General features: G+C 46.7%; 1 protein-coding gene across 23 annotated transcripts; it reads left to right on the top strand.

Annotated features, from left to right (window-relative positions):
- The first annotated feature begins 10,697 nt into the window (after nucleotides 1–10,697).
- Nucleotides 10,698–85,773, top strand: LOC120542371 (glutamate receptor ionotropic, NMDA 1). 23 transcript variants are annotated; one of them, XM_039774781.1, is made up of 23 exons: nucleotides 10,698–11,560; nucleotides 23,088–23,222; nucleotides 23,313–23,489; nucleotides 34,910–34,972; nucleotides 35,621–35,721; nucleotides 39,385–39,506; nucleotides 39,636–39,810; nucleotides 45,275–45,419; nucleotides 46,636–46,719; nucleotides 51,821–51,956; nucleotides 52,271–52,398; nucleotides 56,315–56,479; nucleotides 56,767–56,885; nucleotides 57,077–57,189; nucleotides 57,569–57,717; nucleotides 63,325–63,482; nucleotides 67,856–68,017; nucleotides 69,722–69,831; nucleotides 70,301–70,446; nucleotides 71,757–71,813; nucleotides 78,295–78,405; nucleotides 81,736–81,771; nucleotides 82,738–85,773. In XM_039774781.1, the coding sequence occupies exons 1-23, from the start codon at nucleotides 11,315–11,317 to the stop codon at nucleotides 82,807–82,809; spliced, it is 2,910 nt and encodes a 969-aa protein (XP_039630715.1). In that variant the 5' UTR covers nucleotides 10,698–11,314; the 3' UTR covers nucleotides 82,810–85,773. The 23 variants fall into 23 exon arrangements, with proteins under 23 accessions (XP_039630715.1, XP_039630713.1, XP_039630737.1 ...); XM_039774779.1 differs by having other exon boundaries at nucleotides 10,699–11,560; nucleotides 51,821–51,968; XM_039774782.1 differs by having other exon boundaries at nucleotides 10,700–11,560; nucleotides 51,821–51,968; nucleotides 71,757–71,783.
- The last annotated feature ends 36,953 nt before the right edge of the window (nucleotides 85,774–122,726 follow it).

Genomic DNA, 122,726 nt, shown 5'->3' with positions numbered 1-122,726 from the left:
GAAATTTCCAGCATAATACGCTTTAAAAAGAGTGGACTGATAAATCTATAAATCACATATAGCACTTTTGTGTTAAATGTCTTACAATCAATCAATCAATTGATATTCCTTCTATGGCACATTTCCACACTGCTTGTTGGCACAATGTGCCTAACAATAGATGAACACATGAATGAGTCACTCAGTCCGTCATTTTCTAACCCTCTTAGTCCTGAACAGAGTTGTGGGGGTCTGCTGGAGACCATCCAGGCTAGCATAGGGCGCAAGTCAGGACCAAACACTGGACAGGGTGCCAGTCCATTGCAGGGTGAACACACACACACACACACACTCAGGACAATTTAAGATCGCCGGTTCACCCAACCTGCATGTCTTTAGACAGTCGGAGGAAAGCCGCACGGACACGGGGAGAACGTGCCAACTGCACATGGGGACGCAAACCCTGCATGGCAGCAGTCCTACCACTGTGCCACCCTGGGTGAATGAATTTGGCTTTAAATCGGTCAACCAGTCAGCCAATCAAGTGATCAATATGATTTTACTTTGCACATCTCTGACGTGATTTCTAGCACAATGAATGAATGAATTCAGCATGTTTCTGCAGTGAGCCCCCCACAATGTGCTCTGCCATCGACGTCATTCAATGTGGGACTTTACTTGTGTGACGATTGTGCTTTTTAACTGTGGAGGAATATTTAGGACACAAATGAATACACAAAGTGTTGTGAATTCTGACAATAAATGAAGAAAAAGGGCATGAAATGTGAGTTTAAATAAATAAACGCATTGCGGAATTTGGTTTCTGTTGCTTATTTATTTATTTATTTATTTATTGTTGCTCCTCCAGACAAATTATGAAATACACCTTGAATTTCAAACTGTCACTGTCACTTGTTGGTGGCACAGTTTGCTTAAGGGGGCCACCTGTACCTGTAAGGAGACCCCAGTCCACATATGGGGGTCCTTCCTATGTGGAGTTTGCATGTTCTCCCCGTATCGGTGTGGCTTTCCTCCGACTGTCCAAAGACATGCAGGTTAGGTGTGTTGGTGACAATAACTCGGTCCTTGTGTGTGTGTGTGTGTGTGTGGGTATGGTGACAGTGTCTGTGCTGCCACACAGACCCCCATTATGAATCTCCAATGAACACGTCTTTGGTATTCCGACAAGAAGAAAACATGAAGACTCCACGCAGACAGACTTTGGCCCCTGAGGCAGCAGCAATAACCACAGCCGTGCAAAGTGAGAGACGCACCACCAGGTGGCGACCCTGAGATGGCACGACTGGACGATCAATTGATAGATTTATCCTGCACCTCCGTGATGATGAGACGGCAGCCATGTTTGTGCACATATTAGCTATTAGGTGGTGAAGTAGTGAGGAAGTTAGCCAATTAGAAACAGGGAATGATTAAGGGGCCAGAATGGAAAGGCCATGCCAGGTGGGCAACTTGTCTAGGTCGCCCTACCCCTCATGAAGACCACAGAGAGTCAGGACCTCAGCGTTACGTCTCTTATGAACCCCTCAGTCCATCTTGGTGTCTGACCAGGTATGGAGTTCACTTTTTGAGGGAATGGTGGAGACCCCCAGAATGTAATCAGAGTTTTCAGCTACTAGGGGGCACAGGCTGAAAGGCCTTGAGGTCATGGGGTGCTGCAGACTTTGGGCTTAAAAAATGATTTTAGGGTCAGGAGTGCAGTGACCGCGGGGTCCACTAGATGCTGTAAAGTTCACAAACGAGATGTACGGAGAAGCCAGTAGGGTGGGAGGCCGGGGTGGGTTAGCTAGGCTTTCCGTTGCACCCCCTCGCTTTCATCAAGCTTTGAGGTTTGTTGCTGTTGTTCTTCAGGACTTAATCAGCACTGCCTGTGGGTGGCGCTCTAATAGGTCTGAAGTTGGCTTCATCAGGTCTTCTAGGGAAGATGAATTTGATCCCCATGGCCAAGCCCTGCCTCCCGGATCGGGGTGACGTTTTTCTGATTCGCCAATAGAATCTTTTAGCACCCTCGGGTTTAAATGAGTTGAGGTTGTGCCCAGCCCAGATCCCTTCCCCCACCTCCCAGTCTGTTGGCAGTTATGCCAAGTGAACCCCCTGCCCGCTCCGGCACATCCGCGATAGGCGATGCCCACAGCAGCTGGCAGAGTGTAGCCGCTCCGCTCCTCCCCCCACCACTCCGCCAACTGGCGCGCACGCCCGCCTGTCCGCTCGCGCCCGCGTCATCGCGCACGCGCGCCCGTGGACAAAAGCACTGAGGCACAGCGAGGCGCATCCGAGCTGCGTGCTGCCAGCGCTCACATCAAAGGGCTGACATGCTCCGGCGGGCCCGCTCTGTGTTCAGCCGCCGCTCCGTCACCGGCCACCTCGCCGAACATCAAGCGACAGCCGTGACCTGGAAGGCGGCCTTTATATGACAGCGGCGGCCCGCTGTGCGCAGAACAGAAGGCGGCCGGCAGGGGGACGGCGTCGGCTGGCAGTGGTTGTCGAGTGCGGACGTGTTCTGCGTACTCGTGTCCGCTCACCCAAACAGCCAAAGAGGGGCTTGTATGCGGCTCAGATTGCATGCAGAGGGGTCTGAGGCTGCAGGGCGCTATAAAACAACACAAAACACCTTTACTGCTGGCATTTACCTTACTGTTGTAATGCAGCAGGTGCACTTCTGCGGGTAAATACGGCATGACTGGTGATAACTGTTATCTTATATAGCGCCTTTCACAATACACACCCCAGAACAATTTCAAACTCTGTGTTTTACAGGAATAAGACCCACGAATAGCGATTGATGTCCCCAAAGCTTCAGGTGAGAAATCTGCTAGGTGACAGCCTCTGTGACTACAAGGTGACAACTCTGAGTAGAGCATTTGGGTGGCGGGCTTCTGAGCTCCAGTCTGGTAGCAGTCTGATATGATGTTACTAGATACGGGCACAGCCACCCTGACAATTAATAAATAACAGACAATGGCAATGGGCACAGAACTCATCATGCTAGTGTGGCTGGCACAAGCCCTATAGGCTTGTAGGGTGGCATGATAAGGAGGCATAAACTAGGGGCCGCTGTCCATCCACTCATCCATTTACCTAACCTGCTTGTATGGGTCAGGGTCCCTGGGAGGCTGGGGCCAATCCCAGCAAGCATTGGGTGCAGGCAGGCGGCTGAAGTGACACTAGCAGGGGCAGATCTCCCATCAGGGTCTTCTGACTGTGCACCCGAAGGGTCCATGATGGCAAGGGGCCGTTTTACAAACCCACTTGATGTAATAGCAGAGTATCTACCAGCCAAATGATCAAAGCAGAACTTGATTCATTGATCGAGCTTCCGCAAAATAACCAAAGGGGCAAAGAGGGACCACCCAGCCTGCTTACAACCAAAATCAACTCTGAGAAATACGGCGCTGAGTTAAATGATCCAGGATACAAATGGCACATTTTAAAAAGTAGGATTCAAGATCTCTATTAAGGAGTTAAGTCACCCAGGGGCCTGTGGGGGTCCGAATGCAGACTGGCACATTTCAGTCAATTTATCACCACCCATCCACCTAAACTGCATGTCTTTGGACTCTGGGAGGGAACAGGAACATCCGGAGGAAGCCCGCTTGAACATGGGGAGAACATGTAGAGTCCACACAGGGCGCACCCAGGACGTCAGGGCTGGCTTAAGGGTATGTTGTGCCCCTGGGCAAGGTCGATTGCAAGCGTCCAAAATAAGACATAGAGTTCATCTTTTAGATCCGCATGGTCTTACCTGTTACTGAAATTGAGGTGGGGGGAGAGACCCCCTTGGAGATTGCCACACTCATATATGAAAATGACAAGTGTGGGGTGCCCCCTGGAGTTCAGTTCGCTGGTAATTACATTTGACATGACGTTTTGGCACCCCCTAGGGCAGGGTGCCACTAAGCTGGTGCCTACTCTTCATATGTGCAAGACATGAATCCTGGTCTTCTTATTGCAAGACAGGAGTGCTACCCCTGTGCCACCCTTTGGGGTGTACATGTGTTTCGGGAAAGAAACACCAGCTAGGGTAGGGCAATTCTGTTGGCCACTAGAGGGCACTCAGTATCAGATGTAGACATTTGGGCTGTGCTGGCTGCCTTGGAGACCCCCAATTTGGTGCCTCTACAGCCTGAAGCCTCCATCCTGGAGCTGTCAGATGAGCCTCTCACAACTCTCATCTTAACCATCATGTAACTGGGCAGAGCTCTGGACTCTACTGGTGCCCACTGGAGTCAACTCCACTGACGTGGAGCTCCAAGGTGGAGGCCCCCGGTGCTGCAGAGATATAGTTTGGGGGGACTTGACCCTGTAAGCTGTATGGAAGTCTCAGCGGTGGAAAGACACCAGTGGCCAGTAGGGGGTGCTCTGGTCTAAAATCACCCCAAGATGGCATTTCAGGACACCTCTGGAGTTCCATCGGTTGTGGTGTGGGAAAGAGGAAGTGGAGCTGGAAATTGGGGATCTTAAGGGGGGGTTAAAGTTGGGGGACACTCACAGTGGGTTGGGGCTGGGGTGGTGGTCTTTATTTTACTTGTTGCTTATTTTATTTGCTGCTAATTGGGAAGCGAAGGGGTGTAGTGGCTTTTGTGATCCCCATATAGCGCCTTACCTGTGGACAGGCTTAGGATGACCGAGAAAAATGACAACACACAAACATACACGTGTATATCTTCGAATGAGACACCCAAGTGGTCACCTGAAGACATCAAACTTCATATCCACACACACTGCGGTGACGGTCATGGGGGCTGTCGGGACCAAAAGACCAGAAACTGGAAATGATGGACACGATGAGAGCCACAAGCAGAAGCTGAGGACAACCGGCCACCCGATTCAACACGACCCCATGGCACAGGACCACAACCGGGATACTGGTGCCAACTTTAGAAGAGGGGCCAATGCTGCCATCTCTAAGTGACGTGGCCCCTTCTCCAACTAAAAGGCCAGGAAGAGCCAGGCAGTCAAAACAGGGTGGGCACCGGGCATCTTGGCAGGATGTGGTGTGAGGTGTTGGGCGATTTGAGATCCGTTGTGTTCTTGGTGGTGTCAGAGGAGAATGAATGTCGATGGACTGTAAAGAGCGATACGATGGATCGAGTACAACTGACTGATCGATCGATCGATTCAGCAATTAATTCACGGTAGAAGACATCATAGCAAGGCGCTATATAAAATGATGTTGATTGAACGACTGATTGATGGCTGTAAGCGCATTGGGCTGGGACCTTATAACACAGAATTCATTGATCGATTGATTATATGGCATATTGTCCAGTATGCTGCATGAAACAATGTTGATTGATCGATTGGTTGATTGACTGATTGACATTTGTATAGAACGTTAAGCTGGAATATGAACGGTGCTATATTGGACAAAATTAATGGACTGGTGAATATAGATTGGGCCTGGACTTCTGCGGGCAACTGCCTTATAAAACAATATTGATTGATTGATTGATTAACACAATATCCAGAATGTCACTGAAGAAAGGTGCTGTATTACAGAATATTGATTGATTGTTTGCTTATAAAACACAATGCACTGCTGAAAGGCGCTATATTAGACTACACGGATTGATTGATTGATTGATTGATTGATTGATTGATCCTAACAGTGCTGACTCAGTACTGGCCTTGTATCGTTTCCTTAATCTCCTGGCCAATGATTCCTCAAAATTGAATGTGACTGGCGTGGCGTGACGTGATGGTCCTGCAGGATGTGTCTGCCCACCACACGAGGACCACGTCAGCGATGGTCATCAGGCGCACACGTCATCTCCAGGCTGTCACCTTCATGGCTTTGTTGCCATTATGCTGCCTGTGACATCGTTCAGCATGACCGGTGTGGTGGGGGGTCAGTGATGGTCAGTCTGGGGACAACAGGCTGGACAACGGTGGGCACCTTGACTGCCATTAGGTATCGGGCTGAAATCCTTGGACCCATCGTCAGACCCTATGCTGGTGCACGACAATACCCGGCCTCATGTGGCGAGAGGATGAAGGAATTGATATCATAGACTGGCGCCCCCCACGCTCACTCACCTGACACCTCTGGGTGGGACATTATGTTTCAGTCCATCTGACGCCTCAGCCTGTCCAAGAGCTCAGTGATGCCCTGGTCCAGATCTGGGAGGAGATCCCCCAGGACACCACCCGTCACCTCATTAGGAGCATGCCCAGACGTTGGGGGGCATACAAACTACGGAGTACGATTTGGAGTTTCTGCAATGACATTTTGGCCAAATGGACTCGCCTGCCTGCCTGCCCCATCATTTTGTTCCCATTGATTTTCGGGGTGTCCCTCTGTCGGGTGACTCTTTTCATTTCCATCCTTTCATTCCTCACACGTCACCATAGCAGTAGTGAGAGCCAGCAGGATTTTTTTTGACGTGTTTTCAAAGTGTTCCTTTAATTTTTCTGAGCAGTTTATAATAATGTAAAATAGAATTGCGCAATTGAACGTAACGTAACACACACTACAGGGCCAGAAGTTTGTGGACACCTCGCCTTCACACCTTGTGGCACATCCCATTTCAAAACCAATGGGAATGAATGTGGAGTCGCCCATCAAGCAGCTGACAAGACGTCTCAGTGCGCCTGTGGGAGTTGGTGCCCATTTTGCGAGGTCAGGTCCTGATGCTGGATGCTCTCAGTCGGCGTCCCCATTCATCCCAATTGGTGCTCAGTAGAGTTGAGGTCAGGGCTCTGCGCAGGCCACCCGAGACCCCCCATGCCTTAATGGATCTGTCTTTGGGGGGCACAGCAGCGGGTCTTTCCCAACCTGGAAGAACATTCATACATTCATTCATTATCCAACCCGCTGCATCCTAACTACAGGGTCACGGGGGTCTGATGGAGCCAATCCCAGCCAACACAGGCAGGAAACAAACCCTGGGCAGGGTGGCAGCCCACCACAGGGCACACACACACACACACATACACACCAAGCACACACTAGGATCACCAATACACCTAACCTGCATGTCTTTGGCCCATGCAGACATGGGGAGAACATGCAAACTCCACACAGGGAGGACCCGGGAAGCGAACCCCTTAAGGGTTTCCTAACTGCGAGGCAGCAGCGCTACCCACTGCGCCACCGTGCCGCCCCTGGAAGAACACAATCGTCTCAGATGTCTTTGTCTGCTGTAGCATTGACAGGACCCTTCACCGGGAGCCTAAATCCTGCCCTTATCCACCCTGCGCCAAACTGGGACGGTGGGCACTGTGCAGATTTGGAGGTCATGTACTCCTGGGATCCACCAAACCCTTACTGGTCCATCAGACTGCTGCACAGTGAAGTGTGACTCATCACTCCAGCTTCCAATCGCAGTGCGCTTCACACCACTCCAGATGACACCGGTGGCGTAGCTCGAGTTCGTGCCGCTCGGGGCGGGGCCTGGCGGGGCGGGGCCGGGAGGGGCGGGGCTTCAGTTTGCCGCCCTCCAACGTATCTGAATATGTTAAACTATTTAAATAGAAAATTAAAATGACGTATAGAGAAAAAATAAGATACATTTTGCATAGATTTATTCATATATAAAGAAACAGCAATATTTTTTTATATACATTTATAAGCATCAACTAGACCAGAGTATAGTATACTGTAGACGCACTGATAAGCCGTGTTCTGATTATTAGTTTAATATAATTACGCTACGAAAACCAGAACCAAAGTAGGGTACAAGTGATAGGTGGCGATGTTTTCTGCGCAGAGCAAGAATACATTTGGATTAATAACGAAACGAAATTATAAATTGTGAATTAGTTGTTTATCTTCCTAGAAGTTATTATCGGTGTCAAGTTTCTTTTTGTCATTGCCTCATACGTTTCAACTGCTGTGTCTGATGCAGAAGGACAGTCTGAACATTAGTTTTCAAGCATTTTTTCATACATGAGTGATATTTTTCCGACCACACACGAATTGTACTGAGCCTTTTGGCCAATAATGCCGCCCCCAAACACGTGCCGCCCGGGGCGGACCGCCCCCTCTGCCCGCCCCTAGCTACGCCACTGACTGACACGTGCCATTACTCGTAGTGATTGTGAGCTCAGCCATGGAAGCCAAGTTAACGAAGCTCTTGACGCTCAGCTGTGGTGCTGATGTTTGGAGCTCTTACAGCATGTGAGTGATGCACCAGAGGAAAGGCCATTTCTACGCACTTCACCCCTTGGTGGTCCTGCTCTGTGAGTTTGGGTGGTCTACCTCCCCGTGGCTGAGCTATTTGTTTCTCCTTCCACTTCTCAATAACAGCCGAGCAGAAATTTCACATACTAAGTTGGAGGCAAAAGTGGCTTCCCATGACAGTGCCACGTTTAAAGTCACAGAGCTCTTCAGTGTGTTTACCAATGCAGGTGGCATGGCTACATACAAGAACACCTGAACTCAATTATGAGCACAAAGTGCCACTCAACACGTAATGATCATATTGTGCCTTTCACATCTACATATCTCTCATATAGTGCCTTTCATATCTATCTACCTATGTGTTATATAGTGTCTTTCACACCCACCTACGTACTGCGACAGATAGAGGGCGCTCTTGCTACCTTGAACCCTTGTCCAAGACGCCAGACACCAGATAAAAGTCCAAAAGTTGAGTATTTATTCTGCACAGTGCACCAAGCACCCTCCTCTCCACCATACTCATTCAATAAATCACAATAAACCAATCCTCCACTCCCAGACGCGTTGCCACCCTTCCGCCCAGCTCAGCTCGCCGTCTGGGAGCCCCCACAGTCCTTTTATCCTCCCTGACCCGGAAGTGTTCCAATCCCCAGTCCATGTGATCTTCTATCACTTCCGGGTCAGATCAAAAGTCCTTTTCTTCACCCCGGAAGCACGTCATTCCCCGTGTCCATGTGACTCGGACGTACTTCAGCGGCATATGGCAAATAAACATCATTCCTCCCCGCAGCGTCTCCTAGTGGCCCCCATGGGATCCAGCAGGGCTGTGCATAAAGACTCCAATGTCCAGAATTCCCTGCTGGTCTTCAGGGCACCTCCATGCTGCAGGGAGGGCTCCACCTGGCGGCCTGGGGGTATTGGCCGGAATGAACGGCCAGCCATACACCACAGTACCTACTATATAGTGCCTTTCACATCTATCTCCATATCTGTTATATAGTGCCTTTCACATTTACCTGTCAGTTTTATAGTGCCTTTGAGATTGATCTACCTGGATATCTATACATATAAAGGAGAGTTGGGATCCGAGAGACTGTGTTTGTGTTTTTGTGGTGGGATGGAGAGTTAAGGCGGGTGTGGGAGTCACGTGATCATCTCCCCTCCCATTCAGCTCATTTCATTCACTTCAATTCGCCCCGAGCTGAGCTCCGCTGCTGACGCGGTCTTGCCGTTCATTTTCCTTAGTGTTTAGTCCTCTCTCCTTTTACTAATTTACTGTTCAGTACACGCGGTCCTTACACAGTCACTCATAAAAGAGGAGATGACGCCGTGCAAGAAATGGATATTTAAACTACCTTGGAAGACATGCAATCAACGAGGCCATTAAACGGATCTCAACAAGAAACGACTTCTACGTTAGAAACAAAAAAAAACCGATTCGCTGCTAAAATCAGGCGGTTAAACGAATTTAAAGAAGACAGGCCGTCTAGATTGGAAAAACCACGATCCGCTGCTGGAAGTAGCCGGTTAAACGTGCAGCGAAGCGCGCCAGGTCTGCTAGTATGTTATACAGCGCCTTTCACGTCCACCTACGTACCTACTATATAGTGCCTTTCACGTCTATCTACCTACGTGTTATATCGTGCCTTTCACATCTGTTATATAGTGCCTTTCAAATTTACCTGTCAGTTTTATAGTGCCTTTAAGATTTATCTATCTGAATATGTTATATAGTGCCTTTCACGTCTATCCATCCACCTGCTATCTATAATCTTTCACATTCACCTACGTACCTACTATATAGTACCTTATCTACCTATGTGTTATATAGTGTCTTTCACATATATCTATCTACCTGTTATATAGTACCTTTGTGATCTATCTATCTGGATATGTTATATAGTGCCTTTCACGTCTATCCATCCACCTGCTATCTAGCATCTTTCACATTCACCTATAGTATCTTTCACGTTTATCTACCTATGTGTTATATAGTGTCTTTCACACCCATCTATGACCTATATTGTGCCTTTCACATCTGTTATATAGTGTCTTTCACATATATCTATCTACCTGTTATATAGTACCTTTGTGATCTATCTATCTGGATATGTTATATAGTGCCTTTCACGTCTATCCATCCACCTGCTATCTAGCGCCTTTCACGTCCACCTACGTACCTACTATATAGTGCCTTTCACGTCTATCTACCTACCTATCACGTCACATCCCATTCTCCCGAGCGATCTCGTCGCCCCCTTGTCTTCTTCTCGGGAAGCCGCTTTGGGTGTCACGCTGTGTCGCCGCTCCGCGATGCTCGGCCTCTTTTTTAATTGAAGGTCGCGGCTCGTTAACGCGAAGCAACATGGCGAGTAGAAGAATGTGCGGCTCTTTAATATGCGGGGACCGAAATAAAACAGCAGCTGTCACTGAATGACCTGCTCCGACTGATCACCCCCTGCAAATCGTTTATTTTTTTTTTATGAGAACACATTTACAGCTCCTTTTTATTCTCATGATGGCCTTTTAATTCCTCAAATTGTCTCTAGTCATGCGATGACAGGGTCGTCATTTTGGGAATTGAATTGATGTTGGGGGGTTTCCAGGCGCACGCAGCCGATGAGGACCTCTGTTTTAACAGAAACGCTTCAGGTTCCTTTCGAACTTCTCGCCCATCCCCTCCATCTGCGACAGGAAGAGCCGATTCACCCACTCCACGGTGGTCCTGCTTCCAGACCCCCCAACGCCTTCCGATAGGCTGCGAGATGCGCGCTCTGGGAATCGCGCGCCCCCGACGTTTCAGCACCGCGGACAGCTCGCGCTCGAGCCCACCATTTCATTGGAACGCTGCGCCTTCATTCGAGGCAGAAGGACCCGCAGGAGAAGACCGCGAAAACGAGGCAAACGCACCGCGTCGAGAAGACATAAGCGGCAAAAATGCGATGAAAAGAAGCGTCGCTCCGAAAACTGACAAATGAACATATTTATTATTTGATTTTAAAAAGGGTTATTTGAAAAGCGGTGAGTGCAGAGGACTGCGTCAGATGAGACCCATTTAAGGAACAGGAAGGCGCATTCCAATGCACTGCTGAGGAGACCACCGGATGGACGAGAGGAGACCAGACAGTCGGAGGCGCACACCGGACACGGCGTTCATTTTTGTCAGGGGCGCCCGGCTGCTTCGGTAATCTCAAAATGCGGGTCATCCTGCTGGCAGTTATTTGTTCTTACTCCTTTGCCAGAGGAAGCTGCGATCCTAAAATTGTCAACATCGGCGCCGTGTTGAGCAAAAACCGTGAGAACAGCTTCAGAGAGGCGGTGAACCTCGCCAACAAGAGGCATGGCACCTGGAAGATCCAGCTGAACGCCACCTACGTGTCCCACAAGCCCAATGCCATCCAAATGGCTCTGTCGGTGTGCGAGGATCTCATCTCGAACCAGGTAACAGGGGGTCGGGGATTCGGGCCGAGGCAGAAGGGGCATCGAGAAATCAATCAATCAACCAATCAGAGCTTTTATTGGCGAATCAGTCCAGTGTCCACATGCAGCCCACCCTCTACCTCAGAAGTTCTTGTCTTCCATGAAAAAGACCATTAAATTCAAAGAGGAGAGGACCCCTCAGTGGACTAAGCCGTTTCACAGCTGATGCCCAAAATACTGACGTGAATCTTTTGCCATCTTTGCTGCCACCGTCACCGAAGCTTTCGATCACCATGTTTGATTTCTCACATTCATTTAAGGGGCTTCTAAACGGGGGTGACGAACTTTGTATTGTCATTGTCGTGTCATTTCATTACTGTCATTGCACGAAGTAACGGTTCTTTTTCGGGTGACGCTTTTTAATTTGTGGATTTGCAAACGGACGCAGCGCTATTTGCATTCGCTTTCCTAGTTTTTGTTTTGCCTCCTGCTGATTTAACGTCCTTCTTTGTGACGTTTCCCCCCGAAATGCGGCGATTTTTTTTTTTTTTGTTTTTTTTTTTTTACCAAAATCAGATCGAGTTCGATGTTATCCTTTAATGCGTTCATGAGAAGGCGTGCAAAGTGCCACCCATGGATACTGTGGCGATGCATCATGCCACACGCACGAGCTTGCATTTGTCCTCGAAGTCTGTGATCGGAACACCTCATGAATGACACAAGCGCACCTCATTCTTAAGATGTAAACGTTTTTATTCTGCTGTCATTATCGTGTCGGCTCTTCGCAGTGTCGTGTAAAAGTCCAGTGACTGAAACGACATTACCGCATGAATAAGCAATGGGGGCAACCTGATGAGAGAATTCCCAGCAGAATATCTGAATGAATTCACACACGTCCGAAATGTCGAATGCAATAAATGCGATCCGTTATCCCAAAATGTGGATCACTGTAAAAAAAAAATCTTGTAGAATAAACGCTTAGATGATCAAAAATCAGTCAGGAGCACAGCGTACATTTGTCTCAGTGCAGTAAATGCAGTCAACAATTCTAATGCGATTATTACGGATGTACTGTTTCATTCTGTTTTTAATTTCCATCTTCCAGTTATGTCAAATCAAACCGATTCTAGCTAACTAGTTCAGTGATATATTTTGAGTTTATACCTTTATAATGCAGTTTATTTCAGTCAGTCAGTCCCTCTCCAAACCGCTATATCCTATGGGTCACGGGGGTCTGCTGGAGCCAACACAGGGCGCAAGGCAGGAACAAACCCCGGGCAGGGTGCCAGCCCACCGCAGTGCAGTTTATTTGCCTGTAGAAAATTTAAAAGCATTACTTCACAACACCAAATTATAAAATAAAGTGCCAACAGATAATAATTCTAATGATCGAATGCGATCCCTTGTGCTGTTCATGCTGCCCAGTGGAGAAGATGCCGGGTGTGCGACAGTTTAGCCGGCTAATGCGAAAATAACTCATAACGCATAAATCCGCTTCCGGAATCACAAAAACAGTCCACACACACCGCAAAACGATCTTGTTAACCAATCATTAAATCTTTATTTCTCAAGGGTTATAAGGAACAATGGCCAGCTTTGCGGCAAAGGAGGCGTCACCTTATGCAAATAAAGCTAAACTGATGCAAATATAGAATTCTGTAGTATTATGGGTTTGGACAATGCAATCGTTACTTATAAAACACATTGAAACGATTCATTAATAGTGGCAGCTAAACGCTGCCTAAATGTCAGCTTTCATGTATTTATCTATTCCATATCTTTATTTTAAGCATTAATTGAATTACAGTTTTTATACTCTGAAAACAGTTAATGTAACGTATTTTACTGGATTTGCTGCAGTGTGTCTAATGCGCTGTCCTGTATTGTCTCAGTACATGAAAGCTCAATAAGGCTGTGATTTATTTCTGCGTTTTGTATTCCCTTTTAGAAATTAAGGTTCTAAAATGGCACTTCCTCATTGAAACTTTAGCTAAGAAAGAAACGTTTCATGCTGCTGGGTGGTACAAATATGTGCAGAAATAAGAAATCTGCATAGTATAGTAGGCAGGATCCTAACAGATCAAGGAAACTGAACGCTCCGAGCATCCTCTGAAAACCAGAGGATATTTTAGAAATCTGCTCATGGAGTCTGTTAAAGATCAAAACACATGGAGGATCTTTCTGGAACCTTCATGCGGATGGTAAAAACAGATCCCCTCTGACAGTACTCATTTTGAGAAGTGCCGTAGCCCTCTAAATGTGGAATCTGGGTTGCCATAGTTTCCAATCTGCATGCGCGTACCGAAGGCGGCGGTAACGAGGACGGCGCTTCATCTTCTGTTCGTGTCAAGCAAACGCCCTCATGGGCTGCCATAATCGTGCAGTAGCAGAACACCTTCAACCTTCATAAATGTATATTGGAGCTTTGACTTTAGAACTTGTTATTCTTTTGTTTTATTATTATTATAGTTGTTGTAGCGTTGCTGCCTCGCCGTTAGGAGACTCGGGTTCGCTTCCGAGTTTTCATGTTCTCCCCGTGTCTGCGCGGGTTTCCTCCCACAGTCCAAAGACATGCAGGTTAGGTGCATTGGCGGTCCTAAATTGTCCCTAGTGTGTGCTTGGTGTGTGGGTGTTTGCCCTGTGGTTGGATGGCGCTCTGCCCAGGGTTTGTTTCCTGCCTTGCGCCCTGTGTTGGCTGGGATTGGCTCCAGCAGACCCCCCCCGTGACCCTGTAGTTAAGGTATAGCGGGTTGATTAATGGATAATGGATGGATAGTTGTTGTTGTTGTCTGCTGCTACAGTCAGTCAGTCAGTGTCCAACCTGCTATATCCTAACACAGGGTCACGAGGTGCAAGCCAGCCCACCGCAGGGCACACACACAAACACAGCACTCACACACAGCACACAATGCACCTAGAGAGAGAGAAACCTGGAGAAACAGGATCAGTGCTGCCACAGCCTACATTAGTGATGTCTGGGAGAAGAGGAGAGGGGTTCCTCGTCAAACATCTCCTGTCTGACACCAAAACACAGGGGCTGAACATTTCAAATTCAACCCTAGACTCTTCGGAACGCTTTTTGAAATAACGACATCTAACTCTTTCTCCATATCTTTTTTTTTTTTTTGAGTTCTGCTAACCCCACGAGAAAGACGCTAGTGCATAAGTTCCATCCTCACCCTTGACTCTTGGCCATGAGACACAGCAGAGAACACCTGTCTCCACTATTTTCATGTGTGACCCCCAAACATTTTCTGCCATATAGTACAATATGTCTTATGTCGTGTGTGCTTATACTGTCATAGGGTGCTGACCACTATTTACCGTGCATTTGACGATATCTCTAACTGTAAAGCATCTTGAGTTGGTACCTCACTGTTTAAATAAGTTTGTTGGTCAGTGGGTGCAGAACTAGTCGTCACTCTAAAGCCTACAAGAGCCAGTCAGTCTCCAACCTAATATCCTAACTACAGGGTCACGGGGGTCTGCTGGAGCCAATCCCAGCCAACACAGGGTACAAGGCAGGAACAAATCCCGTGCAGGGCGCCAGCCCACCGCAGGGCACACACACACACCAAGCACACAAGCATTTAGGATCGGCAATGCACCTAACATCATGTCTTTGGACTGTGGGAGGAAACCCACGCAGGGAAGTGAACCCAGGTCTCCTTACTGCAAGACGGCAGTGCTACCACTGCGCCACCGTGCCGCCCGCTGCTATAAGAGCCATTTTTATTATTACTACTGGGCTGACCCGCCTTTTAAGGCGACCGACTTTTAAGTTGACCACTTCTTAAGGCAATTCAATATGTAGACAAATTTGATATTTTAGACAAACTCATTCATTTGGTTATATTGTATTTGAGCGGTATTACTTTAATAGTTTAGTTTCTGTTATTTTTGTGATGAAATTTAAACTTTTTTTTTCTATATTGAGGTCGCCCTTTTGAACCCCCCTGATATTTACTACGCGGTGAGGCATTTGTACTCCATCAACATGAATTATTTCCAGAGACATCATTTTGTCTATTTTTCCAGCGCATCGCGCACAAAAGCAAGGGAACGATTGGAGCACCAGAACTCTGCTCACATCATGTCGCTTCGTACCGCAAGCTGCAAGTAGTAAGTCTGTGATAAGTGGACGCTTTCCACTCACGGGACGGAAGGACAATCCCGACCGCTTTTATATAGTAAGAAAGAAGAAGAAGATATCGCACAGTCTGGAGTAGAAAATCATCTTTTACCTGGAAACACGAAACTACAAATCCCATCGTGCATTGCAAAATGGACGGGGCGTGCGTGAAACTCCGCGCCTGCGTAGCACTCACGACACCCGAATGCTTTTATATAGGATTGATGACTAGTTGGTCAGAAATGGTCTTCTGCAAGAAAAACAAGCTTGTTGTGATACTGCGATGGTCTCCAGGGTCCCCACAGCCCTGTCCAGGATAAGCGCATCAGGAAGTGGATGAATTGTTGAATATTGACATGGCAGCCCTCTCTTTCAAAAGCTGATTAAAAAAAAAAAAGATTCTGAGCAAAACACAATAAGTTAATGAAATTCTTTAGATTTCAAGATTCTAGATCAACAACTTAATGCTGAGATCGGAAAAGAAATAAAATAATAATAATAATAATAATAATAATAATAATAATAATAATAATAATAATAATAATAATAATAATAATAATAATCAGCAGTTGAAACTGGCCGATATGCAACAGTACTCCTTCCTCGTTTTTACATTACGAGTACCGGCCGGTAGTAACAACATGCATTCAGTCCTCCAAGGGAGAACCCCCGACATGTCACACAGCTACCCCGACCCCCCATCTCCCTCACCTGGCACACCTCTTTGAAACTGCATGAATGCGTACATCAACACACCTATAATATACTATAGCCTACTATAGGGTGGTCCAGATCTAATTATGCAATTTTCATTACGTTATAACTTATTAAGTTTATTACATAGAAAATCACCCGAAAAATCCATCGAGAAGTGTGCGAACTGGCGACATGAAGAATCGTCTTTGCGCCGAACTGGAATCGTCCCGCCATAAATCAAAGTCATCCAGACGATCTAAATCTGCCTAATTAGATCTGGACCACCCTGTAGTATGAAGATACTATACGCCTATACATTCACCTGTACTATAACTGCATATAATATACACCTTCAGACTGTTAAAGGGATACCCCACCCTGTTATTCAGACACTAATCATCATCATCATCATCATCATCACCACCGTTATTTTAGTGTGATTTCCAGATCATTTGAAACTACTCAACTAATTTTGCGTTCTGTTTGAAGCAGGAATTTAGAATTTCCAAGTCCTTAGTCGTAGTTTTCACCTGGAATGCCTCGACAAGTCGGATTTTACTCGGAAACTCGGGGCTGGCCTGTCAAGTTCGAGTTTGTCCGACTTCAGCGCATAACGTCAATCCAAAATGTATAAAATAAAGTGTCATGCGTCGTTATCAACTGCTGTTGATTCTGATGGAGCCGTCACAACAGAGGTGATCCTGGAAGCGTTCGTCCATATTGGTTTTCTGAATGTTTAACTGGAATGTGGTCAACTCTGGTGTGACCCAGCAAACTGGCATTGGACCAGTGCAGGTTCAATGTGGGCAGCAAACATTTTAATTGTATCTGTACCTTGGTGGTCCATACATTCGCTTATACAGGGTGGGGTTGTGTGAGTTTATCCCACCAAGCAGTGGGCACAGGCAGGGACAATCCCTGGACAGTTCGCCAGCCCATCACACGGGGAACACACACAGACACACACACACACACACTAACTGTGGTGTCACCAGCCCACCTGTCCCACAAACACTGGGAGGACATGCCAACTCCATGCAAGGCAGCAGTGCCACCACTACTGCTATGCCAACATGCCACCTCTCTTTCTGGTCCTTTCCTTAAAACTTGTTTTTAGTGTTACATGAAGACTTATAATGTATTAATTAATAAGAGAAGGAATTAGAAAACACAATGCTAATGTGGCTTAATAAACTATTTATTGTTACAAAACGCCATTCTATTTATTACTACAAATCCAGCTTTTTTTTTTTCCTGAACAAGAAAATGCTACCAAAAATATATTAAAAATGGTGCCATTTCAGCCAATGTTAAAACAACACTTTCTGAAGTCGATCAAATTGTTATTTATATTTGTAAAGTCAAAATGTAAAACTCACCGACAATAGAAATCTACAGCGCTATACTCCGCGACAACATTAGAAAGCGGGGAAGCTTATGGGGGTCCTTATAACATTTGCCTAACGTTATCACACCATCACTAAGCCAAGGAGGGATTTACTGGACCCGGTTTGGGCCATTAGGGGTTCTTTGTTATAGCGGTCTCCTTATAGCAGCCCCCATGTTGGGTCAGTGGGTATGTCCAAGCCCACGCTGTCCACAGTGTGTCCGCATGTGTGCTGGGGACGTCATTTCCGGCTAAGACACCCACCCGACTTCTAAGGTAAATGAAGCTGAGTGTAAATATCCGGTAAAGCGGGTGCTGTGGCGCCGGTGCAGCCCACAAAGTTCTTAAAGTCCAAAGCAGAGGACAATAAGACCTAAAGAACTTAGTGGGGTTTGGTAAAAATCAACCAGCTTAAACAGAGAAAACAAACTTAAATAATCATCATCACCATCATCATCATCATCATTACTCCACATACAGTACATGGAACATTTTAATGATCACAAACAAGATGCTTGGCACTATTTTTCACACTACACCCTTAAGCACACTGGCCTTTTACTGGGCTCTGTGGTTCCTTATAGAGCCATTGCTTCGCAAAGAACAATTTTTCATTACTCTCTCGGTTTTGCGGCGTCGTTGCTTGGCGTTTGATTGGGGATGTGGTGGACTCCCCCGGGATGTGGGCGACTTTATTACTTCTCAATGGATCTCACGTTTTCATATTAGGTGAAAATAAAAGAGATCAGTTTGTTTAAAATGCATAGGGACGCGTTTAATGTATGGAAATGTGGGCTAAATACTTCACTTCTACACCTGAAGCGCACACAATGCTCGCAATCGCGCTTTATCAAACCTGAGAACAGACAACTTCTCGAAATCGCGGCTTCCAAATGGTATTGCGCCTGTAGGTGGCGCGTTTCAGACATTGACACACCACTGATGCCAGTCTGGTCACATCCGACTGGCAGAAGGATATTAGGGAGTCAAGTATCCGATAAAATAATCCTGGATTGAATCTGCAGGCATCTGGTGCCAGGCTGTGCCCAGGGCCAGGGGCTTGACAGCGTGAGGCCGCACGTCTTCAAAAAAAAAGACACAATTGCGCATCGTGCTTTAATCATCTTATGTGTCGAACCGCGTCCTGGAATTGCGAACAGGCTGAAGCGAAATGAGGTCCGAGTACACCGCTGAACTTGAACCGTGGGGACCAAAGGGCTGGATATGTGTGTGCGCTGGACTGCGCACGGAGCGCCCCCTTCAGGCTCAGCGTTAAACGGCGGAGTCGCTCGGCTTTTAATTATCACAAACGGCCTCAACTGTCAAATGGAGGGAAGCCGCAGCGATTGTACTCCGGGGAAGGCTGAATGCATTGATTTCCATTTGTCAGGCCGAGAGACGGGAATGTAGAGAGGCGTCCTATAAATGTGCCAAAGGGGGGGGCGGGGGGACTGGTGGGGGAGTCTAGGGTTTAGGCCGACACAAATATAAACAAACAAGAGAAAGACAAAAAAATAAAATATTGTAATAATAAAAAGAATGATGTATAAAGAATTGTGTGCGGAGATGATAATGAGGCAGAAACGGGGGTGGCTGAACGCGGAGGAACAGATAGAGTGGGGGAGGTGAGGGAGAAAACGAAACGGGTGGAGAGAAAGAAAAAAGAGAAGAGCAGAAAGACAACATGGCGGGCGCTAAGCAACTCGAACATTCTGGACATACGTAGATAAAATGTATTATTATTACTAGGAAAATTTTAGCTTGACAGATTCATATAAAAGAAACTATGTGATTGATAGAAGACACTATATCATACATTAACTGACAGATAGATGTGAAAGCCGCAATTTAAGAGATTTATAGATAGATAGATAGATAGATAGAGTGAAAGGCACTATATAATAGATAGATAGATAGATAGATAGATAGATAGATAGATAGATAGATAGATAGATAGATAGATAGATAGATAGATAGATACTGTATAACGAAGAGTGACATAAAGAAGGAAATTCACAGACTAATAAATAGATATTTAACAGACTGATTGATGTATAGTGAAATGTACTATATAATAGAGTGATATTGAATATTGCTTAATGATAATGTAATATGCTATTAGATAGATAGATAGATAGATAGATAGATAGATAGATAGATAGATAGATAGATAGATAGATAGATAGATAGATAGATAGATAGGGAGTTTGCCCAACCAGTCCACATGTGTTTTGTGGATTTGGAGAAGGCATTCGACCGGGTCCCTCGAAGCATCCAAGAGTACGGGGTACAAGGCTCGTTGTTACGAGCCATCCAGTCCCTGTACAGGAGGAGCAGGAGCTTGGTCCGCATTGTCGGTAATAAGTCGGACTCGTTTCCTGTTGAGGTTGGACTCCGCCAGAGCTGCCCTTTGTCACCGATTGTGTTCATAAGTTATATGGACAGAATTTCTAGGCGCAGCCTAGGAGGGGAGGGGCTCTTGTTCGGTGACCTCAGAATCTCGTCTCCTCTATTTGCGTATGACGTACTTCTGTTGGCTTCATTGGACAGTGGCCTCCAGCTTTCACTGGAGCGGTTCGCTGAGCCAAAAGGCGAGGCTGTCGATTTACCAGTCGATCTACGTTCCTACCCTCACCTATGGCCACGAACTTTGGCTAGTGACCGAAAGAGCAAGATCGCGGATACAAGCGGCCGAAATGAGTTTTCTCCGCAGGGTGGCTGGACTTTCCCGTATAGACAGGGTGAGGAGTACAGTTATCCGGGAGAGACTCGGAGTAGAGTTGCTGCTCCTCCGCATTGAGAGGAGTCAGTTGAGGTGGTTCGGGCATCTGGTTAGAATGCCCCCTGGATGCCTCCCTGGTTGGGGATGTTCCAGGCATGCCCCACTGGGAGAAGGCCACGGGGCAGACCCAGGACACGCTGGAGGGATTTAAGCAGTCACACTGTAATACATTGATTGATTACACTGTCAGCGTTAATTCTTTGACAGTCCGAAGTCACGTGTGTCTTTTTTTGTGGTGCACATCAATGGCGTTTATTGGAACGGAGAGAGCGCTGTCAGAAGGGGCGTGGCCTGTGAGGCACGCTCTCAATGGGGCGGGGCTTATCCTTGATTCCATTTTCCTCGGAAGAGTACAGACAGAGCTGGGAATGACGTCACACCCGAGTTGACCGCGTTGTGGTAGAACATTTAGAAATCCAATATGGATGCGTCTAGGAAAACTTTTGTTGTGTTCCTTTGGAATAAATAGTAGTTGATAACTCATTACGTTTTTTTTTTTTTGCATATGCAACCATCGTAGCAACATGGAGTTGGACAGTGTTGAGTATACAACTAATTTAATTAGACACAACTAGACAGAACTGCTAATAAACAGGATCCTACCACAGCTTTCACTAACGTTTGTAGTCTACATCGACATTTTGGATTGATGTCATGATCTGAAGTCAGACAAACATGGACTTGACAGACCAGCCCCGAGTTTCGGAGTTGGATATCTGACTTGTGAGGACATTCACAGCTGAAAATTCCAACTTCTGACTTTTAATTTCAAATGGAAGGCAGCGTAAGAAGCCATGCAGAGGATATGTGTGTATGTGTGTTGAGAGATGGAGACTTGATGAAGCACATAATGAGCAGCCCTTACCAGACTGCCACCCCTGCTAAAATCTGTTGGCCTGGGTTTGCGGCCATCAGCGAGTCTCAGGATAGATTCTGAATTAGGAGGCAGTGACGCAGCAGTTAGACGTCTTATAGGCCAGTGGCCCACCTTCACAAGGCTTTCACACACTACACAGGATAGTGGCCCCCCAGTGGAACAACTGCTGGAGACACGACAAGCAAAGCCTTAACAGAAATGAAGATTTATCAACATATTGTTATACAGTGTATTCACCAAGGGGCAGGAAAAAGAGAGACTTCAACATGAGATACTCAACACCCAAAGCAGAAACCCAAATGAATATGAATAGATTTCCAATCTGTGTTCATTGGGCGATGTGTTAAATTGTGTTGCAGATAAGTGATTGATGTGATGATTCATGATAACGATGGTGACAATTCCATAAAAACAGAAGGTTAGAGTTCAGACCCTTTAAATTTTGTCACGAAACAGAAAAATCAATAAATGACTTAAAAAGGCCCAAGTGTTCCAGGGGGAACCAAAAAATTGAGGCATCACCTGAGCACACCTAGGGAAATGTATGGCGAGAACCGTGTGAGGTTCAAAACCAACTTGGTCAGGTGAGCAGAAATATTTTTCCAGTTAAGAAATAAGCATATTATTCAAAATTGGAGTATATATCGGCACCTAAGCTGAGCCTTCTGTAAACACCTGAACAAATCGTTAATTGAGTGAGGCGCGTTTGCTTATCTAATTTTTGCACAACAGCACCATCTGCTGGTGAATTTTGGCGCAGCTCCCTTCCTGTCCTAAAGGCTGAGACGGCGCTACACCTCGTAATGTTATCCTGACGTCTGTCTGTCTGTTTCACCCTGTCCGTTATGACAAAGGTGAGGTGAGGAGGAGGAATGACACAGAAGACTCGATGTAACTTCCTAATTCCTTATTTATATAGCGCCTTTAATCAAAAGATTCATCATAGGGATTTGAAAAGACCTGCCAGTACACGGTTGTCCAGATCTAATTATGCAATTATAAAAAGGCGAACACATCGCACTGCTGTTCAACTGACAACCATCTCCCCGAATTTTAAATGCAGGGCAGGTGCTGCCATCTATCGGCAACAAAAGTATTTATTTGTGAATTCTCTATGTACTAAACTTTTAAGTTATAGCGTAATGAAAATTGCATAATTAGATCTGGACCACCCTATACATAGCAACAGGCAGAAAGAAGGAAAACACCGCTGGGCATTCAGTTCTAACGGTCTTGTTTGTGTGGGCTGGAGTTCGTGTCAGGAAGTTTTAAAAAGTTTATTGATTTTATTTAAGTAAGGGGTAATTGAAAAAAAAAAAGTGTAGAAGAGAAAAAGAGATGTGCTCTAGCTCAGTGGCGTGCCTTCACCCTTGTGTTAGAAAAGAAATAAAATGCAGTTGGCAAGTAATCTTCAAACTGGGGTGACCATCTTTGTGTGCCTCCCCACTCATCGCGGACTCAGCCTGCCACGCTACCGAGGTCGCCGAAAGCCAAGCAGACCCGACGCCGAATTCTGGTAAGGAGAATAGCGAACTCTCTACACCCGCTCTTACATGTGTGCAAATTCTCCAAATAAAGTGATATATCGTGCAGGTCATTAAATGACCAAAAGGGCATTTGTTTGGGCCAGACGTCCTCATTTCGTGTCCTGACGCTTTGCCTCCTTCTCCCCAGGTTTACGCCATATTAGTGAGCCACCCTGGTGCCCCGAATGAGCTCATGACCCCCACGCCTGTCTCCTACACGGCCGGCTTCTACCGCATCCCAGTGGTCGGGCTGATGACACGGATGTCCATTTATTCTGACAAGGTAAGCGTTGTGTTACAGCGCACCCTAGAGGTGCCTCCAAGGCTAAAGCGAAACCACACAGTAAACGCCCGTATGTCCCTGTGTGTGCAGAGTATCCACCTGTCGTTCCTGCGCACCGTCCCGCCGTACTCCCACCAAGCCCACGTGTGGTTCGACATGATGCGCGTCTTTCACTGGAACCACATCATCCTGATCGTGAGTGACGACCACGAGGGCCGAGCCGCCCAGAAGAGGCTGGAGACGCTCCTGGAGGAGAAGGAGACCAAGGTGAGCGCTGAGCACGCCGGTCAGTGTGGCGTCAGTGCGTGTGTGCGCGTGCGTGACTTACTCGTGTTGAATTTCTCTGAACTGTTCTGTGTGTGTAGAGTTCTGTTATGTTAAACACATTTCTTTCCATTGTAACATTTTATGCTGGATGCATCAACAGCGTCTTAAGTGGTTATCTGACAGTACTTTGTACTTATTCATCTCACATGCTTTTGCCATAGTCAAAAAAATCTCCTACATGTGAATCAACGTCAGGAGCGAAAAGAAGGACTTAACCTGGGGCTCTGCAAAATGCTAAAAATAAATAAATAAATAAATAAACCCAAAGCGCTCGTTTCTTCTCGGGTGGGATTTTGCCCATTGACCGAGAAGCACACGTCACACCTTTGCATGAGGGTTGCATGAAGCGGCCGGTCCCCGATCTATTTGTTCGTTAGTACTCGGCAAGAATTGCGTTTCCCTAACTTAATTAGATTAAAATTATTGAAATAATTACACTTGCATGCAGATTCCGTTTTTTTTTTCGTAATTCCAAATATTGCATGCCACTTCATTTCGGCAATTTGCTCACGCGTTATCATTTAAGCTTCTTTATGTTTATTGCGGCTCTTCACGCCAAATTGACGTCACTTCCCAGCCGATCAATGCCGTTTCTCTCCTTTTACCGTCGGTTTAGAGAAGTTCGTGACCACATTCCGAAGATTGGGGTGCACGCGACATGAAAACGTCACCATTTTAAAAGGAAAGACTTGCGAGTATAAAAAAGCTGACCCATTACGTCAGAGGCTCGGACCTCTGGTGGCACTTGGCTCGCTCCAAAAGTCGAGTTTGGGTGGCCTTTCTGTGACATTAATGATGCAAAGTTGAGGGGGACTCCTATAGGGTTTAGATTTGTGTGTGTGTGTGTGATGGGTTCCAAGTTGTCATCTCAAATTTAAGGTGGGCTCCGCTATTTAATGTTAACACCTGTAAGGCAGAATTCAGGAAAGTCCCATTGTAGCCGCAGCACTCAGGGGGCTCCGTTAGTGTTATTTAAATTATTGGGACGCAGAGCAGCCCCTTGTAGAATACTATGAGGGTGTCTTCATTATAGAGGCAGGAGTCAGCACAGTCCCTTCATGGCGCTGCCCTCTTCTAAGTTGTGGGATTTTTCGGCTGGACAGCCCTTGCTACAATAGTAGAATTTGGCAGGGGGGTGCAGGTGGGCTCTTTTTAATACTGGCAGGATTCTTTTGTGTGTTTGACTATAGAATTTTGTGTTTGTCCACCGTTTGGCTGTCATTGATTTTATTGTCGTAGGCTCAGATTCAGGAGTGAATGAGATTCTCTTTCCCTGTATCAGCTAAGCAATCGATCAGAATTAGTTTTATATAGTGCCTTTCAACTTGAATATTATTTCAAAGCTCTGTAGAAGACACAGAATGTGTAGAGCAGGGGACCCCAAATCCGGTCCTGGAGGGCCTCAGTGGCTGCGGGTTTTCATTCTAACCCTTTTCTTAATTAGTGACCAGTTTTTGTTTCTATAATTAACTCCTTTTCCATTCATTTTCATTGACTTGCTCTTGAAGACTCGGACCCCTTAATTGTTTCTTTTTCCTTAATTAGCAGCCAAACAATAACGAGATACAAAATGAGTCAAAAACAGGACCAGCAAACTGTGACCATCATACAATATCTGAAAATAAAGAAAGATGAAGGTCTCAGTTGTTCTGCTCAGGTCCCCAGTGCTCTTAGAAAAGAGCAAATCAACAATTTCAGAGATGTCTCACAACGAGAGCAGCAACAAGCCATTGAATTAAATAACGTGTTTAATGAACAACAGGAATCGGCACCCGATTAAGCCGCTGGTTGGAGTTGGAGGCCTTGACTTAGCTGGTCTTCTGTTGGCTCCATCACTTCACATCTCATTTCGGAATTGGCTGCCATTTTAGGAAAGAAATGAAGCCATTCAGAAGAACAATGAAGAATTTCAGGGGGACAAATCTTAAAAAAAAAAACAACAACAAGTCAATTAAAACGAATTCAAACGAATGTAATTAGCAGCAAACACAGCTCACTAATTAAGAAAAGGGTCAGAATGAAAACCTGCAGCCACTGGGGCCCTCCGGGACCGGAGTTGGGGACCCTTGGTCTAGAAGCAATATGTAACACCACATGGAAGGAAGACTGAAGTAGAAGAACATGCGGGTGGGGGATTGGGGGCCAAAGATGGACAACGATAAACTGTAGGGCACTTCAGCCAGAGGATCGGAAGACCAAAGAATTGTAAAGGTCAATAATCAATTCAAAAAAGGCAACCATTGTGCTCCCAAGTTTTTTCACAAGCAGTCGTCTTCTCTTCAAGAGCAGCTGAGCCTGCCGAGGGAAGAAACAAAAAATCAAAACCTGGGAGGCTGTGGTAGAAGAATTGTGAACATAAACACCAAAAATCATGCAGATGTGATAGGCAAAAAGGACTTCTGGTGTCTGGATGAAATAGGAGAAGAGGACGTGTGGAAAACAGAAACGGCATGGAATTTTGGGATTCTGCTCAAAGGAATTATTCACCTCAGTCCATCAGCTGCATGGTGGAAAACCACAAAGCAACGGCGACAGCGGCCGAAGAAAGGGTGACGAGCTGGAGCGGGCACGACAGACCCCATCCGGGCATTCAGCCGCAGATTGAGAAGTGAGAAGCGGGATAACCCGCTCGAGTTCCGACTACTTTGTGACTGCGGTGGGTGGATGTGAGTGTAGAAACAGTTCTGAGGGCGGCTAAAAAAAAACCCAAAATTCTAGCTAATTACAAAGGGCGCACCCCATGCAAAACTTCAGTTCTGAAGTTAAATGTTTTTTAACAAGAGAATAGGCTGACGCTCCGACACTGGCACCTGCAAGGCCTGTTTATTAACTCTTTAAGAAAAAGGGTCCCCGATCAACTCCCACGCCACGCTGACCGTCGTCCTCTTTCCTTTGCCTTGTCCGGACCCGTCCAGCTATTCAAGGCACGCCTGGTTTCGCCCTGCAGGGTCTCGCCTGCTTCTTCTCTCACAGGTCTGAGTCGCTCCAGTCTTTAAATTATAACGATGTGAGCGGAGGAATGGACTGAAGTTGCTGGTACAGGTAGCCGTTAAAAGGACCGTCCGTTTTTCTATGGCCGAGACCGCTATTTTCTTCATCACCACGTCCTTGCCCGTGACCTGCGCAGTCACACCATCTCTCACCTGGGGTCAGTGGGAAGTTGGTGACACGATCGGCCACACTACCTCCAGCGCCACCGGCTGTCACCTCCCCAGGCTCGTGGACCACAGGAGCAGAGAAGCTTTCAGAGATCAGTGGCTGCTTTCCAGCGCCGCCCGCCCGCCAGCCACGCCCCTCAGGCCAGCCGTATATGAGCTGGCCCCGCCCCTTCTGGCTGCCCGTGGACACCTGAGCAGCGTTTCTCGCACAGGTCTGGCCTCTGGACATTGTAATATTTAAACGAAATGAGACCACTTTTACCCAGCAATGGCCAAACATTTTTTTATGATAACAAAAAATATTTAATTGTTCCATTGGCACCCTAATAAGAATATACTCTAGTGATTTTTGATTTTTATTTAATTCTTTGTTTTGGGAGATGGGAAGGCTGTCTGGTGGCTTTGGCATTTTTTTTGAAGCCCCAATAAGCCCCCCAACAGTGCCACCCCCGAGGAGTATCAAACCAAAGCCAAACTGAATGAGTAAATTTGCGAGCTAAAGCTAAAGGTGGCCAAGAATTACATGAGAAAGCTTTGTCTTGCCACGTATTGGCTGCGTCTTATGACAATTCAATATAAATATTAAGAGGGGAAAAAACTGATTATGATGTTATGGATACCGAAAAGAAACAAAGAAAAAAAAAATGAACAAGAAGGAAAGAGAACGTCTTATGGAACAGCATTTGGAGACAACGGCCAGGTGGACGGGTGGGTGCTGAGCTTTTCAGACAGGATGGGTAGAAGAAGTTGAGCACCAGGGTCGCGATGGTCATAACAGGGTCCGACATCACATGAAGGAATAAAGAGTCAAGGGTCTTCTTCATCTGAAGCTGCTGGAAAAAGTGTTGATTCAGGCGGACAAGGCGGGCAATTATGACAGAACCCCCACCATAGAAAGTAGGCACCTTATGAAAAGCCTGGAGGCTGGAGATGGACAGGTTAGCTCCAATGTTAGATGAAGCCCGGACATTCACCTGTATACCTGTTTGTTTTTTTTTTTGGTTAGTCTGCTGACAGTGTACATTTTTTACTAGCACCCTATTAAAACCCATCAAGTTCAATATTTTGGGCACCAGCTTCTGGGTAGTGTGGTGGGGTTTGGATGAAGGGAAACCCGTACACAGGCCCCTTGCCCCAGCACTGCACTTTCCTGTTAGCTTTGATAGCCTAGAACAGGGGGTGTCCAACTCCGGTCCTGGTGGGCCACAGTGGCTGCAGGTTTTCATTCTAACCATCTTCTTCATTAGTGAGCCGTTTGGTCTTCATTTTAATTGTTGTGACTTGGACCCCCTTAGTTGTTTCTTTTTCCTTAAAGAGGAGCCAAACAATAATGAGAGCCAAAAAACGAGCCGCCACATGACCAGGTCACCTGAAAATAAAGAAAGCTGAAGGCCTCGGTCGGTCATGTCGGTCTGCTGAGGTCACCCAAACATCTTGACGGTGGTCTTAGAAAAAGCAGAAAATCAACAGAATGAGAGCAGCGGCTTTAATTAACAGAAAGAATGGGCTTCTCATTAAGAGACTGGTTGGAGTTTGACATTCCAGTTTAGCTGCTCATCTGTCGGCTCGCCTCACATCTCATTTCTGTTTGGCTGCCATTTAGAAACGAATCAATTCAGAGGACTGAGTCAGGGCTATTAAAATGAAGGCAAAAGGAAAGAATTAGCAGCGAAAGCTGATTAGGAAAAGGGGGAGAATGAAAAGCGGCAGCCATGGCGGCCCACCAGGAATGGAGTTGGATACCCCTGAACTTAAAAAGGTGAAAATCTTCATGGCCTGATTTAACTCACGTGGTCTCCAGTTAAGTAACACACACCATTATGCAGTGGTAGGAGACCCCCGAATTAGGGTAGAGATGGTAGTTTAGTTTTTATTTTCATTTATTTTCGGATAATGTGCTGTGTAAGAAGTTTTTTTTAACCTTCATTCCATCATTTGCCTAAAGCAGCCTCTCCTCAGCTCAAGCTGGCGCTTGCTGGCAACGTCAATGACGAGGCTGGGATCAACCCTGGGCAGGCTGCTGGTCCACCACAGGGCACACTCGACTGTGAGAGTTGGGAGGAAATCTGGTCACCAAACTCCAAGGGGACAAACTGCACCCAGGGGGTTCACAGCAGCGGCCCCCCATGCCACCCTAATTGGCCTTCTGTTGAACTTTTTGTTTTTCTGAAGGGGGTAACACACTCTGTCAGCGCCCGCTCCCAAACTCCTCCTCCTAAACAGCACTTGTCAGAAGATTGCTGCGCTCTAAACGCGGTTTTTTACAAGTTAATTACGGCGCCGGAGCAAAACAGAGAAAGTTCAGGCAGTGCACTGAAACATACGCTTTAGCGCCCGACTAGAAAGAAAGAAAGCAAAACAAATGAAAGGTTGATTAGCAAAATGAAAAAGAAGCCAAAAGCGAGAACCAGGAATAGAAGTCAAGAGAACAAAAAGGGTCCAAACAAAGAGGACACCCAACAAGGTCACTTTAGGCTTTTTTCCTAAAGGGGTCTTGGTTTCCGCAGATTGGAGATTGAAATGAACTCCGAGCCATCCGTTCATCCGGTTGTGCCAGTAATCAGGGGTCGTGACCTCAGACGCCACGCCCCTAGAAAAGCGGGACGTGGACCTAACAACGGGAATCAAAGTCGCGCCCGCCATTGGAAGACCCAAAATGGAGTTCAAGACGTTGTGAAACAAAACAAAAACATTGCGAATGGGCAACGTACAATTGAATCATGACAGCATGATGTGGGGAAAGGAATTCTGGCTATCAAGAAGCCCCCTACAAAGTTCAAGTTGCAATTTAATGTGCCGTGGTGTGCTACCAATTAAACATTTAACAGAAAACTGAGCCCTGCATACCTGAATTCCATTCTCTGATAAAGCAATCGACAATCGCTGTTACACTCATCGTGCTGACCACTTAGGTGACACCCTACATACGGAGGAATTAACACCTTCATGGGGTTCCATTTTATTTGTTTTCCCAGAGCGTATCTTGAATCCTCCCGATTTAAAGGAATGCATTTGCCTTTCTTGTTGGTGGGTTGCTGCCATTCAAACATACACCCCCGCCCAGCATGCCGCTACTCACATATAGTCCCATCTAGCCTGCTGCCACTCAAACATATAGCCCCACCCAGCCTGCTGCCACTCAAACATATAGCCCCACCCAGCCTGCTGCCACTCAAACATATTGCCCCGCCCAGTCCGCTGCTACTCACACATAGCCCCACCCAGCCTGCTGCCATTCAAACATATAGCCCCGCCCAGCTTGCTGCCACTCAAACATATTGCCCTGCCTGCCTCCACTCATATAGCCCCGCCCCACCCTGCCTGCCGCCACTCATATAGCCCCGCCCAGCCTGCTGCCACTCATCCATATAGCCCCACCCAGCCTGCTGCTATTCAAACATATAGCTATGCCCAAGTATATAAGTAGTTTTATATTTAATATGATAATTAATAAGCCAAGGTTCTGTTTTCTATACACAAAGCATGGGACCACATTTAAGATTAATAATTGAAATGAGATGTTTCAATAAACAATAACACGGCAATGAGAATTGTGCAACTCGTATCAATTAGTTTGCAAATCAAATGAATGAGAATCGTCAGACTGATTCTCAGCTTGGTGACTTGTTCACAAATCAGACGAGTCGAGACTCCTCATAATTCAGAAGGTTCTTGTGCATGCCCTTTAAATGTCTTCCACTGTTTGCGAAACAAAAAGACGCCGACGATATCACGCATGATTCGCATGCACTTCAGCACTCCCATTGACCTTGACTGAAACAATTTCTTCATGTTTATGAATCGATTCACACGATTCACTGTAAAGAGCTGTTCAAAAAGAACAAATCATTCGCAAACCGCTCGTCACTAAGCTGAGCTGCCACCATTCAAGCCTCTAGACACGCCTAATCTGCTGCTATTCAAACACACAGTGAACTCTGTAATGTCTAGGACAAGGGCCCATTGGTCCTCGATTTCCCCCTGTGCTCCTCAGTTTAAAATTACAAATCAAACAATTCAGACATTGTGATTAAAGTGCACATTTAAGTGGATTGACATACATTTTGGTCACTGCAGGTAGAACTGACAGCATTTTCTCTACTGGGCCCTGAAAAAAACCCCATTGGTGCTCAGACATGTAGCCCAACCCAGCCTGCTGTCACTCAAATGTAAAGCCCCGCCCAGGTAGGCGTTGGCAGGAAGTCACCGTCGGCTCCTGCTCTGTTCTCTTTGCAAAGGCATTTGTTTAGGGGTCCCTTTGCTTTTTTAGGTTCTCAAGTGGTTCACAGGGCATATTAGGAGGTCCCAGATGCCCAGAGTCACACCTTGGTGTCCCTTCAGAGACTGAATTTTCTCAGCTTATTCTATCATTGCATACATGTGGTGTCTAATCCTTCCAGAAACGTACAGAACAAAGACATTAGTTGCTTTCTTGACTCCTAGTAACTCTTTGGCTGTCTGTAAGTTTTCATTTTGAATTACTGCAGGCTCACATCCTTTGAAATATTTGGATCACAATGGGCCATCCCTCCCTCGGCACAGACAGGAAAAACAGCCATTTAAGTGTAGGCACTGAACAAGACAATGCTGGCTGTTAGATACGCAACACACCCAAGATACTTACCCTGAAAGGCACTATATAAAACTAAGCTACACTGATTGGTCACTTGTTTAAAAATATATATATAACATTACTTACACAGAGAACGACGACACGTACCAGCTAGAAAAGCAAAACCTGGGAGAAGGTGACAGAGCCCTGTGGGGACTTCCCAATGGGCGGCCATCACGCAACATTTAACAGATCTTGTAGGTGACTTTGGGCAGAGCTGTGAGAGTTGAAAGGCCGTCACCCACGGGGACCCGAGTAGGTGCACAAGCTAAAATAACACGATGCACCTGAGCTCCGGGCTTCTAGGGACAACACCACAGAGTGACCCCGGCAACTTCCGAGCTATAAAGTGAAAATATCTGCTCAATCAAGAGAAAAAGGAGCGGGCCATCAAGAGGTTTGGGTTTCAATGGTGACGGGACACTTGCACATTTCCACCCAGACGCTTCACATCCATAACAGGCTAGAATCTCATTTGTCTTTTGACTCCAATTGTTGTGCACCCCAGGGAGCTGGACAGATTAACACTCCATCCCCTCAAATGCTGCCTTAGAAATATCCGATTTGCGTTTTATTTAATTTAATTATGGGGACCAAAGCCGGAATTTAAAAAAAAAAAAAACGGTACATCGGATGTGGACGTCATGCCCCTCTGTGGATGTACTTTTTTCGGCTGCGAGAAGTACACCACCTTGTATGTGTGTGTCTCATGTATTCCAGATGTGTCTTTCTTAAGATCCGAGGTTCGTCTGTGTTCCCTGTGTTAATTTTGGGTGTCAATATCACCTGTCTACGTGTCTCACCAAAGGTCACGGCGCAGTGTGTCCCGCCCATGCGCCATGTGGAAGAAATATCTCACTCATGCTGTTCCATGTGTGTCCTGTTTTAAACGGTTGATTTATGGTGACACGTCCGCTTAGCATCTTTGTGGAGGTGACATCGCGGAGAGTCATTTTGAAGACAGTAGAGAAGGCGCTTCGTAGATTTATCACAGTTCAGGGGAGTCTAAAAATCGTGTGCATATTGCGATATTCCTAAGCCAATTGGTTATCTCTGTATGTCGACGGCATGAATGTACAGAGTACCCGCATAAATGTTGGCATCACGTTCAGCTCGAGCTTTACTTATGGACCCTGTTAAGGGTGTTTGGGATTGCTGAAAGATGGCAGAGCTTCTCGGGTTTGTCACCTGAATGGGCACTTGGCATCATAGAGAAGAAAATGGTGGGCTAAAAACAGACATCTTCATGCCGAGTGGTAGCCATGCTGAACAGATGCCAGGCTCCAAGGGGCAGTGAGACAGAAAGGACTTTAGCCTGGAGTTAGGACCACTTACCGAAAAGCTTAACTGTGCAACAAAAAGCAAATGGGGTGCACCAACATGACCATTAGGCCACATTGTGTTTGATTGAGTAATTACTCAGGAATTCTATACATGACAAAAAGGGCTAATTTTTAGATAATAATGGATGATGCCAACTTCAATTCAAATTGAAATAAATATAAAGCATCCAAACTTTTGTCATGATTTTGCCCTGCAAGATACTCAAAAGTAAACAAAATTCACAGATTATAAAACGTGAGCTGATGAGCCTCTGCTGTATATGGCACCTTTTATGAATACACAGATACCGAGAAGGTGCATATGGAGGGTCTAAATCTGAAAAGAGAAGCTGACTGACTTTTGGTAGTAATTTAAAACCATGTCTTTGATGGCGAAATACGTCCCACTGGTGCAAAGCAGTCAGTTTATTACCCTTAATTTTCTTATAGTGCCTTTCTTCACACACACATAAACTCTCAGATGAAATCCTCATGCGAGAAGGCAATGAGCTTCCAGAGTATAAAGGCTGTTTTAGGGTGCAAACCAGTGTGGCCTGCTTCATGCCCAGTAGAGCTAAGAACTGCATAGGTAGGTTAGGAATTGGAAGGATGGATGCAGTGTCTTTGTGACATCTGACACAACAGATGGACGTTAGCTTTTAGTTCATGGAGTGGCTTACATACAAAGTGACATCTAGTGACAAGTCAAGCAAAATGACACCTTTTACTGGCTAACATGGTACAACACGCTAGTACTACTTACAAAGTGAAATAAGTTCTGAAAATCTTCCAAAGTGGAATATAAGAAAGTAAACGTGTTCATCGGACACACAAAGACCCTCTGCTGTATATACAGTAGCACCTTTCACGAATACACAGATAATGAGATGGCGCATATGGAGGGTCTGAATCTATAAAGGGAAGCTGACTAACTTTTGATATTAGCTTAATACCATGTTTTCGATGGCAGATACCCCCTCTGTTTGCACAAAGCCTTCAATGTATTATCCTTCATTTCATATAGTGCCTTTCCTGATGCGCGCGCACACACACACACACACAAACAAAACTCCCCACTCACACAATACGAGGCAATTAGCTTTCAGATTATACACGTTGTTTTATGGCTGCAATGAGTGTGCCATGCATTGGACTGCTTTACTGCCTGTGGTGCCCAGTGCTGCTTAGAAATGGATGACTAGGTTAGAAAAACGGACGGATGGATGAACTCTATATAGTGTCTTTGCGAAATCACAAAAATACCTGACAAAACAGAAGGGAATTTTTTTTTTTTTTTTTAGTTCATAGGCCAACGTAAGAATAAACTTGTTGAAAACATTCCAATGTGAATGAGAACATTTATTTAAGATCGGTTCCACACAGTGTCATTGGTACGCATGCTGAATTGAACATAAATTTGGCAAAGGGAGAGGAGACCATTCCATCCATAAATCCCGTTTAACTAATAGCAAAGCTGTCCTAGTAAAACTGGGGCTTGATCCCTGCATGGTCGCCATCTTCTAAAGCGGCGATTCTACTGGTGTGCTATTCGGCCACCATGTTGACGCGCTTACGGAGGCTTTCCTGATTAGATGCATGAGAGTAAAATCGATAAGAAACATTTCAAACACGAAAAAGCGGGTAGTTAAACTAGTTTTGTTTGTGTTTACGGCGCCTAAGTGGAGACAACGGCCGCGGCCAGCCTGTTACTGAGCTAATCGACTCTACACGCGATTGTAGCAGTGTGTCATTGTGTCGCCTTTCTAACCTTTATCATGCTCGCGGTCCGGAGATGAGTCGGTGGCGCCTTTGACTTGAACTTACCATGTGTAACAGTAACGTGGTAAACTAGAAATATCATCTGTAGGGCCTCGCACGTACTCCCAAAATCGGCAGCATGCTTGACGACGTCTGGAGCGCTTCTCCTAATTTAGCGCGCACCAGTCACGGGGCTACGGCTCAGCCAATCCGCTGGGGGAGAGAAAACGGCGGGTAGAGGCGCACGTGGGGCGGAGCTTCCACTCCGCCCCTTTGCGCGCTGCACGCGCGTTTCGCGGGCTGACAGACGGCGCTTGCCTGCTTGCTTGCTTGCTTGACTGATTGCCTTGTGTTGCCGATGGCCGCTTTTGCAGACCCCAGAGTTACTGAGCTCCTCTTTTTAAGGAAGGAAAGGAGAGAGATGTTGGATTGCTTTACTGCGCACCATTTTCAACTGTTTATAATACTCTTCTGTGTCTACATATTTTCTCTGTGCACATTATTCATCAGAATAAAAACAGGAACTATGAAAACCTCGACCAACTGTCCTATGACAACAAGCGAGGACCCAAGGTATATATGCATGGAAAATGCACGCCGCCCACCAATCTTATTCAAAGTAGCCACTAGAAACCAGTCAAACACAGTCATCATCGACCCAGACATGTTTCTGATCTGGTAGCACGTCCTTTATGTTGACAATTGTTTTACTTTTTTTTTTTCTTTTTCTTTTTAATCGAGAATGTTGAAATAATTTGTTCTCTAGAGAACGCCCAAACCTGAGAGAGATTTTTCTTCCTTTCTTTGTTTTTCTTTCATTCTTTCGTTATTTTTTCTCTTTCTTTTGTGTAAGGAATGCATGTATTAAGCTGACTAGTTTGCAAGCCTTTTTTCTTTTTCTTTTTTGGAAATCTGGTCGTGTGGGACAGACACTTCCAAGATCCCCGTTTGGCAGCATTCTTTCTTTACTTTCTTTGGAAAGCAGCGCCCTCCCTCTTCCCACATCTCCTCTATCTCTAACATGCACGCCCTTCTTTCAAGTCTTGATAACCTTCAGTTTGCATGCACGGTGCAGAACTCTCTTCTCCTTAGCAATGACATTCTTTATTGAATTGAAATCGCATCTCTTGAAGATCTTCTTCTCTTTTAGTGACAGACAGCATGGATGTGTCTGCGGTAAGTAGGTGCTTTCACTGACTCTCTTGCTCACACTGATCGCAGGCCGAGAAAGTTCTGCAGTTTGAACCCGGATCCAAAAATGTTACCTCACTGCTGCTGGAGGCCAAGGAACTGGAGGCCCGAGTCATCATCCTTTCTGCCAGGTCAGCCCTGGGTGCAGGGGGGCGGGGCAAGGGGGTGACTGGGGTCAGATGGGGGAGGGAGGGGGTGCTGTAGTGAGAGACCAGGACGTCTAGGGGCTGGACAAAAGAAACAAAGGGTGGGGTGGTCAAGACAGTGGGACCTCTGGAAGGGTTGGATTAATGAAACGCAGGATTGGATGGAGTGGCCTCTGTGTGTTACACTAAAGAAATGAGGATTTGGGTTGGTTATGGGTGGGGCCTCTGGCAATAAACCTAAAAAAACATTCTGCTGGTAGGGGGAGTGGCCTTGGGGTTGGACTAAACATACACAGAATTGGGCTGCTTATTGGTGGGGCCTCTGGGGAGTAACCTTAAAAAGTAGGATTTTAATGGTAGGGGGCATGGCCTTGGGGTTGGACTAAAGATATGCAGAATTGGGTGGGTTATGGGTGGGCCCTCTGGAGATTAAAGTAAAGAAACTCGGGATTCTACAGGTAGGGGGTGTGGCCTTGGGGGGTGGACTAAAGATATACAAAATTGTGTTGTTTATGGGTGGGGAATCTGGAGATTAAACTAAACAAACTCAGAAGTCTGCAGGTAGGGGGTGTGGCCTTGGGCGTTGGACTAAAGATATGCAAAATTGGGTTGGTTATGGGTGGGCACTCTGGAGATTAAAGTAAAGAAACTCAGGATTCTGCAGGTAGGGGAAGTGGCCTTGGGGGTTGGACTAAAGATATGCAAAATTGGGTTGGTTATGGGTGGGCACTCTGGAGATTAAAGTAAAGAAACTCTGGATTCTGCAGGTAAGGGGAGTGGCCTTGGGGGTTGGACTAAAGATATGCAAAATTGGGTTGGTTATGGGTGGGCACTCTGGAGATTAAAGTAAAGAAACTCGGGATTCTGCAGGTAGGGGGTGTGGCCTTGGGGGTTGGACTAAAGATATGCAAAATTGGATATTTAGTAGCAGGGCCTCTGGAGTGTTAGACTAATGGAATGTGAAATACAGTGGGTGGAGCTGCAGGACTTTGTAGATGTTGAATATTTTAGAAGGACAGGGACTCTGGAGTCTGGACTGAAGAAAGGCATGAATGGGATGGATGGGGTTGGATGAAACAACTGCAAGATTTGAGAAGTTGTTAGGGTGTGGCCCCCGGGCAGTAAGCTGAAGAAAGTCAGGAATTTAATGGTGGGGATATGGGCTTGGGGGTTGGACCAAAGAAATGCAGAATTGGGTTGGTTGGGGGGTGGGACCTCTGGAGAATTAGACTAAAGAAGCATGAGATAAGGTGGGTGGAGCTGTGGGACCTTTGGGGTGTTGGACTAAAGAGTGGCAGGACTAAGGTAGATCAGGGGGTGGGGCCTCTGAGGTCTGGTCTAAAGAAAATCAGGACTGAAGTGGTTAAAGAGCTGAGTCTCCTGTGCTATTGAATGTAAAAACAGGCTTTGAGTGGTTGAAGGGGCGGGGCCTCCAGGGTTTTTGACTAATGAAACAAGATGGGATGGTTGAAGATATGCAGGCTTCTGTGAATTTAAATAAAGAATCTCAGGAATTGAGTGGTGTTTGTGTGTGTGTGTGTGTGTGTGTGTGTGTGGGGGGGTCATGGTTTCTGGGGGTTGGGCTAAGGAAATGCAGGATTGAAGGGGTCAGAGGCGGGGCCACTGGGGGATGTCACCAAAGAATAACAGAAATGAGGTGATTGGGTTGGGTCGCCTCTAACGTTACACAGAAGAAACATGAGATGGAGTTCCTGTTTTTTGAGGTACTGTCTGAACAATATGAACAGCTTTGGGGATTGATGGACTGAGAATGTTGAATTGAAAGACCCCCTTACCCCTGGCAGGGTATTAATGGGTAACTACTGAGCAGAAGCAGTTACAGAGTTTTGGGGTTGGTGCTATGAAACCCAGTAAGACTGTGGGATCAGGTGCCTCATTGGGGGCGCAGCCTGCTAAAATTAAAAAGCTGGGTGCTGACATGATAACAGACATAAGAGATGAGGAATGAGGATGACGGGGGCATGAGACCTAGGAGATCTGGAATTTGGGATGTTTGGCTGATGAAGCCTCGAGGGGTGGTCTGCTGTTTTTTGCATTTCGTCTGCTATGATTGGTTAGATTAGGGGCTCATGAGACAGCAGAGGTGACAGGCGAGGATTTGAGTGTTTGATAACGTGAGACCACGGGATACAGGAACGTTTAAGGGAACAGTGCTGACTGGTTAGGGTTGGGCGAATCTTGCTTAACCTGGACAGGGCTGATGTGATTGAGGGGGTGGGATGACGGTTGGGGGGCTTGGGGTGCCATTCAATTGTGGGCAGCTGTTTAATTCACTAAGATGCCATACAAATTGCCCCATGTGTGTCCATTTTGGGGGTAAATTCTGGGGAGCTGGGGGTCATGGGCAACTGGAAGAATGCGATTGAAGAAGCCCACTAAGTTTGGGTCCCCTAATGTGGAGGTGTTTTGTGATTTGCTGTAGGAGGACATCATTACAGGGGCAGCCCATTGAGTTAAGACAGCATGAAATTACAGATAAGGGGTGAATCGTAGCTTAGAGGTTTGTGTTTTGGGGGTCTAAAGAAAGACAATATCCAGCAGTCAAGGTGTATATTTACACAGGAAATGCGGGGGCAGAAGCAAAAGTGTTTTGGAGATCAGTGGGTCTGTATGGTCAGGGGCTCGTCTTCATTTTATGTGTGTGAGGGGCTGAACAGGCATGAGAGATAAGAAACGCAGGCTTGGGGCAACAATGGACAGGAAGACCAGGGTAATTGGGGTTCTGGGGTCTGAGATGTGTCTGCTGGTTTAAAAACTTATAACATGAGAGGTCTCAGCTGGATGGCATTATAAGGAACCAGAGGGGAAATAATGGGAAACAGAGCGGGTTGGGGGTCTCAAAAAGTCAAATGAAGATCTTGGAGGGGAGTCTGGTGTCTGAGATGAAGGGGTGTACAAGGTGGTGGCCAAAGAATCAGGAGGCCCCCTTCAAATTAAAACTTTGAAACATGAGGGGTCTCAGGTGGTTGGCATTGTGGGCATCCAGAGGGGAAATAATGGGAAACAGAGCGGGTTGGGGTCTGAAGAAGTTGATAGCTGCTTAGAGGGACCACCAAGGAGTCAGGGGCTGGGGAAGGGAAAATGGTCAGACGTCCAGGTGGGCATCAAAAAAAAATCAAATGCTTGGAGGGGAGTCGGGGAGGAGGGGGTGCCTGTCAGTCGGATGTACAGGGTCAAAGTCAAAGAATTAGGAGGTCCCCTTCAGATTAAAAAATTGAAACATGAGGGGTCTCAGGTGGTTGGCATTGTGGGCAACCAAAGGGGAAATAATGGGAAACAGAGCGGGGGAGGGGTAGTCTGTTTTTTTATCCCTTTGTGTTTGGGGAGTCGGGGGTCAAGGAAGGGAAATCAGTCAGATGACCATGGAGGACATTTAAGAGTCAGGAGCGCCAGGGGTGTCGGTCATCCTCCCCACCTCTGAAATGTTGGTGGCTGGCTGGTCGTGTGCCAAACGATTTTGTCCAGCTTGTGATGCCCTGGCATTTCTAATAAGCAGTTTCAGACCAGAATGTGCAGTTGAGTTGAGTTGAGTTTTTGCCGCCATTGTTGGACAGTCTTTTAGCACCCAGCTCAGCAAGCCCACCAATCGACCCACTAAAGCACATTTTTTTGTCTTTGTTGTTGCAGCGAGGACGATGCCACCACCGTGTACCGGGCAGCAATGTCTCTCAACATGACTGACTCTGGCTACGTTTGGCTGGTGGGAGAGAGAGAGCTTTCCGGGAAGGCACTGCACTATGCCCCCGAGGGTAAAGTTCAGCGCTGTCACATCTTCAGTGCCCACCCTCTGTCCATGGGTGGTGGGCACTTTCAGTACTTGCTGGCCAGCAACTTAGAGGGCCTCTCTGTCATGGCTGACCAATCCGTTCTCCCCACAGGAGTGATTGGCCTTCAGCTTATCAATGGGAAGAACGAGACGGCTCACATCAGTGATGCCGTGGCGGTGGTGGCACAGTCCATTCATGAGCTGTTTGAGAAGGAGAACATCACCGACCCGCCACGTGGCTGTGTGGGCAACACCAATATCTGGAAATCGGGACCACTTTTCAAAAGGCAAGTACCATGTATGGAAAAGGCTGGTTAGGAAGGGGCAAGCCGTGACTGTTGCCCAGACTGGTAGAAGGGCTTAGATAAAAGGCAACAGGTGACATCTGAGTTGACTGTCAAGACAGCCAGCATTCTGCCTATTATAAGGCTGTGGCTCCTCAGATAGTTGGAGTATTTGCTGTACATGATGCCCATGGCATGTGGGTAATGGCTGCGGAATAATAGACTGGGAATTACTGATGACAGGGTCTATGGTGAAACGACATTTTCCTGGCTGGAAAATGGGGGCAAATCGTCCATAAAAGTAGCAGACACCATGCAAGAGAAGCTGGGGGTCTAGGTGCCAGCTTGTTTGCAGAAAAAAAAAACTACCAGTAGTCTTCCTAGTAGTACCTTCTACGCGGTGGTGTGCTGGGGTGGCAGCATAAAGATGAAAGACGCCTCACGCCTGGACAAACTTGTTAAGACGGCAGGCTCCATTGTAGGATTAAAGTTGGACAGTTTAACATCTGTGGCAGAGCGACGGGCACTAAGCAAACTCCTGTCAATCATGAAGAATCCATTGCATCCACTGAACAGTGACATCTCCAGACAGAGGAGTAGCTTCAGTGACAGACTTTTGTCACCGTCCTGCTCCACTGACAGACTGAGGAGATCGTTCCTCCCGTACACTATGCGACTCTTCAATTCCACCTTGGGGAGTAAATGCGAACATTAATTTTATTTGAATTCTTTTCATTTTTATTATTATTTAATTTAATATTGTATCTTTGTATCAGTATACTGCTGCTGGATTATGTGAATTTCCCCTTGGGATTAATAAAGTATCTATCTATCTATCTATCTATCTATCTATCTATCTATCTATCTATCTATCTATCTATCTATCTATCTATCTATCTATCTATCTATCTATCTATCTATCTTTCTATCTAACATAAAGTAAAGGCATTGGGCCTCCTGATGCCCACATTTACTGGTCATGACACTTTCACCAGAAGCTTAACAGTTGCAGCAGAGGGAGCACAGATCTAAGGGCCAGTCCACTCATAAGAGCACATTGATGGAAATTGTGACACTTTCACCTCAGGAGGCCTGCGTCAGGACCCCCAGTCTAGGTGAAGGTCTGTCTACCCAACCAGGAGAGGCCGCTAGACTAGCAGCCATACAATTGTAACAACTATGGGTTGCTCTGTGTGAGTTTACCTCTACTGGAGTCCAGGATCGTAGGTTTAGGAGTGACCCTCACCTGACCTTTAGTGGTGCTATAGACTATTAGTCATGCAGGCGTGGAAGCAGTGGAAGGGGGCTAAACCAGCCATTTAAAAGATATACAGTACTGTAATTCAGCTAGGAGACCCTATAATAGGAGCTCAGGTCCACCTGGACTCCAGGTGCTACTTCACCTTGTGAGAGCAGGCGACATTTGCCCATACTGACCAGACAAGAATGCTGGATTAGCTGTCATACTAGTAAAGTGACAGCAGGGCGACCAATGGCTGTGCTATTTGAGAGAGAGAGAGAGAGAGGGAGCGAGAAAGTTAAGCGAGAGCGCATGAAAGAGAGAGATTTTAGGAGCGTGCGCTGACAAACCTGGCACCACTTGACCAACCTAGCAGCTATGCAAATGACACATTGCGGCTTCTCACCTTGTTTCCTCAGCCCAAGTCTAAACGTCAGCACTCTCACGACTAGACCCTGAAGTTTACCAAGTTAACCTCTACTGGGGGGAAGTGGAGATGTTATGCAGGTGTAGCAACAAGGACTCTTCTAGCCATAAATGTAGGACTTGTGACGATTCTGTCGTAGGCCAGAGAGGTCCTGCATAAAGGAGTAGGGGTACAGGAGTCAACCTAATTCTGCCATGGTCTGGAGAGGTGCTATAGCAGAAGCAAATGTTTAGGAGCCAGCACACTCATGGAAAAAAAGTGTCAGTCAGTCAGTTTAGCCAGCAGAGAGCACTATTGTAGATTAGTCACCATACTGGTGTGTCGACTAAATCAATGCCAGTCTTGCCGTTATACAGGTGTCGTGTTTGTAATTTGCGACACTTTCACCTTGTAGGCTAAGGTCTAAGTGTCTTCCACTCATTAAAGCACAGGTCTGTCTGTCTTTCCAGCAGAGGGTGCAAGGCTAGCTATTATACAGGAGAATCTTCTAGGCAACCAGCTGTACAACTGATTCATATAGGACTGGTGACAATTCTGCCATGGGCTGGAGATACCTTATACAGTACTAGGATGACTCTAAAAGTCAACTCACTAATGAAGGAGAGCATAGCAGAAGATACTAGATTAGCCATCTTACTGGTGTACCAACCACAGCAATACCAGTGCAGCTGTTTTACAGGAGTAGTTTTCACCTTGGCAGCCCCGTGTCATATGCTCAGTGTCAGCATATTTATGACCAGAGACTGAAATCTGCCAGTCTAACCAGCAGAGGGCACTAGAGTAGCTTTTGTACAGGTGTAGGGGGATCTTCTAGATAATCAGCTCCAAAAATGACATCTGAAGAACTTGTGACAATTCTGTCATGGCATGGAGTGGTCCTGCAATGGGAGCAGGGGGTCTAGGAGTCAACCTAATTCACGAGGACAGGATGATGTCTGTCTATGTAACCACTAGTGTTAGAGAGACAGCAATCACAAAGAGACACGGCTCACGTTTTAAGGTGCAATTCCCAGCATGCACGAGAGCACATATTATGGAATGTTCAAAAAGCGAAAGAGATGCACATGTACTACAGTAGTCATTTCTACATAGAGAACTATTTGTCTGTAATAACTAAGAGTCAGTAGTGTCCTGAATTAATAAGAAGTGTGTGCGCTAATGAGCAGAGGTGAGTTCATTTGCGTTTGGCTTGTATGTTACAGGTTGTCACAAAAAGAGACAGGAAACATCAAAGTTTTGGGTCAGCCACCCATATAATATCCCTGGCTGCAAAATGGGAATTTTTTTTCGTGAGTTATGAATGGTATATCGTCCAAAACAGAACTGACGTTAGTTTGGAAAAATGGCGGCTTTAAAGGCCATGACCGGAAGTGACGTCATCTTGACCGGAACTGGAAGTGATGTTGTAGAGACCGGAAGTGGCGACATCCAGGAAAAGAGGCGTGTACAGGAACAGAAGTGATGTTATGGTTGGCGCCCCAAAACCCCCATCCCACACCCCCTGGGTGGCGCTGACACTTAGTGGGAGTTCCCGAGGAAAGTCTGCAGAGAACGGAGAGAGAAAGTCAGTGCAGCTCGCCACCCCCTGGTCTGGCATGGTACTACTGTTATTCAAGCCCCCTAGCTGCCTCCAAAGCACACGCGTGTGACAACGTTAAGATGCAAAGTTGTTTAAAGTGTATGTTGGGAATGTGCCTTAGTGTTATTTACATGCAGCAATTATTTAATAATAATAGATTATGTTGTTATGTCAATTTACTTTACTACAAGTTTGTTGATACTGTTAACTGATAAACTTTATTGATTTGGATTTCATACTGCTGATAAGCTAGTGCTAAATTTGAGTAATACTGACATCTAGTGGAGTTTTGTGTCATTTACCAATATGTTTTATGTATTCTTTTTATTGTAGACCACACACACACATTATATATATATATATATACACTGTGTGCACAATTATTAGGCAAGTGAGTATTTTGACCATATCATCATTTTTATGCGTATATTCCAACTCCAAGCTGTATTAACTTGAATGCTTATTGGATTTAAGCACGTCAGGTGATGTGTATTTGTGTAATGAGGGAGGGTGTGGCCTAAGGAGATCAACACCCTATATCAAGGTGTGCAGAATTATTAGGCAGGCAAAATGGGCCAAAAAAGAGATTTAACTGACTCTGAAAAGTCAAAAATTGTAAAAGTCTTTCAGAGGGATGCAGCACTTTTGGAATTGCTAAGATATTGGTGTGTGATCACAGAACCATCAAACATTTTGTTGCAAATAGTCAACAGGGTCGCAAGAAACGTGTTGAGAACAAAAGATGCAAATTAGCTGCCAAAGATTTGAGAAGAATCAAACGTGAAGCTACCAGGAACCCATTATCCTCCAGTACTTTCATATTCCAGAGCTGCAACCTACCTGGAGTGCCCAGAAGTACAAGGTGTTCAGTGCTCAAAGACATGGCCAAGGTAAGGAGGGCTGAAACCCAACCACCACTGAACAAGAAACATAAGTTGAAACGTCAAAACTGGGCCAAGAAATATCTGAAGACAGATTTTTTCAAAGGTTTTATGGACCGATGAGATGAGAGTGACTCTTGATGGACCAGATGGATGGACCTGTGGATCAGTAATGGCACAGAGCTCCACTCCAACGTGGAGGTGGGGTACTGGTATGAGCTGGTATTTTTAAAGATGAGCTAGTTGGACCTTTTGCATTGAAGATGAACTCAAAATCAACTCCCAAACCTACTGCCAGTTTTTCAAGACACTTTCTTCAAACAGTGATACAGGAAAAGACCATGATTTTTATGCAGGCCAATGCTCCATCACTTGCATCGAAGTTCTCCACTGCGTGGCCAGCCAGTAAAGGCCTTAAAGATGAAGGAATAATGACATGGCCCCTTCCTCATCTGACCTAAACCCTATCGAGAACTTGTGGGCACTTCTTAAACGCTAGATTTACGGGGGAGAAAAACAATCCACCTCTCTGAAGAGTGTCTGGGAGGCTGTAGTCACTGCTCCACAAAAAGCTGATCGTCAACAGATCAAGAAACTGACAGACTCCATGAATGGAAAGGCTTATGACTGTTATTGGAAAGAAGGGGGGCTATATTGGTCATTGATTGATTGATTGATTTTTGAAATGTCAGAGATGTTTATTTGTAGATTTTGAGGTGTTTGTTTATTATTCTCACTATAACAGATGAAAAGAAACAAGTGAGATGGGAAAATTTTCATTTTCCTTTAGTTGCATAATAAATCTGCACACTAATAGTTGCCTAATAATTGTGCGACATATGTATTCCCCTGATGATGTTCACACTCACATTTCCGTTGTGAAACATTCAGGTTTCAGGTTTATTAACATTTTGGATTGACTGATAGCACTGTGTTTGTTCCATATTAAAATTAATCCTCAAAAATACAACTTGCCTAATAATTGTGCACACAGTATATATATATATATATATATATATATATATGTATTCCAATACAGGTGTGTATCTTTGAATAAATAAGTTATAATTTCATTCTGAGCTGCCATGTGGAATTCTCTGCCTCATTTACCAGTGTCCTGAACACTACAAGTCCTGAACTCCTCACAGACTTGTAGACTTGATGTTGTGCAGCACACGTTGCTGGAGATCTTACTGGCTAAAGCAGAACTGACCATATGAAAGACTCACACCTTTGCCAACAAGGTGCCAGCCCACTCTACCTGCATTTGGGATGACAATGTTTTAAAGACCCTCGCCTCGAGCTCACCTGCTGTTCTCTTTTTTCTGCCCCATAAACAGAGTCCTGATGTCCTCCAAGTATCCCGATGGAGTGACTGGAAGAGTGGAGTTCAATGATGACGGGGACCGAAAATATGCCAACTACAGCATTGTGAATCTGCAAAATCGGAAGCTGGTTCAAGTGGGGACGTACAACGGCAGTCACGTATGCAAAAAAAGTGGATGAAGGAAGCGGGTTGGGTGGGATTCACATTTCACATATTAGGGTCTCTTTATACCGGGGGAGCTTATCTCCTCTTGGGACCTACAGGAGGACACAAGACCTACTGGCCACTTCATGCTTTGCTTAACCTATTTTGCTGTTCACCCCAGGCGGCCGTCCATCCTTTAGGTAACTGCTTGGTCCTCTGTGGTGTTGCCCCTTACCCACTGGTCATGCCTGGCAGTGACTCTAAATGATGGCTCTCAGGCTGTCACTTTCTTGTTCCCTTTGCTCGTATGACCCTAACAAATATCTCCTGGGCCTTTAGGGTGACCACAGGCCTAACTACTGGCCCATCTCCTGTTTTTGATGAGCCTCTCCACAGTCTTATCCCCTCAGTCAGGCAGTTTACAGGTTGTACTCTGATGACTTGTATAACCATTCTGGCCAGTTACCAGTATCTCCAGACCCTGGGTGGCTGTTTTAGATGACCTTCATCTTCTCAAATCTTCTATCTCTTCATGCCCTGATTGATTATTTTAGGCAGTAGGTGATATTTTATGATCCTCCTGATTGGCCTTTCTGGGTATTTCTTAGTTTGTTTGGACATTTTGAGTGGTGACCATTTTACAGGGAGGGCCTACTCTCTTAGGAGGTTCTGTGACCCTAATGGATGATGACACTCTGAACACTGGGGTGGGCACCACAATCTCCAGATATGACTGTTTCAGATAACCACTAGTCATTTGAGGTTACCACGGGCCCATTTTCATCTCTTTTTGACATTCTTTGGGGTCATTTAGTTCTTTTTCTTTACCCATGTGGTCTTCTATTACTTTAGTGGGCTCAGTGTCTCTAAAATATTTTATGACCCTTCCTGGTGGTCGCCCATTTTCTTCAGTCTTCATCTGATACTTTTGGGTGGTGATGAGGTCATCTTTTCCAATCTTAATTGGTATCCCCGAGACCCCATATGGCCATCCTGTAGTGGATCATTTGCCTCCTTCGTGAGGTGGTCTTGCTCCTTTGGTGAACCTTCTAGACTTGTAATGACCTACTAATTAACCCTTACCCCTGATCTCAGTGATGTTCCTCCCGTCATTTCCACTGTCTGGTCTGTTGGTTTGGTGACAAACATCACACCTTCATCTCACCATCAAGAACTCCAAGAGCAAACCATCTCAGAGCTGTCTTCCCACTTGTCTATGAAATCCTGCAGGTTTTATTAAATGGTAGGAAGATAATCTGGCCAGGAGGTCAAACCGAGCAGCCACCGGGCTACCAGATGTCAACGAGACTCAAGGTAAGGGGGCTTGAGTGGCCGCAGACTCGGGGGGCCTGAAGGGTTAAGTCAGGGCTTCATGCCAGATTAGTGTCCTACAGCCAATGTAAACCACAACTGGACCACATGATAGTGTCAAGCTGCCATTAAAACTGGTGGAAGGACAGGACCATAATGTCACCTCTCAATGGAACACAAATATAGAGAAGCTCGGCCAGCACTGACCTCCCTCAGTCCAAGCCACCCAAGCTGAAGGGTTTAGTGACCTGCAACCAAGACAGTGCTGGAATCTTGATGGCCATTTTCCATTAAAACACACAGAACATCTAAGGGACCTTAGTGGTCAACCCATAACACAGCATACATAGGGTGACCTGGCGTTTAGTGACCGACCAGCTCACACCCAAATGGCAAGGTGTGAAAGTCTAAACTGTGACATGAGCTCAATTACCTCCACATCCTTCATGTCCAGCAAGCACCTTCTGAAGCATTAAAACCTTAGTAGTCAACTCCCAATATAATTTATATATTAATATATACAGTAGGTAAGATTTAGATAGGGATATAAGTAACAAGCTGGTGAAGTCTGCAGATGATACCAAGATAGGTGGATTGGCAGATAATTGTGGACGATGAAACTGAATGTCATTAAATGTAAAGAATTACACATAGGAAGTAAAAATGTGAGGTCTGAATACACAATGGGGGGTCTAAAAATAGAGAGTCCACCTTATGAGAAGGATTTAGGAGTCATAGTGGACTCCAAGCTACTCCAAGCTTACTCTGAGCAAGCTGGGCTCCACAAATGAAGAGCCATCAAGGGCATCAAGGGTCCTCGCTCTGCAGACTTGCCGGGTGACCCTGCAGCTGAATGGCGCCACTCTGTGGTAAGAGTCACACAGCTCAATGCTCTGTGCTGGCACCCTGCGGAGGTGACTTCGGGGTGTGCCATCGGGGACCTTCTGCCAGACAAAATTTGGCATCGCCCACCTGGCTTATGACTTTTAAAGTAGAAGACCAGGAAAGACTTCATCTTTATGTCTCGCACGGAGCCCAGGCCCTCACCCAATCTGAGACTGGCATTTTGGTCCATCAAAGCGGTGCTTCATTTGTTTCTGGCTTTCGGACGCATTGTTGTGTGTGTTGCACTGCGGTGGGCTGAGATGATCCAGTGGGGGCTGCAGTTCACAACCGGTAGTTGAGTACTACATACCACCGAAATAAGTACGTACATCAGTTTCGGTTAGCGCAGGGAAGCCGCCTATCAAATTTCGTGAAGAAGGGGCCATATGGGGCAGATTGTCAGAGCGAGAGGAGTGCCGCCTCTCGAGCCTTGAAACTCCTTGGCACATCTGGGCTCCACAAATGAAGAGCCATCAAGGGCATTCTTGAAAAGGCATCTAGTGGGCTTTGGATCAGGTGGGCAGAACCTGGGCACAGCCCACTAGCTGGGCACAAACATGTGAGGGTGTCTGGTGATCAACGACCCAAAACACCCAGAGACCCCGGACTCGTCATCGATGATGTGTCCAAGTTGCACCCCAATGTGTAGAACAAAGCCAACAGGGGCGCTGTTGTTGCCATCTTGATTTCCTCGAAACTAAGCTATCAACTTCCTGACAGTGTTCAGAAGCCATTAAGAAGGCTAACAGACTGTCAGGTTATAAAGCCTTGACGTGTGGAGTACAAGTCACAGGAGGTTCTGCTCAACTTTTATAACACACTGGTGAGGCCTCATCTGGAGTCCTGTGTGCAGTTTTGGTCTTCGAGGCTGCAAAAGGACATAGCAGCACTAGAGAATGTCCAGAGAAGAGTGACTAGGCTGATTCAGGGCTACAGGGGTTGAGTTATGAGGAAAGATTCAAAGATCTAAGCCTTTAAAAAGATGAAGAGGAGACAGGAGTGAAGTGAGTGAAATGATGAAGGGAATTAGTCCAGTGGATCAAGATGGTGACTTTAAAATGAGATGAAATCGAAAGTCCACCGTATGGGAAGGAATTAGGAGTCATAGTGGACTCTAAGCTATCAACTTCTCAACAGTGTTCAGAAGCCATTAAGTAGGCTAACAGAATGTCAGGTTATATAGCGCGATCTGTGGAGTACAAGTCACAGGAGGTTCTGCTCAGGCTTTATAACACACTGGTGAGACCTCATCTGGAGTCCTGTGTGCAGTTTTGGTCTCCAGGCTACAAAAAGGACATAGCAGCACCAGAAAATGTCCAGAGAAGAGCGACTAGGCTGATTCAGGGCTACAGGGGATGAGTTAGGAGGAAAGATTAAAAGAGCTGAGCCTTTAGAGTTTAAACAAAAGAAGATTAAGAGGTGACATGATTGAAGTGTTTAAAATTATGAAGGGAATTAGTCCAGTGGATCGAGACTTGTATTTTAAAATGAGTTCATCAAGAACACTGGGGGGAACACAGCTAGAAACTTGTTACGGGTTTTTTAATTTTGCACAAATATTAGGATGTTTTATTCTTTACTCAAAGATAAATAGACACTTGGAATAAGAGGCCAAAGGTTGGGGTGGACAGTAAGACTTTGGGGACTTTCAAAACTTGACTTGATGTTATTTTGGAAGAAATAAGTGGACGGGACTGGCGAGCTTTGTTGGCCTGAATGGCCAGTTCTCGTCTAGAGAGTTTTAATGTTCTAATAACACAGTTAGGAGGCCAAAGCTTTTAGTGACCATACAGCAAACTTAAGTGCCTTGCACCTTGGAAAGGCATTATATCCATCCATTATCCAACCTGCTATATCCTAACTACAGGGTCATGGGGGTCTGCTGGAGCCAATCCCAGCCAACACAGGGCGCAAGGCAGGAAACAAACCCTGGGCAGGGCGCGCACACACACACACAAACACACACATATACACTAGGGACAATTTTTAAAATCGCCAGTCCTCCTAACCTGCATGTCTTTGGGAGGAAACCCACGCAGACACGGGGAGAACATGCAAACTCCACACAGGGAGGACCTGGGAAGCAAAACCTGGTCTCCTAACTGCGAGGCAGCAGCGCTACCCACTGCACCACCGAAGGCACTATATAAATCAAGTTTATTATTATTATTAAACTCATAACCTGGAGGACCTGTTGGCCCACACTCAACATAACACATAATATGAACTCTGGAGTCTTGAAGGACAGTGCATGTTAAAATATGTTTGGCAATAAGAGAACAATAGGGGTCACCTCAGATTACCAAGGGCTTTAGGAACCATCTTGCCAGTCCAACACACACATGTAAACTGTAAAGGTTTAAAGTAAATGCTAACGTTATTCAAAGTTATTGTCTGCTTTTACATGCATTTTAATTACTATTTAATTTAATATTGTTTTTTGTATCAGTATACTGCTGCTGGATTATGTGAATTTCCTCTTGGGATTAATAAAGTATCTATCTATCTATCTATCTATCTATCTATCTATCTATTATATAGTGCCTTTCATATCTATCTATCTATCTATCTATCTATCTATCTATCTATCTATCTATCTATCTATTATATAGTGCCTTTCATATCTATCTATTATATAGTGCCTTTCATATCTATCTATCTATCTATCTATCTATTATATAGTGCCTTTCATATCTATCTATCTATCTATCTATCTATCTATCTATCTATCTATCTATCTATCTAAAGGTCTAAGCCAGGGGTGTCGAACTCCAGTCCTGGAGGGCCAAAGTGGCTGCAGGTTTTCATTCTAACCGTCTTCTTAATTAGTGACCAGTTTTTGATGCTAATTAACTTCTTTAGCCTTAGCTTTAATTAGCCTCGTTCAGGTCCATTAGTTGTTTTTTCCTTCATTAGCAGCTGGACTGTAATGAGACATAAAACAAGCAGGACATGACCAGCTCACCTGCACCCATCAAACAAAATCTGAAAATAAAGATGAAGGTCTCAGTAAGGTTGATCCCTAAGGTTACCAAAACATTTTAGGAGTTCTTAAAAAAACAGAATATCAATAAAAAAAGATTTAATTAACAGTAAGAATCAGCTTGTCATTAATGAACAGGTTGGAGTTTGAAGCCCCAATTTAGCTGGTCATCTGTAGGCTCGTTTCACGTCTCATTTCTGTTTGGCTGTCATTTAATGAAGAAAAGAAACAATTCAGAAGACTTAATCCTGAAAAACAGGGCTATTGAAATAGAGTGAAAAGAAGTTAATTAGCAGTGAAAACTGGTCACTGATTAGGAAAAGGATTAGAAAGAAAACCAGCAGCCACTGCGGTCCTCCAGGCCTGGAGTTTGACACCCGTGGTCTAAGCCATCACAGATCCTTCATCTTAGAACATTTTCGAACACTCTAGACGAGAACAGGCCATTCAGCCCAAGAAAGCTCGCCAGTTCTCTCCACACCACATCAAGTCGAGTTTTGAAAGTCCCTAAAGTCCTCCTGTCTACCACACTACTTGGTCGCTTATTCCAAGTGTCTATCGTTGTTTCTGTAAATAATAACTTCCTAATGTTTGTGTGAAATTTCCCCTTCACAAGTTTCCAGCTGTGTCCCCCCTGTGTTCCTGATGAACTCATTTTAAAGTCACCGTCTCGATCCACTGGACTAATTCTCTTCATCATTTTAAACACTTCTGTCATGTCCCTTCAAAACATGCAAGTCTTACTGGTCAGTTCCCAGTATAACACATATGTGAGGTCCTGGACTTTAGTGACCATACATCAGACTCCTAACCTGATGGGAGATCACAGCAAACACCACACCTGCTGTGAACTCCAGAGCCTTGATGGCCACGGAGAGCCATGACAACAGCAGGGATGACATCCCAATACGGCCCAGTTAGGACGTCCAGGCCTTTGCTGACCGCTTCTCACATTTCGAATATCTACATGCTGTGTAACACATGCACAGGCCGTGTGGCCTTCATGTCCTTCTGTGTGACATCTCTAAGGTCCAGTTCGGTCACGTGGCTGCCGCCCGCGCACTTTTTCTTTTCCCTACCCAACACAACTTAAAGATGACCGCAGACTCCTTTAGAAAGCTGAGATCTCCTTTGACCTGTTGATGTGCTGATGGATTCATGAAGATGGCCATTCGGTCAGCAGGTCCAGCCAATGAATTATTGAGGCAATGCGCCCTTCCTTTCTTCTTCTTCCAGATTGTGACGATACACCAGGAGCCGTTTGTCTACGTGAAGCCGACCCTCCTGGATGGGACGTGCAAAGAGGAGTTCACAGTAAACGGAGACTTAATTAAAAAGGTGATCTGCACGGGCCCCAATGAGACCATCCCAGGTAACAAAACAGGGACGTTTATGAAGATTGTGTGCCTCTTACGGTGTGGAAGAAGGAGCCGCCACGCTTTCCTGGCTCCTGTCGACCCCTGTCTCTCTTCCATCTTCTTGCATGCACGCTCCCATGCTCCCACCACAGCCTCTCTCTCTCGTTCTCTCTCTCTCTCAAGCCCCCTTTCCCTCTCTTTTGGCTTTCATGCACATGTGTTTTCTTGAACATGCATACATGCATACATACTCACTTACATGCATCCAGCTTACTGGGCGACGTCCCGTGACGAATATTAAGAAGTGTCTCTGCTGTTTGGATTATAGGTCGCCCCATTGTGCCGCAGTGTTGCTATGGATTCTGCATTGACCTCCTCATCAAGCTGGCCAAGTCCATGAACTTCACCTACGAGGTCCACCTGGTTGCGGATGGCAAGTTTGGAACTCAGGAGCGGGTGAGTCCCGGGCATTTTCTGGATTCACTGTCAGTGGTGTAGGGAAGGAGAAAAGGGGTCTTGGGGCTTGGGGGGACCTTCTGTTCATTTAATTGAGCCCCAGTGCAACCAAACATTTCCTTCCATAAGGAAGCTTTAGGTCACGTGGAGAAACTAACAGGGCCTCATGCCACCCCAGTATCAAAAATCCTTAGGTTTGCCAATCTGTTCACTCTGAGGGTATCTGGGTAACAGACACTGGCACCATTACTTAAATTGAAACATTACAGAAGAGCTGTATGGGCACTCAAAAGGCGACGCTAATTTGGGCAGAGAAGAACCAAAGTCCAAAAAAATTTAAAGGAAGTGAGGAGAGAATACGTTTTGAGTAAAAGGAGACCCAGAAAAGGTAAACAGTGGCCTAGTAATGAATCTGAATGGAATAAGGAACGGATCAGGAGTACATGGAGATCCAAAAGGACCAAATAAAATGGGGACACGTGATTGAAAATCAAGGCTGGCAAATTCAGGAACGGCTTAGGAGTAAGTGGGGATTGTGGACGTTAGGTGGCACTGTTGCCCCTTAAACCCAACAGACAGACAGGCAGGACACCAGTTAAGAGCACCAAGCAGGTTTCTTCTATCATGAGTGCCCCTAAGCACCACAGCCACAAATAACAGGCAAACATTACAATTATCACAATTCTCAAGCAAGCTTCGTCCACCTCCACCCGACTCCTTTTTAAAATGTCCGACCTGGAAGTACTTCCACTTGCCAGCACTTCCGGGTCAGATGGAGAACTTGAGTTTCTTTCAGACTGGAAGTACTTTCTGGATTTCCGTCCTCATGACTCACTGCAACAACAACAACAACAACATTTATTTCTATAGCACATTTTCATACAAACAGCAGCTCAAAGTGCTTTACATAATGAAGAACAGAAAAATAAAAGACACAATAAGAAAAGAGAATAAGTTAAAACATAGAATAAGAGTAAGGTCCGATGGCCAGGGTGGACAGAAAAAAAAAAAACTCCAGAAGACTGGAGAAAAAAATGAAATCTGCAGGGGGTCCAGACGACTGAGACCACCCAGTCCAAGTATGACTCTCCAGGTCCTTCCACAGCACCCAACAGGGCTGAGGTACCGAACTCCAAGACCCAGGATACCCCGTGGGAATCTGGGGCACTGCTACTCTCCAGGGGTGCTGCCATCTAGAGAAACTCGTGGGCCACACATAAATGAATCGACTTTTTGAAACTTCTTTAGTATGCTGGGGAATCGCCATGTTGTTGTTTTTTTATATTTTATGATGAAAGTCGCTATTCTACTAACTGACTGAATAAATTCATTTATGTGCGGCCCAAGATTTTATTTAGTCACATGTAACCATGAAAATTGTGGTTAAAGAAAAATCTCTTTTTTTCCTTTCTAGTTCATTTATAAAGAAAGTAAATGAAATAATTTTACTTAAAAAAAAGATTTTTTTTAAAATATTTCCTTTCTAGTGCATTTATAAGGAAAGTAAATAAAATCGTTTAATTTTTTTTAATAATCATTTTTTTAAATTATGTTTTCTTTTCTAGTGCATTTATAAAGAAAGAAAATAAAATTGTTTTACTTTAAAATATATATATATATATATAGTTTAAATGTATTTTTCCTTTCTATTGCATTTAAAGGGAAAGTAAATAAAATTGTGTAATTTCATTTTTTTAAATATTTTTTTAAATTATGTTTTCGTTTCTAGTGTGTTTATGAAGAAAGTAAATAAAATCGTTTTACTTTAAAAAAAAATTTTGATATATTTCTTAAATGTATTTTTTCCTGGGTGGCACGGTGGCCCAGTAAGGAGACCTTTCTGGGTTCGTTTCCCAGGTCCTCCCTGTGTGGAGTTTCCATGCTCTCCCCGTGTCCGCGTGGGTTTCCTCCCACAGTCCAAAGACATGCAGGTCAGGTACATTGGCGGTCTTAAATTGTCCCAAATGTGTGAGTGGGTGTGTGTTGAGTGTGGGGGTGTGTGTGTGCCCTGCGGTGGGCTGGCATTCTGCCCGGGGTTTGTTTCCTGCCTTGCGCCCTTTGTTGGCTGGGATTGGCTCCAGCAGACCCCCGTGACCTTGTAGTTAGGATGTAGCGCATTGGAGGATGGATGGATTTTTTCCTTCCTTGTGCATTTGTAAGGAAAGTAAATAAAATTATTTTACTTAAAGAAAAAAAATTATATATTTTTTTTTATATTTTTTTCCCTTTTTAGTGCATTTATAAGGAAAGTAAATAAAATCATTTTACTTAAAAAAAATATATTTTTTAATTATATTTTTTCCTTTCTAGTGCCTTGATAAGAACATTAAATAAAATAATTTTCCTTTAAAAAATATTTTGTATATTTTTTTTAGTTATTTTTCCTTGCTAGTACATTTGTAAGGATAGTAAATAAAATTATTTTACTTAAAGAAAAAAAAATATATAATTTTTAAATTATTTTTTCCCTTTCTAGTGCGTTTATAAGGAAAGTAAATAAAATAATTTAAATTTTTATTTTTTTAATTATGTTTTCTTTTCTAATAATTTTTTTCTATAATTTTTTATCCTTGCTAGTACATTTATAAGGATTACTTAAAAAATATATTTTTTTTATCATTTTTTTCCTTCCTTGTGCATTTATAAGGAAAGTAAATAAAATAATTTTACTTAAAAAATATATATATATTTTAATTATTTTTTTCCTTTCTAGTGCCTTGATAAGAAAAGTAAATAAAATAATTTTCCTTTAAAAACATTTTGTATATTTTTTTAGTTATTTTTTCCTTGCTAGTACATTTGTAAGGAAAGTAAATACAATTATTTTACTTAAAGAAAAAAAATTATATAATTTTTAAATTATTGTTCCCCTTTTTAGTGCATTTATAAGGAAAGTAAATCAAATCGTTTGACTTTAAAACATTTTTTTATACTTGTAGTTTTTTTGGTCTCTATTTTCCTGTTCAGGCTCTTATGTGATTAGCGCTCAGTCGCTGTGACAAAAAAAATATCGACGACCGAACGGCCATTTTGCGCCAGTGCTGCTCCTCGGCTACTCCTTCGTAAGACTAAACGAGTAAAGTCGGCGTGCGTGTTGATCGACTCACTGGAGGGGCAAGTGGGGGGGCAGTCCGCTGCGTCTGTCACTCGTGTGCTCCGATACCTCACTATATTCTGTCTCCGTCATTGTTGTGTGTGCGTTAATTGGAATCACATAACTATTGATGAAGGCAAAATTTGTTATGTAATTGCATCGGTTTTGACGGATTATTGTCTCGTCATCAATACTGAACGTGTATGCAAAATTTGAAGACGTTCGCTTCACCAAAAGTGGGATTTAAATCAATTGCAAGATTTGACCCAGACAGACAGACAGACAGAGGAGTCACGTTAAATATAATTGTTTAAAAAATGGGGGAAAGAGTAGTCAAAAATAAGATGTGTAAGTTAAGGAAAGGCGTGAGGAGTAAGAGCAGACCCCAGAGGGGAAGGGAAAGACAAAGTCAGATCAAAACAGAGTCTGCTAAACTAAGGATTGGGTCAGGAATGAGTAAATCCGAAAGGGTAACTCATGCATACCCACCGCCCTGGGCACACTGAGATGTTCATATCAGTCTGACCTTCACATCTTTGGTAGGTAAGAGGAAAACTGGAGAAAGACCCTCCAGGAACAGGTAGGACATCCAACCTCCACGCAGGTGGAGAGCTCTGAAGTTGCGTGGCAGCGGTGTGAACCTCTGAGCCACTGTGCCAATCAAACATTCTTATAGTTACTTCAGGGGAGTTTGGCTTTTATTATCTGTGACCATTACAGGCAGACACAGAAGACCACCTGAGTGGCTCTGGTGTGCAGCAGAAGTGTGACTCTGTCTCTCACCCACAACGTTGGCACCAAACGTCTGTCCTTTCATTGCAGGTGAACAACAGCAACAAGAAGGAGTGGAATGGCATGATGGGAGAGCTGCTTAGCGGCCTGGCCGACATGATAGTGGCCCCTCTGACCATCAACAACGAGCGAGCCCAGTACATCGAGTTCTCCAAGCCTTTCAAGTATCAGGGGCTGACCATTCTGGTGAAGAAGGTACCTGTGCTGTCCAGGGTGCTAAATGGGCAGTAAGTGTGTAAGGGGTGGTGATGGGCACTGATGGCCTGGCGTTCATGCAGCCAGTCCTTTGGGGTCTTCATTGGCTCTGCCACTCGCTTCTCAAACGTCCCACTGCCACCTCTTGTGTCTTTGGTCACTTTCTCATATATGTTGGCCATTAGTGACGTCCTTCCTTGACACCACTGCAGACGCCTGCCTGGCGGGATGGTGGCTCCAGTGTCCTGCTGATTCTTTCTGCTCTTATCGTCTTCTCTCCCTCCCAGGAAATTCCTCGCAGCACCCTGGACTCGTTCATGCAGCCCTTCCAGAGCACCCTCTGGCTGCTGGTGGGGCTCTCTGTGCATGTGGTGGCGGTGATGCTTTATCTCTTAGACCGCTTCAGGTGAGTCCGGGGACAGCAGAGGCGCACCTGTCTGTGCCCTCCTGTTCTCTTGGGTGCATCTCGGGAGACGTTTCAGGATTGTTCAGTCTCGGCACGTCGATCTCGCCGCCTGGATGCGGATGTCTGGGACTCACATTCTAGAGGGTGTGATGTTGTGCTGCAGCCATATTTGTTTGTTTGATCTCTTTTAGTCCGTTTGGGCGGTTCAAAGTGAACAGTGAAGAGGAGGAGGAGGACGCCCTGACTCTGTCTTCAGCCATGTGGTTCTCATGGGGTGTCCTGCTTAACTCTGGGATTGGCGAAGGTAAAGGCCTTGTGCCCCATTGGGTATACTGTGGGTGGTACCCATCTTAAAAATCAGTAGACACCCTCCGGAGATGCCACTAGGTATCACCTCAAGGATGGCACAACTGCTGGGTCTGTCAGTGAAGACGCTGTGAGGACCCCGAGTGTGCTGGCGATGATGTAGTGTGGTCTCTTTATCCTGGTGTCTGTGGTTCAGCCCGTATTGTGGGGTCTTCAGGGTGGGTATGCTGTCCATGAAGCCTGTGCAGCACCTATGTTTCATGGTCCATGTTGTCTCTTCTCTCTTCCCCTCACCATCCATATTCATTACTTTTTCCATTTTATGTCCAGGCTGTGTCTCCTTAACAGATGCCGCCCTCTTCCTCTTTTGTTAACAGGAGCCCCTCGTAGCTTCTCGGCCAGGATCCTTGGAATGGTTTGGGCTGGGTTTGCCATGATCATTGTAGCTTCCTACACTGCCAACCTGGCTGCCTTCCTGGTGTTGGACAGGCCGGAGGAACGGATCACTGGCATCAATGACCCACGGGTAGGTGTTGACTTGACTGTCCCCTGCTGGCTTCACTATGCGATCTCTTATTTACTGTTTATACTTGCGCGCGTACGTGGGGGCTCGTTTATACTTCACATTCAGAACGTGTACGCGCACGCAACATGGCTGCCGCGCGTTCCCAGCGTTCCTTTGATGCGTCCTTCCAGCAGGCACAGACATAGAATTACTAGACGCCACATGCCCAGCAGCATCGTACGTCAACGTCGCCGCCATATTGCGAGTGGCACTGCTGTGGAGTGAGGTGATGAATAATGTGCTGCTTGGGATTACAAACCTCTGGGCGCTCCAAAGCAGATCCCGAGGGATTACATTTCATAGGTACGGCTGAACAATTGTTTTGGTTATATTTGGCCATTAGAAAATCCCATTTTATAATCTTAGCACTCAAGGTCACCTTACAATAAAATTAAACAACATTAGTAGCCGAAAATTAAAACAAGAGAATGATAAATCACAACGCAATAATTAGCAAACAAAGATAGCTGGCAGTAACAGTGCAGAATTCACAATTGGTATGCCAGTTTAAAAAGATTAGTTTAGAGGGCAGTTTTAAAATGTCTTATTGAACCGAGCTGACGGATATGAGAGGGAAGAGAATTCCCGAGTTTTGGAGCACCAGGAGAGACGCTCGAGCGCCCATAGCATTGAGTCTGACGTGTGGGACAGAAAGACGAGCTTGAGAGGAGGATCTGAGTGAGGAGAGGAGTGCCAGCCTGGAGGAGATCAGTGAGGTTGTGGAGAGCTTGAAATGTTCAGAGCGGGATTGTGTGTCGTATTCAGTAGTGAAGTTGAGAGAGAATCGGTGTGATGTGTTCAGTGGATTTAGAAAAGCAAGTTAGTATCCTGGCAGCGGAATTTTGAAGACGTCGTAAGCGATGGATACGTGTTTGTGGGATGCCAGATAGAACAGCATTACAGTAATCTACACGTGAGGTGACTCGGGCATTAACCGATACTTCAGTACTGTGCTGTGTAAGAACAGGACGGAGTCTAGAAATGTTTCGGAGGTGGAAGAAGGCAGTCTGAGAAATGTTACTTATATGGGAGGAATTATTTAACAATAATAATAATTATTATTTAATAATTGCCATTATTAGTGTATAAATGTTTATAAATAATTGCATATAAATGATTCGCCAAAATCTCTTGTATGTAAACGATACTGTTTTCAACGTAATTGTTTTTTCCATCAGAAAACCCGGTTTCCACGTCTACCACCTGTATTAGTTTCAGTGGCACCTTTCCATCTCTCAACAGGGCGGACGCGCTGACGTATCGTGTCGACCGGGCAACACAGTGAATGCGGCGTCTATCAATATACGGTCTGTCTGTGCTGGCAGGTCCTCAGAAATGTACGCGTGCGCAAGTTGCAGTCCCGGCTAGCAGTGTGGTAAAAGTCGGAATGTGACGTCAGAGGCTCTGTTTACTATCTACACGTGACAGAAAGCCGCTTTGCAGATCGAGGTGCGCGCGTCGATGTTTAATGAATGGCTGGATGTGGTGAAGCAAAATTCCGACATACAAATGCATTCGTGGTGCTTTGATATTCAAGCATCGCATATTCCCGATCGTAATGACACGATACATTCTAAAAGTCTCACATAATAATAATAATAATCTTTACATTTGTATAGCGCTTTTCTCACTACTCTTCGTATATAGCATCTTCTGTGCCGTCACCTTCACACAGTCGCTCGGGACGGGGCGGTGCTTCAATTTGCCGCCCTCCAACATATCTGAATATGATTTAAACAGTAAATTAAAATGACGTATAAGGGAAAAATTACGATACATTTTGCATAGATTTATTCATATATAGAGAAACAACGATACATTTTCATATATACTTATTTATAAGCATCAACTAGACAAGTATAGACGCCCTGATAAGCCGTGTTCTAATTACTAGTTTAATATAATTACACCGCGAAAACCAGAACCAGTGTAGAGTATAAGTGGTAGGTGGGGATGAGCAAGAACGCATTCGGATTGATAACGAAATTAAATTATAAATTGTATATTAGTTGTTTATCTTCCTAGAAATTATTATCGGTGTAATGTTAATGTTTATTTTTGTTATTGCCTCATAAATTTCAGCTGGTGTGTTTCGATGCTGTTACAGAAGGACAGTCAGATTTTTTTTTTAAAAAGTATTTGTGGATAAAAAACAGAGAATTTAACTTTTTTCATTCATGAGTGATATTTTTCCAAACCCTGAATTGTTCTGAGCCTTTTGGCTAATAATTTCGCCCCCAAAATTGTGCCGCCCAGGGCGGACCGCACTGTAGCCACGCTACTGCCTTCACAACAGCATCAGAATCCTGCGTGTTTGAGACAGACAAAAAAAATAAATAAAAAAAATAAGGACATGGTGAAAAGGTGTGTGTTGTGATTAAAGTGGAAACGTCGACTTAAATCTCGAGATGTCCACTTTAATCCCATAGTTTACTTTATCATTCAAGCAGACCGTCGTAAACGTCATCTTAAAACCGACCCAGTTGTTAGTCGCTACGAGCTTCTGGGGCTTCCTCTGGACCTGACAGCAGCAATAGACCACCACGCCGAGCACGTGACATTTATGATATCCCAACTCTCTGCACATTTACAATCCTTAGATTTATACTTGAGATCACTTTCAGGATGAAATGCATTAAAGTATGGATGTTACATTGTACAGAAAAGTCGTCAAGTTCATTTAAATAAGGAATACTGATAATAATTACACATGTTGTGCTGGTAGCGCTGCTGCTGCTGCCTCGCAGGGAGTCCCGTCCCTGGTGCTCCCTGCCTGCAGTTTGCATGTTTTCCTGGTGGGTTTCCACAGTGGGCTCCGGTTTCCTTCCAAAGACATGAAGGTTTGGGGATTTGGTGACGCTAAAATGACGGATCACTCACTCCAGCCACCATAAAAAAACCTCCCACTGTTCCACTCCATCTGAACTGGTGTGGTGCTGAGGTGTCCCCCACTGCATGGCTGCACTCGGGTCCTAATCTGGATCCTGAGTTGGTATGTCGTGTGGTGTGGTTGTGGTGTGGTCAGTGCATGCTCTTAACCTCCTCCTTATGATGAGCTGATGCCCCATCCGGGGATTGTTTCTGCCTCACACCCAATGCTTGCAGGAATGGGCGCATCCCTGGATTGATGGATTTAATCAATAAACATCCTTTTCAGAGATATCACTGCAAGGTGTCCTCGGAATTTAACGGGTGTCTCAGGCAATTCACAACACAGTGAAGCTGAACGTTTTCTCGCCGGGATGATACCTCGCACTGCCACCTGGTGGACTCTTCCAGATTTACGTAAAGTACGCGCACAGAATAAACAGTACAGCGCTAGAGTATTAGGAGCGTCCGCCGGATCACACGTCACATCACGTCACGTGAAGTACGCCAAGTACTTATGCACATAGGCATATATAGATAGACGCCGCATTCACTCTGTGGCCCAGTCGACACGATACGTCAGCACGTCCGCCATATTGAGAGTGGCAAAAGTGCCATATAAACTAATACAGGTAGACATGGAAACCAAATGTTCTGATGAAAAAAACATCCATCCATTTTCCAACCCGCTGAATCTGAACACAGGGGTCTGCTGGAGCCAATCCCAGCCAACACAGGGCACAAGGCAGGAACCAATCCTGGGCAGGGTGCCAACCCACTGCAGGACACACATAAACACCCAAACACCAAGCCCAATTTAGAATCACCTAACCTGCATGTCTTTGGACCATGTGAGGAAACTGACGCAGACACGGTGAGAACATGCAAGCCCCATGCAGGGAGGATTGCGGAAGTGAACCCGGGTCTCCTAACTGTAAGGCAGCAGCGCTACCACTGCGCCACCATGCAGAAGAAGAAGAAGAAGAAGAAGAAAAGGAAGAAGGAAGAAGATCCAGATCCAGTCCTTCAATGACCTCTTGGGCACAGCCATCAGCAGTGTGTGACTCTTCCTATGAAGTCAGTAGACAGAGTGAGAGAGCACGGGTCATGAATTCACTGGAAAAGGGTGTGTGGCGTTCCCGATATCAGCAAAAGGGCGAAGGTCCAAGTCTTTAGAGTCCTGGTGCTACCTGTGTGTCACACATGGACGCTAACCACTGACCAGAGATGAAGACTGGACTCCTTTGGCACTATGTGTCTCTTTAGAGAATCCTTGGGTCCCACTGGTTTGACTTTGTGTTGCTCATGGAGTCCCGGATGAGGCACATGACCTGCATTGTGAGGGAGCGTCACTTACGGCACTACAGCCATGTGGCGCGTTTCCCCAAGGGTGACCCGGCTTGTAAGATCCTCATTGTTGAGGACCCGAGTGGCTGGACCAGGCCAAGGGGTCGCCCACGTAACATCTGGCTGCAGCAGATGGAGGGTCATTTCTGGATGGACTGGACTGCGTGACTGTCAGTGGGGTTACCGACTGGGACCCCGAGTTGTTTCACCGTGTAGTGGGTGCGGCAGCTTGCTGTACCAGTGCAGGCTCCCCAACTTGACTTGACTTGAATTATTATTATTATTATTATTATTAAATAATTCCTCCCATATAAGTCACATTTCTCGGACTGCCTTCTTCCATCTCCGAAACATTTCTAGACTTCGTCCTGTTCTTACGCAACACAGGACTGAAGTATCGCTTAACGCCCGAGTCACCTCACGTTTAGCCAAGACGTTGTTTGGAGGCTCACTTGAGCACATAAATGCGTAGCTTTGCTAGCTTAGCCTGGCGTCGCTAAAGTTAAGATAATAAAACGGGACTTTCTAATGACCAAATATAACCAAAGAAATTGTTCAGCCGTACCTATGAAATGTAATCCCCCGGGATCTGCTTTGGAGCGTCCGGCGGTTTGTAATCCCAAGCAGCACATTATTCATCACCTCACTCCACAGCAGTGCCACTCGCAATATGGCGGCGACGATGACGTACGAGGCGTCTAGTAATCCTGTCTATGCTCATGCGGAGCAGCACTTATCCTAGCTAGTAATCCTGTTTTCTTACCTCTCTGTTGCTTCCTCTCCGTATGCCGTCTGCGTTGCCTTCTTCCAAGGGCAGGAGTCAGCGTAAGTCCCAGTGATCTGAGAATCTCCTGCGGTATCACTTCTGTGTTTTAATGATTATCTGTGCTGTCAGAGCCGATCTGTAGAAGCTTTTGGCGACTGTAGTTGATGCTCAGTGAAAGTCTGAAATATTAAGAAGGTTATTAGCAGAAAGAGCGCCTAATCGGAGAATGTGAAGCTGCAGCGTCTGTGTGCGCTGCCAGTCTTTCTCACAAAAAGAAGAAGATGGCATGGAACAGCAAATGTGCTGCCACAGAGCTTACCGGCCATTGTGTTCTAATCAGTCCACACAGCAGCCAACTGTCCAGCTGGCCTGGCACCGAGTCACGTGGACAGACTGTCATTGTGTCATCTGCCCTGTGCGGTTCTATTTCCCTTCGTGTCACTGCCAGCTCACCTGCATGGTTCACAGGCTGATTGATGCCAGGGTATTTTCTGCCCGTTGGCTTTGATCAGGCACACCTAACCCGCCGCCCTGTTGGACTGGCTGCTGGATGAGCTCACCCATCTTTTGACCTTTTTCTGTTTCAGCTTCGCAATCCATCCGACAAGTTCATCTATGCCACGGTCAAGCAGAGTTCAGTGGACATCTACTTCCGGCGGCAGGTCGAGCTCAGCACCATGTACCGGCACATGGAGAAGCACAACTATGAGAGCGCAGCAGAAGCCATCCAGGCCGTGCGGGACAAGTGAGTAAAACTCCGAGCTGGAAATCCTGTGGCACCCGACTCGAGGTTAAGTGGCGTGGGACTAAATTTAAGAGAAATGAATAAACACGGATGGTTAGGCTTTACTTGTGTGGGCAGAGAGTGCGGATGAACCTCCAAGGAAATGTTTGGCAAACAGATATAGTGCCCTCCACTCTTATTGGCACCCCTAGTAAAAATGAATAAGAAGGGTTAGAAATTAAATCCACCGTGTTTGCAGAAGACACGTCATCTTGCGCTGCCAAAAAAACGAGAAACGTCTGACTTTTAATTGACACAGGTTGAAAAACAAAGCCCTCATCAAGAAATGAAAAATTTTAACAAAAACACATGTGCCACAATTGTTGGCACCCTTGGAACTGCAGCAGGATTCCCTTTTAAACTGGACGTTGTTAAGCTGATTGGAGTGTTTGGGAACTTTAAAGGCTGAAATCAATGACTTCTTGATTTTTGTCAACTGACCACTGGCACTACCAACATATTCTCACCCAGAGAAGTGCCACCCACTGGATATTTTCCTTTTTATCAGACCCTCTTCTGTAAAGCCTTGAGATGGTTGTGGGTGGAAATCCCAGCAAATCAGCAGTTTGTGAAATCCTCAGAGCAGCCCATCTGGCAACACCAACCACGCCATCAGTTCAAAGTCACTTCAGGCCCCTTTCCTCGCCAATTCTGTTGCTCGGTTTGCACCTCAGCAGGTGGTCTTGTCGTGGTCTACAGGCCGAAATGCATGAGTTGCTGATTGGCTAATGAGATATTTGCGTTAAAAAGCAGTTGAACAGGTGTACCTAATAAAGTGGCCGGTGGGTGAAAATACGAGGTGTGTCTATTACATAACGAGACTGATTAAATAACTCACCTTTATTTATATGTATTACAAATTTAATGCTTGTCCCCTTCAATATAGGTACATAGGTAGATATGAAAGGCACTATATAATTCATATAGATAGATAGATAGATATGAAAGGCACTATATAATTCATATAGATAGATAGATAGATATGAAAGGCACTATATAATCTATCTATCTATCTATCTATCTATCTATCTATCTATCTATCTATCTATCTATCTATCTATCTATCTATCTATCTATCTATCTATCTATCTATCTATCTATCTATCTATCTATCTATCTACCTATCTAGTGTGGAGTCTCCTCAGTCTGTCAGTCTGTCTGAAGCTGCTCCTCTGTCTGGAGATGATCCTGTTCAGTGGATGCAGTAGATTTTTCATGATTGACAGGAGTCTGCTCAGTGCCCGTCGCTCTGCCACGGATGTCAAACTGTCCAGCTCTGTGCCTACAGTAGAGCCTGCCTTCCTCACCAGTCTGTCCCTCATCTTTATGCTGCCTCCCCAGCACACCACTGTGTAGAAGAGGGCGCTTGCCACAATCGTCTGATAGAACATCTGCAGTATCTTATTGCAGTATAGTCGGCTCTGTCCCATATTCTCCCCATTTGCACTAATATATTGCTGCAGTCTTGTTATCCACTGGTCGAAGGCGTGGAGCAAATCAATTTCTGTCAGCTGTTTTAACACACTGCGGTGGGCTGGCGCCCTGCCCAGGGTTTGTTTCCTGCCTTGTGCCCTGTGTTGGTTGGGATTGGCTCCAGCAGACCCCCGTGTCCCTGTAGTTAGGATATAGCAGGCTGGATAATGGATGGATGGATGTTTTTACACATCCGCTGTTTTCTCCTTTACAGCATCAACTGACTCAAAACGTGTCCCTTTAAGCACTGATTTAATTTTTGGGAAAAGATTAAAGTCGCACAGAGCTAAATCAGGCAAATATGGAGGATGTTCAAGTGTAGTAATGTGCTTGTTGGTCAAAAACTGCTTTACAGAAAGTGTTGCGTGCGCAGGCGCATTGTCGTGGTGAAGAATGAAACCATTTTTCCCACAGTTGCGGCCGTTGTTTTCTGACTTTTTCCTCTCATCTTTATCAAAACTTCCTTAAAATGGTGCTGGTTAACCGTTGTGCCTTCTGGAACCCATTCTTCCAAAACGACACCCTTGATATCGAGAAGCACAACGAGCATGGCTTTGAACTTGGACTCGCTTTGACTCGCTTTTCTCATTCTTGGTCCAGGGCGTTCATCACCGTCGTCATTCTCACGTCCCCCGCTGAATCTTTTGTGCCACTCAAACACACGCGCACGAGACGGGCAGTCATTCCCATAAGCTGTCGTGAGCATTTGAAAACATGCTGTTGGTGTTTCGTGTAATTTTCCTAAAAATTTCAAATTGACACGTTGTTCAACTTTTAAACTTTTTTTCAAGGGTGACACGGTGGCGCAGTGGGTAGCGCTGCTACCTGACAGACCTGGGTTTGCTTCCTGGGTCCTCCCTGCGTGGAGTTTGCTTGTTCTCCCCGTATTTCCTCCTACAGTCCAAGGTCATGCAGGTGAGGTGCATTGGCGATTCTAAATGTGTGGGTGTGCCCTGCGGTGGGCTGGTGCCCTGCCCGGGGTTTGTTTCCTGCCTTGTGCCCTGGGATTGGCTCCAGCAGACCCCCGTGATCCTGTAGTTAGGATATAGAGGGTTAGATGGATGGATGGATGGATTTTTTTTCAGCACACTACAGAAAACACAACCAAACTAAATGGCGACTCACAATCAACTGAACGTCATAAGAGTGTTTCTGCTTGTCATGCAGGTTCCGACATGTTCGAGGTCACCACGCGTGCAGTTATAACCGGTTCTGACTGCTTTGTTTAGCTGGTGTCAATCACGGTCTCGTTGTTTAATAGACACACCTCGTAAAAAATGAAAGGAATGTTTTGAAAAGACCTCACATCTCCGTGGGCAGAATAATCCTGTTGGCTGTCCCTACTGCTATGGACTGGTATGGAGATGTGTGAGGAACGAAAGGATGGAAATGAAGATGATCAACCGACGGAGGAACACCCCGAAAATCAAAGGGAAAAAAGGAGGCAGCGGCAGGCAGGCAGGCGAGTCCATTTGGCCAACTCCAAATGATACTCGGTAGTTGGTATGCCAACACGTACCTGTATGTCCAACTGAGACAATGGATGTCCTGGGGGATCTCCTCCCAGATCTGGAGCAGGGCATCACTGAGCTCCTGGACAGTCTGAGGCGTCAGATGTTCCACCCAGAGGTGTTCTATTGGATCGAGGTCAGGCGAGTGAGCGTTGGGGACCACTCAATGGTATCAGTTCCTTCATCCTCTCGCCACATGAGGCCGGGCATTGTCGTGCACCAGGAGGAACCAGCATAAGGATTTCATCCCGATACCTAATGGCAGTTTTGCGGTGCCGTTGTCTAGCTTGTAGAGGTCTGTGCGTCTGTCCCTCCATGGATATTAAAGACCATCATTGACCCAACACCAAACCAGTCATGCTGAACAATGTGACAGGCAGCATAATGTTGTCCATGGCTTCTCCAGACCCTTTCACGTCTGTCACATGTGCTCAGGGTGAACCTGCTCTCATCTGTGAAAAGCACAGGGCACCAGTGGTGCATCTGCCAATTCTGGTATTCTATGGCGAATGCCAATCGAGCTCCACGGTGCCCACTAGAGGCCCTCAGCTCACCCTCATGAAGTCCGTTTCTGATTGTTTGTTTGCTCAGAGACGTTCACACCAGTGGCCTGCCTGCCTGTTGGAGGTCATTTTGTAGGCTCTGCCAGTGCTCATCCTGTTCCTCTGGTGGGTCCTGCTGATGGTTTAAGGACCTTCTATGAGGGGCCCTGTCCAGCTCTCCTAGAGGAACTGCCATTCTCCTGGAATCTCCTCCATGCCCTTGAGACTGTGCTGGGAGACAAAGCAAAGCTTCTGGCAATGGGAGGCACGTATTGATGTGTCATCCTGGAGAAGTTGGACTACCTGTGCCACCTCTGTAGGTCCAGGTATGGCCTTGTGCTACCAGTAGTGACACTGACCGTAGCCAAATGCAAAACGAGTGACAAAACAGATGAGGAGAGAAAAATGTCAGTGGCCTCCCTCCACCTGTTAAACCATTTATTCCTGTTTGGGGGGTCTTCTCTCTTATTGTGACCCCTCTAGTGCACTGATGAACGAGCCCCTCTGCTACTTCACTGAGCAGATCAACAGCCCACAGGTGTCACTGACTTGATGCGATATTCAGATTCAAAAGGGTGCCTTTCATTTTTCTGAGAAGTTTATTTCAGTAAAACTCTTATTCTTATGGTCAGTCACGATTTCATATTCCGTATGGAGCCTTTCATGTAGAAGACACCTTCCGTCTGTTCCATATGGTACTCGGTAAGAGAGCAGTGCGATTTTTTTCCTTAATCTGATCCCTTAGGAATGACAGCATGCCTCAATGAGCAGGAGCTCCACTTGATTCTGCTCTCATTTCATTTAACAGTAAGCTCCATGCCTTCATCTGGGATTCTGCAGTTCTGGAGTTTGAGGCATCCCAGAAGTGTGACCTGGTCACCACCGGGGAGCTCTTCTTCCGCTCCGGCTTTGGGATTGGCATGAGAAAGGACAGCCCATGGAAACAGAATGTCTCCTTGAACATCCTCAGGTTGGTGATTTTAGAAGCTTTATCTGCTCAGTGACAACACAGTGTCACAAGGGCTGGCTGTCACTTGCAGGCCAAGAAGTGGCTTTAGATGTCAGCTTCCCATGGATCCACAGGCTGTCATACATGTGCTAATCCCTCATACACTAGGGGCGCAAGTGTGCTCAGTGCAGTCCTTTAGCACGGGCTTCATTGCAGGAAAGGCAGAATAGTAGGACGTCATTGTGACTCAATGCTGTGTGAACCCAAGTCAGATCAGGATGAGCTCCTGTGCAAACAGGTAAGACATCAGAATGTAACAGACATGGATGTGGAGGGCCAGAGGCAAAAGGGGTGCTAGAAATGGGCTGTCATAAAGGAGGGGCTAGGAGCAGAGCCCTAACCAATCCCTGTCATAAAGGTGGAGGTGAGTAGAGACAACAGCCAATCTCTCACATAAAGGAGGGGCTAGCAGATAAAATAAAGGATGGGCTAGAGGAGGAGCCAAACCAGTCCCTGCTATAAAGAACTGGATAGGGGAGGAGCCCAAACCAATCTCTATAATAAAGGAGGAGCTAGAGGAGGAGCTTTAGCCAATCCCTATAATGAAGATGTGGTTAGGGGCAGAGCCCAAGTTTTACAAGTCATATCAGAGGAGTTGGGGAGGGGCATCAAGCAGTCTGTCACATTAAAGAGGGTCTAAAATTAAGGAACAGCTAAAGGAGGAGCCCCAGTCAATCTTACATAGAAGAGGAGCTTGGGGAGGAGCCCCTGCCAATCCCTATAATAAAAGAGGAGCTAGGGGAGGTGCCCCAGCCAATCTGTATAATAAAGGATGAGTTAGGGGAAGAGCCCCAGACAATCCCTATAATAAAAGAGGAGCTGGGGGAGGAGCCCCATACAATCCCTATAATAAAAGAGGAGCTAGGGGATGTGCCCCAGCCAATCTCTGTAATAAAAGAGGAGCTAGGGGAGGAACCCCAGCCAATCTGTGTAATAAAGGATGAGCTATGGGAGGAGCCCCAGGAATCCCTACAATAAAAGAGGAGCTAGGGGAGGAGCCGCATACAATCCCTATAATTAAAGATGAGCTATGGGAGGAGCCCCAGCCAATACCTATAATAAAGAGGAGCTAGGGGAGGAGCCCTAGACAATCCCTACAATAAAAGAGGAGCTAGGGGAGGAGCCCCAGCCAATCTCTGTAATAAAAGAGGAGCTAGGGGAGGAACCCCAGCCAATCTGTGTAATAAAGGATGAGCTATGGGAGGAGCCCCAGGAATCCCTATAATAAAAGAGGAGCTAGGGGAGGAGCCCTAGACAATCCCTATAATAGAAGATGAGCTATGGGAGGAACCCCAGCCAATCTGTATAATAAAGGATGAGCTAGGGGAGGAGCCCCAGCCAATCTGTATAATAAAGGAGGGGCTAGGGGAGGAGCCCCAGGAATCCCTACAATAAAAGAGGAGCTAGGGGAGGAGCCCCATACAATCCCTATAATAAAAGAGGAGCTAGGGGAGGAGCCCCAGCCAATCTGTATAATAAAGGAGGAGGTAGGGGAGGAGCCCCAGGAATCCCTATAATAAAAGAGGAGCCCAGTCAGTTTCATATAAGGGAAGGACTGAAGAGGAACCCCAAACAATCCCTGCCATAAAGGAGGGACTGGGGGGAGATGCTGAAGGTGTGATGTTGTCTGTGGATGTTTTGTTGAAATCTGACTTTCCATTTTAGTTCTCATGAAAATGGATTCATGGAAGACCTGGATAAGACATGGGTGAGATACCAGGAATGCGACTCACGCAGCAATGCTCCTGCCACTTTGACCTTCGAGAACATGGCAGGTGAGCAGGCCGATGTGTCTGTGCTGTGCTGTGTGGCTTTTGATTTCCTTTTTTTTTTTGGTGATCCTTTGCCCACACTGTTCCCAATAATAATAGTCATTTTGTAGAGAGCCTTTTATATGCTCAGTGCCTGCTCTTTTATAAATGCCGTCACTCCTTGAAGTCAAGTCTGGCTGTTTGTGGCCCTCCTTTATGCTCTGATGCGTTCCTTTCCACTGCAATTCCTGTCTCTGATACTCCAGCAGTGATGCCCACCATTTACAACTCCCTCACTGTGTTTACTAGTAAATGTCCCACTAATCCCCCTTTCCTACTGAGGGTCAGGTAAGACCTCTTCCTCCTCCTCCTCCTCCTCCTCCTTCTTCTTCTTCTTCTTCTTCTTCTTCTTCTTCTTACCCCATGTCCACAGCTCCATTGTCTTTCATATTCCATTGACATCCCTGCCGTTTTTGTTTCTTCCTCCCTGCAGGTGTCTTCATGCTGGTTGCTGGAGGCATCGTTGCTGGAATCTTCCTGATATTCATTGAAATCGCATACAAGCGGCACAAGGATGCCCGGAGGAAACAAATGCAACTTGCGTTTGCCGCGGTCAACGTCTGGAGGAAGAATCTGCAGGTATGACTTGAGAGACAGCGGACAGGTGAATGTGCAGGCGCTGGGAGTGACAGAGGAGGGGACAGGAGAGGACGGGCAGAGTGGACAGGTGACTAAGGCAGGAAGAGTGAGTGACTGGGAGTGGACAGCAGGACAAAAAGACACAAGTGAACAAATAGACAGAGTGTGAGTGGACCGGTGAGTAAGGCTGGCTCTGTGGGTGGACAGGAGTGTGCCAATGGGCAATGAGTAATGGAGTGGACACATTGACAGAGTTTGAGTGGACAGACACAGGCACTTGGAGTGATGGATGTTGGACAGAAAGACAAAAACACAGGTGGGTGACAGGAGTGGACATGTGAATAATTTCAGTGACAATGAGTGCACATCACTTTAGGTGACATCAGATGGACAGACAGAAGAAGAGAGATAGGACTGGACAGAGAGACTGAGCCTGAGTGGACAGCTGACTATGGTGGGCACTTTGAGTAACGAGGAGTGAAGAGGTGGACACGGTGGGGTAGGAGTACACAGAGAGAGACCAAGTCTGAATAGACAGGTGAATGACGCAGACTCTTTTAGTGGACGGGGCATGGTGGTGGGTCGCGCCAGAGACCCAGATGGAGAGGCACAGCTGCCCATTTCAGGACCAGTTTGAATGGACTGGACTGGCAGAGATAGCAGCAGACTGGAGGAGCAGATGTTCATCTCAGGAGTGGGCAGAAGGTTGGCACACAGAGGTGAAGGACTAGAGATGGACGTGCAGAAACCTGAGCGGATTAGAAGACAGGGCCCAGGACCAATGGACAGCACGGAGAAATAGACGTGAAGACCTGAAGGTACACAAGATGCATAGATGAGTGGCGGAGATGTGGAAATGAAGGCCCGGAGTGGACAGGACACTAATAGACAGGCAGAGGCTTGAATGGACAAACAGTTGAGGTGGACAAGATGTCGAAAGTAGAGGCAGAGGCTTGAATGGACAGCGACATAAAGTTGTGAGTGGACTGGGGGCTCAGATGGACAGTCTAGGTGGACCTACCTGGGATGTGAGGTGGTGGTGAGGGTGGGGTGGAGGTGGTGCGCTGCAAGTCCAGCCCAGAGAGACTCCTCATTGGAACTGGACTTTGGGGTACCACCACGTTGGGAGTCCTTTCAGTTCAATGTCTTCTTTTGCCTTTTGTGGAAGCCAACCCCTAGAGTTGGGTCAGCGAGGTTTTCGGAGGTGTGGAGACGGGGGCTTCTGCTGCTAGCGGTGAGAAACGGCGCCCCCTCTCTGAGCTTCAGAAGCAGTCACACTCCTTCCTGCTGTCTCTTGTGTGTCCCTGCAGGACAGTAAGGAGGTTCCAGGCAGGGAGGTACTGGGCCGAGCCGGGACTCCGAGATTAGTACGTAAAACTCATCCCATCAAAAAACACCCATCCTAGTTCATGGCATGAACCGGGAGTGCAGACGTTTTTGTGAGGGAGGCCCTGTCCCTCACTCAGGTGGACTTCCACGGCACCATCGACGGGGGCAATTTGCTGCTAGCGGGGGACACTGGAGGAGAACGAGTCCCACCAAGCCTTCTGCACAAACCCTTGGGACTCGTTAGCTGGAGTAGGTCTGGAAGTGGCCAAGCCTGCCAGTCCGGGCGAGCTGCCCATCGAGTGCGCCCGGCGCCAGTGGGCCTGCAGAGAAGAGCGCAGACAGCGGGCAGTGAGGGCGCAACAGATCTTTGTGCAGACGAACGCTGACCTACAGGGGGTGCTATCGGGACGCTGCTGCTGGCGTGAGTCTTCTTGTGCCACGTTGTCATTACTCTAAACGTCACAGCTTTGGTACTTTTTTTTCTGAGTAATTAATTATTTAAAATGTTCCTGATGACTGCTAGGATTGGCTCCAGCTACCCTGCGGGCCTGCCCTGGATACGTGGGCCAGGAAAACAGACACTGTAGACGGGTTATAACAGCTGCCATTCATCTTTACTTTACTGTTTATGGGGACTGACGCTGAGTGACAAGTTTCACTCGATTAGTTACATCGGTGCCATTTGAACCAAAATATCAGATGGCCGCCTTCGAATTTCAGACGCCCTTCCTACAACATTTCCCCTGGCGCTACCAGCTTCTGATTCTGGCCTCTCGTCATTTTTGATTTCCTCCCCTTCTGCCGTTTGAGTGCCATTTCTCTCCGCTGGCATTCCAATTGGCGTGACATCTACCGTTTTCCTTGCCACCGGATTGTCTCTTTTGTCCCAAGGCACCCCACTGGCAGTGCCAAACTGTCCTGATGAGAGCACTGCCATAGACTGTATTTGCCTTGTGCCAGGCGCTGGTGAGGTGGACTGCAGCCTTCCATTTAACTCCAATGGAAAAGGCAGGGGGCGGCATGGTGGCACAGTGGGTGGCGCTGCTGCCTCGCAGTAAGGAGACCCAGGTTTGCTTCCTGCGTGGAGTTTGCATGTTCTCCCCGTGTCTGCGTGGGTTTCCTCCCACAGTCCAAAGACATGCCAGTCAGGTGCATTGGCGATTCTAAATTGTGCTTGGTGTGTGTGTGCCCTGCGGTGGGCCGGCACCCTGCCCGGTGTTTGCTTCCTGCCTTGTGCCCTGGGATTGGCTGCAGCAGACCCCCCCGTGACCCTGTAGTTAGGATATGGCAGGTTGGATAATGGATGGATGGAAACGGCAGGATCAGAACATAAATGGAGGAAAGGGAATTTCACACTTTATTATTAATTCATTGGGGCAAAATAAAATCTCCTAAGTATAAATTCCACCCGCCTTTGCTATTCTATTATTTGTACCAGGAGCATTCCAGTGGCACGGTGGCAGTGCTGATGCCTCACAACAGTGAGACTCGGGGTTGAAGTGCCCGGGTGCTGCCTGCATGGAGTTTGCATGTTCAAACTCACACTCACACAGAGTGTGCTCGCCATGCCATGGGCTGGCACTCTGTCTGGGTGCTCTGCCCAGTGCTGCAGGCATTGGCTCCAGCTTCTCTGCAAACTTCTTTCTGGTAAGCAGGTTTAGAAATTGGATGGCTGGGCGATTTCTTCAAATCATTTAGCAGATCATCCAGGCCTTGCTTAGTGCCAGCGCCTCACACATTCCTGGAGTCCTGTGTTTAAATCCTTGGCTCGGGCACACTGCGTGGGTGAGGTTTGTGTAATCCTTCCATGGCCAGTTTTTTTTTGGCCATCAACATCCATATTCTTACATTTACATATTTGGCGACTTGTAACATACAAACATGTCTTACTAATGGCCGGTCACACATGTGTATCCTTTACAGGCTGTGTGGTGCGGTGGTTAAGGCTTTAGGACTTCAGACTCTGAGGCTGTGGGTTCAAATCCCACTACTGACCCCACGTGACCAAAAGCAAGTCACTTCACCTGCCTGGGCTCCCAATGGTAAAAGACATGAAGCCCAGTTAATTGTGTCTCAAATGTTGTTGGGTGAATATGTAAATATAAATTGCTTATTGTAATTTAGCACTGCGGGGGCGAATAAGAAATCTTGATACTTGCTTCAGAGTAACTTGTTAAGCCCCAGTTGTCTAACAAAATGACATTGAAAGACGCTAAAAACAAACAAACAAAAAAAAAAAGTTGCATGGTTCATTCCTGCTAGACCTGGATGGGAAATAAACAAGGGCGTTATAACGGGCTCCACACATCAGCGTCTAACAGATTGTGTAAAACAGGGGTCCTCGATCACGGTCCTGGGTTAGAACAAAAGCCTCTAGGCAGCCAGGGTTAGAACAAAAGCCTGCAGCTGTGATTGAGGACTCCTGCTTTAAAACAAAATTTAATCCCGGCCCTTCTTTATAATCGCGCATTAACACGCTCGATTATCACTTCAGCGGTAGTTCTTCAACTGGCCACACGGTGGCGGTCGTGTACCTTCGCGAAGACACCTCAATCCGTGCCGCTCGATTCTCTGCAGTTGAGAGTCTACTGGGGGCGATTTTTTTTGCGGCTCGCTTATTCATCTGACCTGCTTGACAAAGGGACCCCGACAGAACTGCAATATTTGGGGGCTGGTAGGCGGCTTCCAGGGAAGGGTGTTCGATCATTCCTGGGTCCACTTGCTTCAGTTAAAGCAGCTGAGTCGATGTGCTTGAGTTCCAGCCGGGCTATGTGACTCGAAGCAAGCGCCGCTAGAAGACAAAATTCAGAAGTCGACTCGAATTCCGACGCCCAGTCCTTTCTCTTTCTAAAATTTATACTCTTCTAGTATTTTGAATACAGGTAGCCAGCAAACGAACCAGCGCTAAATGCCAAGGAGCTATTAAAGCCACCGCCCATTTGAGCTTAGACGTATAAAAAAGTGTCAGGTGTTAATGACAAAACCGGGGCTCCGTGGACACCGAATCACGTGTCATAACGCTAAAAACAGAATCTGGAACCAGAGTTAAGCGTATTAAAAAAACTGGGGCGCCATTTAACCATTGCCGAGCCTGTACGGTGGTGATCCGTAACAGAAGAGGGGCTACACAAAATAAATGAATTGTAAGCAGCTAGGCTGACACGGCACTTCGCGAAGTTCGAAGACGTTTCTTGTGAAGTGGCTGCTTACCGACCCCCCGACGCCCCTGCTAGCTGTGCTTCCCCCTGCTGGCGTTCGTCTGCACAGATCTGATGTTCCGGCGCTCGCTCGCGGTCCTGTACGGGAGCGAGCGCGCGCACACACACACGCACGCACGCACGCACAAACACACACATACACTCTGCTCCGCTCCTCTGTCGCCTTCTTTGTTCGCCTCTGCGGGCCCACACAGACGGCGATGACCGCTGCCTTGCAGGACCCTTGTGGTGACGCTGTATTTGCGAGTAGGGTGGACGACATCTCATCTCATTCATGCTGCTTCTACCTGAGTCCCAGTGTGCATGTCGGCCGGACCAGTGTTTCTACCCCAGTGCTGCTGCTGCTGGGCTGCATGCGTGGGTGGATTTCACTTATTTCGCTGTGTTGGTGTTAAGGTCGGGGCTGAATCGCTCTTTCCTCATTTTTGTATTGTTTTATTTTTATTTTTTCCTTTTGTTGCATTTTTATGATTTCATAATCATCTCTTTATGATATCATAAAGCAGAATGCTTTGACTCTTCCTTTGCCTTTCTTTGGATATTATCTCCATGTATTTTTTTGCTTTCTGTTCCTTTTGAAGCAGCCTTTGAATTTGAGTAGGAAGGTGACCAAGTATCCAAAGATGATTGTTGTTCTTTCTTTTTCCCCATGCAGCCCTCCATTAAAAAACAGACAAAGAAAAAGCGCAGAGGTAGCGGGTCTTAGACACTGGAGGGACAGCAGAGTCACCGATGAGCAAAAGGCCAGGCTAGTGGCAGGGTCCCAGGGGGGCTCCTTCCACCCCCCGACTCACTCACTCAACAGAGCCGCGGCTTTTCAACGGTTAGGGAATGAATGACGAGAAAATCCCAGCAGCATGTTAATCCATAGAAGCTGCTGCGGTGCTCTGCCCATGATGTGCCCGCCATTAGAGAGAAGCCGGGGCACCGAGCTGTAGTTACAAAACAAAAGCAATGGCCGGCCGAACGGGAGACATCCGGGTGCTTGGCGAGCGCGGCCCTCAGTCGTTGTATTAATTTGGGAAAACAGGGAATACTGAGCCCCCAAAATGACAGCTCGTTATGACAGGCAGTCTTTTTAATTAAAGATGCCCACTCTTAAATCGTGAGGGGGATTCTTTTAGATCCATAAGGCGTTATTAAAACGTGAACGGTGCCATACAAAACATGGATTCATACGGTTTTGTTAAATCCTTAAAACCTCTCTAAAGTTATAAAAAAAAGTAGGTGGGTGACTGCTAGAAATAATCCTGAAGAAAATAAAACGACCGCACTCACTAAATGTGCGCAGATCGGAGAAGGAATAGAAAATTAAACAGCGCCCTCTGTGGGAAGCATTGTGTGAGGGCCACTACTGGGGTGGACGTTTGTAAATTAAAACTTAATAAAGTAAGATGTTATTTTTCATCGTGCCCACCCCGCCCCCTTGCAGGCAGTGGTTTTAGACCTCAGACCCTGAAGCTGTGGGTTCAAATCCTGCTGCTGACACAGTGTGACCCTGAGCACGTCACTTCACAAGTGAAATGGAGCGCATTGGGTAAAGGCGCCAGTCAAATGGTACGTCATTATAAGCCATAGTCACACCCCCCGCCCCTCCAACTGTTTTATAATAATAAACGCGAGTTTATTGTAGCGCTCTAAGAGACTGATTGAAATTTGATGGATCGGGAAATAAGTTGGCAAAGCAAAATGAAAGTTTTGATTTTGAAAAGGAAATGCGTACTTGAAGAAAACAAAAACATATTAAATAATTAATCTGTACTTGTTCTGAAAGGCGATTTATATTAAAGAAGAAAACGCTGACTTTATATCACCTCAAACGATATGTAAGGCACTATACACATGATCTACAGCACGTATAAAAAGTATTCACCCCCTTAGAAGCTTTTACCACTTCTAGGAGTACCTTTTATATTATATAGCACCTTTCACATCAGTCCTATAATAAAGCAGCGCTGAAACGTCATCACAAAGCGTCTTACACAGATATGCAGCGTCTAGAAAAAGTCTCCGCCCCCTTAGACGTCGTCACAAGTTCTTGCGAGACTTTGATCTCTTTAGGATGGATCTGCCATCAGCGCACCCAGACTGCCGTATGAAACACTTGCGAGATAACGTTTGCAACAGCAGGTACTTTATAGGGCGTAACGGGGGTGCTACACACGGCACGATGGCCCTCTGGTCGCGTTGTCACAGTGCAGTGACGTTCAGACCACCCTTTAGTACAGGCTGACAGTAGGTGGTCGCTGTAAGAAGAGCTGTCAAAGGTGATGAGCCTGCTCAGTCCAGGGCTGTTACGAGGTCCAGAGCCTGTCCTGGTAGCGTGGACGGGTGGGCCAGCCCTGAGCAGAGGAGACGAGCGGCCTTCACTTTAAGAATGTCTTAGAAAATCACTGTTTAAAATAAAGGAGAGTACCAAAAATAAAAGACGCTATATATCGCGAGCAGGCTTCATTTTATTAGTATTTTACAGGAGCACTGTTTAAAATACAGAATCGAAAATGATAGGCGCTATATATCATGACCGGGCTTCACACGGTTTAAAATAAAGGATAGTACCGAAAATAAAAGGCGCTATATATCGTGAGCAGGCTTCATTTTATTATTATTTTACAGGAGCACTGTTTAAAATACAGACTCGAAAATGATACCGAAAATAAAAGGCTCTATATATTATGACCAATTTTCACTTTATTACTCTAACAGAGAAGCACTGTTTAAAATAAAGGAGAGTAGCGAAAATAAAAGGCGCTATATATCATCACCGGCCTTCACTTTATTACTCAACAAGAAAAGCACTGTTTAACTTTAAGGACAGTATTGAAAATAAAGGGCGCTATATATTAAGACCGGGCTTCACTTTATTACTCTCGATAGAGGATAATACTGGGAAAAAGGCACCACATAAAGTATAAAGGTGCTTTCTAGTAGTGTTCTCAGTGTAAGACGCTATATAAACCGAGACAGCCTGAACGGTTGGATGTTTCTCATCTGTTGAAGGAGGGCAAGGTCACTGGAAAGGGAGACTGGTAGACCGTTTGTCGGTGGGCGGTGTGGCACTTGGCCAGGCTGTCCGCAGCAGGGCACGGGCAGAAGACAAGGAGGACAGAGGGCAGCCCTAGGCAGCAGGCCGACGTCTGCATGCACTTGTTGGAAGGTGACAGGGAACCCCAAACTCCCATACGGCAGGCACACGGATTTGGGGGAGAAGTGTTGCTTTGCCATCGGCTGGGCAGAGTTGAAGCCAGAAGGCTCTTCATTTTGGACATCAATAATTCTTCTACATATATATTTATTTTAGGATAGAAAAAGTGGTAGAGCAGAACCCGACCCCAAAAAGAAAGCCTCTTTTAGGTCCATCACTTCCACCTTGGCCTCCAGCTTCAAGAGACGTAGGTCCTCCAAAGACACGGTAAGGAGCCGCAGCAATTCCGCCCTCACTCTTCCTCTTCCTCTTTTCTATCTATGCTGTGCCATCACCCACGCCCCATTCCAGCGTGCAGTTCCAGTCATGGCCACATGTCTGTCGATCCACCATTGACAAACCATCCTGCCGGCAGCAGTCGCTGAAGGACAGAAGAGTTATGGGCGGGGCGGGGGCGGGTCTTGGCGAGGGGAGGGGCCTACGCGTCCACGACTTGAGCGTGTCCCATGTCCACCGCTGCTCTGATTTCAACGTGTGTTCGTGCCCTTTTAACTGTTTCTTATTATTATTTTTGTCTTACGACCGTCTTGTCTAGTTTGAAACTGCATTTTTTAATGTCACCTCACCTCATGCACCACATGCAATATAATTGTGATTTAGGATTTTTTTTTTCTGTCATTTCCATCTGATTCTTCTTGTCTGTGTTACCGACCTAATTTGCAACGTGTAAAGAGCGCCTCCTGGCTTCTCTGCAGTGCTATCGCACCCTAGTCACCCCACTAATGATGCTGTTTCTTTCACACTGTCTGCTTTCAGGTCACCATTTTCCATTGCAGGGAGACCCCACTGGTGAGCCCTGCTTCTCCGTCCACGAGGGTCCGGCCTCTTCTCTCTCTTTTTTTTTATTTCCTTTTATTCTTCACCTGAGTTTGCCGATTCCCTTCATCAAATTCCAGCCTTCCTTGACGTGTTTCGTTGGTTGGTTTTCAGGTTTTTGAAGACCTCCAGGAGGGCCATCCTTGGTAGTCCATCCCAGATTTGTGCTCTCTGGCCATTCTGTCCAGTCCATCCCACTGCCCTGTGGGTCCAGCCTAATCTTAGGGTCTCCCAGTCCACTGGGCCGTTGAAGGGAACTGTGCCGTTGAGAAATCCGCAAAGCCCCCAGTAGAGGGCAGCATACATTGACGAGAAGAAACCAACAGGTGGTACGCTGCTAATCGCAGGGGGTCAGTCAGCCCCCTCTGAGGGTGGTGGTCAGAGCATCTCATCTCATGTCAGCACAGCTGTCCCTGTTTAATGTCCAAATGGGTGGGTGCCGGGGGGCGCTATATGCTAAAGGCGGCACAGTCAGGCAGGGATTATCATACACAGTGGAAAAAGTTAAGTAGGAAGTCATGTAATGCCCCATAAATCCTGAGGGTGGCGCTGCCCTCCAACTTATCTGCGTTTTCTGAAAGGATCCCTGACGGCGGGACATTTTTGATGGGTCTGGTGTCTTGGCGGTTGTGTAAGATCTGGTAAGTAATGGAGGTGGCACTACACACACTAGCCTGTCTACATTGTAGTGGCAAGTCCTTATGCTGCTGTACATGCATGTGGTTTGGTGGTCTTGTACGACTTGATGAGCCCCCTGAGGTGCAGCCCCATACACGATCAGAATGGCCATCCTGCATTCACAACTGAAAGAAAAGGAGCAGGAGGTGGTGGTCTTTGTTGGGTCCGCTCTCATGCACATGGTGGAGAATGGGATGGGGGTACTAGAGGTGGCCAGAGAGCAGCTAGGACTGCGAGGCGAGGTTATCAGTTCACAGGGTCTGCTTTCAGGCATAACGACACGATAACAGAGAAACTGAGGGGAGCAGCAGGTCACTGAGCCTGCAGATTAGCACTTAGGCTTCCATTCCAGGTCACCTCCAAGGCGCTGGCGCTGGACCGAGGATCCACAGGGCAGCAGGTAACTTCTTAATCACATCCTCCTTCCTTCTCCTAGGTTCAAGTGCAGGGCTCAGGGCTGGTGGCGGGGGGCCGGTAAATTTATCAAGTTGGGGGTGTCGGAGCCATTCAGGGCATTTATTGTTTGTGTGCAGCTTCTGTGTAATTAGCGGCCGAGTGTGTATTGAAGCCCAGGCTACACCGAGATTGGGGGGGTGTTTAATATTCTTTTCCAGATAAACTCTTTTTAAATCATTTGATTTTATTGTATTATGATTATTTCATTTTTTTTTTTAGGAAAGTGTGATTTTTACAGGAATTAATTTAAGATAAGCAAACATGGCTGAGAAACTGGCCAGGCGACAGAACCGTCACAAAAATGTCTCCATCTCCCGCTGTGTTGTTGGCATATCAGTGTTTCTAAATGGGTTTCAATGGATCTGAGAGCTCAGTGTGTCCGGGCTGCACCCCAAGAAGCCTCTGCCTCTGTGTGTAAACCTTACTGTAGGAGTGGCACCTTCCGCCATCAACGGCCAGGGCAGCCGTGGGCAAAACTGGCAAAAGACATGGCACAGCTGCCCGACCAAAGGGGCACAGATAATGTGAAGCCTGACCATTTAAACCCTGCACAAACATGACATGCCCATCTCTCTCTCTCTTTCTCTTTGTATTATATAACACATTTCATATCTATCTATCTATCTATCTATCTATCTATCTATCTATCTATCTATCTATCTATCTATCTATCTATCTATCTATCATATAGTGCCTTTCACATATCTATCTATCTATCTATCTATCTATCTATTATATAGTGTCTTTCACAAATAGCTAATAATTTTTAAATAGTGCAATTCACATCTATCTACCTATAATAAAGCACCTTTCATTTATATCTGTCAATCTATGTTATATAGCGCCTTTCATATCTATCTATCTATCTATCTATCTATCTATCTATCTATCTATCTATCTATTATATAGTGCCTTTCACAAATGGCTGATGAATTTTAAAAAGTGTCATTCACCTCTATCTACATATTATACAGAACATTTCATGTATATCTGTCAATCTATGTTATATAGCGCCTTTCATATCTATCTGTTATAAAGTGTCTTTCTCATCTATCTATCTATCTATCTATCTATCTATCTATCTATCTATCTATCTATCTATCTATCTATCTATCTATCTATATATCATATATTGCCTTTCACATTTTGCTGCTAATCTATGCTAAAAAGCCCCTTTCACATCATTTATCTGTTATATAGTGCCTTTCATATCTGTCTATCTATGTTATATGATATTGTGTTTTACATATCTATCTATCATATAGTGCTTTTCACATCTATCAATTATATAGTACGTTTTATATATTTTTTCGATGTCATAGAGCGCCTTTCATATTTATCTCTCTATCATATGGTACCATTCATATATGTCTGTCTATCTATGTTAGCACCTTTCACATATCCTATCTATCTATCTATCTATCTATCTATCTATCTATCTATCTATCTATCTATCTATCTATCTATCTATCTGTTATATAGTGCCTTTCCTGTCTATTTTCTGTCTCTCATTATATAGTGCCTTTCATCTCTCTCTCTCTCTCTTTCTTGTACTGACCACTGACTCTGCTCCTCTGCCCACTGCAGATCGAGTCCCACACAGGAAACTTACTTTCTTCTCTGGTCAGTTGATCCCCAGAATCCCTCACTGCCCCTTACCCCGTGCCCCGCCCCCTCTCCCCTCCCCTTCACCTCTCGACCCCTCGAAAGCCCCTCCCATCTCCCCGCCCCGTGTTCTGCATGCCCCTTTCCATTCAGTTGCTCGGCAGGCACTCAGCAATCAGGTTTGAATGACTTTGCTGGCCCTGGCTACCTGCTCGCTCACGGCGGCGCCATGACGGTGGCCCACGCTGATCCGCCGGGTCGGCGTGAGGAGCAGTGAGCCCCGGCGGTGGAGACGTGCCCGGCTCCGGGGGCGCTCCCGTGCATGTGAGGTCAGTCGAACGCGACTCTCCAAGTGTTTTTGACCCTCCAGTCAGATTTCTTCCTTTCCCCGCCCTGGCCGCCTTCTCGAGTGAAAGGAAGCCATCTGACTCGAGCTCCTCGCTGCATGTTTGCCAAAGCTGAACTTGCTGGGTTCCTCCATGACGGTGTGGCCCCCTCGGTCAGGTGGGACGAGCCGCAGCGTTGTCACGTAGAAGTAGCTGGCGCTGTGACCATTCTGTCTGTTTCTTGTACGCAGAACGTCAGTCAGAAGGATTGTGTGTGTCCACGTCCTTCCTCCTCACTGTTCTGACATTGCAAGAACGCCGCCCTCTGCCTTAATGAGCTCGAGTCCGTCTTCAAGCAGGTGCTGCCCGGCCGCGTTCGGGTCGAGTGCGGCGGCGCGGATGACAGCCTGCAGCCAGCGAGCGAGCGAGTGACAAGGACACGGCTCTCTTCATTCAGACGTTTGCAGGCTGTCACACCGCGGGGGTCCTGGACCTGCTCTTGAAGTACTGACCGCCGGGAAGCCTTGTCCGTCATCACCGCCCAGCTCCGCAGCGCGATGGACGTGTGTCACCTGCCCTGGCTGACTTTTCTTTCTCTTTCTTTCTTTCTTTCTTTCTTTTCTTTCTTGCTTTCTTGCTTTCTTTCTTTCTTTCTTAGCAGCAGTACCACCCTACCGACATCACAGGACAGCTGAACCTCTCGGACCCGTCGGTCAGTACCGTGGTATGACCGCCACTCCCCCTCACCGCTGGACACTGGACACGTCTTCGCACAGCCCACCCAAACACGCTTATCTCACAGTCCCAGCAGAAGCCCACCATCTCCCACCACGTCGGACTTTAGGCCACGGACCGCCGCCTCCGGTGGACTCAGTCCTGCAGCCGAGGGGGCTCACCTCCAGCTTGGCCATCTGATGTCCATTTGGGGGGCTTAAATGTCACTGTCTACCATGCAGCGGCCTGTGACTCTAAGGGGGAAGCGGAAAGAAAAGATTTTAAAAGTGGAAGTGGAGTGGCCAGTATGGACGAGACGTTGGGGGTCCGATGACACAGAAGGATCACGGGGTCTGCTTCTAGGGTGGACCTGTTTTAGAGTTTCAGGCTGCCTCCACGGGACAGGTGGGCATCCGGCAAGACGAGCTGCAGGCTGCGCCGCCACTTCGCCCCCCTCATCCGGCCCACTTGCTACACTCACATTTTCTGGCGGATTTTGTCACGAGGAGGACATCAGCGGTGACCGCGTGGTTCTGATTTGGGACACAAATGCTTGGTACTTTGAGCCCCCCAGACTGCCCTTCTAAGAGGAGGGGACTTCTTTTTTTTTAATAAGAATCAATGTAGCGCCTTGACTTTGGTCTCAGACTTCGCTCCACAAGGGGGGTGCCATAATTGCCCCGTTGAAAACACTCACTGGCACTGAAAGTGAGGGTGCAGGCTTCACAGCTGGCACTGTTTGGCATGCTTGGTACGCTCTGGACTCCTTCAGGTGACACGAGGACACAACACAGTAGAGACGAGAGAAGAGAAGGAGACAGGGAACATCGTGGAAACAGGAGGGGGGATCAACACTGAGAAGGCACGACGGGCGGCCTAAGGAGATGAAGAACAGAGAGTGAGAAGAAGATTCAAAAATGACAGAAGTAACAGAAAAATGAGAAATTGGAATGATAAAAAAAAATCACGAAAGACAAAAAAAAAATTAAAAGTGAGAGAAAATGAGAAACCATTAAAAAAAAAAAGGAGAACCTACTTAGTGGACCACGAAAAGTAAATCCAAAGATGAGGACAGAGAAACACGAAATGAGAAACACAGAAGGACTGAGAAAAGAAAAAAAAAAAGAAAAAGGGGGGAACTTTTAAAAATAAAGAAAACATTGAGGGCGTGGACTTGAAGTGGGACCAGACAATCAAAGTGGGAAACGCCAAAGACTGGAGGACTGCGGAAACTCGAAACAGAGAGCGAAACACGAGACACCATTTGAAGTGTGAAAAACGAGAACCTGGAATGAGAAACAACAGCGAGAAAAAAAAGACATTTAAGGACAGAAAATGAGAAACCACCCTGCAGAAAATACAAGGACATGAAAAAGTGAGAGACACGGAAAACTGAGGAGAACTGAGGAGAAAAAAGACACAGGAAGGGAGAGAAAAGAACAAAGACATGCTTAGAAAAACGAGAAAAGGGAACGAGAAATGAGAAATGTACGTCAAATAGACAACAAAGAGAAATGAGAAACTGGGCCAGCGAAATGAAAGGAACAGCAGAGAGAGAGAGAGAGAAAAAGAGAGAGAGAGGGAGAGAGAGAGAGAGAGAGAGGGAAAGAGAAAGAGAAAGACCGAGGGAGACAAAGGGAGAGAAAGAGAAGGAGAGAGGATGATGAAATGAGAACTCATCAAATAGACAACATAGAGAAATGAGAAACTGGGCCAGCGAAATGAAAGGAACAGCAGAGAGAGAGAGAATGAGAAAGAGAGAGACAGAGAGAGAGAGAGAGAGAGAGGGTGAAGAAATGAGAAACAGTGAAGTGAGGAGAGCTGAGACAATGAGAAACACAGAGAGTGTGAAGAACAAATAATAAGGAGGTGAAATAAATGAAAGTGAAGATCAAGAAATGGAAAAGAGGAAGGAGAAAAACAGAGGGGACAAAACAGAGAGAAATGACAAAGGAGGAGAGTGTAAACAAAACAAACATCAAAGAGAGAATGTTGAAGTTTGTAAAGAGAACAGAAGATGGAGAGAATAGGAAAGCGGAAACAAGCAATGAATGAGAGTTAAAACCCAGAAAGAGAGAAAGTCAATGAAATGAGAAATCCTGTGGAAAACTGAGAAAAATGAAGGGGGATGAGCAAATGGGAGCGGGCCTAAAATAATGAAAAGACCTAGAAAGTGAGAAATGAAGGCGAATGCTGAGGATGAGAAGGAGAGTGTAGAGCGTCCAAAATGTAAAAGTAAAGAAACCGAAGGAATGAGAAACGCGATGTGTGGAACGCCGTCCTCCGTTATTCAGATCACACCATGGAAAAAAAAAAAGAAAAATCAAAGAGAAAAAACGCAAATCAGTAAACGTGAGAAACACCAAGAAATCCCCAAAGTAGACGATGGAGTAAAGGAGTCGTCCACACGAGAGCTACGACTAGGAATCAAAAGTAATTAACGACACCTCGGGTGGAGAATCGGAGGCGTAAGAACATGAAAAAGAGACGTGGAGACAGGAAATCTCAGAGTGAGAACAAGAAAAAGCAAAATGAAGAACAAAACAAACAGAGAAAATGGGAACAAAAAATGTAACAGCAACACCAAGACAGGAGGAGAGACGTGATCAGGTATCGGAAACAAAGCCAGAGGCGCACAAAAAAGGCCACCGGGGCCCAAGCTGTAGAGTCCGTGATGGCTGTGGGATGGTGAGAGACTGCAGCAGGTGACCGGTGTGACGTTGGTGACACATTTCTTGCGATCTTCACCACCCACCTCTGTTTATACCGCAGGTTTGCCAGCGAGTCTGCCACCTGAAGCCCAATCTCCACATCGCTGAAGACCCATCCAGCTGACATCGGCGACTTCCCTTTAACACTTGCAGTCCCGGCGAATCTCAAATCTTTTCTTCAAGACGCGTCCTTTTTTTCTTCTTCTCTGTGGTGTCGGTCTGTGCCAGTGGAACACAAAAGGCTTCAAATAAATCAAACCCTCCAGCGACTGCTGCCTCCGCTTCTGATTTCTAGAGATATACGAGTATGCCAGCCAGCCAGCGCAGACAGACAGACAGATGGGCAGAAACAGAATCAGAGACAGACAGACAGACAGAGCGACAGCATGAGTGGACAAAGACGCACATGCAGACAGTCAGACAAGCAGCCTGGGCATACAGTCAGACTTACACAGAGAAGGAGATCCTGATTAAGGCCTGATGGACATGCAGAGACATTTATGAACTTCCAGATGGACAGACAGACATCCGGTGCAGAGACAGAGAAAGACAGATGGACTTATACAGAGGGGCAGGTGACAAAGTGACAGGGTTAGGGATGGGGACAGACAGACAGACTGACATGGGGCAAACATCCACTGGCAAAGACAGACAGGCAGACAGGTGTATGGAGGCAAGGAGATCCTGAGTTAAAAGGCAATTAAGAGAGAGAAGAACATGTGCAGCAGACAGACAGACAGATTCCTAGACAGGATGATGTCCAAAGAGAAAGGATTCTGAGTGGATGTGACAGAAGGTGGACAAGGACAGAAAGACATGCAGGCAGACAAACGTTTGGTGACAGAAATAGGGAGATGGACAGACAGACAGACAGACAGACAGACAGACAGATGGGCTCACCATCAGACTTGCACAGAGAGACGCAGATCCTGTGTGGAAAGGCGATTAAATGACAGAAGGTGGGTGGAGACGGATGGACTGGCAGTCAGACAGTCAGACAGACAGACAGACAGAAACGTACATAGAGGGGGCGACCCTGAGTGTAAGGGGTCGGGTGGGTATGCACAGATAGACATGCTGAGAAGAAACCATCCACTGACAGACAGACAGACAGACATACAGACAAAGTCCTAGATTAATATGATGAACCGAGGTGGACAGACAGAGAAGCAGATCAGCTGTGGAAAAGTGGAGACGTACGGACAGACAGACAGACAGACAGACAGACAGACGTGTAGATGAAAGCAGACTCTGAGTGGGCAGGTAATTAAGTGGCAGAAGGTGGACAAGGACAGACCCGCCGACAGACAGAGATGAACAGAGAGAAGCAGACCCCCTGTGACTTGATGACTAAGAGATAGAAGGTGGGCAACGACAGACATGCAGACAGACCAACGTCCACAAACCAAGACAGACAGACAGACAGACAGACTCAGAGAGAATGCAGCTGACCCTGAGCGCGCAGACAGACTTAAGTGTGCTTCTCCTCTCAACCGGGCACCAGGTGGCGCTCTCTGTCTCTCAAGTGCAGAGACACCGCTGTTTCCAGACCGCTGGCCCCTGCGGGACGTGCCTACGCATCTGGATCCTCGGCAGGGGTGTCCAAGGAGCCGCCGTACCCCTTCATGGGGTTGAGGAGAGCAGCTGATTCTGTTTACCAGGCTCAGGTTCCCCGCTCTGATTTATTATCCTTCAGTTCATTTTATTTTTATATCGCCCTCTTCCCAGAAGTGGGGGGGCTCAGAATGCAGTCCAAGGAGCCAAATACAGAAGGAGAGGAAATGCGCAGAAGGGAGAGAAACAAAAACCCACTGGGGTCCGTATGGTGAGATCCTGCAGAGGAAGGCCAATATGAAGAGATATAGCGCCTCATCCCAGAAAAGGGGGGCACACGTTAAAAAAATAAAAATAAAAAAAACGCTTGCAGGAGTCCATTTGGGACACTGAGTGCACCTCTTAGAGATGTGCTGGAAATGGGTCTCATGGACAGATAAGCTGGGGTCCGCATGGCACGATCTGGGGGTCTCTCAGGGATCTTGCAGAAGTTTAAGTCGTTTTCTTCCAGATTTTTAGGGAATGGGGCCTCAGGGACAATATGGAAAAAGGGGAAAAGGGGGCTGCACTTTACAAAAAGAGTGTTTGAAGGGGTCCACGTGGAGAGGTGAGTGGGCCTTTTAAAGATTTCACTCAGGCAGTAGGAAGATTTTCTGGCCCCTGTGATTAGGTCCACACTGAGGTGTCCCCAGGGTCCTTATTGTCAAGTGTTCAGAGTGCAGAGGTGTTGTGACTCGCATGTGGCAGATGCCACCTGACTCTTGAGCCCTGGGTTTAAACTGGGTGGGTGGCCTGGACCCTCTCGGCCCACTTCATGTAAAAGCCCCCCCGGCTTATCTTCTGAATTCCTGAAGGCGACTCCTCACCCATTCCACACGTCAAGACTTCAAACCTCTGAAGTGGTCTGCTGCCTTCAAGCACGGCGCTCCGTTCACGATGATGAAGACCCCATGAGCCTCCCTGCTGATATTACGGCGTCAGGTTGTTTTCTTGCACCCCACATGTCTCGCAGGTCGTGGCCCGAGTCCCAGGACTATTTTAGAAGAGCCTGAGATGCACCTACACTTTGCTCTAAATAGCCGAGGCCTTCTTGAGTATCCAGGGAGCAGTGCGGGTGGGGGGCAGGGGTCTTCATACAGTACTTGTTGTTGTCACCTCTCCGTTCCTTATTTAGACTGTAAACACTCACTTGTGCTGTCAAACCTCTCAGGAGAGACCCGGAGGAGGAATTTGGCGGCAGGTGCCCAACCTGCTCGGCGTGACATCTGAGTCTCTTCTTACAGATTCCCATCATTAGCTGTGAGGACGCCGACGCCACCGACGCCCTTTCACCCGCTTTGCTCATCTGAAAAACATTGTGCTGTGTTGGGAGTGGCTGGACAGGCCGGGCCGGATACTGGAGGAGCCCCCAGGCTTCTGACCCACCGGCCTGTGTGCCACGATTGATCCACCAGTTTATATGAGGCAAACGGCCTTTATATAGCGCCTTGAAGTGGAAACATTTACATAAATGGCATACAGGTGACATCTGGCACTTTAGGTGGGTCACACGTTGAGTCAGAAGGTGACGAGCCACCACACTGACCAGTGGGCTGTGGTAAGCGGGTGGGCTGCTCCTTCCCACTGTATAGTTTATGACTACAGGGAGTGGGCGAGCCACTCTAACATGTGTGATGCCAAGCCTAGGGCATCAGAGTCCACTACTGCCTGGCACAGAAACATCTGGTGAGCTTAGGGTCCATTGCTGCCTCTGTGAGTCCCAGTGAATGGTGACCCGTGTCCTCAGGTCATCTCCAGTGTGGCAGGCTGAGTTCAAGTTTGTGGTTACTGTCATTTGTGCTCAGCACCATGGAACAAAGCAGCACAGCAGGTGACAGCCGCACAGTGAGTGAGGGACATCGATCATCTGGTCACAATGGGACCTGTCAAAGGGGTGGCACATATTAGGCAGGAGGTGAGCAGTTGGCTCTCAAAGGTGGCATGCTGGGCAAGCGGGAGCCTCGGAGTGACTCTGATGAGGGGCACATTGTGATGGCCACACAACCGGGTCAGAGCATCTCCAGAAGCGGCAGGTGTTATGGGGTGGTCACTACCTACCAAAAGTGACCCAAGAAAGGACAACCAGTGGACCGGGGACAGGGTCATGGTCGCCAAAGGTTCATTGATGATCATGTGGTCCGATCCCACAGAAGAACTTGTGGAGCAGAAATGGCTGAAACACTTCATACTGGCCATGGGAGAAAAGAACACACTGCACCACGGACCGGTCAGAGTGCCTAAGTTGACCCCATCCATCACTGAAGGCCCCTACAATGGCCATGTGGAGGACATAACTGGACCAAGGAGCAACAGAAAAAGGTGGTCTGGCCTGATGGATCACATTGTCTTTGAAATCATGTGGCTGGACACTTGGGCAGACGCGGTGGCAGGATGCACAATGGGAAGAAGACAAGCTGGTGGTGGTTGTCTGATGCTCTGGGCACCGTTCTGCTGGCATTCCCATGGACGGATCACCTACCTAAAGATTACTGCAGCTCATTGTGGTGTTCACTGAGGACAGTGGTCTCTTTCAGAGCCCCACCACACTGCAGAAATGGTTCACGAATGCTTTGAGGGACATGACAGAGAGCTCAGGGCATAAGCTTGGCCTTCACATTCCTCCAGATCTCAATTGGATTGAACATCTGTGGGATCTTCTGGCAAAACAAGTCCAATCCACGCAGGTCCCACCTCACAACTTATAGGACTAAAGGATCAGCTGCTAACGTCACCTTCAGGACACCTTCAGAGGTCTGCTGGAGTCCACGCCTCATTGGGTCAGCATGAGGGGGTCCTGTACAGTATTGTTGTGGCACCTTGTTTTATGTAAACCTGTACAGGTGTGCGCCACTTACCACCAATGACATGTTCTGTGAAGCCGGAAGTGATGCCATGTGGCCGCTGTGTGAACGCCGTGTTATGTACGCTGCATGGGACACCGCGGTATGTGTGTGTTGACTGAACGCTACAACACTCCAGAGACGCGTCATACGTGAGATTGGGGGCTTCGGCTGCCTGTGAATCGAAGCTTACGCTGTAATACGGTCTATTTATTTGTAAGTCTGAAAAATTCCCATTAAGGTAACAACAGAAAGTACAGCAGAGAACTGGCAGAGCACACACCTCATAAGCAAGAGACATGAGGTACACGTGTGACGTCTCCGACTGAGAATTCTCAACTCTCGTATAACTTATGGGACTACAGGTGGACATGCGGCCAAACGCTGTTACACATATGGCAAATGACACATGGCTCTACCCTAACCCTAACCCTAACCCTAATGGCGCTTAAAGGAACCTTTAGTAGTCCTTCACCTGTCACAGCATGTAAGAGAGCACAGCAAAGAGTTAAAACATACGGGAGATCTGGCAGAAGGTACAGGGACAATGACAGGAAGAAGATAGATAGATAGAAAGATAGATAGATAGATAGATAGATGTGAAAGGCACTATATAACTGATAGATAGATAGATAGATAGATAGATAGATAGATGTGAAAGGCACTATATAATAGATAGATAGATAGATAGATAGATAGATAGATAGATAGATAGATAGATAGATAGATGACTTGAAAGTATTAAAGACGAACTGATTCTTAAACTGTTTTAATAAAATCCCACCAGCCAGGGCTGAAGGTGAAATTCGCTTGTTTCGGTTTTTTGCTTGTGTTGACGAATCGCTGCACGCACAGAGCGGTCATCTGCCAATTTGCACTCGACTTGAGTGTCACGCCGACCCCTTCAGTGCCCTCCATTTCACCGATACTTCCCCCAGAAGGCGCACTCTTCGTGACACATGCGTACTTCTGCTGGACCGCTGCAGCTCCGCTCCTTTCCTGCTGAACTTTGACAGCTTCGAAAGCGCGAGTCCATCGACGCTTCTTCCCGTCACCCCCTGCGCACTCCTGCATCCTGCTGGGAATTGAAGTCCTTTCAGCTGCACCGTGGCTGCTTTAGTCCGATAACGTGTTCGTTTATGGAGAAACTTTTCTGATTTTACAGGCCAGGGAACACAACAAAACATAAACATGACCTCGCCAGCCTCACTTTGGGTATGATTGGACAGTCACGTCACTTCGTTCTCGTCATCACCACTGGCGTGATGCTCCCCGCGTTGGCAGCTCCAACTGCTTTGCGAGGTTCTGATTTATTCGTTTCCCATTAAAGTCCCTAATGAACACCTGATTTAAATGGAAGCATGTCCCTTCCTTGCATGTCGCCCCTCACGTAGCCCCCTGTCCTCCACTGCTCTTTTCTCCCAACCTCATTGATGGCGGCTGAGTGATTTACAACGTGCTCACCTGTTTTTATTTTTTTTCCCATGGCATTCGCCACACGTTTGATATTTCAGGCTTTTCGGGGGTCCTAATAGGGCAGATTCAAGAAGATCACTGAATTTTCAAACAGGTGCCATGCCGAGGTGCTCAGACCCTGCAGGCCTGTCACGGCCACATTGGAATGCAGGTGACCTGCAGTGGCTCCAGGCTTTTTTTTATTGGACAGGATGATTTGCATGATGGGGCTAAAGGTGACAAAACAGCTGACCTCTCATTTGATTAGCATGAGAAGGTGACAAAGGGTCATCAGCTGATTCAGCAGGCATCAAACTACACTGCCATCGTGATGGGCTGCAGATGTGCTAAAGTGTCACCAGAGCTTCTGGGTGTCCTAAGAGGAGAGCAGATGAGGCCTGGGGGTCTTATTTTGTAATTTAAGTACAATGAGAGTGAAGGAATGGGAAGAATGAACTCAAACCCCCAGAGTTGTTGTCTAGCACCTATATGAGGGGCGCTATATTACACCATCGGCCTGATGCAGAAGTGTGGAGTGTCAAATCCACTGCAGTTCCACAGGCTGAAGGTGGCAACACTGGAGATGTCCCAGTTATTGGGTTCACTTTTGTGGACAACAAGCAGAACAATCAGCCATTGTCATCAAAGGGGCACATCGAGTGAGGGGGACGCTGCCATGCTTGGAAAAAATCATCCAGTCAATGAGCTCTGGGGTGTGATACACCAAGGGTCCTGATTATGAGGACCACCTGGCCAGCACTGGGTTGGACATCCTTAGAGCTCCAAAGGTACTGAGGAAGAGGAATAAAATGTGAAGAAAACACAAAATGCAACATAAGGACATCAATTGGAAAAAGATCTACGAGTGCCACCACAGCATGGAAAATGCTATTAAAACCAAAAGGGGGTCTCCGTCAATGTAGCCGGACTCGAATTCCGATATAAAGACAAGGAGTTTCAAGCTGCACCTCATCATCTGCCGTGTTTGTTGATGACGTGCATTTATTCTGATATTGACGGTCCAGAAGGTTGGGACAGAAGCAGTTTGGGACTGATGACGATGTGACAAGTTGAAATAGGCAGGTGATGTGACATCGGTGGGACAGTTGAGTTTGAGGATACAAGGAGCTTCCAGAAAAGAAGGTCGAGTCCTTTCAAGAGCGACGATTCCAGCAGAGGTGTCAACGAATAGTCCAGCACTTTGAGAAGAGCGCCCCCCGGTGGCAAATCACTGGGATTCTGGACCTTTCACCCTCTGTGGTGCACAAGATAACAAAAAGGAATCACAGAAAGGTCAAGGCTGAAAATCGCTTCAGAATGTGCCTGATGTCCGATTCCTTAGATGGGACTGTCATGCGGTGGGCTCAGGAACACTTCAGCAGGACTTTATCAGCCAACGGCGTCCACCACTGCACCCGCCAATCCAAACGGAGGCTTTGCTATGCCAAGCAGAAGCCACACATCAGTACAGATGCGGCATCAACTTCTCTGGGCATTGGCACAGGGAAATTGGGGACAAGTCCACATTTAAAATAATTATGGAAAAAAAAAAACAACAAGCCAACAACCATCGCGTCCCCTGAGGCCAAAGAAGACAAGGACAATCTGAACTGTCGGGTCCAAACGCCAGCGTCGCTAATGGCATGGAGGTGTGGCACTACCCATGGCATCGCCATTGATGGAGAATGATGTGCTGCCACCCACATGCCATCTTTTCCAGCAGGACAACGCTGCATCTTCAAGGTCCAACTGAAGACAGGTCACTGCAAAGTGGTCTACATTAATTGGGGTGGGCAGACACTTCTTCAAACCCCCTGAGGCAGCCCAAGTGCCAGGCTGTGATGCTGATGGAGAGTCGAGATGTTTTACCTTCGATTGGACTGACTTTGAATCACCTCTGTCACCTCACTGAGTGTCACTAACAGTGACGTCCTTCAGTACGGAGGTCTGCTGCAACGAGTTCCACACCGACTCCCCCCCACCCCGGCCCTCCAGACCCGCTGCACCTGTGTCAATTTTCACTCATTGATTGATTGACTGATTGATTCATTTATTCGTTCATTATTTCACTCATGCATTCCTTCCTTCCTCCACTCATTATTTCATTCATGCATTCATTCATTCATTTTTATTTCACTCATTCATTCATTCCTTTATTATTTCACTCACTCATTCATTCCTTTACTATTTCACTTATCCATTCATTTTCCACTGCTTACCCAGGACAGGGTTGAGGGGTCTTAGCAGTGTGGTCCATGCTGTTCTTTCCATGCCCGCGCTTTCTAACTCATGGCGTGCAATCCCAAGTTGTTCAAAGACCACATGTTAGATATAGATAGATAGATAGATAGATAGATAGATAGATAGATAGATAGATAGATAGATAGATATGAAAGGCACTATATAATAGATAGATAGATAGATAGATAGATAGATAGATAGATAGATAGATAGATACTTTATTAATCCCAGGGGGAAATTCACAATATACAGTGGTGTGAAAAACTATTTGCCCCCTTCCTGATTTCTTATTCTTTTGCATATTTGTCACACAAAATGTTCCTGATCATCAAACACATTTAACCATTAGTCAAATATAACACAAGTAAACACAAAATGCAGTTTTTAAATGATGGTTTTATTATTTAGGGAGAAAAAATCCAAACCTATATGGCCCTGTGTGAAAAAGTAATTGCCCCTTGTTAAAAATCACCTAACTGTGGTGTATCACACCTGAGTTCAATTTCCTGATTACTGCCACACCTGTTTCAATCAAGAAATCACTTCAATAGGAGCTGCCTGACACAGAGAAGTAGACCAAAAGCACCTCAAAAGCTAGACATCATGCCAAGATCCAAAGAAATTCAGGAACAAATGAGAACAGAAGTAATTGAGATCTATCAGTCTGGTAAAGGTTATAAAGCCATTTCTAAAGCTTTGGGACTCCAGCGAACTACAGTGAGAGCCATTATCCACAAATGGCAAAAACATGGAACAGTGGTGAACCTTCCCAGGAGTTGCGGCCGACCAAAATTACCCCAAGAGCACAGAGACGACTCATCCGAGAGGTCACAAAGACCCAGGACAACGTCTAAAGAACTGCAGGCCTCACTTGCCTCAATTAAGGTCAGTGTTCACGACTCCACCATAAGAAAGAGACTGGGCAAAACGGCCTGCATGGCAGATTTCCAAGACGCAAACCACTGTTAAGCAAAAGAACATTAGGGCTCGTCTCAATTTTGCTAAGAAACATCTCAATGATTGCCAAGACTTTTGGGAAAATACCTTGTGGACTGATGAGACAAAAGTTGAACTTTTTGGAAGGCAAATGTCCCGTTACATCTGGTGTAAAAGGAACACAGCATTTCAGAAAAAGAACATCATACCAACAGTAAAATATGGTGGTGGTAGTGTGATGGTCTGGGGTTGTTTTGCTGCTTCAGGACCTGGAAGGCTTGCTGTGATAGATGGAACCATGAATTCTACTGTCTACCAAAAAATCCTGAAGGAGAATGTCCGCCATCTGTTCGTCAACTCAAGCTGAAGCGATCTTGGGTGCTGCAACAGGACAATGACCCAAAACACACCAGCAAATCCACCTCTGAATGGCTGAAGAAAAACAAAATGAAGACTTTGGAGTGGCCTAGTCAAAGTCCTGACCTGAATCCAATTGAGATGCTATGGCATGACCTTAAAAAGGCGGTTCATGCTAGAAAACCCTCAAATAAAGCTGAATTACAACAATTCTGCAAAGATGAGTGGGCCAAAATTCCTCCAGAGCGCTGTAAAAGACTCATTGCAAGTTATCGCAAACGCTTGATTGCAGTTATTGCTGCTAAGGGTGGCCCAACCAGTTATTAGGTTCAGGGGGCAATTACTTTTCACACAGGGCCATGTAGGTTTGGATTTTTTCTCCCTAAATAATAAAACCATCATTTAAAAACTGCATTTTGTGTTTACTTGTGTTATATTTGACTAATGGTTAAATGTGTTTGATGATCAGAAACATTTTGTGTGACAAACATGCAAAAGAATAAGAAATCCGGAAGGGGGCAAATAGTTTTTCACACCACTGTATATAATATATAATATATAAGGAAGCCCTGGGTCTTCCACGGGGTCTCTTTCCGACTGGTTGTGCCTATCAAATCTCCATCTCAGATGCCCCAAACCTCTCGATGTGGAGGGTCAGCAGCTCCATTCCGAGCCTCTCCTAGATGTTTGCACCCCTCATTGTATCTCTAATGGGGGGCTCAGGAAGTTCATTTGGTTCACTTGTACCCGCAATGCCATCTTGTCTGTCACTGCCCTAAGCTCATGGTCACAGGTGTGGTGGGCAGGGATGTAGGTCGACTGGGAAATCGAGAGCTTCATCCTCTGACTCAGCTCCTTCTTCAGCACTGGGGGTCAGTGTAGCGATGTCATAACTGAGCCCACCACTCCACTCCGTCTGTCGACCTCACTGTTCCTTTTCCCCTCACTTGTGAACAAGACACCCATAAAATTCAACTCCTCCAACTTGTGACAGCAACTTGCCCCCCACTCAGAGAGGACAATCCCTCTGCCTTTGTGAACATCAAACTAAAAATAAACTTCATGCCAGTCTTCACGTGGCAAACTTCATGCAGAAGACCCTCATCAGCTCAATGGAGGTCTCCTGCCTGGGATTTCCAGTGACTGTTTCTGAAGGAGAGTCACTATGGTGGCCCAACCTACACTATGGAGATGAAAGAACACAACAAGCAACTCCATGAGAAGCACAAGTCAGGCGCTGGAGACACAAAGTCCCTGAATATCCAGTCGTTGAGAAATAGAAAGACGATGGCAGGGCTGAAGATGTGCAAGAGCAGACCATCTACAAGAACAGAAGAAGTCAAGACCACCAGAAGACACCTAAGCACTCTGAAGGAGTCCAAACCTACCGTTGCTGGCATTGGAGAAACTGTGTGGACCCCAACTGTGCCAGGGTGCTTTGCCAGTCGTGGCTTTATGGGAGGACAGCAAAGTGGAGAAACACACTGGGAATCTGGGCAGAGGACACGTGAGAGACCCCAAAGTCAGCTGGGAGAGGCTCCTGTGGTCCAATGACCCCAAAATTGAGACATCACACTAAACACCATGTTAGGCAGACTGGGCAGGCAGCAACTGTGTCCGGGTGCTTCACCAACCGCAGAGTGGCAAAGAGGAAAAACCACACTGGGCATCTGGGCAGAGGACACGTGAGAGACCCTGAAGTCAACTGGGAGAGGCTCCTGTGGTCCGATGTCCCCAAAATGGAGCGTTTGCACCTTATCACAAATAATGTTGTCCCTGTTGTGAAGCTGTGACTCTGGGGGATCTTCACTGCAGCAGACCCTGAATGTCTTGTGAGGGGAAAATGAAGGTAGCAAAATACGGGAACATCCCGGAGGAGATCCCGAGGAGGTCTACAAGGAGCCTGCGCCAAACATAAAGCCAAAGCTCCGCAGGAATGGCTTCAGCACAACGACGTGAATGTCCTGGAGTGGCCAGGTCGGAGTGCAGATCTCAGTCCCAGCTGTGGTGGCAAAGGAAGTTCACTGAGGGTCTCCAGGACCCCGGAGAGCGATGGAGCGTTTCTGAGTGGGCTGAGCCAATAGCGAGAGATGGAGACCCGAGCACAAAGAGTCAAAGCCACTATGACGGCCAAAGGTGCACACATTCAACCAGTTGGACCACTTTGGACCACTTTGCAGATTTGTTTTCACTTGAACTTCACCGCTGATCAGAGTCACAGGAGCCAAATTCAGTCCAGTGGGGCTTGATGTCATTTAAAGAGGAAATGGGAAGACGTCCGGGGGCTTGGGGGGTAAAGACTTTTTCACAGCCCCAACCTGGGTTCTTTCCCTGACTGGGGTTCACATGTATCTAAGCCTGTGTTGGGTTCCAGGAGTTTTGCAGGTGGTACCTCAAAGAGGCGGTGCCACCTCGCCACCCTTATAGACCTTGGAGGGTCTCCTACAGTTCCTGGTGGTTCCTTTCAACTCCATTCTGAAGTGTTTGCTGAGTTCCTGTGAACCTTCTGTGCTTCTCTAGATGTTTTGAACCCTTGTCTGTTTTTTGACCACACCTTGGATCGTGTGTTGGGTCTTTTGTTCGCCTTTGTGCCTTTTTTGTTGTTTGGAACTTCATGAGTTAGGAGAGCATTTTGTAAGAATAAACTTTTTATTGGATCTGCGTTTGCCATTATATCTGGCCGGGGTTTGATGGTTGAAATCCCCCTCTAGTGGCCAATCCTAAGACTACAAGCATAAGAAGAGCAGGTTTGCTCCAAACTCCTAAGAGTAGCTGCACTCGTATAAATCAGGGTGCCAAAGGGGTTCTTCAGAACAAAGCTGGTCGAAGCCCATTAGGAGCCCCCCGGTGTCCAGAGCGCGAGCCCCTACTCGCTGTCCATGGACCCTAGGTGGCCATCTGTGTCTCCTAATGGACTGACAGGGGAGCCACTTCTGCTTCCCAGAAGGTCCTTCCTCATGAAGGTTTCAGAAAAAACCTGAAGGAGGCTCCATGAACAGACGAGGATACAATTGTGGAAGCCCACTGAGCCTCTGATTTGAAAGGACCCTCGCCGCACACAGTCCTGCAGGCTCCATTCAGGTTTTCTCGGTCTGTTTGTGACCTGCTAGGTGGCCATTGCAGATTTGTGCTTCGTCCGCCTCTTAAGGACATCTTCAAAGCCCAAAGAACCAACTTCATATTCAAAGAATCCTGGATCATCATCAAGCAATGGTGGGACCGCACCACCCAGTAAAGTGCTATTCATTTTAAAGATTCTTCCTGAGAATGGATTGGGCGGCGGGCCCTTTAAGAGTCGGCTGGTCAAGGTCCGCTGTGCCCAGATGGTCTCCGCTTCACCCCCCACGCCGCTGTTTGGTTAACCTTGTGAGAGAGGAGCGTTGATCTCTCAGCAGCTCCAAAAATAACAAAGTCATATTGGATTAACCTGCCGCTCTGCCATGACCCAAAATGGCCCTTTGTCAGTGGCTCTGGGGACATTCAGGTGTGTGTGCGGTGACTGAAGACTAAGGAGGGGCACTGGGGGGTAACAAGAGGGCAGCTCTCTGATTGCAGGAGTCGACAAATAGACATTATGCAATATGATGTGGGCATCACACTGACATGACACTGGCCAGCTGTGGTGGTGGGGGGTGGTTACTCGTCACTAGATATCCATGGCAGCAGAGGATGGGTCACTAAAACTGGTAGGGGAGTAAGAATGGTCTGTGTGATTGAATGAGGGCAAGAGAAGTCACTGGACACTGAAAGGGTTAAGATGGGAATGAGACCCTGATGAGTGTCTGGGCCAGGGCATCAAGATGGGCATGAGACCCTGAGGAGTGCCTTGACCATGGTATCAAGATGGGCATGAGACTCTGGGCCATGGCATCAAGATAGGCATGAGACTCTGATGAGTGCCTTGGCCAGGACATAGTCACCAAATATTAATGGATTTGTGTAGGTGGTCTCAAGAACCAAGTGGGAGAAGCTGGTCACCAGAAATTGATTGAGGCAGGAGATGTCACTAAACATTGTCAGAAGTGACAGATCAGTCAGTAGAATTTGGCCTGGTCACTAGTCACTAATAAAGGTCACTGGATATTTGGGTTAGATAAAAGGACCACTGAGCACTGATGGGCACAAGATGGGCCAGTAGATACTAATGGGGTCAAGATGGGACACTAGAGGTCTAGGGTGGTTAGTGGGCACTGAGGTGGACCAGATGGACACTACACTTTATAATGGAGTCAGGATGGCTGTGAAAAGAAGCTTTTGAAACTGATTGGTCACTCGTCAATCATTGGAGGAGATGAAGGGTCAGACCCTGATGGGGCATGATGGGCTCTGAACAGTGACAGGTATAGAATAGTTCATTAAATGTTTTTGGGGTCATAGTGGTCACTAGACATTGTTATGGGCAGGTCATGGGTGGTCCTTAGAACTGATTGGGTTATCTGGTCATTCAGAACTACAGAAGGGTGGAAATGGGTCACTACACATTGACTGGGGAGGGTCAAGAGACACTGGTGGAGATGAAGAAGATCGAGGGCTGGTCATGTGACACTGCTGGGGTAGTGAAAGCGAGCTTTGGAATTTATTGGGGACACTAGTCAGCAGATGTGAATGGGGCATGACAGGTCACTACAGGTATTTAAGACGGGCAGTGGTCTCCAGGATTGAGTGAAGATTGGTCACTACATGCTGACTGGGTGGTTGGACATTCGTGACATACAGACTGGTCAAGTGACACCGATGGGGGGAGGCCTGGTGACTAGAAGGTAAGTGGGGAGTAGGGCTGGTCATTAAGACCCCTGAAGAGGAGATGACCGGTCAGTTGAAAGAACAGCAAGACACACTAAAGTGTGAGGGAGAAAAAAGAGTGAGGAGAGGACTGGTCAGATGACACAAAAGAGGACGGGACTGGCCACTAAACTGGTCAGCTGGACTGGGACTAGGAACTGGGCGGGTCAAGGCTGTTCATGAGAAGGTGTTGGTGACGCCATGACTCAGCACGCAGGAATGAATGCCAAAGCAAAAATGAAGGCAAAGCAGCTACTGAGCCAAAGTTAGGAAGTTCTGACATTCTTTAACTTGAATGCAAACAGAAGGTGAGCCTGAGCTCAGGTGGGCAGCCGCAGGACGAGTTGACAAGGCGTTTGTCATGTTAGGCATCAGAGGAGGAGGAGGAGGAGGACAGTGAAGGTCACTGAACGCTGATTCACTCCGTCAGAGGATGGAAATCCCGGCGTTGTCCCTGTGCCCCCTATATACCGCTTCACGTCCTTGCCCACCTCACCTGTTCGCTTCATGCCTACTGAAACAGACTTGTCAGACCGCACACCTGCCTACCTCACCTGTCACCATGAGCTGTCATCACACCCCTGTCCACCTCACTCGTCCCTTGTGTGACTCCCGACCCGTCCACCCATCAGTATGGTGTCATCACAAACCTGCTCACCTCATCTGTTCTCATGTCTTGCCATCACAGGTCTGTCCACCTGCCCTGTCACCATATGTGCCATGATCTTTCCACATCATCTTCTCCCTGTGTGCCCCCCTTACCTGCCCACCTCACCTGTTCCCGTGTGTTACCCTCACAGGCCCATCCACCTGCCTTGCACCTAAATGTCCCTTGACATGTCCACCTGCTCAGCCCCCATGTCTCTCCTGACCTGTCCACCTTAAATTTTCACCAGTATGCTCCCTGACCTTTCCACCTTAACTGCCCCATGTCCAGTTCCCATATGTTGCCATCACAGGCCTGTCCACCTGCCCTGACCCCTGAGCCCCCACCCTGACTTCCCTGTGTCCCCAATGCCACTCTTCACCACAGAAGCTTCTAAGGATGAAGGACGTGGTGCAGAAGAGGAGTCAGCAGCTGGAGAAGAGAGGTGACGAGGTGTCATGTAGGACGTGGACAGCAACAGAAGGTGACAACCCGGGGATACAGAAAGTGCTGGAGCAGAAGTGGAAGGGGACACCTGTATGTTCCCGGTGACATTATTTAAGGGGTCTTCATCATCTTCATCTTGTAGGCCCCCTCAGCCTCTCTGCACCCCACGTGCTTGCGGTGGCAGTAGCCCAAGTCCTGGTCTGATCAGGTTACGTTGTTTTGCTTGACTGTTTTTGGGCAGTGCAGGCGCTTTGCCAACATTTTGCAGATGTCCTCCTGCCAGCTGGCCTAAATATTGACTGGAGTTAACCGGCTGCCACCTGCCTACACCCCAGCAGCCTCCATGATGGCCCCAATCTGCCGCCTCAAAGCCCTCAGGCGATGTCACTGTGAGGTGCCACACTGCTACTGTTAAAAGAGCTAGGCTGTCAGCAGAGCCAGGGGTCTGGCGCAAAGGTACCCACAATGCTCATGTGGCATGAATAGATGAATTTGGGTCTCATTTGTGACTACAGCATCATTGCCTTCTATTAATAAATGTGGCACTAATGCCAGTACCCAGATGTCACACACTCACATCATGTCCATTAGTGACAGTCACACCTCACCCCATTAGCCATGCAGCTGAAGTCGTAGTGCCACCTATCAACACGTGTATGACCCAGGTGACAGGGCCCAGGTTCTCAACAGTTTCTGAAGGATGGCAGTGCCAGCGTTATACACATGCACTACATGCAAGAATGGGGAAGCACAGTTATTGTCATAGGAGGGAATGGCGGAGACGTCTTTGAATGAGTCCTCCAGTGTGAATCTCTGTGTTCCATAACTTCTCCCATGACTGCCGGTGGTACGCTGAGTGCTGTGTGTGACATAAACCCACCTTTCACTTCCACATTCATTCACAAACTGAGACTTCTGATTGGTCAGTTTAATGAATGGGTGGGGTTAATTACTCACTGTGTACAATTGTGCAGTACAAACAGAAACTGAGAACGGGGAGCTTCACGGCTGAAAAACCAGGAGGCAGAGCCGAGCAGCACAGCCATGTGACCACAGACTAAAGAGCCTGAAAGAAAAAGAGTCTGCGTGGACATCACAGGTCTGTGTGAAGGTGTCACCACCCACTTAGAACTAGAACAATGGAAACCTCTAGAGATGAAACTGGTTGTCCACCAAAGCACCAGCTTTTGATATCTGCAGGACCTCAAGGAGTCCGAGATAGACATTCACTACTCATCCTGTCATTTGATAATTTATTGGAAATTGGAGAGGCAGAGTTGGCAGAGTTAGTGCCAGGTGAAAGGAAACATCCAGGGTTAGGATCTAGTTAATCAAAGAGCAGATTTACACCAATTCATAATGGTGTTATGTAGAATATGGCTGTCTTACTTAAATCTATAGTGTCTTTCACACTGTCTACCTATCTATCTATCCATCTATTATATAGCGCCTTTCACATCTATCCATCCGTCAATGTCACACACTCCCATATCCAGAGCCGCACCCCCGCCTTCGTGTCGATTCGAGGTGCCGCCCACTTTTCGGACCTCAGGCTGCTACGCTCCGTTCCTTCCCAAGCAAACTTCAGGCAGCTGTCGAATGTTAACACAGAATCCAAAGCGCACGTAACAGTTCTCCGTTAATTCAAATGTGCAACGATTGCCTTTTAATTAATCGGATTGTGTTCTGTATTTTTTTAGAGCTCTCAGTTTAAACACTACCGGGGGTCATTGTCCCCATGAATTGCAGTGTCCCACTACCTAATTTTGTTTTTTCATGACACGCACTGGATAGAAACGGTGGTCTGTGCGCCAGTGGTCTTATGTGGTTTTCCAGAAGGGAAGACTAAGAAAAGCGACAGTGCAGGACAACTGCGGTCTTCTGTTTGCACCCAATAGAGAGGGCAGCTGTGTGCCTCTAAATTTTGTGTTGCCCCGCCTACTTCTGGAGCTTTTTACGGTCCGGAGCCGCGCAGGTTGTCCCTACCTGGAAGCAACGCAAACGAAGAGGATGAATTCCAATGTGGACGCGCAGAAAATTTCAAGAACAGGTGGAGAAATCAGGCGTTTGCGGAAGTAGAGGCGGTGAACGCCAGCGAGTCCCGAGTCTACTGCTTGTTTCCCCGTGGGATGTCCCCCTACCGAGTACGTGTCATCAGACGGACATCAGCCCGTCCCCGCAGTAGCCCCCTTTCCCCACGTTGGTCACTCGCAGGCGCCCCTCGCACCCTCCGTCCTCTTCAGCTTCGCGCTGCCTCTAAGAGTGCGCGGCTGCGTAGCTCCTCCCGATGTGGGCGGGGCGTCCCCGTCTTTCAGGTAAACAAGTCGCCAATTTAAACGGTTTGCTCCTGCCCGGGGATGCGCACACTTCGCTTCAGACACTAGGAAGTCAAGGAAGAGAAGAAATCGGGGAAGACCGAGCACCTCGACCACCTCGAACACATGTGAGTTTATCGGCCGCTGAACACCCTGACCGCCGCTGCGCTTAACTTGCCTCTTAAGTGTCGCAGTCTCTGCTGGGTTGACACGGAGGGACACTCACGCTGTCACCTCACGGCTCGTTAGTCACAAACCGTTTCTCAATGTGCCCCCACCCCACCCTGACGGGGCGTAATGCACTCTTCGCTGTGGCCAATGTGACGGGCACTCGAGGGTTGCCGTGTGAGAGCAGCTGTAACAGGTGCGATCTCCCGGGTTTGGGGGGTTTGGGGTCTGTAGGGTTCTCCTCTCTCCGTCTTTGTCATAATATAAGAAGCTTGTTGAGGTGGCCGTTCTTGTCCTTTCACTATCCGATCCCAACGTTAATGTTATGTTTTCATCCATTGCAGATCTGAGGACCCCAGTGTTGCACGAATCTGCTGGAAGGCACAAGCGGCCAGTCGGCTGACGGGATGAGCGGATCAGACAGAAAGATTCCTGGCCAGGAGCCCCCAGAGGCTCCCCATCACCACTCCATCCACGCCGTCGTCAAATGGTTCTTGCACCAAGTCCACGGCGCTGGGAAGCCGAACTCTGACCCAGAGCTGGGAAAAACGGACCCTTGTCAGGTGGAGCCCACCTCCCCAAACCTTGAAGTGCGGGCCAATCAGCGCGCCTGCTGCCAAAAACTGCTGCTGACCTTCTTGGTGCTGCTGGCGCTCACATTCATGGTCCTCCTCTTGCTGTGGAACTACCAGTGCATCATCATCCACCGCTTCTGCCAGGAGCACATAGAGGACCGGCTGCCCTTCCCCATGTTCAGCCATCATCAAGAGGAGGGAAAGAGGAACTGAAGGTGGGCGCGGAAGACCCCCTAAAAAACAAAAACGAGACTGTCAGGCCGGGCCGCCGCGCCCACCGCCGATTTCCATTTGCGTTTGTGTTTTTGTCCTTCTGTGTGCGACCGCTCGGGTTTTTGTACTTTTTATAACGATGTCGTGTGAGGACTGTGGCCCTGTACCTACAGAACACGTGCTGCATGTGATACGCAGGGTGACCCCCCCCAGAACATCATAAAATGTCAGCCAATCCGCCTGCCTACTGTATATAGCGCCTTGCAAACTTCCCACCATCCAAAGCTGATTTACACACCAATAGAGCGCGGCGCCCGAAGTCCCGAGGGACGGACAGCCGACACGGAGCCGCGCTTTATTTTGGGGTCACATTGTTTTATTGATTTTGTATATAAAATAATGTAATAATAAAATGATCGAAAATATATTATACTTGGTGACATTTCATTGGTGGGCTCACGCCGCAGGTGCTTCTGATCCACTTGGGGGGCACTATACTGGTTTCATTTTGTTAACAAATTAAAGCTCTTGGTTTATGATTTGCCCCCCTTTTCTTCTGTAGCCGAGGGGCTCCTTCAAAGGAGTAAAAAATAAGAGAGAAAGTAAGTGAGGGGGCCGTGGCCAGAGTAGTGCGCGCCACCGAGCCACCTGGACATGACAGGTCAGCTGCACTCCTAAAAATACCCCAGCGGTGATGGCACTTGACTGGCCGGTGGGCTTCTGTTGATTTTCATTCAGGGAAGGCTACTGGGGGATTGGAAAAGATACATAATATGTGGGTGGAACAGAAATCTGCAATGTCACAGCCCACCAGGAATGGCACTTTACTGGGCTCTGTGGATCCATTGCCTGACCAGTCACCATTTCCTACTCTGCATGTGAAGGTGGTCCTAATATGTGGGCAGAGCAGAAATCTTTAATGTGTGTTTCTCAAGCCCTTTTTCTCATGTAAGTGCCTATGAAAGGGGGTCCCTTTTTGTGAAGTGGGTGTGATCATGGTGGGGGATAGGGGATGGTCCGTCCCCCTTGGTGATTTAAGCTCAATACAATAGGTAGGGGGATTGACTACTCATAAACATTAGTCACATGTAACCCACCGGTGACATAAAGGTGGATCACAAGCCAGTGGTTGACAAATGCGTGTCTAGTAGGTAGGGCTGGGCAATGTGGACCTTCATACAAATTTCATTTGTCCCCAGGGGTGGAAACTTGGCTTTTGACAGAAGCTCATTAAATAAATAAATAGGCAAGGCGCTATATGACAGAAGGGTGGCACGGTGACACAGCGGCTCGTAGCACTAGTAAGGAGACCAGGGTTTACGTCCTCAGTCCTCCAAGCATGGAGTTGCATGTTCTCCCCGTGTCTATGTGGGTTTCCAGCCACTGTCTAAAGACATGCAGGTTGTGTGTGTGTGCTGTTGGCTCTAGTGTGTGCTGTGTGTGTTCACCCAGGTTTGTTCCTGCCTTACACTCTGTGCTGGTCTGGATAGGCCTCAGCACCCCCTGTGACTCCGTTTAGGACTAAGTGGGTTAGAAAATGACTGACTGACTGTATGATAGACAAATACATAATTAGATAGGAAAGGCACTATAAAATGATAGATAGACAGAGTGAAAGGCACTATAAAATGTAAGGGATCTGCTGGAGCCAATCCCAGCCAACACAGGGCGCAAGGCAGGAATAGACAGATAGACACACACACCAAACACTCACACATTCTAAACACACACAAACTCTCTTAATACACACACTCTAAACACACACACACTCTAAACACACACACACTCTAAACACACACACACACACACTCACCAAACACACACTCTAAACACACACATACACTTAACTCACACACAACAAACACACACACACTCACCAAACACACACTCTAAACACACACACACTCTTAACACACACACACACACTACACACACACACACACACACACTCACCAAACACACTCTCTAAACACACACATACACTTAACTCACACACAACAAACACACACACACACACACTACACACTCACACTCTAAACACACACACACTTAACTCACACACTCTAAACACACACATACACTTAAAACACACACATTAAATTTCATCAAATTAAAGTTATTTGTTTTTAGCACAGGGGTGGCACGGTGGCGCAGTGGTAGCGCTGCTGCCTTGCAGTAAGGAGACCTGGGTTCGTGTCTGCGTGGGTTTCCTTCCAGAGTACAAAGACATGAAGATTAGGTGCATTGGCGATACAAAATTGTCCCTAGTGTGTGCTTGGTGTGTTTGTCCTGCGGTGGGTTGGCGCCCTGCCTTGTGCCCTGTGTTGACTGGGATTGGCTCCAGCAGACCCTGTGACCCTGTACTTAGGATATAGCGGGTTGGAAAATGATTGACTGACTGTATTTATGGGATTTTAACCTCCACATTTTTCACTTGGGGTGGCACGGTGGCACAGTGGTAGCGCTGATGCCTCACAGTTAGGAGTCCTGGGTTTGCTTCTGGGTCCTCCCTGCGTGGAGTTTTCATGTTCTCCCCGTGTCTGCGTGGTTTCCTCCCACAGACTTGCAGGTCAGGTGGATTGGCGGTCCTAAATTCCCCCAGGTGTGTGCTTGGTGTTTCCGTGTGTGTGTTTGCCCTGCGGTGGGGTGGCGCCCTGCCAGGGATTTGTTCCTGCCTTGCACCCTGTATTGGCTGGGATTGGCTCCAGCAGACCCCTGTGACCCTATAGTTAGCGGGATAGATAGATAGATAGATGGATGGATGAATGGATGTTTTTAGCGCCTGAGTTTCTTAATCAGAAGATTAAACCTTTTTTTTCTGTACACTGTAAGTCATAAGCAGTAAATACCAAATGCGGAATTTGTCACTTTAGATATTTTTTCACTTTTCTGCAGTGTGACCTTTTAAATTCCGCGCACAATCAGAAGTCATTTTTAAAATACATAATTAATTGTGGCAGACTTTTTCTTGTCTTTTTTTTTTTGAATAAGTTAAGTACCAAAGCTACCTGTTAATCTTCAGATTCAAGGCCAGATTAAGACCCCCAAAGGCCTCCAGGTACAGAGAGCTGACCACCCCTTTACCTTCGCAGCGCGCAGACCCCCGATCAGTTCATGCATTTCTCACTCCCTATTTGATCATTTTGTCGAGCTCTGGCTTGTCCTGATCATTTCAGGTTGGGTTTCATCAAGCTGTTACTTTGCTGAAAAGACCCGCTGCTGTCACGGACCCCCAGATGCGTACCCATGATGCCCTGATGGCAGGTCAGCCCCACTCAGTGAAAGGAAAGTCGCAGTTAACACAAACGGAAATGCAAAGCCGTAATCAGGTCGTGTGGTGTGGTGGTGAAGGCGTTGGACCTCAGACCCTGAGGTGGTGGGTTCAGATCCCACCGGTGACACTATGTGACCCTTGAGGAAGTCACTTGACCTGCCTGAGCTCCAATTGGAGAACCAAAGGAAATGTCACCACTTGTACCACAAATGTTGTAAGTCACCTTGGATAAATGTGTCAGCCAAATAAGTGAAGGGAGACAAATTCTCTCCACATGTGACAATCAAGTCAGTGGAAGACAAAAGTGTCACATAGTGCGATGGCAGCACTCAGGTAAGCCGGGAGGTCTGGTGGCCACCTGTGCCATGGAGTGGCAGCACTGGCGGGTGTAAATTCGAGCCATCGTCTCCTTCATAAGACTGTCACATCTTTGGCATTGTGCTCAAACACGGAATCTGGCAGTGTCACTTGTCACCTTCTTTTCACTTCTTCTTACTGTGTCATTGCAAGCAGCCCACTCTCATTCTAGCTACAGGCCAGTGGTGTGCTGTGCTGTGTAGGCCAACGTGAGGGGACACTGGCAACGCACTGGCATCGGCTCAATTATACATGGATACAATCTGTGAAATGAATGTTAAAGGGGGTCTTAGTGAGAAAAGTGACAGTCATTGTGCGCCATATGTGACATATTGTGGATACTGATGACGTTCGACACCCCAGCTGTAGCCTGACTTTGTGGTGATTTCAGTCTTTGGCTGCAATCGTATAATTAATTTCAGTCATCTTGTGGCCCCCTGTGGTTAGTTTGCTGTGGCCGAGGCCCCCCCAGTCTAAGGACCACTAGACTAGGGGTGTCGTCATTTTATAAGACAGCCGTAAAGAGTAAAGCCAAACCAAGATGGCCTCCATGTGTGCGTGGAATTTAAAAAACAACTTATGCCAGGTGTGGGTCCAGGAGAGGTGGGGGGTCTCAAATCCATGTCAATCCCCCCAGACGCTGTTGGGTTTACTTCTGGGATTTCTGGCACTTTATGACATCATGAACCCTCCCAGCAATTCAGATCCCCACCACCTTTCAAATTTCCAGTCATTGTCACTTGCTGTGTCACCTTTTCTGTCACATCTGATACGCCCATTAAAGTAGAACCCCCAAACTGCCACTACTTGGGTTTCAGCTACGCGGCTGAATGGCTGGCAAGCTGCCCGTCCTTGGGCAAGGCAGACATTTGTTCACAGCCACCTGCTGCAGACAGACGAGATTATATTGGGGCAGGCGAGACAAAGACAATCAGGTGGCATCCAAATGACAAACTCCGCATGACAGTGCAAGTGAAGGAGATCTTCAGGTACAACGTGAAGCATTGTCTTGGGGACAGATAAGCTGATGGGAGCAAACTGAAGTCAGGGGCTAAAGATGTTTAGGAGAACCGAGCCGAGGAAAATGTGGAGGATGAAATGAACTGCCAAAGAACTCCATGAAGTCTGCTGCCGGTCTGATGATAACAAGACGACAATCCACTACGACGTGATAGGGGGGCAGCAGTGCCCCTCTCTGTTATTACATGTCATGTCATCGCCTAACCCGTTTAATCCTGATCAGGGTCATGGGGTGGGCAAGGAGAGGGCACAAAACCCGGACACGGTGCCCATCCATCGCAGGGCGAACACACTCACCTCACACTCCTCACACACATACCACACACACCACATACCTCATACTCCTCAAAAAACCACACAACACACACCACTAAACACACTAAACACACCTCACACACTACACGCCTTACACACCACACGTTCTCAGTCCTGCTGGCATGGAGTTTGCATGTTCTCCTCGTGTTTGTGTGGGTTTCTGGCCACTGTCTAAAGACATGCAGGTTAGGGTTGTGTGTGATGAGTGTGTGTGCTGTGTGTGTTCACCCAGGTTTGTTCCTGCCTTACACTCTGCGCTGGTCTGGATAGGCCTCAGCACCCCCTGTGACTCTGTTTAGGACTAAGTGGGTTAGAAAATGACTGACTGACTGTATGATAGACAAATACATAATTAGATAGGAAAGGCACTATAAAATGATAGATAGATAGATAGATAGATAGATAGATAGATAGATAGATAGATAGATAGATAGATAGATAGATAGATAGATAGATGTGAAAGGCACTATATAATGATAGATAGATAGATAGATAGATAGATAGATAGATAGATAGATGTGAAAGGCACTATATAATGATAGATAGATAGATAGATAGATAGATAGATAGATGTGAAAGGCACTATATAATGATAGATAGATAGATAGATAGATAGATAGATAGATAGATAGATAGATGTGAAAGGCACAGATAGATAGATAGATAGATAGATAGATAGATAGATAGATAGATAGATAGATAGATGTGAAAGGCACAGATAGATAGATAGATAGATAGATAGATAGATAGATAGATAGATAGATAGATAGATAGATAGATAGATAGATGTGAAAGGCACTATATAATGATAGATAGATAGATAGAGAGATGTGAAAGGCACAGATAGATAGATAGATAGATAGATAGATAGATAGATAGATAGATAGATAGATAGATAGATAGATGTGAAAGGCAGTATATGATAGATAGATCATCCCCGTTTAATACCTCTGACCTGAGCCACCGAAGATTTGCGGTGTGAAAGCTGGCCGCTGCGTCACCCTGTCACACTCTTTCGATATACCGATAGCAAACAGCAGGATGAATGGTAAACGGACGCGTTATTATTTCTGGGTTTCGTTTAGCGGATTGTGCGCAGCTCACTCAGTTATATTTATAAATAAGTCCTGTTTAGGGACCACCACAGCGGTACGCGCGCTTCACGCCCCTCACCAGGGCTACTGAAGTTACAACAACGCATGTGTTTTTACTGCAATGAGATAAACGCCCGCGTTACGTTTCTCGTTAGTTTAAAAATAAACAGACCACAGAACGCACGTTCCGTTTACCGCGTTACCTCCAATTCTGCCCTCGTGATTGTGTTGTTGAGTTTAGCGGTGAACTTTCAGCTCATCCACAGAAATGTAGCGATTTCTGACGGATTATTTCAGACAGGAGACGGGATATGTGAACGCCTGAACATTTGCCCCTAGAACAAAAATCTATATTACTAAACGAAGGTTGTATATATGCTCGGATACTAGACGCAAGCCGTGCCGAAAGCGCACGCGCACGCGCACAGCCCTTCGGCGCCCCAGAGTCAAACCCAGCGGCTTCCCAGAGTCAGTCGGTGGCGCCCAAACAACACAACACAAGCCAGCCTGTAAACTAAACTTGAGGTAAAGCGTGCACACCAACAAGTGGAGTGAAATAATTAATAATGTGCTGCGGATTGCACAAACCGCTGTACGCTCCAAACCAGATCCTAGGGATTACATTGTTCGGCTGAACAATTGTTTTGGTTATACTTGGCCATTAGAAAATCCCGTGTTATAATCTTAATTTTAGCTACACCAGGCTTAGCTAGTAAAGCTATGCATTTATTTGCTCAAGTGAGCCTCCAAACACCGTTTTGGCTAAACGTTAGTCACTAACTTTGTAGATTGTTGTTAGCTGTTAACATTTCTCAAACGTGATGATGTTTTTTTCTCAAGGAGCTCATCGAGGAAACAAAGTTTGAAATTGGCAACCATCATTTTATGCTCATGTCTTTAGTTGTATCTCTCTTCGCACAAACTAAGGCTGCACCATATTGCCAGACTGAATCGTCTCAAATTACACGAGGAGATCAGTGAGATATGGAGAGCTTTAAATGTTCAGAGCAGTATTGTGTATTGCATTCAGTAGTGAACAGCGAGCCAGTGACGTTGAGAGAGAATCGGTGTGATGTGTTCAGTGGATTTACAACAGCAGGTTATCATCCTGGCAGCAGAATTTTGAAGAGGTTGTAAGCGATGGATACGTTTTTGTGGGATGCCAGATAGAATAGAATTACAGTAATCTATATGTGAGGTGACTCGGGCATTAACCGATACTTCAGTACTGTGTTGGGTAGCAGGACGGAGTCTAGAAATGTTTCGGAAATGGAAGAAGGCAGTCCAAGAAACGTTACTTATATGGGAGGAATTATTTAATAATAATAATAATAATAATAATTGCCATTATTACATGTATAAAAGAATACATTTAAACGATTCACCAAAATCTGTTGTATGTAAACGATACTGTTTTAAACGTTATTGTTTTTTCATCAGAAAACCCGATTTCCACGTCTCCTCTATTATTTTAAATGGCACTTTTGCCACTCGCAATAAGGCGGACGCTCATTTCGACTGGGAAACACGGTGAATACGGCGTCTATCTATATATGTCTATGTATTTAAACTTGAGGTAGTGGTGACTATTGACAGTGCCAGCAGCAGCTACTCCACAGTGCCAGCGGTCAATGTTCTCCACTCCACAGCGCCAGCATTTAGTGTGGCTTATCTGAATCACATTAAGGTAATTCAGTTTTAAAAGTAAGTTCAATTACGATTCCTAACAGCAAACGACTTACGACACACCCAAAAACAAAATGAATAAAAACAATGAACGAAGGCGCCTACAACGCGCTTCTGAAACACCAGAACCAAAGGAGTCACGGCTCCAAAAAGAAACAGCTTGAGTACAAATATGTATTTTTTAACGAAATGAAAACTTTCCCAAGACGCTCCCACCCTCCATGATTTTTCATCCCTCCAAAGATCGGAGGGAACAGAAAGTAACTGTCATTATGGATTTGCGATTCCTTAGAGAATCGGGGGTTTACTGGTAAATTAATAAAAAGCGCTGATCTTGCGGAGGCCTCTACCCGCTGCTGGTGAAAGTGAGTGAGGAGGGAAGACGTGCGCAGGCTGACCGACGTGCGAAATCCTTAATGGAATCCACATGACCACAAAACCCGGTTACGCGCGGACAAATCCACCTGGTTTGTCAGAAACCAATAACCCGGTCCCTCTAAACCAGGATGAGGCTTCACGTGGCCACATACTGTAACCGGGTTACTCGCGGAGAAATTTACCGACCCTGTTTCTCTGAACCAGAATGAGGGTTCACGTGGCGTTTTACAAATCCGGTTTCAGTGGCTAATCGGGTCGTTGAAGTTCCTGACCCTGAACAGATGGCCAGAGAAGTGCTGAGGAAGGTGAAGCCCTCAAGGCTCCAGGGGATGATCGAATTAAGAATGCGGGAGCTGCTCAGGAGTCTCGTGTCAGCTCTTCAGTCGCCCCCTTCCAAGAGCACAGCAGAAGACCCCTGACATCCCGCCAGTTCCACAAACTAACGGGCCACTGGAACGAAACGCTCCTCGCCCAGTGGTGCTGACGTCAATCTCGCTGCTTTGCGCTCGCCTGGCTCTGCAGTTCAGGTCCGGTCTGATTTGGGGTCCTGCGCCCTTTGCCTTCAGGCAGCGGAGGGGACCGCGTTATGAATCTTCTTCACATGCAGTTTTCCCTTTGTGAGAATTCTCTTTATCCACTTAATCTTTCAGGGAAGTGCCATGCTGGATTTCCCAGAGGCTGCCATTCATTCCTAAGCCACGGCTTGAAGAAAGTCTCAAGTCTGTGAGCCGCACGTTTGCTCACCGACGCCGTGATTGTCGCTTGCCGCGCGGCGCTTCCCTTCTCCTTTCTTTCCTCAGAACGGCCCAGCCAGTCATCTTTTTGTCTTTTTTTATTTGTGTTGTTTTTCTCCTTTGCCATCCCCTTGGAATGCCTAAAGCACACTGGAGGACCTCGAGGACCTTCAATTGCGACTTGACGTCATTGTGACGTCATTGTGAACGCCGCACTCAGCCCGCGGTGCTGGGTCACCCAACGCCTTCTTCTCTGATGTTTTCTTGGAATATTATAATAATAATTATTATTATTATTATTTAGGTCAGATGTAAAGTGACCAAGCTAAGCCCGAGGCGTGACAAACTCAGAGGAGGTGGCAGGTCCGGTTTGAAGTGTCAACAGACCTCTGGTGATGCAGAGGAGTCTCGGGCTTCACTTCACTGTGAATAAAAGGTGTCCTTTCCAACTGAAAATTTTCTAGTGACCTGTTGCACTCAAAAATGTTAGTTCACCTTATTAAAGTTATAAAATTGGTGTTGACATGATGGCTCAAATAACAATAATAAGTTGTGTCAGTTAAATATTTGGTACTCATCAGATCAGCTTGTTGTTCTAATGACATATTCTGTGTCGTATTAAATACTGTATCAAAAACTAAACCCAACTGTAAATTATATGCTCTACAAATTAAAACCAATATAGAATTTATTGAATAATGCAGGACAAAAACAAAATACTTTAAAATGTTTTATTGACACATCACTTTAAATTATTAACAACATTTATAACTTTGCAGCTGCAATATTACTGTGCATTTAAGCTACACAGAAAGAATGGTTGATGTAAGAGCAGTAGAACGGTGACGGCACCCAATTTAGAGACTTATTTAGAAAATGAATAAACCAAATAAGACAACAGACTATTTAACAGTCAATCGCATTTCACTAAAATGTTTTAAAACAGCGATCAAAGACTTTTTATTTTCTCTCTCTCTTCAAAAGCAGGTGTCCAAACTGACAAAATGAATTGGACGCGTCACACAGAAATTCATATTCCATTTGCAAATAGTTTGTTTGTTAGAGATCGCACTCTAGCTGTGTAGTCATTTCCAAGGTACTGGACCACTTCTGGACCCCTGCAGATGTGTGTTTAGGGTCCTTGTGGTTGTTCATGTCAAAAGCATAAAGTGGGCCAAACAGGATTGTAAAGGCATTTGTAAAGTTTCACAAGTTCTCCATAACCACCTCCGCTTCAAGGACAATTACAGCAGTGGACAGCCATCTGGAAGGGACGCCATTCCTGACCAACTCTAAAACTCCCATCGTAAAGTTCCTTGCAGAATTCTACAAAAGACATGACATACAATTAGCCCAGCATTTCTCAACCTTTAAGTATTTGCGACCCGAGTTTTCATAACAGTTTTAATTGCGCCCCCCCCCAACATTTTTTTGAAAGGAGCCCACAAATACCAATTTGTTCATTTTGAATTAATGACATATCATACATGCATATTTTATTATACCTACTTAACTTTTATCGACATTTATCTAACTCTATATTTATTTTTCTAGTATCAGGATGTAGTTTAAGTTCATTTGTTTTGGTTTCAATAGATGTATTTTTCATATTTTTGATTCTTGTTTTCTTTTTTTCACATCTTCGCACCCCCCTTTTTGTTACTTTGTGACCCCCTAGGGGGGCCCACCCCACCGTTTGAGAACCACTGAATTAGACACTTCATAAAATGACCATTGTCATGAGTATCACATCAACTGTAACAAGATATCAAGTTCTGCATACACTGAGCACAAGCAAGACAGAGCCCCGCCCGCCAACTCTAACCCTCCTACCGCGTCATGAGATACGCTCAACAGAGCCCCGCCCACCAACTCTAACCCTCCTACCGCGTCATGAGATACGCTCAACAGAGCCACACACGCCAGCTGTAACCGTCCTCCCGAGTCCAGCGTCACTCACGAGGCAAGCAACAACTCACCAAAGACAGCCTCAGTCGCTTTCATCTGTGCAAAAGTTCACATGCACCTCTGAGCCATGTTGACTTTACACCACATGCAAGACAAACAGCCATGATCACCAACTCACAGAGCCCCGCCTGCCAACTCTAACTAAGGGCAAGCAAGACAGAGAGCCACGCCCACCAACTCTAACTAAGGGCATGTAGAGACAGAGAGCCACGCCCGCCAAGTCACAGAGCCCCGCCCACCAACTCTAACTAAGTGCAAGCAAGACAGAGAGCCACGCCCGCCAACTCACAGAGCCCTGCCCACCAACTTTATGACCATGGGATACCCACACATTTAGTGTATAAATGGATATAAATAATTGCATGTAAACGATTCGCCAAAATCTGTTGTATGTAAACGATACTGTTTTAAAAGTTATTGTTTTATCATCAGAACACCTGGTTTCTATGTCTACCTGTTTTAGTTTAAATGGCGCTTTTACCACTCGCAATATGACAGACGCGCTGACTTCTCGGGTCGACTGGGCAACCACCAGTCGGAGACCACATCTTTATAAAGATTATCCACAAATAAACACAGTCCCAAACACGACACAAAGCACACAGCAATAATCACCCACAATGAACTCAATTCTTCTTTTCTCTTTCTGTCTTTGGCCGCCTATCTCCTCCTCGGAGCTTTGTCCTGCTCCCATTCCCGACTCTGGCTCGTTGAGTGTAAGGAGGCGGGGCCTTTTATTCCCACCCGGATGCATTCCAGGTGTCTGGAAACGAACTTCCGGCAGCACTTCCTGGTGTGGCGGAAGTGCTGCCCTTTGCCCCGGAAGCACTCTGGGCGTCCCTGGCAGGTTCCTCCGCCATCTTGCCAAGTGTGGCGGAAGTAACTGTTTCCAGGTCGCTCGAGGCTTAAGTCGCCCCCTGGCGGTGGCCACAGGTCCAAACAGTCCAGAACCCTTTTTCTCCTTTCCCGTGGTCCTCTCCTGCTGCAGGGCAGTTGCCCCCTTGTGGCCCGGAAGCTATTCTTATGACCTTCCGGTTCATTTAGGCGTCCCTGCCGGGTCAGAACCCCAGTCGTCTGTGACTATACACTGTATATATATTACTGTTGCATCATCTATTTACACTTTTGCTATCTATTGTTTTCCGTGTCTTTTTGCTTTTTGATGTTGGTGGCTTTGTGTTTTCATGCGCTCTTCATTTGCCTTATGCAGAAGTCGTGTTAAGCCAAGTGAAGTGTGTTTTGGTGTAGGAGCTCTGCCACTACTTTGACATTCATGACGATACGACGGGGGCAGATCAAGTACCGGGCGCGTACTTAATATGCACTAACTTCGTGTTCCATTGCTGTTTTCTGAAAGCACGCTGCCTGCCTGGCTTGTTCAAACTGAGGAATCAGAGGACATAGATCTGTATAAGTCGCCAGCGCAGGGTCACCACATTTCCTCCGAAATATTCCTCCATACCAAAGTGCCTACAAAGCACGCGTGCGATCGGCAGGATACATAAAATGCTAGCTTCACGTGGAGATTCCCGGCAAAAACAGCATTTCACATCTGAACCCGCACTGCGCTCCTCCACGGTGACAGAATGGACTTTACAACGGAACTGACGTGTTGTGCGTTCACTGCTGAATGTACCGTAGATGCCAAAATAACGCAGGAAACCACTGCTGCGCAAACGCACCTTTACAGTAATCCACCAAAGTCCCTTTCCTTAGGCTAGTGAGTAATTAAAGACCAACACAATAGTTTCTCAGAAAAACGAAAGTTTGAATAGGGGCTTGCAAAAAGCGTATGTCGGCTTACTAGAAAATGACAAATGTGGCTGAAAGCAGACAATATCCATCTATCCATCCATCCATTATCCAACCCGCTATATCCTAACTACAGGGGCACGGGGGTCCGCTGGAGCCAATCCCAGCCAACACAGGGCGCGAGGCAGGAAACAAACCCCAGGTTTGCAGACAAAGCAGACAATAGTTAGCCATAAATTGTATTGCATTGTAATCACAAAAGTGATGCATCTTTGCTGACGTGCAGAGCTGTGTTAAAAAGAGTAAGCAAATAATATTAACTTACTTACCTTGCTGACCAAGTCAACGTTCAAAGTATTGATTGTTAAAATAATAGTGAGCAAAGTATGGACAAAATTACACATAAGTGTACAACTTCACTTACCTGTTAATGTATGCTCATTCATTTAACGCTGCTTTTGACAAATTAATGCAAAGAAATTGTGCAGTTCGTCGTTTGGAAAAATCCAGAATGTCAGAATTTACTCCTCGATTTGCGCATGCTCAGTAGACGAAACGTACCAGGGTTTTGCTCAGCCAACATGTTTTTTTTTTTTTGGCAAACCTGCAAAGCTGACTAAGTACAGAAACATTATTTCACTTGATAAAATATTTTAAATTGAATGGCAATTATTGCATATTCATCTATTAAACACATTTTTCTGTTTTTTGACAACATTTTTGAACTCAATTGTTGGACCAACATTTTTATCTTCATAACCACAAATTTTCCTTTCTTGGATTTTTTTTACAGTGTTCTTGCTTTCTCTTTCCCTGACACTCGCTGGTCCTGGGCATTTGTGGGAGAAGCCTGCACTGTGACAAAATAATGTCACGGACGCGGGTTCAGACCACCGCCAAGCACAATAACCTCCACTTCTAAAGAGAGGAGATGAGCTTCAAACTAAAATTAAAGCAAAAATGCCAGAAATGCTGACAAGTGTGCAGCCATCACAGCCAAACACTACGACTGACGGAGACCAAACTCTGCTGTCACCTGCCTGATGGCATCCCTAGAGTGCAGCCTGCGGTGGGGGGATCTGCTATGTGACCAGCAGACTTAAGGGAAGGACGAATGCAGCCAAACTCCTTGAAGAAGACCTCCTCCAGACGCCACCATGTTGTGAGACCCCCAAACACTCATTTATGACAAGTCAGCACCCTTGAAAAAATAAATGAAAACTACGAAGCCGCACATCATGACGCGCAGAAGCGGAATGCGCTGCAAGATGAGATTTTGGTAGACCCCCGTGCGATAGACCCCCGTCTGTCTATAAACGCAAACATCTCAATTGCATGAAAATAATTTAAAAGAGTGTCGGGCTTATTCCGAGTGTTCGTGAGTTTGCATCGTTTTAAAAATTGCCCCCGTATTTTGCCGTCCTATAGAGACCCCCTAATCTGAATAAATGGTAAAGCTGACCCTGCGCTCTGTTAATTATGCAGCCAGTTTTATTTCGTTTTATTTTTTAATGCAAGTTCTGCTTTGCCCTTACACTCTCATCATTTCATTTCATTTTCTCACCCGCTTAATCCAGACCGGAGTTCGTGGAACGGGCTTTTTGGGGGTCTGCCCAGCTAGCAAAGGAAGGACACAACACAAGAGCCACAGAGCGCCACCGGCAGTCCACATAACCTGCAGGTCTTCACCTTGGGGGGCACAGGGAGGACAGCCCAACTCCACACGGGGAGAGACCCCCGGTCTGCTGGCTGCGCGGCCGCGGCCCCGCCATCTTCGAAGGCACCGGCAGTGTGAAGGAGCTGCCTGAGGGCTGCAGGTCTGTGCTGTGCGGTGTTTGTATTTTATTTATCAGCCATTACATGCTGTGGAGTGACGTGTATTTTATGTAAAAATCGGTCTTGTATTAAATTGTCGAATAATAAATTCCGTCTGCTTGTGCTTTAAAGGCGACTCCGTGGAGATGGTCACTCGTGGTATCCGGAGATGGCGTGGGTACAATCATCTGGCTGGGGATGCCACCGTCACAAGGCTACGAGTGTTGAGGCGCGCATGGCTTCGTTGTGCCCGTGCTGAGCCCGTGCCTCTTGTTTGTCAATTCCATCGCTCAGAAATCTACGGAATGTTCTGTGGCCTTCGATGGGACATAAGAACCAGTAGAACTGGTCGGCCTGCACAGCAGCGCACTGCCAGCGGGGTGATGCACTTCAGCGCTTTACTCCCCGAGGCACAGCACGTGACATTCTCAAGTCTTCTTTATTTAAGGTGGAAACAAGCGGGGTTTGGGGATGGGGGTGTTCGGCGCTCATCCAGTGGTGCTGAGATCCCAGCCTGGACGAGTCGGCGCAGCGGGTAAGACGACTTGACGTGTGTCGCCTTTTTTTCTTTAACGGGAAGTACCGCGTGTCCGCTCGGATCGTTCGGTTCTTCTTCAGTTGCTAAGACTGACCCCGATGGGTGCACCCCTTCCCATGGTTACCCCCGTGTGCTGTGTAATGCCATCTTCTTTTCGAGACCTGCAGGTTCAGGTGCGCAGTGCTTATGGCGGACTCTTTCTTTTACAGAAGCAAAGCTGGACGAGTCACACGAGTGACAAGAGTGACAAAAGTGACACTCATACAGGACCAGCTTAGCAACCCCAGGCAAACAAAGGGAGAACATGGAAACGCCGCAGAGACGTTCACAGAAAACTACAAAAAAGATCAAATTGTAGAGGCACGGTGGCGCAGTGGGTAGATAGATAGATAGATAGATAGATAGATAGATAGATAGATAGATAGATAGATAGATAGAGTGAACGGCACTATATAATGATAGATAGATAGATAGATAGATAGATAGATAGATAGATAGATAGATAGATAGATAGATAGATAGATAGATAGATAGATAGATAATTTATTAATCCCAAGGGGAAATTCACATAATCCAGCAGCAGTATACTGATACAAAGAAACAATATTAAATTAAATAGTAATAAAAATGAAAAAAATTAAAATAAAATTAATGTTAGCATTTACTTACCCGGGTGGAATTGAAGAGTCGCATAGTGTGGAGTTTGCATGTTCTCCCCGTGTCTGTGTGGGTTTCCTCCCACAGACATGCAGGTGAGGTGCATTGACGATCCTAAATTGTCCCCAGTGTGTGCTTGGTGTGTGGTGTGGGTGCCCGGCGCCCTGCCTGGGGTTTGTTTCCTGCCTCGTGCCCTCTGTTGGCTGGGATTGGCTCCAGCAGACCCCGTGACCGTGGGTTGGATAATGGATGGATGGATGTAGAGTCGGACCCCCAGGGCAGCTAGTGGGTGCTAAGCTGACTTCTTTTGATTCATCGCACAGCTGTTGGAATTGTAACCTCCACTTTCACAGATCATGTATGTCCAAAAGAGGCTTGCAAAGAGTGACGCTGCCACCTAGTGTACCGGGGTAGGAAATGCACATGGCAGGGGATCTCCCACCACCCCTCACTTCTTTTTTAGCCTCCTGACCACTCCACCATTTAAACAGTCCATCCATTATAGTGGCCTTCTGGCTGGGAAAGGAAGTCCTACCTATCCCCCAGGCCAGGATGCCAGTCCACCACACTGGCATCTCATGGCAGCCCCCTGGATGAGACAAGGAGTACCCTGCCTCTTTTCCAGACTATCCATTATATTGGCCTCCCAAAGGAATGGGGGTCCGCCTCATCTGGGATGCTGCTGTGTCCATGATGGTGCTCATATAGCGCCTTTGGGAAGCACTGAGACCCCTTCCTTGTGCCACATTTTGCTACATGGCAGCCATTTTCTTGTCATGAATAAGATGGAGTTTTAGAAAGGACAGCACATTTATTAAAAAATAAAAAACCTGAAATATCACAAAGACACGAGTATTCAGACAGCTTACTGTGACACTTGAGATGGGCCTCCGCTGCCCACCCCGTTCTGCTGATCACCACTGAGATGTTTGGGGTCCTGTGATTAGGAAAGGCGGACGCCCTGCCATAGAGGGTCCTGCAGTTGAGCCCAAACCAAACCACGAAGTCCAAGGGATTCCCAGGGACAGGAGCAGATCTGGGGAAGGACTGGAGGGTCCCGAGAGCACAGTGGCCTCCTGTGACTGGAGCTGGCAGGCTGGGTGCGCTGAGCCCTCTTGGGACGAGGGTCTTGGTAAGAGGGGTGACCAAGAATCCAGTAGTCTCTCTGGCTGAGGGCCTGTGTTGGGATGGAGACAAACACAAATAACGTAGAAAAAGATCCATTTACCCTACCCCAGGGTGGGAAAGGAAGACGTCTGTCTATAGAGGGTCCTGCATGCTTCTAGAAGGACGAGCACCATCACAACACTCCAGTAATCAAGGCGTTATGGCAGAGTGGTCACACAACACAGGCCAGCCCACTTGCAGGACCTGAAGGACCCCCAGAAACAAGACAATCTGGTGTGGTGAAACCAAGAATGGCAGAAATCGGACCCCGCTCATCACCTGTTTACTGGTGACATCAGGGACTGGTAACCAGTCAGGCTTGAGGGACAGCTGAATGGACCAAAGTGCAGAGACCCCCTTAATGAAAACCTGCTGCGGACCTCAGACTGGGCCGACAGGTGACAAAACCAAGACAACACAGGAGTGACTGAGGGACAATGTCCTCGAGTGGCCCAGCCAATCGAACATCTCTGGAAGGAGCTGAGAGTCCACCACGGGTCTCCATCCAGCCTGACTGAAGTTAGGGGGGATGTCCTGCAGAGGAGAGCAGCAGGAGGTCTCCAAACGCAGGGTGGCACTAAAGGGTCCGGATGCTCGTGTCAGTGGGAGATCTCCGTTTTGTATGTGGAATAAATCGGCAAAAATTTCTAAATGGCTATTTGTGCTTTGTCACTCTGGGGGCCACCGAGTGTCCCTTGATGAGGGACAAATGGAATTTAAAGCAGCAGGCTGAGACAAAATAAAAGATGTAAAAGTGAAGGGTCTGGGGGTCCGCTGTATCGAAGTGTGTGTGCGCAGAAGTCCTAGTTGTGCTAAATGGTGACAATTCAGGAACCAAAGGGGGACAAAGGAAGGCAACACGGGGACAACGTGCCTACTCAGCACAGTCAGCGCCCAAGCCAGAGGCTTACGGCCCGAGTGGCACAAATGACAAAGGATGTCAACTTGGAGTTTTCTTTTATTTTTCTTTCTCTTTTGCATTTTAGCTGACATTCATTTAAATGCGTCTGTTTTCTTAAACATATTGGAATGTCGTCCAGTTTGCTCGTTTCCATTACTGGTTTAAATGTAAAATGTGAATAAACACTCCGCTCCGGTCCTCACAGTGCACGGTGACGTCAAAATAAACTGAACTGCTGAGGAGGAGGAGGAAGAGGAGGAGGCAGACCACCGAGGGTGTCAGGAGCCCAAGTGAGCCCCCGCATTCAGGGACACCCAGGGTGACATTCCTGTTTTGTGGCAGATGTGCCAAGACCCTTGTCCCCTCCACTCATCTGTGGGACCCCAGTGGTCTTTAGGCTTAGTGCCCCTTTGCTCTGCTCTCTTCCTCACCATCAGAATAAGCCATCGATGCCCAATATCTGTCCACTTTAAGCCGCTGGGTCCTTCCCAATACAGATTTACAGTATGGGTGGCAATACATTGACAAATGATATGATGGCGATGACGGTGAAGAAGAAGTCGTCATCGGGGGATAAACAAGGGAGTGGGCCGCTAAGGGGCTTGGAGTCACAGACGAAAGCCCCGGAAAAGAAATAAACTGCGAGCTTTGGCGTGATCACCTACTGCACGCTAATTACAGTCATTTGAAGAAGAGCATCGCCCTCCTGGATTATCATTATGAGCACAATTACTACTGCAGTCGTCAGGACCACCGCATTAACGGCAGGTAAAGTGGTGTTTAAGGCTGTCTGCCGGCAGCAGGTGTGGCCCACCACGGAGCTCCTTCAGGTCAGAAGAGAGGAACGCGTGAAGCACCCGAGGAAAACCTCAAAGGGCCCAAAGTGGGCCACAAGAGACCAAGGGTCCGCTGCAAATCAGTGCTCATGTAACGCTGCATGGGGCTGAGGGGATGAGGGGGGAGAAAATTAGAAGAAGAAGAAGAAGAAGAACCCGACG

The sequence above is a fragment of the Polypterus senegalus genome, chromosome 13 (genome assembly GCF_016835505.1).
Source record: "Polypterus senegalus isolate Bchr_013 chromosome 13, ASM1683550v1, whole genome shotgun sequence".
NCBI classification, from domain to species: Eukaryota; Metazoa; Chordata; class Cladistia; order Polypteriformes; family Polypteridae; genus Polypterus; species Polypterus senegalus.
The sequence above is the reverse complement of the archived record's forward strand: the minus strand, read 5'-3'. Positions and strand labels throughout refer to the sequence as shown.

Excerpts from the sequence above, each read along its gene's own strand:
- LOC120542371 (XM_039774779.1), top strand. The coding sequence starts at position 11,315 with ATGCGGGTCATCCTGCTGGCAGTTATTTGTTCTTACTCCTTTGCCAGA. Across the intron at positions 45,420-46,635 it reads GGACGTACAACGGCAGTCAC|GTTTTATTAAATGGTAGGAA; the intron begins GTATGCAAAAAA and ends GAAATCCTGCAG. Across the intron at positions 57,190-57,568 it reads TAACTCTGGGATTGGCGAAG|GAGCCCCTCGTAGCTTCTCG; the intron begins GTAAAGGCCTTG and ends TTTTGTTAACAG.